Source organism: Mustela nivalis (genome assembly GCF_964662115.1).
Source record: "Mustela nivalis genome assembly, chromosome: 15".
Classification (NCBI taxonomy): Eukaryota; Metazoa; Chordata; class Mammalia; order Carnivora; family Mustelidae; genus Mustela; species Mustela nivalis.
The window spans coordinates 11,947,214-12,091,392 of NC_139034.1; the positions used below are offsets into that span (position 1 = coordinate 11,947,214).

The following is a 144,179-nucleotide window of genomic DNA, read 5'->3' on the forward strand; positions in this document are numbered from 1 at the left end:
GAAGTTTAGCAAAATGTCTTAAACTTGAAAACAAAACATTAAAGTCTGTTGACAGGGGAGTGTTTATGTAAGTTTTAGCACAACACGCCTACTATACAGCTATATCATGGTGCATCTATTTTCAGGGTAAGAAGTCCACAGCATGCAGCTGACATAAAGAAAGGGTGGCCAACTCAGAATTTGCAAGCTGAGTGCATGTCTAAGTACCTACGTAAATAGGTACCTATTTATTTGTAGGCATATACAGAAAAATGTTTGTAACGATGTTCTTCAAAACTTTAATGTCACTATCTTATGGACTTGAGGATGACAGTGATTTTGACTTCCTTCTTCATTTTCTGTATTTTGCCTTCCTTAGTCTCCTTTTCAGACATGGAATACATGTTGTTCTCAGAATCCAAAACATTAAGATGTTTTTCACAAAGAAACAACTTGAGCAATATATTATATTTGGTATCATATATAAGTATCTGTATTCAATTTTTTTTAAACCTCAAGTCTGGGACAAGAGACCAACGCCTGAATCTCCCTCCTAATGCAAGATGGCTACTGGGTGTGTGTGTTCCCATAGTTATAATGAACCAAACATTTGTGAAAAGGAGTAATGAAATGGGATTTAAATTTGGGTTTTCTTACACAGTACTTAAATCTTCATTGTTAATTCTGTTTACTATACATATTTCCCAGTGACAATCAACCTACTTTAATTCCTGATGCTAGATTATGTTACTGCTTGGTTTCCTTTATGTCAGAGTGTTTTCTTGTGCTTACTTAAAACAAAACAAAACAAAACAAAACAAAACACCATACACATCTTTGTTTCACCCCTATCACTGTAGGAGATACCCATATCATTAAATGCTCTGGTAGGTTATAGAACCGGAAGGTCTGCCCTGGATTATTTTCTACTTTTTCTATCTTATTTTTTTAAAAAAATTTTTAAAGCTGTTTTCTTTTTTTAAAGATTTTTTTTATTATGTATTTATTTATTTATTTGACAGAGAGCAAGAGAAGGAACACAAGCAGAGGGAGTGGGAGAGGGAGAAGCAGATTCCTGGCTGAGCAGAGAGCCCCGATGTAAAACTGGATGCCAGCACCCTGGGATCATGCCTGACCGAAGGCATGATGCTTAATGACTGAGCCACCCAGGTGCCCCTCTACTTTACCTACTTTAATGTTCTTATTGAAAATTTTTTTTCTCTAATAATAACCATCTTTACTTCACAGGGATACTGTAAGAACACAAGTTATAATGTGATTGAAATGCTCTTAATGCTAGCTATGGTAGGATCAGAAACTGGATTTTACATAAGCTGGATTAGTTATGCTTCCTGTATTCTCCTATTGCCTCTTCAGATTTAGTCAAGAAAAAAACACTGGAAGTTCAGTCTGTGTCAGCCAGGCCAAGTGCAATGAAGGAGGGGTTTTGGGCCCAAGTGTCGAAGTGGAAATCACAAACTACAAGAGGCAGAATACGGATGGGCGTGGAAACCAAAGCCAGGAACCCCCAGTGGAAAGGTCAATCCTTGCTGCTCTTGGAGCCTAGTTTGTCTGTCTTCCCCTCTGGACATTTCTCTTGAAGAACTAAAAATCCTAGAGGTTCTAAGTTTGGTTTTAATGAAGAAGACAGCTATTCCCAACAGGATATCATAACCAAATCCACTCTTTTATTGACTCAGCAAGTATGTCCTGGGTATCGACTCCAGGCACAGCACTGTGAGAAGCCTGTCCCAGAGTACGTAATAATGGTGGCTCCCATCCCCAAAGGAAGACACTGCATTTGAATAACTCTCTGTGACCAATTATGCATTAAGTGGTGAAGAGAAGGAATGTCTTCAGTACTTAGTGTGAGAAGAGGTCTGAATGGGTGAAAATGGCAGGGCAGGGCTTTCTGGATGAAGGTGGGGAAGCTGTAGCACAATGGGGACAGGCTGGAACGTGGAGGGAAGCAAGGAGACTGTTATGTCTGGCTTTTCTGCTACATTATACATTCTATGAGGGCAGGGGTTGCTTTTAGCTCTTAATTATACCCTCAGCACTGACCACCATGCCTATGATGTTTCAGTAATACACCGATGGCTACAGCTGAAAGAAAAAGCAAGGGTGAAGGCTGAAGGGACAGGTTGCGTAAGAGTCCACAGAGGACCCGGACTGTTAGATTAATCAGTATGGACTTGATTCTCTGGTCCAATCTTCCCAGGGAAAGCAGAGTCACAGATGAATTAACCTGACAATGGTCGTACCAGATTTCAAAGCAGAGTAGGAAGGCGGCGTATTGATTCTACTGGGTTAGACGTGAAGCAGTGAAGGCACAGACCAGAGAGATGGCAGGGAAAAGAGAAGGGGTGAATACCAACAGACCGTGGGGAAGGACCCAGCAGTGAAATTGAGGAGGCAAGAATCCTTGAGCTTGGGTTCCTAGAAGACATCTTTTCTCATTCATGCCTATTTCTTCTCTCCTAAATATCCATTCTTTTAGCTTCAAGTACCACATACACTTGTATGGGTCATATATCCAGGTCAATTTTCACATACACTCTAGAATTCACATGAACAGTGGAATTCTGGCCATCTCATGCTCATCAGTATGCCCTCTAACACAATATCATCTTGCCCAAAGCTAGTTCGTTTGTTGGAGTAGCTATTTCTCTTTAAAGACAAGAGGGAGAGGGTAGCACCAAGGATTAGTGCAGAGTCAGGCTGTTTGTGGACAAGAGTGCATTTGAGAACCAACAAGAGGTGGTCATGATTTCTGAATTCTATCTTAAATTCAATGCTATAAGTTTTAAGTAACTTGTGCTGTGTGACCTGTCTTTTCTAGAGTATAGTAATCCATGTAGAGAAGGATGAATCAGACAACGAAGGGAACTGATGGATGGTACCCTGGGACTAGGGATATAGACAATGGGACAAGAGAATTTAACAGTGAAGGTGGCCCCGAAATAGCCAACCATGGAGTACAAGCCAGGAGGAATCCAGCTGGCCTGGAGAGCCACGCACTGAGGCACATGTGGGATCAAATTTAAGATGGGGGTAAAAATACATTCCATGAGTTTGGGGGAAATCGGAGAAATTACAGATAAATTCTGATCTGTTTTTGCATAAAAAAAAAAAAACAGTAAAACTTACCTTTTTATAAGTCAGATTCCACAGTACCCTAATTTCCTAAGTTTTAAATTGATGAATAAGAGCAACAAAAGAGGCAAGTTAACAAAATAATTTAAAAAATTGATACCTGAAGAATTGGGTCTCCAGCAAGAAGTCTTCCATCTTTGGTGATCACCCCATGCCGACAGACTTCCTGGATAACAATGTTGATCAGTGGCCTTTCATTGCCTCCCACAATGCTAATTCCTAGCTGAATATAAAGATCAGCCCGGTGAATTTCAATTGTAGTAATAATGCATTCCGGAAAACTAACCGGCTGCTGCGTAGCTGCCAAGTTAAAAATGAGAGGGAGAAAAATAGAAAGAAAAACGTTTTATATTTTGATTATCTTCACGTAAGTAAGTTATCGTCTATCATTAGTGATGACCTTATGTTAATAGATGATTCATAACAAAGCAATACCACGGGATAAGAAAAACAGAATGACCAAAACACCAATAGATAAGATTAGCAAAACACTTCCTCTTCGAAAGGTGAATAATCAACAAATAACTACTATGCATCAGATCACTAGGGACCACATAGTGATCTGATAAAGAAATATACAGACAATATCATCTTGTCCTAATTGATCAGAGAAACTCTGACCCATGAAACAGCTGTAAACAGTGCAAGGCAGTACATATGAAATAAAAAAGACAAACTCTGTGACATACAATGACCGTAGTGGTTGACAAAAGAACCACATTAAGCAAGAAGAGGAGGGTCTTGATCTGAGCAGTAGGAGATAGAAGAATTGTTATAGCCATGGCTGGGAAAAATGGGATTTGTAGAAAAATTGGAATTTTCATAAGAGATAAACCTATTTAAAAGTAAGACAAAGGGCCAACTACTAAGATATGCCCAAGATCTAGGACTAGAGGTTTTCTGCCTGTTTCCTGGTGGGTCATGTAGACAGATCAGTGGCTGCTACCAGAGGACAGCAATAGTCAGACACATGGCCTTGGAAGTCAGATACATATATAGCGATTTCGTGGCTCTCAGACTTTGACCAATGACTCCCTGACTAAATTTCCTCATCATTAAAAAAAAGCCAGTATTGGTACAAGCATTTAATAAGTTAATATATGTAAAGTGCTTGGCACAGTGCTGACACAGAATAAGCACGTAGGCTGAGGTATTATTTTTGTTCTTCTTGATGCTGTGGATTTCTTAGTCAAGAAGCAATAGGCTTCAACACAAAGAAACAAAAGAAGCCTGCTGATGACCAGTGAATTTGTGGACTACAACAGAAGAGGGGGAGGGGGAAGCATAAGCCTCAAAGTAAGACTCGCTTTCTGTTTCTAAACGGCAAACTGTTAAGACTTGTACACTTAAAGGGTGAATATGTGATACGTGAAGCATATCTCAGTAAAATTATTTGTTGAAGAGGAAAAACAACAACAACAACAAGAACAACAACACCCCATGGAGGGAAAGTAATAGGGAGTACTGAGAAGAAAGGAAATATCTGATTTGAAAACAGATGAAAAGCAAAAGCAAGGTGAAGAGCACATACTGTCAGTGGCCGTGTTCTCCTCCAAGGCGGGGTTGTCCAGGCCAGGCTCCTCAGGCCACGGGGGCAGAGACGCTGATATCAAGCTGCGCTCAGCAGGTTCTGTGCCTGTCCCTGAACAGTCCGTTTCGAGGGATAAAGTACCTGGAAGATCTATTACAGTGGTTCCATTTTCATTCTCAATCTCTGTCTGAGCTTTATCAGTTTTCCTCCTTTCTAGGGCAAGTCTCCGATGAGAAGCTCCAGGACATCTAGAGAGAGAGCATTAGGGGGTTCCCAGATGATTTGAAAGGAAAAATGATAGACAGCTTGTGCCCTAACAACAGAATAGCCACTGCTTCATTGCCAAACTCACCTAGAGGTAATCCACAAGTGGTATGTAATTCTGATTTTAACCTCTGCTCAAACTAAGTTCCTACCACACTGTGTAGCAAACTTAAAACAGGCGTTGGCATAAATAGTGGCTTCGTGCATGTGTCAAAAAATACTTCAATAAAAACCTGTATTCGGATACATACTAGTCCCAGAAATACACCAGCACAGTTGACGGTACCCTGCAAATACTATTCTGAGATCCTGATTGCATAACCCCCTTTTCACAGGGATGGCTTAACTCCTTAACAGGAGTGGAAACAGCAGTCTTCTTCCACAATGTGCTCCTGCATCCAGACTTGGACCCTGAGTGACACTGTTCCTTTCCAATCTCAGGGCCAAGGGTACACATTCATTAATTAGTGAGAAGCAATACATGTGAGGCTCTGCCACTTACAGAAAAGCAGAGCAAAGGCTCAAGAGGCTGCGTATGGTGGGTGGTGGTCTTATGTCTAGGACTGCAGACTACATTCAATGATAGTGTTTTTTAAAATCTCAAATTTCATGAAAAATCAAGTATAGGATAAATTTATTGAAAACTGGAAGCTATCCCTTAGCTGTAAAAGTAATGAATTTCCCCTCACAAACTAAAGATAAGTTGTGGGTTTCAAGTTCTTGCAAAAGATTGCTATGGAATTTCTTTATTTAGATTTTTCTCATTCCTGGTTTCCTCATCACCTTATTAAGAGGACAAAGGATTTCCCTTCTGCACTGTTGTGCCGCACTCCAGGAAATGTTCCTGCAAGGACCTGACAAGTAACTTGGAATATTGTATCACTGAGAGAAACGATTTTTGTCAAGTAAGTAGATTGCATGAGAAATGCATTTTAAAACTATTTCATTCAATAAAAAAATGGTGACAAAAAGTGGATCATAAAACAATACTTGAGACTAAAACTATAGGGAAAGATTCAATTCCCGAAATGCATATCACACACTGGTATCCATGTGTGTAACAGCCAGTCTTCGATGGAGAAACAGACTAAAAACAGGGTTTGGGAAGGAAACATAAGCAGAATGTACACAGCTGGGAAAGAGCCTAGCTAACAACTAAAAAATCCTACAAACTAAGTAACTGTAAAGCCCCTCTTATCTTATCCAAGAATAAATTTTTTTTTCTGTTCTTTCTTTCTTTTTTTTTTTTTTTTTTTTTGTCAGAGAGAGTGAGCACAGGCAGAGGCAGAAAAAGAAGCAGGCCTCCTGCTGAGCAAGGAGCCAGATGTGGGACTCAATCCCAGGACTCTGGGATCATGACCCGAGTGGAAGGCAGCCTCTTAACCAACTGAGCCAACCAGGTGTCCCCATGAATAAATTTAAAACTGGAACCCTGAAGTTGTTAGATAAAGAACCAGGTATACTTACATCCCAATGGGATAGCAAATTGCTAAGAGGGACTAAAGACAGGTATTTTGTGTGATATCACAGAGAACTATGGAAGAACGCATTCAACTAGCCCTCAGGAAGGTTACAGAAGACTACGCAACACCACCTTTAAACAGATGGGGAGCTGGGTACACAGAGACGGAACAAGTAGCCAGGAGGAGACGATGAAAGACTTCAAACTACACAAGGGAGGCAAGAGTGTCAACAAAGAAAAAATGACATAGATTATAGCATAGAAAGAAAAAACAAGTACATATGAATGGCAAAAAACATGAGCCTCATTAATATTTATAACTAAGACATAAGACTGGCAAGTCATCAGAATTTTTAATAGTTAAAAAGCTTAATATAATTTTTATTTAATGGATGACAGATTTTTAAAAACATATTTTTCTACCTTGCTTGCATGATATAGCAATTTAGCCAGCAAGTACTCTTAGGAAACAAACTAGTTAAGAGTATCAACTCTCCCACTTATTGACAACCTCTTCCATTTATTAACAACCTCTCTGCCCATATTCTTCTTTATATAACAAAGATAAGATGGCCTAACTCATAGAGCTTTCAGGAAAACTAAATTGCTTAAAATACTGCCTCATAAATAATCAGAACTCAATACAAACTAGTGACTACTAGTATCATAGCAACTTAAAAGTACTCAAGCTAGGGCTCCTGGGTGTCAGTTGGTCAAGCGACTGCCTTCGGCTCAGGTCATGATCCTGAAACCCAAGACTGAGTCCTGCAATTCACTCCCTGCTCAGCAAGGGGTCAGCTTCTCCCTTTGACCCTCCCCCCTCTCATGCTCTCTTTCTCTCTCTCTCAAATAAATAAAATCTTTTTTTAAAAAGCACACATGCCATACAGTTTTCTTACAGTACATCTGTATCAAGTCTTATAACCTATAAGACTTAAATAAAACAAAACAAAACCCTACAATAAAATTACTTTAAGTAAGTTTACCTGAGCAGTTTCTGTTTTCAACTTGTCAATACTGAGGGTGTTCCTCTGTAATCCACTGGCAGCCACTGACAGAGTTTTAATATCCTCTTGTAATTTAAGCATGGCTTTTGAAGACATTCTACTAATTTCTTCTTGTACCTTTTTCTGTTCCTTCACAAATTTCCTAAAAAGATACATAAAACTGAATTCCAAAAAATACACCTTTGGTTTCCTATAGGAAAAAAGTATATTTACTATAGGCTGGTCAGAGTCCTAGTGTTTTTTAAAAAGGAAATATTAAAAATTCATCCACAGTTCACATGCTTTTTTCAGATTGACAATAAAAGAATTTTAATTCCCATTATTCTGCTTTGTTTATAAAAATATTAAAATTTTTACCAACACCCAAGTTAAAATGTTTAAGAGGAAGAAGAGATGTTCCCCTTAAAATAGATTCTAACATTCTTCAACATGATATATCTAATTACATATGACACACTTACTGGAGGTTTTCAACATCCTGGCAGATGACAGGAGGGAGATTTTCATCCTTCAGTGCTTTACTATCCCTGAGAAAAATGCAACAGATAGATTAAAGCCATTGAGGTTCTAAAAAGCTGACAGCTGAGTTCCACTACATAAGTGTTAAAGGGGAGGAGGTAAAACAAATATTCCCCATTTAGAGCTCTTATGGTTGATTTCAAATCTCTTTATAAAAAAAATGTTGTTTCCTGACCTTTAAAATAGCTTTAACAATTCATCTGACAGGGAGTTCTCTTCTAAAAGGACTGGCACCTATCAGAAGTACACATAAATGCATCTGACCAAATGTTTAAGAAAAAAAATTAGAAAATACAAGAGATTAAATATTGAACTAAGTTCCCCTGGCTCAAAAACTCTATGACTGACCTTTTATTTCGTTCAAAAATATTAAAGCATTCATTAAAGAAAGTCTACAAACTTCTCATAATAGAGATTCTGATTATATTTTAGTTGATTTTTAGATTTCAATTTATTCTTCAACAAAATAAAACCTAGGGATAGACTAAGGGAATCATAAATATTTAATGAGAAAAGGAAGAGGTGAAATGTGGCAGGCTGTAATGGAATTATGAGTTAAAATTCAGTCACAGATCTGCTACTACTTCCTTGATAGAACCTGAAGCAAACCTCAGTCTCCTACAGCTTTCTCATTTATGCAATAGGGCTAAAGTATACAGAAGATATTTTGGAGGCATGAACTTGATCATTTATTTACAAATGTTTTATCTAATGTAATACAAATTAGGTGAGAAAATGTAAGTGCTAGTAAAAATAGTGATCTTCAAACCTATCTGATGTATATTATAGATAGAGGCTTTTCTCCCTCTTCATCATCAGAAAATAAATGGGACTGGTATAGTAGTTTATATAGAAAATGTATATATACCTAAAACTGATCATAAAGTATTCCAGAAAGCATTGGTTATAAACTTTCCTAATGACTAAAAATTAAAGATCTGACCTTCCAAAATCTTTCCAGAGCATATGTTTATTATTTTACTTTAGACAAAAACTGATTCAAAGAATTTTTCTTCTAAATGTCTATATAGTTTCTTTTACTTCCGATGAGACCACCTGCCTATAAATTAACAAATAAAATTTTTCAAATAAAATACTTTAAAAGTTAAATTGTAAACCTACTCTGGTCTTGTTCCTGTTTTATCACCTAGAAAATTCAAGAAGCTTTATGTAAAAACAGGTCATTTAACAATGTATTCCAAATTCAAGTTTTAATTTAACACAAACTTAGGTATAAATAGAAACTTCTAAGCATTTTTCGGACAGCCTTATAGACATCATATGAGGTCACTTGTCACAAACTCCAAACAACATACTATGGGGACATGTTTGTATACACATAAACAGATAATTACGTAGCTGATTTGTATCTATTTCTTTCAAGGGAGAGATTCTTCCTCTTTCAACTATCTTCTATGAAAAATATTCTTCCTAGCACAGTTGACCTCCTGCAAGTTCTACTGGATGCTTTCTTAGATTCTATCAGTTTAGAATACTAAAATATGTCAGACTACCCGGATGTCTCTAAATATTTTACAAAAGCAGCAATTTTTTAAGATGATGTTTTTAATGTGTGCAGATAGATCAACAGCTTTCTCATGAACACTTATTTAGTGGTTATCATTATTAGTGTATGTCTAAAAGTAGAAAGGTAAAAATGCTCCGTCAGCAAAATGCAGTGACTCACTTTCTGCTTTTTTAGAATTTACTTCACACTGCAAAATAAGACCTGCTTAATGAAGGAAATACAGGAACACACAAAACTTCATCCCATCAGAGAACCTTAATGGTTCCTCTTTCAACCTCTTTTGGCACTTACACACACATTTTTAAACGTGATCGGGATGACCATAAGTTATGTGCACATATTTTTTCAGGATGTTGAAATTAAGTATTTTTCATGTCACTTAACATCGTTTTAAATGACCACAGAATACTGATGACATAGCTGTATCAGAAACTTTATGCCCAACCCTCTTCTTAACATATACACCTTTACTATATAAACAATGCTGCTACAGTGAATGCCTTTATCTCCAAATACTTGTGCATGACTTTATTTGTATTCCACAAAAAGAGGAATTTATAGGTCAAAGATTACATCAAGGAAAACCTACGTATTATCAACTGACCCTTTAAAACAACTGTTCCAATTTAACTTCCCACCTACTACGAATAAGTAATTTTTCCGTCACACCCTCAACAACAATGGACATTTTTCTGAAACAATCACTGCCAGTACATAGGTGAGAAATGCCACTTCACTATCATCTAAATTCATATTTCTGACAGTACTAAGTAAAACATTTCAAATATTAATTAGACAAGTCTATTTCTCCTTGAGTGAATGGTCTATTCAGGCTATTTGAGGTATATCCGAGGTATGTTTCTCACTGACTTCTCAGAGCTATTTCAACATTAAGCATATTAATTATCTCATACATATACTTTATGTGTCTATTTCTAAAATGAGACCTTGATTTCAAGATACATCTCAATTTCGGATGTTAAAATGTGAAGAAAAAAAGCATCGAAACAGCAAGTATTTTACTTCCAACCTGTCCTTTACCTTTTGCCTTTGTCCATAGGGTTTCTTTTGTTTACCTTTTTAATCTAACTACAATTTATTTTTCCTTACTTTGTATGTTGATTTTTCTCTTTCATAGTTTAACATTTCTGAAATTGATATCCATGTTCTACCGATGCAAGCCTTTGACTGGGTGAGACACAGTAAGATAAAGGAAGAATTTAATTTTTATCCCACAGACTTCAACTTTTTTATTCATTAGCGTCCTATTTTGCTCTCTCTTTGATATTCCATTTTTATTATATTTACAGAAGTCTCTATACACACAAACCTGCGTATAGAAAACTTAGGCCTGTTTTTGGCCGACCGTGGGCCCTGACTAGTCCATCTAGCTTGGCATCTGTAATACCTGTGGACTGCTGTCAAAGCTCACTGTCAGCACTCCACCTCTGTTCCTGCCCTCCTTCACATTATCTTCCACATGGCTGCCAGAATGCTCTTCTTCAATCACGTATCTCATGTCATATTATTCACATCAAAACCCTAGTGGGTCTCAACTGTCCTCCGTGTAATTACAAAACTCTTTAAGATGACATACACGGCCCTTCCCTTTATGACATCTGGAATCTGATCTTCCCATGCTGCAGCTCGCCGGTTTTCCAGCAGTTCTTCAAAAGAGTAAAGATCATCCTTGTCTCTAGATCTTACTCCATGCTGCCCCCACTTATAGACCACTGCTTCCTACCCCTCTTCATCTATCAAACCCAATACAGCAGGTCCAGGCTAACTGATGCAGCTGCTAGGGAAACAGAGAAATCCTTTAGATTAATAAAGAACCCCTGGACACGTATAGCAGGTTAAAAGGAACTGGATGTGCTATATCAGGTCATGTGCACTTATTCTACATACTCCTTTGGTTCAACTCTGAGGCACAACACAAGAGGAAGACAATGGGGGAAGGTGGAGTGGCATGGGGGGGAGGGCACGAAGGGAGATTAACTCCTTATATTTCTCTTACTCCTTTGCCTCAATCAAGTCCTTCACGTGGAGCCTAAAAGCAATTACAATAAAGAGAGAACCAGTTTCATAATTAAAATCAAAGTAGTTCAAGGGTACCAGATTGCTTCAGCTGATTAAAAAATAAGCTGCTAAAATATCTAAGATAATTCCTTCTAATTTTGATGCGGCTACAAAGAAAACTAAGTAAAAACAAGAGACAGACCCCTATGTTTAAAAATCAATTTTCGGGGCGCCTGAGTGGCTCAGTTGTTAAGCATCTGCCTTCAGCTCAGGTCATGATCCAGGGTCCTGGGATCAAGCCCTGCATCAGGCTCCTGGCTCAGTAGGAAGCCTGCTTCTCCCTCTCCCACTCCCCACTTGTATTCCCTCTCTAGCTGTCTCTTCTTCTCTGTCAAATAAAATTTAAAAAAAAAAGTAAAATAAAATAAAAATCAAATTTCATTCAAAGTTATCCTAAATTTTCTAAGTTTAAAAGGATTTTAGGATAGCCAGCTTTTAAAACAGTATGTCACCCTAGAATCGTCTACATAATAAAAACCACATCCAAATAAAAAATTCCTACACAGATATATGGACTCCTTCATCTGTTACTCACTCTAAGTTCTTCAGAGGATTCAATGCAATACGTGAAACATGCTTTCATCAGAGGCAGAAGAGGCAATGCAAGACAAAACAAAAATCATGCACAGGGAATCGACAAAACAAAAAATCATGCACAGGGAATCAACAAAACTAAAACATCTTTCAAAATGAATCTGGATTGGTAATTTTTTAACAAGAATATTCAGCATTGCAAGAGCACAGGAAGAACGGCATTTTCATACTGGCTGGTGGGTAATCAATTGGTAAACTCTTTCTAGAAAGTAATTTTACAATATTTACCAAGAGTCTCCAAAACTCTCCCCTCTCTTTAAGCCAGTGATTCAGTTTCTAGGTTGTCTTTAAAAAATAATAAAAAAATATGAATGAAAATTTATAAGAAAAACAAACACATAGAGAGCATTTATTATGTGCCTGGCTCTACTGAAGTCTTATAAACTGTAATCCTTGGACCAACAATGTCAAGTAGTTACTGTTCTTTTCCCCAACTTTACAGATAAAGAAACTAAACACAGAGGGATAAATAACTTGAACAAGGTCGCAGAGCTTATCAACAGTGGAGGGGATCTGAAGCCAGATTTCAGCTCAAGTCTATCCCCTTAAGCTACAATGCCACATTGCCTCTCCCCATAAAGATGCTCAATATGTTGATACTTCCTAGAATATACGAACTGAATACAAACACTAATAATGGAAGGACGGCTGATTAATGATGTATCGATTCATAAAGCTGACTTAAGCAGCAATAAAACACTCCTAAAGAATTAATGAACTGACAAATACTGGTGATATAACATATGAGAAAGAACAGGTTACAAAGCAATCCAGTTGACCTTTGAACAATGCAGGGATTAAGGGTCCTAAACACCCAGGCAGTTGAAAATCTACACATAATTTGACTCCCCAAAATCTTTACTAATAGCTTCCTGCTGACCAGAATGTTTACTGACAATATAAAGTCTATTCACGCACACTTTGTATGTGATATGAACTACATACTGCAGTCTTACAATAAAGTAAGATAGAGAAAAGAAAATATTAAGAAAATTGTAAGGAAAACACATTTACAGGACTCCACTTTTACTGGAAAAAATTCACATATAAGTGGACCTAACCAGTTCAAAGCATGTGTTCAAGTATCAACTTATATACCATACATGTGTTCATGATCCCAACTTAAGAACATATATTCATACACACACTGATAGCTACATAACCGTATGCATAAACAAAACTCAGTTTTCTATGAAAATAAAATCTTAAACACATAATACACAAAAAATTTGTGAGATATAAAGTAAATGTAAAAGTAAAAACTTTACTACTGAACATGTAACTAAAAATCTTACTGACATAGAAATTTAACTTACTGTTAGAACAGAACATTACTTACTCTTTTTATCTGATGAGGTACGAAAATCTATACCACCAAGACCTTCATTGCCTGCAGTTGAAGTAGCTGCTGTGGTTCCCAAAGTCAAGCCTAAAGCATTCTGTCCAAGTCCTACAAACAAACCAAATATAATTTACAAAGTCTTTACAATGATTTTCCCTCAATGGACAAAATTCTCAAATGCTTTCAAGCTGGATCCCATTTTTCTTCAAAATTGCTTTAAGCAAATAACATGGAATAAGTCTAAAGCTGGGATTTAATGGTGTATGTAGTCTGGATAATATAATTTTAACTTCTTTACGTTTTAGGTAACTTTTTAAAGTGTAGACACACAATGTCACATTAGTGTACAACAGTGACTTGAAAACTCTATACATGCTATGTTCGCCACAAGTGTCACTACCCTATCTGTCACCATACAACCTAATTACAATACCACGGATTATATCCATCCCTGTGACTGATTCCATAACTGGAAGGTTGTACCAACTCCCCGTCAGCCATTTTGCCTGTCCTCCCTACCCTTTCGGGCAACCATCAGTTCTCTGTACTTATGGGTCTATTAATTTTCTTTACTAAAAAGGTCAGAGTTTTATCTGTTAATTCAAAAAATGTGAACATACTACTTGTTTTTCTTAAATCCTTCTGAAAAAGCAGTTTTAGTTTGTATATTTCCAGGTAAATACTTCTTGTCCTTTAGTCATGCTTTGTAATTGGATACTTTTTAAATTATCAAGTATTAGATGTGTTAATTAACTTGATGGGCATTTACAATGTGCATGTATATATGAAATCACTATGCTCTACACTTTAAATATCTTACACTTTTACTTCTCAATTATACCTCAGGAAAGCTGGTAACAGATAAATAAATTACATAATAAAATAATCCGGTAATGATTTATAAGATTTCAGCAAATCTTATAAATCTTATAAAGCCAATAGTTTCATTATTTATGAAATCTAAAATCTAACTGAGAGTTAGAAGCCTTACAGTTCAAATATCAAATTTCATACTCCCAAGCTTTTTAAAAAATAATTTAATGAAAGAAATAGACTTCATTTATTTAAATCCTACCTCACTGACAAAAGGAATTGAAGGGGCTAAACTACAGTTAATCTTAAGTCATGAAGGTATGCTTGTAAATCAAGTAGCAAAATTTTAAAGACCACGCATTGGTAAATCATCTAAGTCCATGCATTACCAAGCTCACATAACTGTGTTTCTTTTTGGACAGATGCTATTTACTTTAAACAGAGGAAACAGCAGAGGTACTGAATAAAAGCAGGGGATATATGAAGAGTGGATTTAAATACTGACAATGTGTGAAAAAAAAAATACAGCTAAATGAATGTCCATTAAAAAAAAAAATACAGGGGGTATGTTTAGTTAGCACAACCATAAATCAAGCACTGACGTGTGTCTAGAGCCTAAGAAAAATTCTAGCAGGCCTACAAACTCATTAGAAAGACACAAAAACAATCCTCCACCTCCCCTTTCTGTTATTTTTGTGTTTTGCTCTCATAGGACTCTTTAGGAGAGATGTTTAAACACTTATCCTACAAAGAAATGTATGTTACAGTCATCCAGTGATTCAGTTATTAGGAGATATTTTGAATACCTACAAGGTGAGACTACAGTGACAAAGACAAGTATCTGAAAGATAATGCAAATCTGAATGCTACAAATTTTTACAGATTATCTTCACCAACTCCTTTTTTCCCTTTCCACTGACCCAGAGTTTCTTCACTAAATTTAGCACCTGAACAGAGGACATGAAAGAGCTGTTTAATAGAAAACACTAGGTCATACTCCTTCATCTCTCCCACACGACCAAGTATTAGACACCTACGAGGTGTTGAGTAAAACTTCTGATATAAAATAGCCATTATACATGAACCTATGTATTACTGGGAATGCTATGATTTTAACATGTTTCAAAGCCAAAAAATATGTTTTTCCTAACACATAAATTGTTAAAGAGAAATTCTTGATATTATATTGCTATGTGAGATAATTATACAATGTTTTCAAATCAGAGGAAAGCTCTTCTCACTCCTACATGGTATTATATTACATTATTTATAGTATCATGTCTCCTCTATTATTCATTCATTTATATTTATATATAAATATATTTATGGTATATCTTAATACTCAAAACATCGACAGAATCCTTAACATGAAGCTAATTTCAAAATAAGAAAGAAATGAAAAATCAATCCAAGATGGAAAATATGAAGTATTCTTTGCCAATTGAATTGATACTTTAGTATTTTGCTTGACTAGAATAAATTTAATACTTGTGTTCTAAAACCTTTTCTTCGAAGCACGCTAATAGCCTTTCCTGATGCCTGTAATGGAGAGCCATTCTTAAAACCAGGGCTTGAAAGGTCAAGTTGTTTTGCAACGAACTTAGATACCAAATGATCCAAGACTCTACAACTACCATTTCTTGATAAATTTCTCTAGAATAGTTTATAAGATCCTTAAACAGGCCCTTCTTTGTTTCTTTATATAGTCAGTCAATACTGAGAAGCAGAAAACTTTTTTTCTACAATATGGCTAAGATGTCCAATTATGCATGAAAACCATTATTTTATAATTCAGTTTTCATACGAAACAACAACATTCAGGTTAAAGAGACAAAGTGGTCTGTTCCAAAGGTCAAAATACAGATAAAGTAAATTTAAATATAAATATTTACTATTTTGGAAAATGAATACCATGAATTACCTGATGTGGCTGTATTTGAACTCTGGAAAAGTGAACCTCCCAAACCAGCTAAGGCTCCCCCTAAGGAAAGGCATGTTGATGGGGTAGTAATTGTAGCTGTTGTTCCACCCAAATTATTTAGGGTAAATCCTGTAGATCCTATAAAAAGTAAAACGGTAAAGGCTTCAAAAGGAAACATCATTTCTAAGAACACTGGAGAAAACACAAAACATTCCCTACCACCACCAAAACAGACAGCCCTCACGTCCATGACAAAATTCACTCTAGTTTTTCCTAAAAAACTACTTGCTAAAGATAAAATTACATAAACTTAAGAATAAAGAGAAATAAGACCGTAAGGCAAACGCTACTGACACAAATAAGAGTTCTAGGTAACACTAGAATGGTGTAAGGTAACAGATTCCAGAGAATAATAAAGAGTTTGCAATGCAGGATGCCAAATTCGCCTTCAAAATGGTATGAATACTAAGGCAGGCAAGGCTGATGCAAATTCTTTATCCTTTCTTGTCACCAATATGCTCCTTGAAAACAAAGTGAATATTAATAGTTTTACATTTTACCTCTCACCCTGTCCCTGCTTTGCTCTGTAAACAGAGATCAACTTCCAGGATGGCTCCTGCTGCTTTAAAGCCAATGATGATCTTTGTAGGATCCTAATAGCTGAGTGATTAAAATAAAAACTTTCCAAAACTGAAGTTATCTTGAATAAGGTGGATCCCTATATTCACTAGCCAAAAACAAAACAAAATTCAACCACAAAACGTGACTTTTTCCATTCTGCCTCACCTGCTGGAGTTGACGTCAGAGCAGACGAAAGAGTAAGACCACGAGCTGAGGTAGAAGTAATAGGGAGAGCAAATGGTGTGGCAGATGCGGCAGGTTTACTAAATCCTAAACTGAAACCTGCTGTAGACGCAGATGTAGTGGCTGGCGTTCCTGTGTCAAACAAACAAACAAATCCTATTTTACCATGACTGTATATGTATTACACCGGTTTCAATCAGGATCCCTAAAAGTTCATGACCCTACTTTTGTAGCCAGAAGGATACGTGGGTAGGTATGAAAAAGGAAAATATAGAAGTTGGAGCCAAATCATGGTGAATAATTAAAAGAGGATGCTATGATCTTAGGAAAAGCAAGAAAAAGTCCCATCAATGTGGTCCTATTGAAATCCAATTTCAGTTCTACCCCTGGATTTACCTAAAACAGCACTTACCCTTCCTTTGCTCTATACTCTACAGAAAAATATTCCTCTCCTCCAACGCTATTTAAACCACCATTCTCTACTGTTTCCTCTTCCTTTACTTCTGTCAACCCTGGCTACTCCTTCCAGTCTGCTTTTGTCCATCTCCTTCCTCTGTTCAGTTCTTAAATGATACTGCCTACGGCTCCAGGCCTGCTCCCATACTTCCCAACTACAGGATCTCAGCTAGGGCAACATGGGTCTAAATCTACACCTACCAGAGTCTCCACTGGTTAGCTCTACCGGGATGTCCCTTAACTTTCCACCTCTACGCCTCCCTACACAAAACGTTTCCTAAACCCCCTGCCGTGGTCCACTCAGTTGCTCAAGCCAGAAACCATAATCACCCCTGACATCCCTTCTCTCTCCTGAATTCTACTAGCCATGAATCCTGCTGATTCTACTGCAGAAATAGCTCTGGATTACAAGCATCCTCAAAACCCTTAGCTCAGGTCATCTTCTTCTCAAGAACAAATATAACCTCTTAATTTGTTTCTGTGCTATCAGTCCCTCTAAACTTTAATCTATTCTTGGAATTATTTCAGTTACTTTAAAAAAGAAGAAGCAAGAACACCAACAAAAAATAATACCCTGGTGATTCTCTCTGACTGAAGGCTCTTATTAGCTCTATACTATCTCTACACTAGAGTCAAAAGGCGTGGCACACAAACACCTTTCCTATCTACTTCCAATCTGCTCTTCACACCCCCTCTCTCCCTACCATTCCCACGTCTGAATCCTAAATTCTAACCAAGTACTTTTCCTACTTCCCTGAGTCCCCTTATGACTGGGCTGTTGCACGTCTCCATCAGGAATGATGTTTCCTGCCTCCAAAATAAACTTCTACTCTTATCTTCCTCTACTTCCCTCGTGCCTTTCATACATGTTAGAGCACTTATCAGGTCATACAAGAACATGTTACTATACCTGCCAGTCAGCTTCACCTCATCACCCACTGAATGCCTTACTCATGCTCATGCTGATGCTCTTGACATCATTAGTACCGCCTGCACCACCAGTACCATCACCACACCACAGCTAATACTAAATGTTCAAAGCATTATGTATACTCAAGGCCACAGAGTTAGGAAGTAATAGCTATTCCAAACTATTAAATGAGGAAATACATAATGACCTGCATTTTGGCTTTCCCTAAAGGCACTGAGAGAAGCAGCTGCCAGAAATTAAACTTCTGGATTGCCCTTACCACAACCAGAAATTCCTGCCCGGGTACAGTGCTTTGAAATCCTGTATGGGTTCTAAAATCTCAGAAAAGAAGAGAATCCAACTGCTTGCCCCAAAGCCAATCCTGTCCAAAACTCTGGTAACGAACAGATGGGTTACCCTTTCTGTGGGTCACAGGTGAGTAGCATCCAAAAGAACAAAGTCCACCAATCTTTAGTTTACTTCAAATGTTAATTAAATTAATAAACTTAACTTTAACTGAGTTCCCATACTATCTTTTCATTCATTCATTTCCTTTGACATTATTAACTGTCATACTACTTACTCACATTCCCTTTGGCGTATCGCTACAGAGAACCATGGCGTTTTTGAGCTGAAAAGAAATACAAAAACTTTTCAGTCCTACCCTTGTTTTACAGATAACCAAAAGCTGCCAGATACTACATGACTACCTAAGACCTCACAATGATTTGGAATTACAACAGGGCTTAATTCTAAGACTTCTGGTCTAGAGTTTGTTGCTTTTCTTTTTTCCACTAAAAGGGTTCAAATGACTATAAAAATACAATGTAAAATAAACCTCCAGAGGAAAAAAACCATTGCTGTATTTAAAGTTTTTTTTCCTGAATTGAACAGTCATTGACTTTTTTAAAAACTCCAGTACTGAAAGGCTGTATAATGAGTCAGTGTCTGTGATCTATTAGGTTCCTTACATGCTTCCTTCTATACCCCAGCTCTGTGAGATAATAAAGAGAAGAGAAGAAAACCACAGATCTGGGATCTTTCCTCAAAAAATTCTTACCCAGAGTTAATCCTGTAGTTATACTTGTTGCTATTCCTGGGGACAAAAAGAGAAATAAAATTTAATCATCAATGGCAGATGACATTTTGGGGGGGTTATTACAAGGGCAAGACTTAGAGTCATCCTCAGGATATGATACTACAACAACCAGTATCTTCTACCATGACCGCTAATAGAAACGTTCTTCCTAGAGCACTGGTTTTCATATTACCGGCTATATATAATTATATAGGGAATAAGATTTATAAATGCAAACAACTACTGCTTATAACAACATTAGGCAAGGAGAAAAAAAGCTACTCTAAGCAAACACTGGCACACAAAGTCGTTTCGAGGAGCTCACTGGAAGCTCCCGCATTCCTGCAGTTCTTACATTTTCTATGTGTGGCTGTGAAAAGTTTCAATCAAAGCTGCAATGTCAATGCATAAAGTGGTAACAGAGACCGAGAGGCCCTGCGGGTACAGAATAAAGAGTAAATAAAGAAATAAGCTTTTGAAATGGCAGCATTACTGACACATATTTTTAATAACCAAATATCTTTAAGTATTAAAAAACAGATTTTTATTATCAAAATGTCTACCAGAAACCTTGACCTTTTGCCCTTTTCCCATCTAAACGACTCTTTTAATGATATAAAAACTTAAAACATCTCTTAGGAAGGTAAATTATAATGTTATAGCAAGAAAGGATGCTGACTGCACCATATATACTAAATTAAATTAACGTCCAAATTGGTAAACTTGATTTATCTTCACTAAGGTGAAACACTGCATTATATACTCTCTTGTAAAAATTAAATTAATTCTTGGGGCGCCTGGGTGGCTCAGTGGGGTAATCTGCTGCCTTCGGCTCAGGTCATGATCTCAGGGTCCTGGGATCGAGCCCCACATTGTGCTCTCTGCTCAGCAGGGAGCCTGCTTCCCTCTCTCTCTCTCTCTCTGCCTGCCTCTCTGCCTACTTGTGATCTGTCTGTCAAATAAATAAATAAAATCTTAAAAAACATTAAATTAATTCTTTATATTTAAAGAGGTATATCTTCATTGTGTCAAGTATACCAAAAAAGAAGTTATTTTGAAAAGAGGTCTTGGGATGCCTGCGTGGCTCAATTGGTTAAGCGGCTGCCTTCAGCTCAGATCATGATCCCAGGTTCCTGGGATCAAGTTCTGCAATGGGCTCCTTGCTCGGTGAGGAGCCTGCCTCTCCCTCTGCCTCCTGCTCCCCCTGCTTATTCTCGCTCTCTCTGATGAATAAATAAAATCTTTCTTTAAAAAATCGCATTTCTTTAAATTTGTTTCTCTTCTTTTTTGAAGATTTATTTATTTTTGAGGAAGAGCTTGGGGGAGGGGGGTGCAGTATGCAACAGGAGGATAGGGAAATAGAGAGAGAATCTCAAGCTGACTCCCCAAGGAGCTTAAAGCCCAAAGAAGGTCTCATTCTGCAAGCATGAGATCATGACCCGAGTGGAAATCAAGAGTTAGACCCTTAACCAGCTGAGCCATCCAAGAACCCCTAAATGGGTGTTTTCATTTACACTAGAATAGATCATAACCAATGTTACGCCTACCACTGGCCCTTAAGTCCACATCCCTATATATTTTTTCATCTTAATATTTACGTCTGACAATCCATATAAAGGGCAGAGATATAAGCCAGAACCTTAAAAAGAATATCCCATAGCTACTCCCTGAAATGTGACAATCCTCCTTACCTGTATTTGTTCCTCCCAGAGTGAACCCAGCGGTAGGTTTCGATCCAAGGAGCCCGGTTCCAAAACCACCTGAAGGAGCAGATGTCGTGGCAGGAGTTGCAGTGCTTCCAAGAGTTCCAAAATTGAGCCCCACTGAAGGGTTGCTTATCTATAAAGAACACAAAATAAAGTCTACTGGAGCCAGTATTTCCTAAAGAAAAATAAAAATTAACTCTTCAAGGTTAAACACTTTCTTTCTTTTCACATATTCAATATATTGCCATAGAATACAAAAAGAACTATCAATTTATTTTTAACCAACCCAATTCAAATATTCTCCTGTTCTCTTTAAAAATAAGTCACATACAAAAGATTTCAGATCCCAAGGAAATCATAAACAGTATCACATATTCTCCTTCTCTAAGTTTTATTGACAGTTAGCATATTTTAAAATGGCCACAGAGCAATCCTATGAATGTGGATCATTTTCCTCTTGAATGACTCACGGATAGTCCATATTTCTAAATACATTTGTTCTTTCCCAACTACTAAATAAAGAAAAATAAAACATACTCAGAAAAGTTCTTTTAAGTGATCTTTGCCACCTCTCTGTTGCTTTATCACCATATTCATGGATTTAGGCAGGGACGGGGGATACAGTTACGTTTCACCAAAACAGCATCAAGAACTGGGGTAGGGGTGAGAAGAGGAAAAGGACTAAACATAACCTGGCAAGAGGAAAATACAAAGTAAAAATTACCCTCTATCCAGATTATGTGTTCATAAGGAGAAATTCTCTTCAGAGTTTCTGAAAGCTTAAAAAGAATAGCTGGTAATAGCAAGTGATGTGAACAAAGTTCACGACTTTCAACTGTTCTTATCAAAGCTCAGGGGCTCATATTTGCTATCTATTGTGGGAGAACAAATTATTAAAATAATCAAAATGTCTCAACAACCTGACACTCCAAAAATTGTAGAGGAGAGTTAAAAGAGACTATAACACATAACATAATGGGAGCTCCCATTCATCCTATATAGGTATCTTTATTCTATCCTGCCTGCCCTTCCAAACAGACATAATCCCAAGAGAAGTCAAGGTCAGTTTTAAAAAGCTTATGTCTGGGACACTGCAATTTAAGGAGGTAGCGGTGTTATGGCTGGGTTCCAGTGCCAGCTCTCCAATGTCCTGGGACTTGTGTGACATAACTTAGCCTTCTTGATCCTCTGTTTCCTCATATGCAAAATGTTAATAACTTTGCCCACTTAACAGATTTTTTGCAAAAGATTGAGAGATTATGCATGGTGAATTAACTTCACTTAATAAATGTTATTACTGTCATCATTAGGAACTTAATAAATTCAATTAAACACATTTTATACAATGTATTACACCAGCCAATCACTGTGAGGGGAACAGAACTTGAAACCAGTCATCAACACTGAGTAGGGGGTCAAAAAAGGGGTCCTGGGATCGAGTCCCGCATCGGGCTCTCTGCTCGGCGGGGAGTCTGTTTCCTCCTCTCTCTCTCTCTCCCCGCCTCTCTGCCTACTTGTGATCTCTCTCTGTCAAATCAATAAATAAAATCTTAAAAAAAAAAAAAAAAAAGGGAGCTGGCCCTGTGTCTTAATTTATCATGGATTTTATTTTATTTTTTTTAAAGATTTTATTTTTTACTTGACAGACATAGATCACAAGTAGGTAGAGAGGCAGGCAGAGAGAGAGGAAGGGAAGCAGGCTCCCCACTGAGCAGAGAGCCCGATGCGGGGCTGGATCCCAGGACCCTGGGATCATGATCTTAGCCAAAGGCAGAGGCTTAACCCCCTGAGCCACCCAGGCACCCCTATCATTCATTTTAAAATGATGTCTAGGAACATGGGTATGTGAAGTACAGAAGGTTGGCAAAACAGGGTTGCAAGGTCTCACCAACAAAGCACAAAACTGTGAACACTTAATCAACTGAGCTAAAAAGGTATTTTAATAAATGTTATTGGCAAATTTTGAAGACCTCAAATTAAGGAAATGGTAATTATGCTCTCCTCCCTCCCAAATAATTCAGTGATCCCATTTGGTTTTACTGCTATTCCACAAATTAGAAAGATGCACAATGAAATTATGTATTTTTTTCTGAAATTTTGTATTTTTAGACAAAATATTTAAAATTTCTTGACAACTTAAGATAACTGAAGACACAAGGCACTGTTTCATAATTAAATGTGAAAACATTACCGAAGAAATACATCAAAGTGGTATCTTCTTACTCAAGAAAGCAAAAGAGAAATTTCTCTACAGGAGAGAAATTTATTTAAAAGCTACCCCAAACAGGACCAAGTTTTGCCTCAACCCACTATTATCTGCCAATGGCTCATCAGAATGTGTTACTGTGGACTCCAACAGGTCAGGAATATTGTTTTAACTTCTCCAGCATGCCCTAATGTGGACTTAGAAAGTAACATTTAGGGAGCACTTACCAAGTGCCAGATATGATGTTAAGTACTTTATTCATCAGCATCTCTGTTCCAGATGTGGGAACTGAGGCTTGGAGAGTAACTTCCCTAAAATGATTTACCTAAAGAGACCAAATCCGGATGCCTGGGTGGCTCAGTGGGTTAAAGCCTCTGCCTTCGGCTCAGGTCATGATCCCAGGGTCCTGAGATAGAGTCCTTCATCGGGCTCTCTGCTCAGGAGTGACACTGCTTCCTCCTCTCTCTCTGCTTGCCTCTCTGCCTACCGGTAATCTCTGTCTGTCAAATAAATAAATAAAATCTTTTTTTAAAAAAAGTCTATTTTTGACACAGCAATTGCGATTCCAATGAACTAATCTATGTAGGAGATGACAGGAATAGTTTTCGCCAAATAGGAGAAGGGTTACTGGTTGAAAACCTGGAAGAAAGAGCTGTACCCTTATTTATTTCACCATCTAAAACAGAGTCCATTATATGGAACTGTGTTCAATAAATATTTGTTCCATGAATGACAAGAGCTTGCCACAGGGCGGTGACATGAAGTGAAGCAAATGGAAACTAGGTAATTAAAATTAGCAGGCATTGCTGATTAAGGGTGCAGAGAGAAAAGGAGGTATTAAGGGAAATTCCCAGACTTTTTCCTTGACTATGTAGTCTGTACCTCCCCACTTTTCTTGGTAAATTTTATATATATATATATATATATATATATATATATATATATATATATATTTAAAGATTTTATTTATTATTTGACAGAGAGAGAGCGAGCTCTCCAGTAGGCAGAGAAGCAGGGGGTATGCCCCTTGCTAAGCAGAGAGCTCCATGCGGAGCTCAACCCCAGGATCCTGGGATCATGACCTGAGCAGAAGGCAGAGGCTTAACCCACTGAGCCACCCAGGCGCCCCTGTACCTCCCCTTTTTAATATAAGGAAGATACTTTTGGCTTTTTACTCTACAATGACATCCCTCAAGCTTCAGGAGATAGATACCTTGTAACATTTTCTATGCACACTTCTTGATGTAATGAACTCCTCCCCTTTTACCTTAAAAAGACGAAGTTCTAAAAATTAAATCTCTCACCATGAAAATGACCTTTGACTATTATTAATGTCTTTTTCTAAACCTCTGCTGGCTGTATTTCGTCATCGCCTGAAGCGGTGCTTTAGCAGGTTGCACAAAAACGATAAATATGCTACCTACAGTTTTCAGTGTAACTAGAAGACAATGTGAGTCATTCCACCATAACACTCACGAATACTACTACGCACACTGTTCAAAATGACCACCAAGAAATGCTGCAACACGTATTTAAAACAAAAAACTACAGTAACAAAGGACCATGAGGTACCAAGAGGTGAGCTCGTTTAGAATACCACGAAATCATTAAAGCAGTGGAATGTCCAAAGTCATATATCCTGCAATGAATTCTGAATTATCAGGGATAAAACTCTAATTGTCCCCCTTAAAATTTTTCTATTGTCTTTTTCTGAAACCCCAGAATGACCCACAATGTCGTTCTCCGTTCTGTGCCTCAGACTGCCGCACTGCTAGGGCTCAGCGTGAAACCCCAGGCCCTTTCACCCAGCCAGACCCCACTCGACAGGGACACTGGGTGAACCATTTGGGTTCTGGGGACCTCACAACCCCTATGACCACCCTCCCGACCAGGCCCCCAAACGGCAGGACTATGAGGCTGGCGCTGCGCAAGTCTGTCTTTCTTTCTCCCAGACCCACTAGAAAGGAACCCAGCGGGAAGGGAGAGGGACGGGCCCACCCACGGGGCTGTCACGGAGAGGACCAGGGCGGGAAGGCGCAGAAGCGCAGTTACCTAGATGCCCCGTCCCGAAGGAAACCGCCGCCTGCGCCGGTCCCGCCGGGGGCTACGGGGGTGGAGCCCGGCGTGCCGGTCCCGAAGGAGAACCCCGTGGACATGGCCGCCGGGGTTCACCGCCGAAAGGAAGCAGCAGGGGTTCTGGACGTTACTCTCTCCTCAAAGCCAAGGCGGTCCAGGCAGCATCGCTCTTGCCCAGCCACAACCGGGCGAGAACTTCAAGCCCTAGAAGCTGAACAGACCAGGCCGAGGTGGGTGGGGCAAGCACCGGACAGCACGTTCCGACTCCTGCCGCGCGCACGTAACCCACCGGGAGCGAGCCCGCAGCGCGCCCGTAATCCACCGGGAGCGAGCCCGCCCAGCAAGGCACCCTAGGATGGGAGGAGCTCGCCGCCGCAGGGCATTCTAGGAAGGGGCGGAGGCGGGGGGCGGCTGCGCTGGGTTGGGCGGGGGAGTGCGGGTTGCGAGGGGGGCGTGGCCTGGGGGCGTGCATGGTGGGGGTGGGACTCCGGTCCTCTTAAAGGGTAGGCGCTTGGCATTAAACAGCAAAACCGTTCCCTTAGGTCTGTGTTTGCATAGGTGTTGATGTAATCTGAACTTCATGGATGTTAAATATTATTGCTTATGTCTTTCCTTACTGGTAAAAGGATGCGTGGAATCCCAAGGTGGGGAGGGCCCTATTGAGCAGTCCAAGCCCTGTTAGAGGAAAGGAGGCGCGCTCAGTCCAAGGTCGGCTGCCGTCCCTTCCCGGAGAAGGAGGGGTAGCTTGTCTTTCCCTGACAGTTCGGAAATGAACTGAGAGCAATTCATTCATCCGCTCCACAGCTTTTGAAGCCCGATAAGCGCAGTCATTGCGAGTTGCCAGCCAGGAAGCTCAGAGAGCGTCCTTTGGTGGGGGGTGGCCGATCCCGTTGGTGGTGCTGAGCAAACCCCCTGGACGTCAAGCGATGTGGTCAAGTCCACGAAGTTTTTTTTTTTTTTTTTTAAGATTTTATTTATTTATTTGACAGACAGAGATCACAAGTAGGCAGAGAGGCAGGCAGAGAGAGAGGGGAGAGGAAGCAGGCTCCCTGCCAAGCAGGGAGCCCTATATGGGGCTCGATCCCAGGACCCTGGAATCATGACCTGAGCCAAAGGCAGAGGCTTTAACCCACTGAGCCACCCAGGCGCCCCAAGTCCACGAAGTTTTTGCAGTGTATCCTGCTGGGTAGGAGTCTGGTTCTCCAGGCCCATCGTGGCGATGGCTGCCTTCTGGCTTTGGGTTTTGCATTGCTCTGACGCCTCTTTGTTACCTACCCTGTGCCTTGCATCTTTTGTTCAAGCTTATGTTTTTTTGTTTTGTTTTGTTTTGAAAGATTTTATTTATTTATTTGTCAGAGAGAGAGCGAGCGAAAGTGAGCACAGGCAGACAGAGTGGCAGGCAGAGTCAGAGGGAGAAGCAGGCTCCCTGCAGAGAAAAAAGCCCATGTGGGACTCGAGCCCAGGATGCTGGGAGCATGAACTGAGCTGAGGGCAGCTGCTTAACCAACTGAGCCACCCAGGCATCCCTGTTCAAACTTATGTTTAAGTTTAATCCTTGTTGTATGTAACTGAAGATTGTTCCTTTCCACTGCTGCATAGCATTCCATTTTATGACTATATCACCATATACCTATTTTACTGTTGCTATTGTTTACAGTTTGGGGCTATTAGAATGGGGTTGCTATAAACATTATACATGTATCTTATTGCATATGTTTAAAATTTTCTAGAATCCACATGTAGGAGTGAGTTGATGGTTCCTATCCACTGGATAAGAGGAAGATAAATTGTTCTTGAAAGGTTTTGTAACAAATTACACCCCAACATCAACCATGGTCTGAGAATCCATGCTGTTATCCATCCTTGCCAAAACATGTTAGTGTCAACGTTTTTGAATTTTCCTGATTAAAAATAAAGTTAAATACTTTCATATATGCTTACTGAACTTTTGTCTGTCTTATTTTGTGAAGTCCTGTTTAAATGTTTTTCCCATTTTTCTGTGGAGCCTCTGCCTTTTTTCTAATTTATTTATAGAAGTTCTTTATATTTTCTTAATATGAATCCTTTGTATATTATATGTATTAAAACTGCCTTACTCTCTGGGTGCCTGGGTGGCACAGTTGATTAAGCCTCAAACTCTGGATTTCAGCTCAGGTTGTGATCTCAGGGTCCTGGGATCGAGCCCCATGTGGGGCTCTGTGCTCGGCACAGAGCCTGCTTGTCCCTCTCCCTCTGCTCCTTCCCCCTATGCTCTCTCTCTTTCTCAAATAAATAAAATAGTTTTTAAAAACCTGCCTTACACTCTATGGTTTGTCCTTGTACTGCTTTATTGTTGTCTTTTTTTTTAAGGAATAGAATTGTACAATTTAAGTACTGTTCAATTTATTGTCTACAATGTTTGTATAGTCTGTTTTAAATAATTTCCTCTATAATAAAGTCATGAGACTCTTCTCACTTATCCTCCAAAAGTTTATAATGCTGCCTTTCACACTTGGGTCTTCAATCAACATAGGAATGCATAGTGTGGGGTCAGAATCAAATTTCATCTTTTGACCCATATAGATAGCAAATTTTCTCAGCCCCATGAATTGAAAAGAGAGTTTCCCCACACTGATCTGTAATATCACATTTTTTCATAAACCAGATAGCTACATATATGTGGTTTTATTTCTGGACTCTCATTCTGTTTGCCTATTCTTGCAACATGCCACCTTAAGTACTATAATTTGGGAAAGTCTTGCCTTCTTGTTCTTCCTCAGAATTATTCTTAGCCCTTTACATTACGATATAGGTTGTAGAATCAGCTCATTACACATACATACTGACAAATCCCTGCACCCCCAAAATATATACACACATCAACCTGTTAGGATAGTGATTGACAATACACTGAATTTATAGATAGATTAGTTTGGAAAGAATTGATATATTTTTAAATTGACTTTTCTATTCCATGAATATAGTGCAGCCCTTCAATTTAGTTAGGTTTTCATGTGTGTGTGTGCATGTGTGTGTGTGTGTGTGTGTGTGTTGGCAGGGGGAGAGAGAGAAATTGAGATAGATCTACCCCAACATATCTTTTCATCCATCCATTTATGAAGTTTTATAACATTCTCTATAAATATCTTACACGTATTTGGTTAAATTTGTTCATTGACATCTGACATTATTTTTATGCTGAGGCAAATACAATTCCATTTTCATCTTCTATTCAATTGGAATTTATATGCTATTTCTAAAAGCACTTTCCTACCAATTAAAAAATATGAACAGCCTTTTTCTTTTCTTTTCTTTTTTGAGAAAGAGAGAGAGAAGGAGAGAGCAGGGTGGGGATATATGGGAAGGGGCAGAAGAAATGGAAAGAGAAAGAATCTTAAGCAGGATTGATCTCACAACCCAGGATCATAACCTGAGCTAAAATAAAAAATCAGATGCTCTAACTGACTGAGCCCCCCAGGCGTCCCTACACACAACTTTTTAAGACAAAAATTAACTAGCATTCCTAATCTCTACCAAGATGATGCAAGGATCCTAAGATACATTATTTCAGTCCTCACTCATATATTTAAATTGCTTTTCAATTTTATAAAACTTGAGTATTATTGTTTTATGCAGTCAGTGTTTATTTACATGTATTCATTTCTTTACATTAAAAAAATCTTCATTTCTTTTGTAGCTTAGATCTTTCATCTCTGATCGTTTTACTTATTCTGAAGTATAAATTTAGAATTTGCTTTAGTATGGATCATGGCAAACTCCATCTTTTTGTTAGTTTTTTGGTTGAAAAATGAATTTTCCTCCCTACTCTTATTTTCTGGAAGATATTTTTTCCTGGGAGAAGTATTATATTTATTTATTATTTATATTCATTTTTTGAAACATTTTGTTTTCCCAAGTAATCTCTGCACCCAGCAAGGGCTCAAAATTACAACCCTGAGATCAGGTGTCCTATGCCGCACTGACTGGGCCAGACAGGTGCCCCTGGGAAAAGTACTTGAGATTGTCAGTTGTTTCTTTCTGTATATGGAAGATACCATTGCAATGTTCCATGACTTCTATTGCTGATAAGAAGTCTACTGGAAGTTTAATTGTTGATCTGCTGGAGGTAATTTGTACTTCTATTCTGGATGGTTTTAAAATCCCCATCTTTGTCTTTGGTGTTGCCGTAATGAATTCACCATAGTGAACCTGTAGTTCACTAGTCTGTGTCTAGAGTTGGATTTCTTTTTAATATACTTGGAATTCGTTGGTTGCTTTATTCCATGGATTGGTGTCTATCATGCATTCTGAAAAAAAAAAAAAATGAGGCATTGTCTCTTCAAATATTATCTTTGCCCCAGTCGCTCTCCTTCTCTCCTATTCTTGTGAAACTATGATCAAGTTTGCTTTAGATCTTTTAATTCTATCCTTCATTTTTCTTAACCTCTTTTCATATAATCTTTTTGTCTCTCTGTATTCCTTTTCTTTGTGGATAATCTTCTTTAGTAACTTCCAGTTTTCTAATTCTTTTTCTAATTGGCTCATCTGTTAAACTCACCCAATGAGCTTTCCACTCCAATTTTTGTATTTTAGTTGTAGAACTTATATTTGGTTCTTCTTCATATTTTCTATATCATTCAAAATTCATTTTCCCATACACTGCAGATGTTTTAAGGGGCTTTAATTTCTTGAAATAAAACAGTTGCTTTATAAACAAAGCCTGATAATTATAAAATCTTTTATTGCCATCAGGTTGTAACTGCCAATGATCTCTTGAGAATTGTTTCCTTGTGTACTAGTTTTGTTGTTGTTGTTGTGATGAATTATTTTCCTTTGAAAACTAATTGTGAGAATTATTTGAAACCTATCGTAGAGAGACAGTCCAATCAAAAAGAATTTGTATTTGCTGTAATAAAATTCTTAGGCACTACTAATTGCAAACACTTTCTATTATATGCACAGCTTGACATTTGGGAGAAGTTTTTTGGGTAGTAAGAATATAGGTTGCAAATCCATCTATTAACTTTTTTGTGGTTGTGATATATCCAAGACAGGAATTTCTCAATGTCAGCGCAAATTTTCTGATGTATTCTATGGTTTGGGTTGGTTGTATTTTTATATGTCCCTGGCTTTATGGAGGAAGAGTACCTCATTAGACTCCCCATTCATTAGGCCCTAGATTTTAACTTCTGGATTTTATGTCCTGTAAGAAATATAAATGGCCCTTTTGCCACAATTTCACTATTCTGCTTACCTCTCTGGGTGTACACTTTCTTATAGTGTATAGTGTATAACTTCTCTACTCAAAATGCTAACAAAACAGGAGGCTGGGTACTGAGACACTAGGAAACAAGCTCAAGGAATAATATCAGCCCATGATTTAACTCTTTGAAGAAATAATCTTTGTTTCCTCCTTGGCTCTTGAAGATTGGTTAACTATCATGAATGACACAATAACTATCTGGACCAGGAAGTTCACACCATCAGACTACCTCAGTGTAAACAAATGGTCATTGATGTTCTTCACTCCAGAAAGGCAGCAGAACAGGAGACAAAAGTTTGGGAAAAACTAGCCAAAATGCATAGGACCACAAGAGATGTCATCTTTGTATTTGGATTCAAAACCCATTTCAGTGGTGCCAAGACAACTGACTTTGGTATGACTTAGGATTACTTGGATAATGCAAAGAAAAATGAACCAAAAAATTGAGTTGCAAGACAGAGGATGCATGAGAAGAAAAAGACCTCACGAAAACAGTGAAAGTAATGCAAGAGCAGAATGAGGAAAGTCAGGGGGACTAAAAAGCCAATATGGTGCTGGCAAAAAGTGAACTGGAGATTCAACAACAGAAGGAGAAACACTTGGCAGTGACTTCATCTGTGGTGATTGTGCAGATTTTTGATGAGAGAATTAATAAACCAGAAATTAAAGGAAAAAATGAAAGTATCCTCATGATCCCTATAATGTACCAAACCACAGCAAGGACAAACACCCACCAGAACAAGAGATGTGAAACATCATCTCAAATAACCAAACTATTTACTAGTAAATGGGTACATTCCTATTGCAACTTGAAGGTACATGCTATAAAATAAATGAACTATGGATTAAAGTCATTTGGAGAATCCACAAGCACTTTCTCCAAGAAATGCTTCTCCAACCTAAGTAGAATTTTTCTGATTTAATTCTTTCTCATCTTTAAAGCTTTTCTAGTTCCTCTCAGTATTTATCTGACTTGACTCTCAAAGTCTTTCCTTTGGAGTGTGCCATAGCAATTATGTTTCTCAAGGTCAGGTGATAGGTGACAACTAGGAGAGCTCAGGTCCAGGTCCTGGCTTCACCATAATTCCAAAACTCTTTTGGTTAGTGAAATGCAAGTCTAATGGATTATTATTTCTGGATCTTGACCCTGTAAACTGGATTAGCCCTTGCAGTCTCTGGACTGCTACAACAGACTAGAAGGCTAAGACTTGAGCCCTATGGGCTAAGTGCCTAAGGGCACTTTTGGTCACTTACTGCCCACTAAAGTGGGATTATTCAAGAGTGATAATCTTCTGAAAGCTAAACATGGTGAAAAAGCTAAGTGTATGTAAACTATGTATCTGTACCCAAAACTAATATTTGTAGATGTGAAACTAATTTGTTCATTATTTTTTAAAGAGAGCAGAGAAAAAAGGTTTAAAATGTGTGTGTGTGTAAGTGAAGAAATGCCATTTCTCCCCTAAACTGTGCAAAGCTATAAATCATACTATTTGAGACAATTGTGCATGTATTTACTTCCTCTGAATTATATTTTCACAACACAGTTGCCAAGTTGGTCTATTTCTACTGCAGAGAGTAGTGCCTGGAATTTGTCAGGGTACCTCTGCTATTACTCTGTGGGTTGTGTGGTTGTCAGGATTACTTTCAGTGTGTATGCGTGGGAAAGGCGCTTGCGGTGGATGGGAGGTAGGCAGAGGGAGAGGCAACAGGAAATATGAAGAGTAAGAGATTTACCTAAGAAGAATATTTTCCAAAAGAAAAAAAAAAGGAGAAGAATATTTTCTTTTCTTTCTCAGAAAGAGTAAGTCTGGTAAAGAAATATAGTGTATAAAACAACAAATATTTAGGGAAAAAAACCTCAAATTTTTATTTTTTAAAAGACCAATTTATAATATTAAATTTCATGCTGTTAATAATTCTTGAGTAAAACAATTTTATGTATAGCATGACTAATTTCTTATATCAAGATTTAGTAACAATAACAGAAATTTACAGCTGGAAGGAAACTTAGTACTCTCCTAGACCTTGCCTTCATTTTTAAGAAGAGAAAACAGAGCTAAAAGGTTGACTTGCCAGAGGTCATAGTCAGTGATAAAAAGGCTAGTATCCAGGTCTCATCATTTCCTCTCAGATGTCCTTAACACAAATAGTTTTGAAATATTAACTTTTCCAATTTGCAGAGCTTTTCATTTGAGCTCCACAACACATTTTCACATAAATAATATTTGTAGGAGATATTATAAGCATTGCACCACATCCCAACATGAACATATTTCAAATCTTAATTCATTTTTTTACTAAGAACAGTTAAGAAAAGATGTTTCTATATAGGTATATATTAAGAATGCTGCCTTAGACTATTCTTACCAATTTCATTAACATGAAATACATCTGAATTACTACAATTTTAAAAATTTACAGCAACCATCAATCTCAAAGATAGACCTATTTTCTAAAAGCCATACCTTCTAAAATCAAGCAAATTATGAAAAAGGGGAAGCGAACATGAATCTTTTTGAAAATTACCCAGCACTCTAATTGAAAGTCCTTTACCCTCCTACCATTTTTATTGTTTTTCATCTTTCCCCCAAACTACATATAAATAATATGAGAAAAGTTCTTCCTCAATCCATACAAAGTTTTTAAGCAACAATGTAATACTACTTCATTACAAGTCCTCTGGGTACAGAATCGTTTGCTGTGGACATGGAACAGACCGACGGAAGTTTCAGTCTTCGAAATGCTAGCTCAGAATAAAGACCAACATGTGGAGGATGATAAACTAGTCTGGATCCCCTTGATAAAAAGACCAATTTTCAATAAAAATATGGTGAATACATTTGTATGTTTAAAAATGCACAACTGTTTATGTTAAAAATAAAATAGCTTTGGGGGGGAAACCTTAATAACGAATTAATAGAATTCATAGCACAGTTTTTATAAGAAAATATTTTCTAGGTTCCTTGTTTGGAGGCTGGGAAACTGTCTTCCATTTGTCATGGATAATGGCCACTGGCATAAAGGCAACATGGAGGCTCAAGGAATAAGCCCTCCTCTGCAGAGGAACACAGCATGAGCACAGTACAAAGACAGCTTTAGTTATGTCTTCATAAGTCAGATGCTCAGAATCCATAATACCTAGACTCCTATTACTGTTGAATGGGACAATCTATAATAATGTGATCACAGTGATTATAGGTCTGAAAGGGATAAAATAACATTTTGTCCAACTCATAAAAATCTTACCGGTCATGAACATCTAAGTTTCTAGTTTATGTCATGTATGTTCCAAATCTCATCACCACTGAAATTTTAGGGTATAGGTATTATCATCCTCATTTAGCAGATGAGAGAACTGAGAGACTAAGAGAAGACAAAACACTGGATGATTGACACATCTCCAAAGGCAAGAGAAACAAAAGCAAAACTGAACTACTGGGACTTCATCAAGATAAAAAGCTTTTGCATGGCAAGGGATATAGTCAACAAAACTAAAAGGCAATCTATGGAATGGAAGAAGGTATTTGCAAATGACATATCAAGTAAAGGGCTAGTATCCAAAATCTATAAAGAGCCTACCAAACTCAAACCCAACAAACAAAAATTCCAGTCAAGAAATGGGCAGAAGACATGAATGTTTCTCCAAAGAAGACATACAAATGGCCAGCAGACACATGAAAAAAATGCTCATTTCTCACCAACGGGGAAATACAAATCAAGACCACCACCAGATACCACCTCACACCAGTCAGAATAGCTAAAATAAATAACTTAGGAAACAACAAATGTTGGTGAGGATGCAGAGAAAAGGGAACCTTCTTACAGTGTTGGTGGGAATGCAAACTGGTAGAGCTACTCCAGAAAACAGTATAGAGGTTCCTCAAAAATTTAAAAAGAGAGTTACCCTATGACCCAGAAATTGCACTACTAGGTATTTAACCAAAGGATACAAACATGGTGGTTTGAAGGAGCACCTGCACCCCAGTGTTTGTAGCAGCCATACCTACAATAGCCAGAATATGGAAAGAGCCCAGATGTCCATCAACAGATGAATGGATAAAGATTTGTTATGTGTGTGTGTGCATGTGTTATATGCAATATCACTCAGCCATCAAAAAAGAATGAAATCTTGCCTTTTGCAATGGATGGAACTACAGTGTATTATCCTAAGTGAAGTAAGTCAGAGAAAGACAAATACTGTATGATTTCACTCATATGTGCAATCTAAGAAACAAAACAGATTAACATAAGGGAAGGGAAGGAAAAATAAAACAAAATGAAAATGGAGAAGGAGGCAAACCATAAGAAAGGCTGAACTCTAGAAAAGAAACTGAAGGTTGCTGGATGGGAGGTTGGTGGGGGGAAGGGGTAATTGGGTGATTGGCATTAAGGACATAACCTGATATAATGAGCACTGGGTGCTATATGCAACTGATGAATCACTAAATTCTATTTCTAAAAATAGTAATACAGTATATGCTAACTAAACTGAATTTAAGAATTAAAAAAAGTCTGTGATTCCTTTGCTAAGATGTGCTGAGCTCTATCACAATTGTGTGACTTAAATGAGCTATAAATTAGTGTTCATTCTTTCCTATAGATAATTCTCATTGTTCTTTAGTGTAAATTAACCGAGCCTTATTAAGTGTGGCTAACTGTCAGGCTAAGGATACACAGACAAAACCAAACCCAGAGACCCTCAAAGAGCTCAAACCAGTGGAGAAGTTTAATATGTAAAAAACCTGTTACAGATGAAGGTGATTGCAATGAAAAGATCACACAGAAGTGGGGTGGTAGCATGGAAGAGTAAAGGATTAACTTCATTTGAATTTTCTGGGGAAGATTCGAATAGAAGATGACTTCTGAGGGGCACCTGGATGGCACAGTCAGTTGAATACCCACCTCCTGTTTGCACGTCAGCTCATGGTCTTGGGGTTGACGGATGGAGTCCTGTGTCAGACTCTGCACTAAGTGAAGAGTCTGCTTGAGTTTTTCTTTCCCTCTCCTTCTGCCCCTTCTGCTCAGGCTCGCTCACTCTAACTCAAATAAATAAATATTAAAAAAAAAAAAAGGGATGACCTCTGAGATTATTTTTGAAAGATAAATATGAATTCACGAGATTGGGAAGGGCCAAAGAGCATTCCAAGCATTTGGTAGGTCCTGGAGACTTCTCCCTCCTGGCATGTAATTATAAGCTGTCCCGCACTGCTGGTGTATAAAGTAAGAGTGGGGCCTGTGGGACCTGAGGCTGAAGAGGCAAAGGCAGATTAAAGAACCTCACGTGTGCCTGTTACAGTTTGAATTCAGCATAAAGCCAGTAAGGAGTCATTGGTGGGTTTCAGTTCTTGGAGATAAACTATGTATTATATTCAAGTTTGAAACTGATGATGTTGGTAACAGATGGATTAACCAAACACCCTAAAAGGGCCTCTAGAGATCATACATGATCTGGCTCCTTTGTATTTCTCCAGCTTGATTTTGAGTCATCCTCTTCTGTCCTCTATCTGGTAACACTAAACCACATTCGGTTCTCTTTTCTGGGCATTTGTACAAGTGGTCCCTTTGCTTGGAAATTCGTTCTTTTCATTGTGAAGGTCTAACTCTTCAACTTATCTTTTAGAGCTTAACAGGAAGATAATTTCTGTTGGAAAGCTTGCACTAACCCTCATAAATTGGAGCTACCCATCTACCATGTGGTACTTAGTCTGCTTGTACTTCCCTTCTCAAAGAACTTACTTCACTGTCACGTGACCAACTGCCTGTTGATTTTCTCTCCAGATACTGTGAATTTTCTAAGGGCAAGCTTGAAGGCCTGTGTATCTACAATACCTAGTGCAGCCCTGCAATACAGACAGTGTTTGAAAAATAGCTCTTGAATGGGTGCTGAATATCAAGTGTGCAGCTAGCAGTAGATCAATTGGGTGACCAATGATAAAGGTCTGAACTGAAGAGGGTTAGGATCACTAAAACTTGGTGACTTGCCAGAGTTAAAGAGGAAAGAAAAAAAGGAAAAAGATTAAGTAGTGAAGGATAGTTACCGATTTTTAAGAAAATAGGTAGGACAACACAACCATGGTTGCCTATAAACTCTCTCTCTCTGACCTCTCTCCTATTGCTCCTACCTCAGTTTTCCCAAAATGCGAGACATACTCTTGCTTCAAAATGGACAACTGCTGTTCCTTCATCCTGGAAAAATATTCCCCAAATGTCCCCATGGCTTGCTCCCTCACCTCCTCAGATCTTTGCTCAAATGGCTTCCCTGAGCATCCCACTTAGAACTATAACCCTATCCGCATCTTGGCTCTCCTTGGTCCTCTTCCCTCCTCTATTTTTCCCCACAGAATTTATATCAGACACACAACATATTTATTTGCTTTGTCTTTTCCACTACAGATGTGTTCCCTGAGGGGTAAATATTTGTTAATTTGTTTACTTCACTACTGTACCCTCAGGGCCTAGGACATAGTAGGCATTCAATATATGTTTAATTAATGATTGAACAAGTGAATTAACAGTAGCATCAACATCGGTACAGAGTGGGGAAAAAGTATGCAGAAAATGATTATGTGCACTTTTAAATATGCTCAATTAGAAGAGGTCACTGAGAAGAAAGATAAAATTGGAAGAGTAGCAGGGGGACCCTGGGTTTGCTTTATCCCTCAAACAGAGGAGCTCAACATCAAATCATTTTGAACAACTAGGAAATAGATTGGAGTATTAAGAAAATAATCTGCATAACTGGAGGGAGAGAAAGTGGCAGATGTGAGGTTTGGAGCTATGAACTAGGGGAGAGAAAAGCTGTGGTGCTGGGAAAGGGAGGGAGCCATTTTTTTAGAGTGAAGCCAGGGAGAGAGGGAGAGGGCAGGAGAAAGAACAGCATATAGGGTTTCTGCAATATGCTGGGGTGAGGGGATCCCCTGAATGGCACTGAGAGAAATCAGTCCCCCTCCTGGAGTACATGTGGAAGAGGGATTTTGCTTTTCTGAGGACAAAAGGCCCCCTAGGAGCCACTGAGTGGCTGTTTAGCAGCAGGGGACAGAAGCATGTGTAGAGGGCAGATATGCTGGTCACAGCTTTCCACTGTGAGGCCCAACAGACTCCACTTCGTGTGACTGCCTTTATGGGACAGAATGGTGCTGGGCAAGCTGCAAGCCTCTCCTCCTAGGGAGAGAAGCAGGTCCACACCTTGCTGGGTCCTTTAAGATTTGGAGTTTTCAATACCAGCCATGGGACAAAGATAAAACACATAACTGTGGCATAGGGTGTGCAGATGGCCAGGCACAGGGAATTTGAGGTGCAGTGATATGATGAAAGCCTGGAACACAGGAGAAGAAGCTGTTCACTTTTTTATCAGGGCCTCCTAAACAGGAGCAGCTGTGAGTTTTCCCCCAGGTTGAGAGGGTGGGGTGATAGGATCTTCCACACATTCCCTTCCCCCCACCACCATGGTTGGACTTAAGAGAGAAACAGAACCTCCAGGGGAGGCTGGAGTCCCTTACACCAAACCCTGCCCTTGTGCACCCAGCAGGGGCATGTTTCCTAAGGCAGGTCTGACTGTGAACCAGCACAGGGGGCCTCTCCCTCAGAACAACATATGCTGCCCCACATGTACCAGGTCTACTAATCACAGAGTGCTCTAAAGCATCAGCTTCAGTTCTGGTGGAAATAGGACCAGGTTTTCTTTTCTTATCAAGATAAGCAAAAACTAAAGGAGTTCATGAACACTAAACCAGCTCTGCAAGTAATACTAAAAGGGATTCTTAGAGCAGGAAATAGATACCAAAAGTGACAGGAACTTTTTAAACCATTTTTAAAAGGAACACAGACAATCTACAGGAACAGCGATTTTACAAGTAATACAATGGCACTAAATTCATATCTATCAATAATTACTCTGAATGTAAATAGGCTCAATGCTCTAATCAAAATACACACGGCTTCAGAATGGATTAAAAAAGAAAAAAAAAAAAAACCAGCAAGATGCTGCTTACAAGAGACTCATTTTAGACCAAATGACACCTCCAGACTGAAAGTGAGGGGGTGGAGGACCAGGCTAATGGACACCGTGCTAATGAATCATGCTAGTGGACATCAAAAGAAAGCTGGAATAGCCATACTTACATCAGAAAAACTATATTTTAAACCAAAGACTATAGTAAGAGATGAAGAAGAGTACTGTATTATAATAAAGGGGTCTATCCAACAAGCTCTAACAGTTACAAATATTTATACCTCCAACTTGGGAGCAGCCAAATATATAAATCAATTAGTAACAATCTTAAAGGAACTCAGTGATAATAATATGATAGTAGGAGGGGCCTTTGACACCTCACTCACACGAATGGACAGATCATCTTAAGAAGATCAACAAGGAAATAATGACTGAATGACACACAGGACCAGATGGACGTAAGGGACATATTCAGAGCATTTCATCCTAAAGCAGCAGAGTACATATTCTTTTTGAGTGCACATGGAACATTCTCCAGAAGAGATCACATACTGGATCACAATTCAGGCCTCACCAAGCACAAGAAGACTGAGATCATACCATACATATTTTCAGACCACAGTCCTAGGAAACTTGAAGTCAACCACAAGAAAAAATTTAGAAGGACCACAAATACATGGAGGTAAAAGAACATCCTACTAAAGAATGAATGGGTTAAGCAGGAAATTAAAGAAATTTAAAAAAAAATTGGAAGCAAAAGAAAATGAAAACACAACAGTCCAAAACTTTTTGGATGCAGCAAATGCAGTTATAAAGAATTTTATAGCAATATAAGCCTTTCTCAAGAAGAAAAGTCTCAAATACACAACCTTAACTTACACCTAAAAAAAGCAGGAAGAATAACAGCAAATAAAGCCCAGAATCAGCAGAAGAAGGGAAATAACTATGATTAGAGCAGAAATAAATGATACACAAGTAAAAAAAAAAAAAAAAGTAGGACACATCAATGAAAGTAGGAGCTGGTTTTTTGAAAGAATTAACACAATTGTTAAATCACTAGGCCAGACTTACCAAAAAGAAAAGATAAAGGACACTAATAAATAAAATCACAAATGAAACAGGAGAGCCCACAACCAGCAATGAAGAAATTCAAATAATTACAGGAGAATCTTATAAGCAATTATATGCCAAAAATCTGGGAGAAAAGGGTAAGTTCCTGGAAATATATAAACTACCAAAACGGAAATAGGAAGGAATAGAAAAACTGAACAGACCCATAACCAGCAAAGAAATTAAATCAATCATCAAAAATAACCCAAAACACAAGGTCCAGGGCTGGATGACTTCCCAGTGGAATTCTACCAAACATTTAAAGAAGAATTAATACCTATTCCTCTGAAGCTGTTTAAAAAAGTAGAAAAGGAAGGAAAACTTCCAAACTCATTCTATGAGGCCAGCATCACCTTGATTGCAAAACCAGACAAACACCTCATTAAAAAGAATTACAGACCAACATGGCCAATGATCATGTGCAAAAATTCTCAACAAGATTCTACCCAATCAATTTCAACAGTAAACTAAAAGGATTATTCACCAAGATCAAGTGCAATTTATTCCTGGGCTACAGGGTTGGTTCAGTTTCCGCAGGTCAATCAACACGATACACCACATTAATAAAAGGATAAGAATCATATGATCCTCTCAACAGACGCAGAAAAGCATTTGAAAAAAATACAGCATCCTCCTCGAAAAAAACCCTCAAGAATGTAGGGATAGAAAAACATACCTCAACATCATAAAGGCTGTATACAAAAGACTAAGAGCTAATATGATCTTCAATGGGGAAAACTGAGAGCTTTACCCCTAAGGTCAGGAACATGATAGGGATGTCCACTCTTACTGTTATTGTTCAACACAGTTCTGAAAATCCTAGCCTCAGCAATCAGACAACAACAACAACAAAAAATAAATAAAAAACATCCAAATTAGCACAGAAGAAGTCAAACTTTCACTATTCTCAGACAACATGATACTTTATGTAGAAAACCTGAAAGATTCCACCAACAAATTGCTAGAACTGATATATGAGTTCAGCAAAGTCACAGGATACAAAATGGACATTCAGAAATCTGCTGCATTTCTATACACCAATTATAATAAAACAGCAGAAAGAGAGATCAAGGAATCAATCGTATTTACAATTACATCAAAGACCATAAGATACCTAGAAATAAACCTAACCAGAGAAATAAAAGTTCTGTACTGTAAAACTAGAGAACACATATAAAAGAAACTGAAGAAGGCACAAAGGAATGGAACAACATTCCATGTCATGGATTGGAAGAAAAAATACTATTGTTAAATGGTCTATTCCACCCAAAGCAATCTACATATTCAATGCAATCCCTATCAAAAATAACACCAGCATTTTTCACAGAGCTAGAACGAACAACTATAAAATTTGTATGGAACCAGACAAAACTCTAAATAACTTAAGTGATGTAGAAAAAAAAAAAAAAAGAAAAGAGAAACCAGAAATGGACCCACAAGTGTAAGGTCAACTAATCTTCAACAAAGCAGGAAATAATATCCAATGGAGAAAAGACACTATCTTCAAAAAATGGTGTTGGAAAAAACTGGACAGTGACATGCAGAAGAATGGCACCAGACTACTTTCTTACACCACACACAAAAATAAGTTAAAAATGGATGAAAGACCTAACTGTGACACAGGAAACCATCAATATTCTAGAGAAGAACACAGGTGGCAACCTCTTTGACCTCAGCCATAGAAATTTCTTAGTAGACATATCACCGGAGGCAAGGGAAACAAAAACAAAGATGAACTATCAGGACCTCATCAAGACAAAAGCTTTTGCACACTGAAGGAAACAATCAACAAAACCAAAAGGCAACCAATGGAATGGGAGAAGGTTTTTGCAAATGACATATCAGATAATGGGCTAGTATCCAAAATCTATAAAGAACTTACCAAACTCAACACCCCAAAAAACAAATAATCCAGTTAAGAAATGGGCAGAAGACTTGAATAGAACCTTGTCCAAAAAAGTCCTTCAGATGGCTAACAGACACATGAAAAGAGATTCAACATCTCGCATCATCAGGGAAATACAAATCAAAACCAAAATGAGATACTACTTCACACCTGTCAGAATGGTTAAAATTACCAACTCAGAAACAACAGGTGTTTGTGAGGGTGCAGAGAAAGGGGAACCTTCTTGTACTGTTAGTTAAAAGGCAAATTGGTGCATCCACTCTGGAAAACAGTATGGGTTTTCCTCAGAAAGTTAAAATGAGAGCTACCCTATGACCCAGCAATTGTATTATTAGTTATTTATCCAAAGGATACAAAAATTCTGATTAGAAGGGGCACATGCACCCCAAGTTTATAGCAGTACTATCAATAATAGCCAAATTATGGAAAGAGCCCAGATGTCCATTAACAGATGAATGGATAAAGAAGATGTGGTATATGTACAATCGAATACTACTTGGTATCATCGGAATGAATGAAATCTTGCCACGTGCAATGATATGGATGGGACTAGAAGGCATTATGTGAAATAAGTCAGTCAGAGAAGGACCAATACTATGTGATTTCACTCATATGTGCAATTTAAGAAAAACTGATAAACAAAGAGGAAGGGAAGGAAAAATAAAATAAAATAAAAAACAGAAGGAGACAAACCACAAGAGACTCTTTAATGTAGACAAGAAGCTGACAGTTGCTGAAGGGGAGGTGGGTGGGAAAATGGGCTAGATGGGTGATGGACATTATGGAGGACACTGGTTTGAATGTGAACTCGGTGTTGTATGCAGCTGATGAATAACTGGATTCTGTTCTTGAAAGCAGAGCCACATTCTATGTTACCTAACTTGAAATTTAAAAAAAGAAAGAAAGGGAGGAAGGGAGGGGCGGACAGAAGAAGGGAGGAGGAAGGAAGGATGGAGGAAAGAAAGAAGCAAAGGAACAAAGGATATAAAGTAGTGCCCAGAAAAGTAAGTAAATGGTTCAGAAACTTGCAAATGTGTTTAACTAATTCTAAAGACATGTCCATCACAGTTACATGTACCATTTTTCAACCATTAGTAGATTAGTAGAGATTAAAGATTTGGAAAAGACCCACCTAATTAATGTTTTTGGGTTAAAGTCACAATACAAATGCATACCCACATACCATATAAATACTTAAGGCTATAAATGAAGCAAACTCGTAAAGAAAATGCATTCCTTTCTCTCACTTTAAAAAAGAAAGAGGTCTCTGAGCAATACAAGTGGTGCTCAGGGAAAAGGTTTCAGCTAGTATAAGAATCATTATCATACTCATAAACAATGTGCATGGGAAAAAGAAAAATTTAAAAAGGTATAGAAATTGGGAAACACCAATATTTAAGGTTTGGGCAAAGGAAGAAGAATAAGCAAAAGGGGCGCCTGGGTGGCTCAGTGGGTTAAAGCCTCTGCCTTCAGATCAGGTCATGATCCCAGGGTCCTGGGATCGAGCCCCGCATTGGGCTCTCTGCTCAGCGGAGAGCCTGATTTCCTTCCTCTCTCCCTGCCTGCCTCTCTGCCTAGTTGTGATCTCTGTCTGTCAAATAAATAAATAAATAAATAAATAAATAAATAAATAAATAACCAAACTAGGGGTTAAAAAAAGGCTAAGAACACCACCAGAAAAGGAGAAAGGAGAGAATTTTAAGAGGTTCAGTAGTATCCAGTGTAAGACAAACTATAATAAAGGAAGAGAAATACCCAGAGTATTTCATAATTAGGTTACTACTGACTTTAGTCAATGCAGTTTTAGAGGATCACAAAGTAACAATGACGAATAACCACCACTTATTGAACAATCACTTTTAGGTATATTCAAGGGGGTGATTCAAATGTACTATCGCTAATCTTCCCAACCACATTACCAAGTACCTCTCCTATTATCCAAATTTTATAGAAGAAAACTTAGGCTAAGTAAGATGAAGTGTTTCATATGTTACAGATGAACAAAAAGTGGAGGAGCTAAAATTTGAGTCCTAGTAAAAATATACCTTATAAAATGTTTTGTTCATATGACACTCTTGATGTAAATTCCACATGCATAAATTTTTGAGGTACAAAAATCTTGCCACTTTAAAGACCAAAAGTCACATATTTTAAAGATCTTTAAAAGAATTGTTAAAAAACCTTATACTTGATCATTTAGGAATGCCATTATGAATGTCAATTGCTGTATTTATGCCTTTGGGAACAGTTGAGTCATTTAGATTTTTTTGCTTTTATGATGAAAGGCACTATGAATTTTTTTTTTTTTTTTTGAGAATCTGTGTCTTCATTTTATGGTGTTTTTTTTGCCTATGGGCTAGAACCATGCTAAATGCTATACATATATCCTCTCAGGTAATCCTCACCATAACCTTATGATTTAAGTTCTAGTATAAGGAAAAAGAGGAGAGATTAAATAACTTATCCAATGTCACATATTCAGTCCTAGCAGAGGTTTTAGGTCTCTGAGCCTCCAACTCCAATGCTCTTAATCTTAATTCTGACTCAGCTGTTTTCCAGGGTGATATGCCAATGAGGTCCTTAGTCACTTTGCAGATAGACCAGATTTCTGGATAAGTATTGCCCTGAGATATCCAACTTCCAAAAATTTGCTGTTAATTGGGGGAAAAAAAGTTAACCTTTTAGATATTTGGACAAATGCTAACAATTTAAGAAAAAAAGAGGTAGCATCAGTATTTGTGAGTACTCTGTCATAATAGTTTAATAATTGCATTAATTTCCAATTTGTTACCAAATTACCATAAATTCATACTTTAAAACAATGCTTTTTATTACCTTGTTGTTGTAGAGGGTCAAGTAACCTTGTATAGGTCTCACTGAGTTAAGGCTGGGGACAGCTGCATTCCTTTCTATGGGCTCTTTGGGGGAACCTTCCTTTTCCAGATTCTTGAGATGGCACATCTTCCTTGGCTTATGGTTCCTTTCCTCCATTTTTAAAGCCACAAGAGCAGAATGAGTCTTTATCACATGAAATATATTTCACCTTCTTTCCTGCACTCCTCTTGCTCTTTTAAGAACCCCTGTAATTGGGCGCCTGGGTGGCTCAGTGGTTTAAAGCCTCTGCCTTCAGCTCAGGTCATGATCTCAGGGTCCTGGGATCGAGGCCCGCATTGGGCTTTCTGCTCAGTAGGGAGCCTGCTTCCCTCTCTCTCGATCTGCCTCTCTGCCTACTTGTGATTTCTGTCTGGTAAATAAATAAAACCTTAAAGAACCCCTGTAATTACACTGGCCCCACCTGTATAATCTAGAATACTCTCCCTCTTAAGGTTAGCTGATTAGCAACTTTGACCCTATCTGTAACCTTAATTCCCCTTTGCTGTGTAATGTAACATACTCACAGGTTCTGGAGATCAGAATATAGGCATCTTTGGGGAACTTGTATTCTGCATACCACAGTAAATAAGAAAATTCTCACCTATAGCATAGTATGTTCCTACGATTGGAGAACAGGATGGAGAACATGTTGTTCTCCATTTTTTTTCTTTTTATTTTTTACCAATAGAAGGAGAGGGAAAAAGATACTAGGCTGATTGGGAAATATTAATTTGGATTATACTATTTGCAGAAATATTTAGGCTGAATTTTTAAAATTTATCTTGCAGATCTTAAAAGTAGTCTTCAGATATCCTCAGTCTAGGCAATAAAACATAGGGGTATATGCTATGGTCCGGAAAGTTGCTTACTTTCTATAAAAGTTAAAGTATCTGTTCGTTAGTCTTCATTCATCCCTTCACCCTTTGCCCTTGCAATTTACACTTTCACCCTTCCTAGGAATGTCCTTTGGCCTCTAATTTACATATATAACCAAAATTCAAGCTATCTGAATGTAACCCATCTTTGATATTAGTGATTCCTCATACATGTTAGTGAAGCCTGCGGATTTTCAGAGCTTTTTCTATACTTTAGAAAAACTAATTATTCCAACTAATTTTTCCAGCCCTAGAATCACATGAAGGAAACATTTTTTAAGCCACGAGTGGAAAAAGTTTTAGTAACATTTTCTTATCAAAGCTCACCTTCCTTGGGGTGCCTGGGTGGCTCAGTGGGTTAAAGCCTCTGCCTTCAGCTCCGGTCATGATCCCAGGGTCCTGGGATCGAGCCCCACATTGGGCTCTCTGCTCAGCGGGGAGCCTACTTCCCCTCTCTTTGCTTGCCTCTCTGCCTATTGGTGATTTCTGTCTGTCAAATAAATAAATAAAATATTTTTTTTTTTAAGCTCACCTTCCTCTCTTTCCCTAATAAGTCCACCAAATTCTCAGAAAGTAACCTAATATTATTCCCACTTTCATTGTAATAAGTTGAACAAGGAAGACTTGCTAACCATAAATATTTAAAATAATAATTCACAAATTGCCAAATAATTATTAAATAATAATTATATACTAACCTTTATTTTTTTAAACTTTATGTTTCTAGTACTCTTTTTTTTTTAAAAGATTTTATTTATTTATTTGACAGACATCACAAGTAGGCAGAGAAGCAGGCAGAGAAGAGAAGAAGCCAAGCAGGCTCCCCGCTGAGCAGAGAGCCAGATGCCCAGCTTGATCCCAGGACCCTGGGATCATGACCTGAGCCGAAGGCAGAGGCTTTAAACCACTGAGCCACCCAGGCACCCGTTTTAATGTAATTTTAACAAAAGTAACAACGTAAATTTTTCCTCAACAGGGAAATAGAAATAGACAAGCTGATTCTATGGAAAAATACCCATTAAAATGTTGGCACTACAGGGGCGCCTAGGTGGCTCAGTGGGTTGAGGCCTCTGCCTTTGGCTCAGGTCATGATCCCAGGGTCCTGGGATCGGGCCCTACATCGGGCTCTCTGCTGAGCGGGGAGCCTGCTTCCTTCTCTCTCTCTCTGCCTACTTGTGATCTCTGTGTGTCAAATGAATAAAATTTTAATTAAAAAAAATGTTGGCACTACAGAAAGGACAAATTGGCAAAGAAATCAATGGAAAAGAATAGAGAGTCCAGAAATATTCTCTCTACATAAAGGAATTTAGTACCTAAGAAGAGTGGCGTTTTAAATCAGAGAGGAATGATGCAGAGACAACTGGTTAGCACTCACAAACAATAAGCCACCCAAATAAATAACTAAATGGAACAATAGGTTCCTGGAAGAAATAAGAGATGAAATTTTTATAAACGGAGAAGAAAGACTGGAAAATCTGACTACTTAAAAAAAATTAACAAAGAAAAAAGTACTGTAAACCACACCATGTGACCAATAATCAGCTAGAGAAAAGAATATTTGTAATATGTAAAACAGACCAAAAGTCCAACGACTCTAACTCACAAAGAGCATTACAAATTAAAACTCAATAAAAAAATGAGAGAAGGATATGAAAAGAGATGCTGTGTGTGAAGCGAAGAAGACTCACAAACATATGAATATATGAAATATATGAGAAGGTATTATAAGAGAAGAAAAGTAAAACGATAAGGAGAAATTTTCATCTTTGAAATTGGCAAAACATACTTGATAATCCAATGTGGCAATGAGGAGAAACAGCATTCTCCTTTACCACAAACAGAAGTATAAACTGATGAAACATCATTAAAGGCAATTTTCCAACATCCATCAATATCTGAAAACAAACACACCTTACATTTCATAGTTAGGAACCTATCCTTCAGTAATAGCACACGTGGTCAAAGAGATGTAAATGCCATGGTGTTCATCCCATCATTGTTTGAAATAACAAAATAGTAGACCAATCCAAGTGTCTGTTACTAGACAATGTGTAAATAATGCCCTATTCATCTTACAATACCAACAACCACAATAACAAACTGAAATAGCTCTATGTAGCAACATCTAAGGTAAATTACCAAGTTTAAAAAAATGGTGAATAATAGAGAATACAGTATATTTCTATATGTATAAAAGGAAATACAGATCTTTTGTCTCTCTATATACATGCTTCTCTAGGCATGTATTTATGAAAGACACACAGTAACTGTTAACACTAGTTAATATTCTGGGAGTACCTGGGTGGCTTAGTCGTTAAGCATCTGCCTTCGGCTTAGGTCATGTACCGGGGCCTGGGATCAAACTCTGCATTGGGCTCCCTGCTCAGCAGGAAGCTTGCTTCTCTGCTTCTCTCTCTCTCTCTCGTTCCCCCTGCTTGTGTTAACTCTCTTGCTGTCTCTCTCTAATAAATAAATACACAATCTTTTTTTTTTTTTTTTAACTTTTTATTTTTTATAAACATATATTTTTATCCCCAGGGGTACAGGTCTGTGAATCACCAGGTTTATACACTTCACAGCACTCACCAAAGCACATACCCTCCCCAATGTCCATAATCCCACCCCCTTCTCCCAAACCCCCACCCCCCCAGCAACCCTCAGTTTGTTTTGTGAGATTAAGAGTCACTTATGGTTTGTCTCCCTCCCAATCCCATCTTGTTTCATTTATTCTTCTCCTACCCACTTAAGCCTCCATGTTGCATCACCACTTCCTCATATCAGGGAGATCATATGATAGTTGTCTTTCTCTGCTTGACTTATTTCGCTAAGCATGATTCGCTCTAGTTCCATCCATGTTGTTGCAAATGGCAAGATTTCATTTCTTTTGATGGCTGCATAGTATTCCATTGTGTATATATACCACATCTTCTTGATCCATTCATCTGTGGATGGACATCTAGGTTCTTTCCATAGTTTGGCTATTGTGGACATTGCTGCTATAAACATTCGGGTGCATGTGCCCCTTTGGATCACTACATTTGTATCTTTAGGGTAAATACCCAATAGTGCAATTGCTGGGTCATAGGGCAGTTCTATTTTCAACATTCTGAGGAACCTCCATGCTGTTTTCCAGAGTGGCTGCACCAGCTTGCATTCCCACCAACAGTGTAGGAGGGTTCCCCTTTCTCCACATCCTCGCCAGCATCTGTCATTTCCTGACTTGTTGATTTTAGCCATTCTGACTGGTGTGAGGTGATATCTCATTGTGGTTTTGATTTGTATTTCCCTGATGCCGAGTGATATGGAGCACTTTTTCATGTGTCTGTTGGCCATCTGGATGTCTTCTTTGTAGAAATGTCTGTTCATGTCCTCTGCCCATTTCTTGATTGGATTATTTGTTCTTTGGGTGTTGAGTTTGCTAAGTTCTTTATAGATTCTGGACACTAGTCCTTTATCTGATATGTCGTTTGCAAATATCTTCTCCCATTCTGTCAGTTGTCTTTTGATTTTGTTAACTGTTTCCTTTGCTGTGCAAAAGCTTTTGATCTTGATGAAATCCCAATAGTTCATTTTTGCCCTTGCTTCCCTTGCCTTTGGCGTTGTTCCTAGGAAGATGTTGCTGCGGCAGAGGTCGAAGAGGTTGCTGCCTGTGTTCTCCTCAAGGATTTTGATGGATTCCTTTCGCACATTGAGGTCCTTCATCCATTTTGAGTCTATTTTTGTGTGTGGTGTAAGGAAATGGTCCAATTTCATTTTTCGGCATGTGGCTGTCCAATTTTCCCAGCACCATTTATTGAAGAGGCTGTCTTTTTTCCATTGGACATTCTTTCCTGCTTTGTCGAAGATGAGTTGACCATAGATTTGAGGGTCTATTTCTGGGCTCTCTATTCTGTTCCATTGATCTATGGGTCTGTTTTTGTGCCAGTACCATGCTGTCTTGATGATGACAGCTTTGTAATAGAGCTTGAAGTCCGGAATTGTGATGCCACCAACGTTGGCTTTCTTTTTCAATATCCCTTTGGCTATTCGAGGTCTTTTCTGGTTCCATATAAATTTTAGCATTATTTGTTCCATTTCTTTGAAAAAGATGGATGGTACTTTGATAGGAATTGCATTAAATGTGTAGATTGCTTTAGGTAGCATAGACATTTTCACAATATTTATTCTTCCAATCCAGGAGCATGGAACATTTTTCCATTTCTTTGTGTCTTCCTCAATTTCTTTCATGAGTACTTTATAGTTTTCTGAGTATAGATTCTGTGTCTCTTTGGTTAGGTTTATTCCTAGGTATCTTATGGTTTTGGATGCAATTGTAAATGGGATTGACTCCTTAATATCTCTTTCTTCTGTCTTGCTGTTGGTGTAGAGAAATGCAACTGATTTCTGTGCATTGATTTTATATCCTGACACTTTACTGAATTCCTGTATAAGTTCTAGCAGTTTTGGAGTGGAGTCTTTTGGGTTTTCCACATACAGTATCATATCATCGGCGAAGAGTGATAATTTGACTTCTTCTTTGCCGATTTGGATGCCTTTAATTTCCTTTTGTTGTCTGATTGCTGAGGCTAGGACCTCTAGTACTATGTTGAATAGCAGTGGTGATAATGGACATCCCTGCCGTGTTCCTGACCTTAGTGGAAAAGCTTTCAGTTTTTCTCCATTGAGAATGATATTTGCGGTGGGTTTTTCATAGATGGCTTTGATGATATTGAGGTATGTGCCCTCTATCCCTACACTTTGAAGAGTTTTGATCAGGAAGGGATGCTGTACTTTGTCAAATGCTTTTTCAGCATCTATTGAGAGTATCATATGGTTCTTGTTCTTTCTTTTATTGATGTGTTGTATCACATTGACTGATTTGCGGATGTTGAACCAACCTTGCAGCCCTGGAATAAATCCCACTTGGTCGTGGTGAATAATCTTTTTAATGTACTGTTGAATCCTATTGGCTAGTATTTTGTTGAGTATTTTCGCATCTGTGTTCATCAAGGATATCGGTCTATAGCTCTCTTTTTTGGTGGGATCCTTGTCTGGTTTTGGGATCAAGGTGATGCTGGCCTCATAAAATGAGTTTGGAAGTTTTCCTTCCATTTCTATTTTTTGGAACAGTTTCAGGAGAATAGGAATTAGTTCTTCTTTAAATGTTTGGTAGAATTCCCCCGGGAAGCCATCTGGCCCTGGGCTTTTGTTTGTTTGGAGATTTTTAATGACTGTTTCAATCTCCTTACTGGTTATTGGTCTGTTCAGGCTTTCTATTTCTTCCTGGTTCAGTTGTGGTAGTTTATATGTTTCTAGGAATGCATCCATTTCTTCCAGATTGTCAAATTTATTGCCATAGAGTTGCTCATAGTATGTTCTTATAATAGTTTGTATTTCTTTGGTGTTAGTTGTGATCTCTCCTCTTTCATTCATGATTTTATTTATTTGGGTCCTTTCTCTTTTCTTTTTGATAAGTCGGGCCAGGGGTGTATCAATTTTATTAATTCTTTCAAAGAACCAGCTCCTAGTTTCGTTGATTTGTTCTATTGTTTTCTTGGTTTCTATTTCATTGATTTCTGCTCTGATCTTTATGATTTCTCTTCTCCTGCTGGGCTTAGGGTTTCTTTCTTGTTCTTTCTCCAGCTCCTTTAGGTGTAGGGTTAGGTTGTGTACCTGAGACCTTTCTTGTTTCTTGAGAAAGGCTTGTACCGCTATATATTTTCCTCTCAGGACTGCCTTTATTGTGTCCCACAGATTTTGAACCGTTGTATTTTCATTATCATTTGTTTCCATGATTTTTTTCAATTCTTCTTTAATTTCCCGGTTGACCCATTCATTCTTTAGAAGGATACTGTTTAGTCTCCATGTATTTGGGTTCTTTCCAAACTTCCTTTTGTGGTTGAGTTCTAGCTTTAGAGCATTGTGGTCTGAAAATATGCAGGGAATGATCCCAATCTTTTGATACCGGTTGAGTCCTGATTTAGGACCGAGGATGTGATCTATTCTGGAGAATGTTCCATGTGCACTAGAGAAGAATGTGTATTCTGTTGCTTTGGGATGAAATGTTCTGAATATATCTGTGATGTCCATCTGGTCCAGTGTGTCGTTTAAGGCCTTTATTTCCTTGCTGATCTTTTGCTTGGATGACCTGTCCATTTCAGTGAGGGGAGTGTTAAAGTCCCCTACTATTATTGTATTGTTGTTGATGTGTTTCTTTGATTTTGTTATTAATTGGTTTATATAGTTGGCTGCTCCCACGTTGGGGGCATAGATATTTAAAATTGTTAAATCTTCTTGTTGGACAGACCCTTTGAGTATGATATAGTGTCCTTCCTCATCTCTTATTATAGTCTTTGGCTTAAAATCTAATTGATCTGATATAAGGATTGCCACTCCTGCTTTCTTCTGATGTCCATTAGCATGATAAATTCTTTTCCACCCCCTCACTTTAAATCTGGAGGTGTCTTCGGGCTTAAAATGAGTTTCTTGGAGGCAACATATAGATGGGTTTTGTTTTTTTATCCATTCTGATACCCTGTGTCTTTTGACAGGGGCATTTAGCCCATTCACATTCAGGGTAACTATTGAGAGATATGAATTTAGTGCCATTGTATTGCCTGTAAGGTGACTGTTATTGTATATGGTCTCTGTTCCTTTCTGATCTACCACTTGTAGGCTCTCTCTTTGCTTAGAGGACCCCTTTCAATATTTCCTGTAGAGCTGGTTTGGTATTTGCAAATTCTTTCAGTTGTTGTTTGTCCTGGAAGCTTTTAATCTCTCCTTCTATTTTCAATGATAGCCTAGCTGGATATAGTATTCTGGGCTGCATGTTTTTCTTGTTTAGTGCTCTAAAAATATCATGCCAGCTCTTTTTGGCCTGCCAGGTCTCTGTGGATAAGTCAGCTGCCAATCTAATATTTTTACCATTGTATGTTACAGACTTCTTTTCCCGGGCTGCTTTCAGGATTTTCTCTTTGTCACTGAGACTTGTAAATTTTACTATTAGGTGACGGGGTGTGGGCCTATTCTTATTGATTTTGAGGGGCGTTCTCTGAACCTCCTGAATTTTGATGCTCGTTCCCTTTGCCATATTGGGGAAATTCTCCCCAATAATTCTCTCCAGTATACCTTCTGCTCCCCTCTCTCTTTCTTCTTCTTCTGGAATCCCAATTATTCTAATGTTGTTTCGTCTTATGGTGTCACTTAATTCTCGAATTCTCCCCTCGTGGTCCAGTAGCTGTTTGTCCCTCTTTTGCTCAGCTTCTTTATTCTCTGTCATTTGGTCTTCTATATCACTAATTCTTTCTTCTGCCTCATTTATCCTAGCAGTTAGAGCCTCCATTTTTGATTGCACCTCATTAATAGCTTTTTTTATTTCAATTTGGTTAGATTTTAGTTCTTTTATTTCTCCAGAAAGGGCTTTTATATCTCTCGAGAGGGTTTCTCTAATATCTTCCATGCCTTTTTCGAGCCCGGCTAGAACCTTGAGAATTGTCATTCTGAACTCTAGATCTGACATATTACCAATGTCTGTATTGATTAGGTCCCTAGCCTTCGGTACTGCCTCTTGTTCTTTTTTTTGCGTTGAATTTTTACGTCTTGTCATTTTGGCCAGATAAAAGTAAATGAGTAAATGAAGGGGCAAGTAAAATACTAAAAGGGTGGCAACAACCCCAGGAAAATATGCTTTAACTAAATTAGAAGAGATCCAAAATCGTGAGTGGGGAGAAAGGGGATAAAAAGAGGTTCAAAAAGAAAGAAAGAAAATAAAAAAAAATTTTTTTTTAAAAAAAGAAAACACCTGAGAAAAATGTAAAAAAGAAAATATATATATATTAGATAAACTAGTAAAAAATCGTTAAAAAAGAAAAAGGTAACAGTTAAAAAAAAAAATTTTTACCCGAAGGTGAGAAGAAAAAGAAAAAAAAAAATGAAAAAGAAAAAATTAAATTAACTGCAAGACTAAAAAAAAAAATCACAGGAAAAAAGCCATGAGTTCCGTGCTTGGCTTTCTCCTCCTCTGGAATTCTGCTGCTCTCCTTGGTATTGAAACTGCACTCCTTGGTAGGTGAACTTGGTCTTGGCTGGATTTCTTGTTGATCTTCTGGGGGAGGGGCCTGTTGTAGTGATTCTCAAGTGTCTTTGCCCCAGGCGGAATTACACCTCCCTTACCCGGGGCCGGGGTGAGTAATCCGCTCGGGTTTGCTTTCAGGAGCTTTTGTTCCCTGAGCGCTTTCCGTAGAGTTCCGGAGGACGGGAATACAAATGGTGGCCTCCTGGTCTCCAGCCCGGAGGAGCCAAGAGCCCAGGGCCCCACTCCTCAGTGCGCCCTCAGAGAACAGCGCCCAGTTACTCCCGTCTGCCTGACCTCCGGCCGCGCTCCGAGCTCACCGAGCCTGCGACCGGTTCAAGGTCACCCCGAGCTGTGAGCTTACTGTCGGCTCTGTCTCTGCAGCCGGCTTTCCCGTTCCAATACCCGCAAGCTCTGTGACACTCAGACACCCCTGATCCTTCTGTGACCCTGCGGGACCTGAGGCCACACTGACCCCGCGTGGGCTTCGCCCCGTTTAGCCTCCGGAGCGATGTCCCTCAGCGGAACAGACTTTTAAAAGTCCTGATTTTGTGCGCGGTTGCTCCGCCGCTTGCCGGGAGCCGGCCCCTCCCCCCGGGGTCTATCTCCCCGTCGCTTTGGATTCACTTCTCCGCCGGTCCTACCTTTCAGAAAGTGGTTGTTTTTCTGTTTCCAGAATTGCTGTTGTTCTTCTCTTCGATCTGCCGATGGATTTTCAGGTGTTTGCAATCTTTAGATAAGCTATCTAGCTGATCTCTGGCTAGCTGAAGCAGTCTCAGCTTGCTACTTCTCTGCCATCTTGACTCCTCCTCAATAAATACACAATCTTTAAAAAAATATTCTGTTTGGGATCCAGGGTCGAGGTGTTTAGGGTAGAAACCTTATTTACAACACTTTTTTGTTCTATTTCTACTATTTGAATTGCTTTTTATTTATTTTTTTTAATTTCACTATAGTGGATACACATTACATTAGTTTCAGGTGAAAATAGTATAGTAATTCAACAACTGTATACATTATGCTTTCCATACCACAAGTATAGCTACTATCTGTCCCCATACATTGCTATTACAATATCATTGATTATATTCCCTACACTGTACCTTTTATTCCCATGACTTATTCATTCCATAACCGGAAGCCTGTATTTTGCACGCTCCTTCATGGTTTGTTCATCCCCGCCCCACCCCCAGCCCTTCCCTTCTGGCCACCATCAGTTTGTTTTTTGTATTTATAGGTCTGATTCTGCTTTTTGTTTGTTTATTCATTTTGTTGTTTAAATTCTACACATAAGTGGAATCATATGGTATCTGTCTTTTAAAAAGTAGAGCTTAATGTTTGGAATGGTGGAGTAAAAGCAATAGCAACAATGGCAAAACTGTCAAAATCATCTTTTTCCAAACTCTGCAAATTGACTTCAGTTAGTTATCTCATTTTTCTCTTAATCCCATTCCCCTATCAGGTTCTGGAGTAGCAATGAAAACAAAGAGCCTCACCACTCTGGTAGCTGGATAAACTAGCAGCCTATCAATACATATAGGATTAGGGTAGGTTTAGAATTCCCTGAAATGTCCATACCTAAAGAACTGTCAATATTTGCCTATCTAGCATCTCACCAAACGATTCCATTTTGAAGGCATTTTATTTCATGACTCAAGAGCTGCCTCTGTGCAAACAGTGTTACTTTGGAGCACTTACGAAAGAAAATCAGTGGCAATTAGTTAGCACTGAAGCTGTTGGAGGGAACTTTAACGCTTGGGGCTAATGAGAGGCTGATCAAACAAACACAAATTAAAGGGAAAATTGAAGAATTAAGATGTCCACATGGAACCCTGAAAAACTTCCACATATTCCTGGGATTCTAGAGGCTCATGTACATGCAAAGAGCTTAGTGCATGACCATGAAAGGCTTGAGAAGGCTCTGAGCTCTCATTTCTGGCTGACTTTGAGACTCTGTGCAAGCAGAAAGTGAAGGCTAAGGCCAAGGGAAGGTTGTGAACTGCCCGGTGGAGCACTAAGGGAACGCCCCGACAAATATACCAAGCCCCTCAGCAAAGGTTGAGAGACTTCTTAGTTCAACCTCCCATCAATCATTGGCTGACTGCTAAGGCACCAGAACAGAGACTTCAGAGTCCACACAACAAAGAACGAACTTTACAGAAAAATCACTTAAAACACAGAGAGCAGCTTTCCGCGTCTCCCGCGGCGAGCGTCCGTTCGCAGCGGCGTGGTCGGCGGCTTCCCGGCCCACAGCTTCTTCGCTGGCCCCGCCGCCGCCGCGCTCGCTCCTGCGTCTGGGCCATGGGAAGGTGGTGGCCGGAACAGCGCCGTCGCCGCCGGCGTCTGCGGGGCTCTCGTCGGCGGGTACTGCATCTACTTCGACCGCAAGAGGCCGAGTGACCCCAACTTCGAGAACAGGCTTCGAGAACGAAGAAAGAAACAAAAGCTTGCCAAGGAGAGAGCCGGACTTTGCAAGTTACCTGACCTTAAATCCCGAAGCTGTTCAGAAATTCTTCCTTGAAGAAATACAACTTGGGGAAGAGTGCTAGCCCAAGGCGAGTATGAGAAAGGTGTAGACCATCTGACAAATGCCGTTGCTGTGTGTGGACAGCCACAGCAGTTGCTGCAAGGGTTACAGCAGACTCTCCCACCATCAGTGTTCCAGATGCTTCTGACCAAGCTTCCAACAATTAGTCAGAGAATTGTAAGTGCTCAGAGCTTGGCTGAAGATGAGGTGGAATGAGAACATGTCAACATAATCTCAATTAAAAATATTTTTAAAATCTTAAGTTGGAAGATGAGCAGCTCTGGGGGAAAAAGGGCAAATAGGCTTGTTACGGACTGTCCTACACTGAAATCTACCAAAGTTAATTTTTACTTTGTGTAGATCCATTTGTCTGTTTTATTTATTTTTCCCAGTGAAAAGTGTATTTTGGTAGAAAGCTTTTTATTTTATAAATACACTGAGTTACCAAAATATCATGGATTTTATTCCTAAAACGTGCAATTAAAGTGTACATATAACATCACATTACTTAGGTTAAAAATACTCAGTGCTTAGTTTTGAAAGATAGGCCGAAAAAGTATAGGAGAAAGCTGAAGAATGCACGTTCTTTTTAAGCTCGTACATTTGCTCTACATTAAAGAATTGGATGGAGTCTATCAAAACTGAGCATTGAAATCTTTGAGAGATTATTTTTTTCCTTTTAATCTCTTAAATATGACGTGAGAAGTGCTGCTGTGCTGTATTAATTCACCTCCTCCCCGTGTATTTGTCATTTTAATCGGTGGGCTTAATGTGTTCTGGATATTTATCGTATTTTAGATGTATGTAGTAAATAGCACTGGGAATTAAATCTATGTCCATCCTTTATCTAGCCATGTGAGCCTCAGTAATTACTGTCTACCCTCTTCCCTCACTTAAAAAATGAGGGAATTGGTCTGCTAATTCAGAGATGTGTCCCTTTCAGCTTTTAATTCATTTGTTTCTGTTAAGCACCACCATCTCCTGAGGGATATATTTGTTTGGACAACCAGGCCTTGCATTTTTTATACTCTGAAGTTTGCATGTTTGCCTGACTTAGTATTTCTGAACTGATTCCCCCACCCCCAACCCCCTTTTTTTTTTTAAAAATCTAACTTGTGTTGGTTTTCACTGAAATCATGCAGTTCTGTCATTACTCTTGTAAATCTGAAACTTAACCTTTAGGGTAACTGGGATGATAAACTTGTAAAATGTTTGTTCCCCTTTGCTTTTATCTTCAGTGTATCTCCTTAATCCTCCTTCAATCTCAATCATTTATCTTGTTATGATGAGAATAAGGTATAACCTTATGGCTGAAGACTTGGAAAGAATGAAGGTGTTCTCAAAATAGTGACAGGTTATCTGCAGTCACAGATTGAACATTAGGTCTGAGAATAAAGATCCTTGGTACTTAAAAAAAAAAAATATATCATAAATATCCAGTTTCAACAACAACAAAAAAAAGAGATTATAATCAAACAAAAAAGCATAGCCTATAAACAGGAAAAATAGCAGTTAACAGAAACTGTCCCTGAGGAAAACCAAAAGTTGGATTTATTAGCCAAAGATTTTAAAACACCTATAATAAATAAGTTGAAAGAACTGAAAGAAATCATGTCTAAGAACTATGGGAAAGTATGCAAATGATTTCTCATCAAATAGAGAATAACAATAAAGAGATACAAATTATTATTCCTTTTATTTGTAAAAGATTTTATTTTTAAGTAATGGTCTACACCCAGTGCGGGGCTCAAACTCACAACCCAGAGATCTAGAGTCACATGCTGTACTGACTGAGCCAGCCAGGCACCCTTATTATTTGAAATCAAAGAGAAATTCTGATGTTGAAAAGTATAACTAAAATGAAAAACTTCTCTAGTCTGAATAATATATTTATTATTTATATAATATAAATGTAAATATAATAATATATTTATTATTCACAGAAGAAAGAATCAGTTAAGTTGAAGACAATGAACTGAATACAGGTTAATTGAAACTATCCAGCATGAGAAGGAAACAGCAAAAGGAATGAGGAGAAATTAACAGAGCCTCAGTCACCTGAGGGACACCATCCAACATCCCCAACATGTAAAATGGGAGTCCCGGAAAAAGAGAGAAGGACGGAGTGGCTGGGAAAGGTGGGAGAAAGAGAGAGAGAGAGGAGAGAGAGGAAGGCGCAGAAGGAATATCTTAAGAAATAATGACTAGAAACTCTCCAGATACAACAACAACAAAAAGAATTAGTCTTAGAATTCAAGAAGCTCAATAAACTCGAGTACAATAAATCAACAAGATCTACTCTCAAACATTTCATAGTCAAAATGTCAAAAGAAAAGGACAAGAGACAATCTTGAAAACTGTAATGGAAAATATGATCCTCAATAAAAGTAAAGACTGACTTCTCACTAGAAACCACAGAGGCTAAATGGCACTGAGATGACATTATCCCAGGTGCTGAAAGAAAACAAAGAAAGAAGCAAAAAACAACTATTAACAAAGAATCTTACATCTGCAAAACCATTTTTAAAAATGAAAGAGAAATCAAGATATTTCTAAAAAACAAAATCTAAGAGAAGATGTTGCTAGTAGTTGTGTCCAAGAAGTGAGGAGAGTATTTCAGTCTAACACTAGACATACCTTTGTTTTACATAGGGAAACAAAAAGCACCAGTATTTACTATAAAAGTATATAGGTAAATATAAAAGTATAAATAGATATTTTCATTGCAATTATCTTCTTCTCCTATATGATTTAAAACACAGCTATACAATTTTAAAACTGTGTTGATGGGTTTACAATGTATAAAAATGTAATGTATATGATAGTAATAGCACAAAGTAAAGGAAGTGAATGGAACTATACTGGAGCAAAGTTTCTGCAATGAAATTAAATTGGTATTAATCTAAACTAGATTGTTTTATGTAAACATGCTAATAATAATCACCAGGACAACCATTAAGAAAACAATTCTAAAGCATACAGTAAAAGAAACGAAGAAATTAAATGGTAAACTAAAAAAAAAATCTATCAAATACAGAGGAAGGCAATAATGAAGGAATGGGAACAATGGGTGAAGACATAAGAAACACAGCAACCAGGAAAATGGCAGATGTAATTCTTAATTTTACAGTAATTACATTATAGGTAAATGTAATAAACAATCTAAAATGGATTAAAAAACATGATACTATACTCTCACTCTCTGTAAAATATATACTTGAGATTGGTTAAAAAGGAAAACTATAAAAAGATTATGCCATACAAACAATGATCAAAAGAAAGTTGGAGTGTTTGTACTAGTATCAGAAGAAACTTTAAGACAAAAATTTTCCCTAGAGACGAAGAACACTTTACAATAATAAAAGGATCAACCTATCAGAAAGTAATAACTATTATAAATATATGCATCTAACAAAAAAAGCCCTGATAAACCTGAAGGAATAATTTACAGAACAGAAGGGAAAAATATACAATTAAACAATAATAACTGGAGACTTCAGTATCCCATTTTCAATAACTAGCCAGAAAGTCAACAGGGAAATAGAAGACTGAAATAGTACTAAAATCAACTAGAGGTAAGAGATTTATAGAATACTCTACCCAACAACAGTAGAATATCTTTCTTCTCAAATGTGCATGGAAATTCACAAATGTGAGGAAATTAAATGGCACACTTCTAAATAATCAACAAACAAAATATCCCAAGATAAATCAGAAAATATTTTAATTAATAAAAACATAAACAAAATATACCCAAACTGATGGGACTTAATTAAAGTAGTGCTTAGAGGGAAACTTACAGCTATAAATGCCCATATTAAAAAAAGAAGAAAATCTCAAGTCAAATCAGGAACAAAGGAGGAATAACACTACAATCACATAGAAATAAAAAGGATTATAAGGGCATACTAACAATAATTACACTTCAAGAAATTAGAAAATCTAGATAAGACACATATTTATTAAAGTGTTTTTGCTGTTGTGTTAAATGTTTGTGTATCTTAAGTTCTGCAAAATGTCAAATCAACACACAATTAACTCTTGCCTTCATAGAAGTTGAGATATTGTATTTTTTAAATTGATTTTATTTTATTTTTTTAAATGTAACAAAAAAAGTTTTTATTCTTTGATATATAAAACCAAGAAAACTTTAATGTGTAATACATCATAGTTTTTTTTTTTTTAATTTAAGAAGAAAAAGGCAGAAGTGAAGATATGGGTACAAAAATACACTCAAGCAGCTGTTCCAAGAAATTCAGAACTCCTAAAATTATGAACAACAGAATACAAGTCTCAGAGGAGGCTTCTTTTTTTTTCTTTCTTTAAAAAATTATTCGCATTTGCTTAGCTCAAACATGGTAAGAAACGTAATTTCCTTCTTGGTAACAGATCCCAGTACTCAACAAGATATTCAATAACCAGCAATAACTTAGTAAAAGAACATTTCATTGTGACAGTAAGTAGCATTAGGTTTTTGGTTCTATAATACTTACTGTAGTAAAAAAACAAAAAAACAAAAAACAAAAACCAAAAACCAAAAGAACAAAACAACCAAAACCACAAAAACACTTCTGACTGCTTGGGTGCCAGAAAAGATGCTCCTATGTTCACTGGCGCCCATCAATCTGGGTGTATCTGAGCTCTTGCCCCAGACCACAAAGAGAGAGCACCTTTGGTTTTTCCTGTGTTTAGGAACAAAAGCGCACAAATAGCAAAATCAAATATAGGCGTGGCAGACCAAAATTACTCAATAAAAAGTATTTCTGCCCAATAAATAGTTTCCAAAAGAAAAATAATTGGCTTTTACACTTAATGGATTCAGCAAAAATGAAGATGGTGAGATTGTGTTTTCCAGTTGGTGGCCTGAGCCTCCCGAGGCAGGACAGTTGCCACTGAGCAGCAGGTGGTGCCGGACCACAGTAGGAGCCGCTGCTCCTAGAAAAACACGTTATTTGTAGGAAAGCTTTCTTGGGCCCGAGGCCGGTTCTCCAAGTGAAGGTGTCCTGTTTCTTCCTGGACATCGGACTCAAACCAACCAGAGTTCGTATAAAACTGGATCAAATGAGGAAACCTTTACAATGACTAAATTTATAAATATTGCTGAAGATCAAAGCGAAGTGACAATGAATTTAATCTGCGTAAAGATCAGGTTCTAAGCGGCTTGTTATTTAAAAACAGAGACAACAGAGACTGTACATCCAGATGACCGGGAGCTTCCCGGGCCCCTGGAGGCGCGTGGGGGCGCGTCCGTCCTGCCCGCGGCCAACACCTCACAACGGCCTCGGGCTCCGTCGGGGCGCAGGGAAAGGCCACACGAGCGTTTTCGTCCTGCGGCGCTGGCGCGGCCCGAGGCTGGACACCGGCCGCCTGCGACCACCCACACGCACCGGCCTGCTCCGGGCCCCCAGGGCTGACCTCCGGGCTGTGTCTGCACAGTCACACGGAAACCGAGGATTGACTCTTCTTTTAAAAAGGTCATTTTAAAGCTTCATTTATGAAAGTCGCTCGACAGCTTCCGCTGAAATCCCTCCTGCGCGCGGCCAGGGGGGCCGGTTCCCGCCTCTGGCCTCCCGTGGTCTGCGGAGAAACCGCAGGAATGATTTTATTTTTATCAAGGTAATACATGTATATAGTTACTATAGTTATAGTTTATTAAGTAAAATTATATATATATATATATATATATATATATATATATATATAAATGTAAGTATTAGATTGGTTTCAGGTGTAAAATATAATGATTTAACAATTCTATACATTACTCAGTGTTCATCATGATTAAGTAAACTCTTAAACCCCCTTATGTGTTTTAGCTGCCCCCCCACCTACCACTCCTCTAGCAAACACCCATTTGTTCTCTGTACTTAAAGAGTCTGGGTTTCTTTTTCGTTGTTTTAATTCTTAAATTCCACGTAGGAGGAAAATCATATGGTATGTCTTTTTCTCACTTATTCCATTTAGCAATATAATCTCTATATCCATCCATGTTGTCACAAATGGCAAGAACTCATTCTTTTTATGGTTGAGCAATATTCCATTTATATATGTGTGTATATATATAATATATAATATATGTATATTGTATATATTATATATATTATACATAATATAAATATATATATACACTTAAATGTAAGTATATATATAATATCACATCTTCTTTAGATATATCGATTTATCTAATTTACCTAATCTATTTATATATATCTATATATAAAGAATATATATTCTATCTATATATCAATCATATCTTCTTTATCCAGTCATTAATGGACACTTGGGTTGCTTCCATATTTTTGGCTATTGTAAATAATACTGCAGTAAACATAGGAGTGCATCTGTCTTTTCGAATTAGTGTTTTATTTTCTTTGGGTAAATACCCAGTAGTTGAATCACTGGGTCATATGGTATTTCTATTTTTAATTTTTTGTAAAACCTTCATGCTGTTTTCTACAGTTGTTGCATCAATTTGCATTCCCACCAACAATGTGCCAGAGCTTCTTTTTTAAATTTCTATTTTTAATTTTTTGAGAACGGTTTATACTATTTTCCACAGTGGTTGTACCAATTTGCATTCCTACCAACAGTGCACACGGGTTCCTTTTTCTCCACAGCCTCTCCAACTGTTGTTATTTCTTGTCTTTTTGATTTTGCCATTCTGACAGGTGTGAAATGATATCTCACTGCGGTTTTCATTTGCGTTTCATTGTATAATGATGTTGAGCATCTTTTCATGTATCTGGTGGCCATGAGAATGTCTTCTTTGGAAAAATGTCTATTCAGGTCCTCTGTCCTTTTTAAAATCAGATTATCTGTTTGTTCTTTTTTGGGGGGGGTACTGACTTGATTAATGTTTTATATATTTTGGATATTAATCCCTATTGGATATATCATTTGCAAATACCTTCTCCTACTTAGTAGGTTGCCTTTTTGTTTTGGTGATGGTTTCCTCTGCTGCACAAAAGCTTTTTATTTTGGTGTAGTCCCAATAGTTTATTTTTGCTTTTGTTGCCCTTGCCTCAGGAGACATATCTAGGAAAACGCTGTGATGGCAGATGTCAAAGAAATGACTGCTTATGTCTTCTTCTATGAGTTTTGTTTTTTCAGGTCTCCCACTTAGGTCTTTAGTCCATTTTGATTTATTATTGTGTATGTACAGTATAAGAAAGTGGTCCAATTTCATTCTTTTGCATGTAGCTGTCCAGTTTTCCAAGCAAAATTTGTTGAAGACTGTCTTTTCTCCCATTGTATACTCTTACCTCCTTTGCCACAGATTAATATTAGTGTGGGTCTAGATGATATCCTTATACTTTATTTCTTCATTTATCAATTTAAAACAAAATTGGTTAACTCCCAATTATATGAAGACTTCACTCTTCTATATTCTTATCCCATATTTCTACCCATCTCTGATATCAAAATAATGTTATAATGTGGGACTATATAAATCACCAATATAAATATAAATAGCTAATGTCTACATTATTATGAGTTGCAAATATTTTAAGCAAAGAGGTGAACTAGGACCATGCCTATTATTTCTCCTGGAGTTTATAACTACTAATTTTTTTACCCTCTAGTTTTCTATGTACTTAATACAATTATTATATACTCTTCCAAATCTCTGCTACATGCAATTAATATTTTTTCTGTATGCTCAACATGTTATGTTCCTTTGTTTCCTGGAGAGCTCCTTCCCAAGGTTCTCGTTTAGAGAGTACAATATGGAACTGACTGACCTCATGGCTTGTTGAATAGCAGCCATGCTGACACTTTTTTATCCCTCTCCTGAGTCATCTATATCTTTCTCTTTCTTATTTAATCATCTGGACAAATCACATCCTTTAAAAATTTCATAGGCCACAGTCCATGGAAAGTATTTTTTAGGGAAAAAAGGGACCACTCTTTCTTTTGTACCATCACACTTGATTTGGCTGAGTACAGAATTAACTAGTGAAACTGTTCCCCTTACAATTTTGAAGAAATTGTTTCACAATGTAGTTGTGGAGAAGTCCAGTGCCATTCTACTTTTTGGATGTGAACTATCCCCATTCCTTGCGTTTGGGAAGCTCTTACAACCTCTTGTTTATCCTTGATATGCTGCAATTTGGGACTTTTTCTTTGGTAAGAGTATTTTTCATTTATTGTGCTGGATATTCAGTGGGCTTTTTCAATGTGGAGACTCATTTCGATCAGTTCTGAGAAAAAATAAACTTATTAGTTCTTTAATAATTTCTTGCTCACTATACTTTTTCTATTCTTCCTTTATTGGAGTCTTACTTGCAATATGATGGGCCTCCTGGTTAAGCCTTGAATCTCAAGTTTTTTCTGCCTTCATTTTTTGTGGTTTTTTTTTTTTTCCCCAGGTTTTTATTTAAATTAGTTGGTTAACAGATAGGGTAATACTCGTTTCAGGAGTAGAATTTAGTGATTCATCACTTACATATTATACATGATGCCAATTACAAGTACCTTCCTTAATATCCATCATCAATTTTGCCCATCCCCCACCCACTTCCCCTCTGGCAACCCTCAGTTTGTTTTCTATAGTTAAGAGTCTTTTATGGTTTGCCTCTCCCCCACCTTTTTCTCTTCCTTCCCCTTCTGTTTCTCTTAACCTCTTTGCTTCCTGTTCTGTTTTCTAGGGGCTCTTCATAATTTTCTCTTCCAGTCTATTTCTGTTTATAATTAAATTTTATTTATGTTTTTAATTTCAAAGTTCTGCTTTTTCTATTTTGAAAATTTTAAGTAGCCCCTTATTCTTATTTAAGGAACTCAATAGTTCCACTGATTCTTTGAAAATATAGTTTGTCTCTAACTTATATATGTTTCTTTTTCTTTTTGCTTTTGCTTTTAATCTTCTAGCTACCTTCATTGTCAGTTTCTTCTGGATTACAGAATACTGTTTGATTCCAATTATCATGTTTTTCATGTTGGAAACTTTCCTTAAATTAATGGACAATTGTTGGAGTGAACTGTTGGACAATCACTCATATAAAGAATGAAGCACTGAAAGAAGTGTGTGGGTAGCACCTGTCAATTGGTGACTTTCACTGCAAGTTAATCAGGTTAATAAGGTGAAGTGTCCTATTTGTAGAAGAATCTCCAAATGTTAGGATCTGAAAATCTTTTGCTCTGGGAATATTAAAGTGCTATCCAACAGTAAAGTATTATTTTCTTACTTTGTTTTATTACACAGGTTGAAATTCTACTTGGAGCACACTTTCTAAAATCTATAGCAATCTCAAAGATATTTCATAAACATATTAATGTAATCTGGCATTATAAAAATTAGTTTAGAATTAATTCTGAATACAATCCTAAGTAATTTGTCAGTTTAAAATGTTTTAGCTAAAATGAAGTTCAAATTATTTAAGACATCTTCACTGATTTTCACAATATGTTAGATATGTTCTATACATCCTTCTTACCTCTAAATGCATTAGGAAAAAAAAAAAGGATGACACAGCATTGTAAAATTCAAGTTTTGGATAATGTGACTTAGAGACGTACAGTACTAGAAAAGATTTTGAGCTATCATTTCAAATAAACTTTTATTTTATAGAATAGGAAACAGCATTTGGATCCTTCCTTCAGGCAATTAACTAAAATAGAGAATCATGACTAGTTAACTATCTTTATATGAGATGCCAAAATGTAAATAAACTTTAAAAAAAAGTAGTTATATACTTAAAGTTATGCACAGTGCAACATTCTCTTACCAGCTTTGGTTACAACAATATAGGTACTTACAGAATTTGGTCAATACCAAAATTTTCTAGTGGTGTTGAGTGCTTTTGATTTAGTTTTGTAAAAAATAGAATCTTTTTTCTAAAATTTTTAAAAAAGATTTTATTTATTTACTTGAGACACACACAGAGAGAGAGAGAGAACTCACACAAGAGGGTGGGGGAAGCAGAGGCAGAGGGAGAAACAGACTGCCCACCAAAGCAGGAAGTTTGACATGGGGCTCGATCTCAGGACCCCAAGATCATGACCTGAACCAAAGGCAGATGCTCAACTGACTGAGCCATCCAGGCGCCCCTCTTTTCCTAAAATTTGAAGCAAAAATTTATTCTTGTTATATACATGGAGAAATGAAATGTGCTTGGGATGATACTTAAAAACACAAGTCCAGTAGGATATGGTAAAAGAGCACTGAAATGGGAATAAAGGAATCTGCGTTCTAGTTCACTACTAGCATTTTCAATATGGGCAAATCACTTAACCTCTCTGGGCCTCAACTTCAAGTATAAAAGTGTTTGACTAGATAATCTCTCTTAGGGCCTATCACTGAAAAGTTTCTTTACTTCAAACAATCATTTTCACAGCAATAATATTATTTACTAATGGATAACCTGAGTGATGGACTTAGTTTTATAATTCTGATGTTTAAGTTCTGTCTAATTATTCATTCTGCCATCACCATTGAATAGGAACTTGAGCTTATAGGCTGGTTAGAAAAAACAGGGTGTGTTGGGGCCCAGCCAGCCAGTAAAGAGCAGGAACCAAAGTTCAGAGGTGAATATATCCACACATGTCCAATGAACATATCAAGAGACAATGAGAGGAGAAGGGTGATAAGAGTATACTGGAGAAAAAAGCCATCTTGTACCTTCTCACTAACTTGTCAGTTACCTGGTGCTTTACGGAACTTGATTTCTACTTTGTTATTTTAATTATTATTGTTTTTTTAAGGCAGGGTCATTTCCTAGCCTATTATGTTATCATAAGTGGAACTTATATATAGATTTTGGAAAAGAAGTCAGTATAGAATAGCTGTTAAAAATACAGACTCTATAATCAGAGAAAGACAATTCTCATATGATCTCTCTGATATGAGGAATTTGAGAGGCAGGGCAGGGGTCGTGGGATTAGGGAAGGAAAAAATGAAAAAAAAGTGATGGGAACGGGAGGAAAACAAACCATAAGAGACTCTTAATCTCACAAAACATACTAAGGGTTGCTGGGGGGTGGGGAGGTAGGGAGAGGGTGGTTGGGTTATGGACATTGGAGAGGGTATGTGCTATGGTGAGTGCTGTGAAGTGTGTAAGCCTGATGATTCACAAACCTGTACCCCTGAGGCAAAGAATACATTGTATGTTAATAAAAATAATTCTTAAAAAAAGAATACAGACTCTCGAGTCAGACTGTCTAGCTTTACATCGTGGATCTAGGCTTTAAATCTCTGTGGTATTGGGCAAGATACTTAACTTCATTGTATTCCACTTTCTTCATCTTTAAACTGAGGGAAGGAACAGTATTTTCCTCATAACACAGGTGATGCATTTGGTACACTTTCCGTCTCCTGATAATCCCTTAGTAAGTGTTAGTTACTGTTATTACCTCTCCATGAAAATTGGTAAAAGAAAAAAAAAGGAGACATGATAAGAGAAAAGAGTGGGGGAGGATAGCCTGGTATGTGAGGGCAAACTGCAGATGAGCAGGAAATAGGGAAAGTGACAAAAAATGCGGGAGAAACAGTATACAAAGAAGCTTTATTAAGGGAGTCTTGATGGATGTTATTTAGTATAATTCACCTTATTCTACCTTCTCAAGAGATCTTCAGTAAGGAGCTATATTAGTTTTCAGTGTTTTGTTTTGTTTTAAAGCAGGATTTGGGTTTCTTTTGGATGAGATACTCTATCAACACTGGTGTCTAGGTGGCTTGATCTTATTCTTATTTCACATATACCTACAGGAGTAAGTAATTTCACCACGAAGACTGCTGAGATTAATAAGCATTTGCTTTGACAATCTGTCTGGAGCAGAGTAGGCATTCAAAACACAAAACAAAACAAAACCAAAAAACAGACAAACCAAAACAAACCAACACCAAGACAAGTTGAATAAATATTAAAATAAATAAAAATAAATAAATAAATAAATAGTAAAAATGAGATGCTGGCAAATTTTTAATTAGAGAAGAAAACATAGGTGGTACGCCTTTGTAGCATCAAACACAGCAAGAAAGATGATGTAAAAATGATGGTGTTTTACAAAGAGCATTTTCTAGTTACAGTAAGTGAAATTTCTTGCTACAAAACCCCTGGGAGACATAAAGCAGGACTTCTCCACCTCTTCACAGTTGACCTGTTGGTCTGGATAATTCTTCTTGGGGAGGTGCGGTGGGAGGTGAGTGGGGAGGGTGTCTGGTGCTCTGTAGGATGTTCAACAGCAGAGCTAACCTGCACCCACTAGATGTCAGTAGCACTCTCCACACGTGCACCCACTTGAGTTCACCCAAAATGTCTCCACAGTTGGCCAGATATCCCGAGTGGCAAAATCACTTGAGACTGAGAAAAAGTGCAACACAGGAATTACAATAAGTCACCCACAATCCTCCCATCTAGAAATGTAAACTTTTGAAAAAAAGATTTTTATTTATTCATTTGACAGAGAGAGAGAGAGAGAGAGCACAAACAAGGGGAAAGACAGAGGCAGAGGGAGAAGCCCGCTCCCCGCTGAGCAAGTAGCCCAATGTGGGACTTGATCCCAGGACCCTGGGATCGTCACCAGAGCCAAAGACAGAAACTTAACCAACAGAGCCACCCAGGTGCCCCCAAATGTAAACTTTTTGTTTATACAAATAAAAATTACAAAACAGAGTCACATTGATCTTACCATTCTATAGCCAGCATATTTTTCATTCATTAATATAACATCAACATTTTTGTTCCGTAATATTCTTCTGCAGCATAGTTTTGGGGTTTTTTGGTCGTGCGAGTACTTTATAATTCCTTCTTCCTCCCTCCCATCCCTTGAATCACTGCTGTCCTCCCCTTCATTTCAATTATACATAAATGCACACATACACATGTGCGTACACACAGATTTGAACAAAATATTTTTATTACATCAATAAAGAATAAGAAAATGTTTTTATTTTACTTTCACTAATTCCTTCTCCAGTGCTCTTTCTTTCCTTAAGTAGATTCAAGTTTTTGACCTGTATCATCTTACTTCTCTCGAAAGGGCATCTTTTAACATTTTTTTTTTCCCAAGGCAGCTCTACTGGCAACAAATTTGCTCAATTTTTGTTTGTCTGAAAAAGTCTTTATTTCACTTTACTCTTCTCTTGCTTGTTCAGCCTCATCACATGTGAAGAGAAGTCAAATATGGTTGTTCTTTGCTCTTCTTTGGGTAGACTGTTTTTTCCCTCTGGCTTTTTCAGAATTTTTCTTTATCTTTGACTTTCTATAGTTTGAGAATGATATGCAGTCTTTCTGACATCTATGCTGCTTGGTGTTCTCTGAACTTACTGGGTCTGACTTTGGGTGTATGACATTAATTCAAGGGAATATCTCAGACGTTATTGTTCCAAATATTTGCTTATGTTCCTTTTTTTTCATCTTTGGATATTTATTACGTGTGTCTGCATTTCACCTTTTGTACATGTCCGGTGGTTCTTGGATATTCTGCTCCAATTTTGTTTTTTGTTTTCAACCTTTGTTTTCTTTGTTTTTCAGTTTTGGAGGTTTCTGTTGAGATACCTTCAAGCTCTCTGTGGCTAGAGATCTCTTTCCGCAGCCATGTCAAAATTATTAATAACTCCATCAAAGGCTTTCTTCATTTCTTTTGCAGTGTTTTTTTGTTTGTTTGTTTGGTTGTTGTTGTTTTTATCTCTAGCATTTCTTTCTTAGGATTCCCATATCTCTGTTTACATTGTCCATTTGTTCTTGCACGTTGTCTCTTTTATGCAGATAAAAAGATTCTTTAGCATATTAGTCCTAATAATTTTGTATTTTCAATATGATAATCCCAACATCCCTGTCATATCCAAGTCTGGCTTTGATGCTTGCTCTGTGTCTTCACACTGTTTTCTGCTCTTCAGTATGCCTTGTAAGGTTTTCTGGATTGTTGAACATGATGTAGTGGGTAAAAGATGCTGCCAAACACTGGTGCCCGGTAAGCTTGCTTCTTGGCACTATCTCCCAGGAAGGTTGTTGCTTGTGAGTTTCTATTCCCTTAACTGTGTATTTGCCTGCCCCTCTATCTAATTTTAGGGATAACGATTTGCCCTGTGACCTCAGTTCTCTTGCAGATCTAGGAAAAGTTGACGGTTTTTCAGTTTGTTCCGTTTTTACTTGTTAGGATCTACTATATATATAAAATATATGCATATTATATATACATAATATATAATATATATTTCGCCCTTTGAATATTTATTTAAGATCTGCTCCATGATTTTTAATGGATAACTGGTGTGTAGGACGTTAACTACACTTTTACATAAGTAATTGTGTAGTACTGGGAATTTTTAAAATAATTTTATTTATTTATTTAACAAAGAGGCACAGCCAGAGAGCGAACGCAAACGGGGAGTGAGAGAGGGAGAAGCCGGCTTCCTGCTGAGCAGGGAGCCCCATGCGGGGCTCCATACCAGGACCTTGGGATCATGACCTGAGGGGAAGGCAGGCGCTTAAGGACTGAGCCACCCCGGAGACCCTAGTATTGGGAATTTTGATTGTTCACATTAAGGCTACAGTAAGTCTATCTGATGATCCTTTAACAGGTTCTTCTGGGGGAGTGGAGGGTGGGAGTTGCTGCTGGTTCCGAGCCTCCACTAGCAGGTGGCGGTGTAGGACCCCCGGCAGCCCCGGAAGAACCAGACGCCACTCTATCTCGGAGGACACTCTACCCCTCCAGTCTTTGCCCCCACCCAGGCCTCGGGTTTGGGTAAGCGTTTCTAGGAGACGGCGCCCGCCGGTTGCGCCTGCGCGGTGGACGCTGCCAGGGGGCTGGGCGGCTGGTAGTTCCTGCTGGGCCTGGGTCCTTGGGTCCGCCCGGCTCTCTCGCTCCATGGTACGCTTGTGAGTGGCGCTGCCGGCGGCCGTCTGCTCGGGATGGAGCACATCCGTACGACCAAGGTATTCCGACGCGGAGAACTGTTAGCCACTAGCCATGGTCTGACCTGGCAGAGGTGGGGGGCGACGGTGGCTGGGCTGGCCGGACGGGGGCTGAGGACCGGCCCCGCGGGACCGTCCCCGGGCCTAGTGTGCGAGGGCAGGGCAGTTTGGGCCAGGGTAGGTGCGGAGGCCACCTGTACCTATGCGAGTGGAAGCCCCGTTTTCAGTCTTTGGTGTTGGGGTGTGGACGATTTGGGCAGCTGGGGGTTGAGTCCCATGAAATTGGTCGCGCTACACTTCTTGGGCAAAATTGGGGCTGCTTTAGCTTCAGCTGCTCTCAGGCATTCGCTGCCCCAAAGACCGGGAAACGGGTGGGTCCCCAGATCAGCATTGTGATATCGTGTAAGGTTTTCCTTGCTCACGTTGAATTGTCCCGTGTCCCAGGTTCTTGATGCAAGTTTTGGAGGCGCTGAGATCAGCACTCTGCTCCCCCTCACTTTGTTGTCTCGTTGGGCTGTCTCCGTCTGCTGTCTCTGTGTGCTTCGAAACTTCATTGTCCTTAGCGTCAATGGTCAGTTAAACAGAGGAGTTACGGAGAAGGAAAACATGTTGGCCCATATTTTTAAGTGTCTGATGGAACTTTTTCAGTTGATCTTAATTAATCCCATGCTTAATTTTTCCGTGTGAAAGGCATTTATTTTTAGAAACGAACAAGTAGTATAATTCCATTACAAATTCTGAAACGGAAGGAAATGGCATCAACTTATTAACAAGTTATGTTACCAAGAATTAGGTTCAGCTTCAGCCTTGGGAGGAAGAAAGCATAAATCAGGACAAGAAGAAGAACTGAATAATGTAATTTTAAGATCGCCTGGAGCCTAACAAAATCAGGGAGAGGACCCATTGTGAATCCTGACTGCTGGTGATTTGCTAAAGCCATCACTCAATTGCCGCGCATCCTAAAGTTACAGTTCATTTAGAAAAAATAGCGACATACGTTATCTTCATTTGTCCGATGAGAATTTGAGGTCTGTGTCATTAAAATGCTTCACGAACCTTTTTAAGGTGTCATGGATTTTTGTTAGAGCTTGTTTATAACATTGCACATACTATAATAATTGAAGATGCTAAAAACTAACCCCTTTTTAAAAATCTTTTTTTTCCCCCCTGTCTATGGCCATACCACCCTGAATGCGTCCGATCTGGTCTGATATAGGAATCTAAGCAGGGGAGGGCCTGGTTGGTACTTGGATGGGAGAGAAGAATCTTCCCCCCCCCCCCCTTAGGAGAAGAATGGTAAAATAAGTATAATTCAAGTTGCTGGCTCTTAAAGTTTGAAAATAGAACGGTGGTTTAGTAAATAACCAAACTAGTAGAAAACACAGAGATGGAAAAGAGGACTAGATCATGCATCAGATCAGGTTCTTGTCCTGGTTCCAGGGTTCCAACTGTGTATTATATAGTAGTTTTTCACAGTGGGCCTATCCTGACAGTTTAGTGAGGTCCTTTTATGACTTTAAGGAGCAGAAGATTCATGAATAATTTTCTATTAAAATTACTTTTCAGGTTGTGCTCTTTCATTACTTTGAGTTCCTCTTCTAGCATAAGACCACCAGTAATCTTGAATAATCATAAGTGGCTGTAGGTATGCTGCATTTAAACTAATACTAACTAGGTCCCAGTTATGTGCCAGGCACAGGACAGACACTGGCTATAGAGCAGTGAGCATGATAGACATGAATCTCACTGTACATTATGATAATTACTGTGTGAATTATAATATTTTCACAAATTATGACTTATTATTAGAAGATTGTTATAAACGTACCCTATTGCATTATTATGCTATTTTCCATAACCTTCACTTGGACATGGTTAATTTACTGCAAAAATGATTGTATTTCAAAACTAAAAATGAATTGCTTTTAAGTTTACTTAGCAATTTGGAACTATGCAGTTTAGTCACTATGATCAAGAATTGACCGTAGAGTTAAGTCCCATGTAACTATTTATTTGTTTTATGTTAAGACAGCTGTATTTGAAAAGTAATAATTAGGGGTGTCTGGGTGGCTCAGTGGGTTAAGCCGCTGCCTTCAGCTCAGGTCATGATCTCAGGGTCCTGGGATCAAGTCCCACATCGGGCTCTCTGCTCAGCAGGGGTCCTGCTTCCCTTCCTCTCTCTCTGCCCGCCTCTCTGCCTAATTGTGATTTCTCTCTGTCAAATACATAAATAAAATCTTTTAAAAAAAGTAATAATTACCATTTCTTGAGCAACTCTATGTCAGTGTAGCTAACTACGCAATATTACTTTCTAGAATTTATAATTTCACAAGTAATGCTAATTTATACACAATTGTCCTAATTTCTTAAATAACCCTGCCAGTTGGGTACATTATCAGCATTTGCAGATGAGAAGGAAATAGGCTTGGAGAGTTGAAGTAATCTTCCCTCATGAGGGGGTAGAGTGAAGATTTAAACTAGGGTTTGTCATCATTTTCTTTTCGTTACTTCTCTAGTTTTAAACTAATTGTTAAAATGTATTAATACTCAGAAGTGAATCCTAATGATAATTCTAAGTGCTTTTTTTCTTCTAAATGCTTTTCTTGACATTTTTGTATTGTTTATGTTTTTTTTTAATTGTTATCGCTTATGAACCAGAGGTTTATCAGATAAATATTTTAGCTGAGTACTGACTAAATGGCTTTATAGTGATAAAGTTCAGGAACAGATATAATACCATCCTGTTTTGGTCACATTTAGTTTACTTACTGTATAGCATCACTAAAGATGTCCAGTCTGAATTTGTATTTCTGAAAGACTGTTTCCAAACTCTACCTATCATTTTGAGTTCTAATTTCACCATAATGAGGTAGTCTTGCCAAGAAACAATGGTAAATACGCAGAGACAGTTCTTTATGCAGTCTTTCTCCTTTCCCTGCCAGGCTCCAGGGCTTTGGCTGACATCATCTGTTGCTGTCCAGTGAAGTGCTGTTTGTGAATGGAACTTTACAGAACAGTAAAAAAGAATCTTTTCCTAAACTATATATGGAAGACTGCTCTCTAGAGTTTGTTAAGGAATGGAATATCCCATGAAAATCTGACCCCATTAGGGCTCAAGTTGAATTATTCCAAAAGTAACACCTAGTTTGTTCTTAGCTTGCTACCCGTTTTTGTCATTAGAATGTGCAATCATAGGTGTTATGTACACAAATATGTGGAATCAGTTACAAAGAGGAAAAGAGATGCAAACTAAGAATGACTAAGAGTAAGAGCCAGTAGATTGTGGGGAGCAGCACCTGACTGCTTTTCCTCACATGAAGTGCTATTTTGACTCACTAATATTATCCCATTATATAGGTGAGAAAATGAAAATTTGCAGAAATTAAATAACTTGTCCTGACTCAAACAGCTCGTTTTAATAAGGACGAGGTGGAGCTGGGAACTTGAATCCAGGTCTTTGTTTTTTGTGTGTTTTAAAGATTTCATTCATTTATTTGACAGACAGAGGTCACAGAGAAGCAGGCAGAGAGAGAGGAGGAAGTAGCCTCCCTGCTGAGCACAGACCCCTATGCGGGGCTCGATCCCAGGACCCAGGGATCATGACCTGAGCTGAAGGCAGAGGCTTTAACCCACTGAGCCACCCAGGCGCCCAGAATCCAGGTCTTTGTGATACCAGTCCTGTTCTCTTAACGGTGACACTCCTCTGCCTCACAGAGTAATGGTCTAATCAATGGATTTGAGGGGTGCCTGGGTGGCTCAGTTAAGTGTCTGCCTTCAGGTCAGGTCATGATCCCAGGATACTGGGGTCGAGCCCCAGATGGAGCTACCTGCTTAGTGGGGAGTCTGCTTCTCCTTCTCCCTGCCCCCACTTGTGCACCTGCATATGCTCCCTCTCCCTTTCTCAAGTAAATAAATAAAATCTTTTTAAAGTAATTAAATAAATAGATTTGAATAGTAAGATAGATCAGTATGAGTAGGACTGGGAGGATCGTAGGGGATGGGGGAGAGGAACTTAAGTGATAGGATTTGGTCTAGTAAATAGCCTGTTCTGAGGGTACAGGGTTAGGGAAAAGGTGTGGTCCAAAAGAATAAATTTGGGAGTTGTCATTGTTTAGGCAATCATTGATGTTTTCTTTTATGCATGAGTTTATGCAAGGAGTACTTATAAAGGCTTGAAAGTTAAAACCCTAGGAATACTTCCAAAGGGTGGAGCAGAAGAAGAGGATTCAGAGGAAGAGTATTAGGGATCTAATGGGAAGAGGTGAATCACAAGAAGGGAAGTCTTCCCTGTTCTGATTTCCTTCTTTGCTGCCCCTTCTTCTGCTTTCTCCTTTCCTTAGGGCCTGGTACTGTTCTGTGGATGGGGAAATGGTGGTTTGCAGACAAAAGTCCCTGCCATTCCAAAACTTATTTTCTTGCTGGGGGAGACATAACAGTAAGCAAAGTTAATAAGGCAAATATATAATGTGGTAGATGGTATTGAATGCTATAGAGAGTGCCAGGGTGAGGTGGGGGAGGACAATTGTAAACAGGGTAGTTAGGGAAGTCCTTACAGAGATAGTGACATGAGTACAGACTGACGTGATGAGGGAACAATCCATCTTCCCAGGGGCAAGGAGTGGGGAGGAGAGGCTGGGAGAAGCCCGTGTTGGACATGCCTAGTTAGTAAAAACTAGCACGAAGACTGGTGTGGCTAGATCAGAGTGAGGGAAGGGGAGAGCACAGTAGGAAATTAAAGTTGGGGACAGGGGTAAGCCTTGAAAGCTAATGTGAAATCTTTGCTTTTACTGAGTGAGACAGGAAGCCATTCATGGAAAGTCACCTGTGTCCAGTGTTGCAGAAAAACAAAATAAGATAGGACAGTCTCTGCGCGGGCACCTTGCTCTCCTTCTGAAGGCCCCAGGGCATGGTTGGGGGATGGGGGGAAGTGAGGCCCGTGCAGGGAGGGAGGGATGCCAGAGGAAGGGCGAGTCTGGATCCCCAGAAGCAAGGTGACAGGACAGGGTGAGCTTTGTGGGAAACTGGGGCTTCCCCAGTAGAACACCGAGTCTTACAGGGGGATGCTGTTTCCCCTTCTGGGGGCTGTCTTGATGGGTTAGTCACATGGGTTGCATCAGTCCCACAGCTGAGCAGGCCCAGATACTCTGTGGGAACACAGGACTCACAGTGTCCCTAGGGGATGCCCTTCCCCCAGTTTCTTCCCCATTAGTTGTGCCTGGAACTGTGACGTTTCTGGGTGACAGCGGGGCCTTCCCCGGACTCACACCGCTGTAAAGCATGAGGCCCGCCCGTCTCCAGACACAGAGCATCCCTGTAAACAGCCGAGGGGATGCTGATGTGTGGACGAGCCATGGCCCTGGGACCCGACACCCTCCTTCCTCAGGGGAGCAGAGAGGTGTTATCGGACTCATCAAAGGGGGCCTCTCAGCAAGAGCTCACCCCGTTATTATTTTATGAGATTGTTATCTCTGGTAACCACAGTATTAATAAAAATTGAGGGTAATAAAAGAAATCACAGAGGTAACTAATGCTATCAACTATGCAATAAAAGGGAGGAAGCAGGCTTCATTTATAATGACAAATTCTCTTTGTGTCCCAAAGCGCAGAAAGAAGGCTGGGAGGAAGGGGCCACTAGGCAGCTCTAGAAGAAAAGCCCACACCTTGCTTCCAGGTAACCACCTCTCAGTGGTACGCTCTGGCCTGGGAGAACTAGAGGGCTCCCCTCCAGGAGAACATGGGGTGGAAGCAGGGGTTTTCTGGTCTCGTCTGTGCTTACTTAAGCCCTTCACCCTCTCCACCTGGAGGAAGACACTTCTGAGCCTCCCACTCCCACCCTCGCTGGGTTCGCGGCACCCGGCCAGGCATTGGGATTGCCTGGTCCACGTGGTGCTCCAGCCCTGCGGGGGGCTAGGACCCGGAGTCCTGCAGTTGGCCTCCCCACGCTCGGCCCTAGTCACCCTTTCTACTCTCTGCCCATAGCAACCGGCACGGCACCCACCCCTCCAAAGGGACAAGGCCACCTGGGAGGCAGTGTCCCAGCATCCTCCAATGCCCTGAAGCCTACCGCGGAGGTGCTCCTTAACTTCTCCAGATAGCTCCTTTTCACCCCACTTTTCACCAGATCTACACAGTGGGTCCCCAGAAGAACGGCAGCAGTAGGTGACATGGGGCATGAGCAGCAGTGATAGGAGGGTAGGCCCGGGACAACCTTGTCCAACCCAGCCCCTACCCCTGTCCTTCCCTCATGCAGCAAGCATGGGTACTGACCCTCACCCTGACCTGGTCTCCCAGTGACATATATGTGGTACTGAGGTGTGCTTTGAGCTCACGTGACCCACTGGGATGTCCCTATATTGGAGAAAGGGCCTGTGCCTCCCACAGCCATAGAAAAGGAGGTGAAACCCAGCCCCAGTCTGGGGGAATGAACCTCAAGGATAACCCGGTCACCTCAGATGAGAGAAAACGTGGGCTCATGCAGACCCAGCTCTGAGCACTGTGGAGGGGGTGGGGGGAAGGCGTTGGGGGGTGCACCACTCAATGCAGCTGATGGGGAGTACTTGGAATTGGCAGCATCAAGCTGTTGCCCCTCCCTGTGTGTACTTCCCAGGTGATTCTGTGGGGCCAAGTTTGAGAAACATCATCGGAAAAGGTGGAAAGGATTTGACAGTTGCATTTGACTCAGCAGAGCCTCCACCAAGGAATAATCGTGTGCATTGTGAACCCTCACTCCTGTGCGCAACAATGGAGTGGATGCCGACGCTGGGGCCAGAGGTATCAATAGGGCCAAGAAATCAGGGTGCACAGGCATTTGAGAGAAACTTGACCTTCATGGAATTTAACAATTTGCTAACAGCTGTGACCAAAGATCCCCTGGTTCATTTGACAATGGCGCCCGCTTTTATTTATCATGAAGAGAGTGAAGGGGGGGAAATAAAAACCCTAAAGAAAAAAAAAAATCCCAAAGAAAACCAGTTGCACCTGTTTCTATAAATGATAACTGTCCTAGTTTTCTTACAGCTGAGATTCACTTGGTGTCCCTCTTTAAAAGTCATTCCTGCTGTAAATTCAGAATGTTTACACACAAAAGCAAACTGGATGATCCTGTTTTGAAGATTTTCTTCGTGGAGGGGATTGCTCCCATTTGTTGTTGTTGTTGTTCTTCTTGATTTTTAACTTTAGGTGTATGTGAACCCCTGGTTCTGTCATTTGGGTCTCCCATTAGTACCTGAAGCAGAAAGCATTTCTGCCACCCAGGAGCTATCTTCGTTTGCATTAGCCATTCTTTGCTTACTGTGGTAGAAATACAGAATCCAACATGGGCCATTTTATCAGTTTGTAAGTGTGTGGTTCAGGAGCAGCGTGAGTACTCACTTCGTTGGGAGGCTGTCCCTCCCCGCCCACTTCCAGAACCCCTTCGTCTTCTCGAATAGAAACCTTGCACCCATGAAACCACAGCTCCCTATTATTTCCTTGTCCCCTCCCTGGCCCCTGGCGGCCAATTTTACTCTTTGTCTCTCGGAATGTGTCTGCTCAGGGTTCCTCTTGTGAGTGGAACCATGCAGTATTAGTCCTTTGGGGTCTGGCTTATTTATATGTCCCCAAGGCTCATCATGTTGTAACGTGTCAGATTTCCCACCCCCCGCCTTTTTTTGTTTTAGGAGCTCGTTTTCGTTTTTATTTTTAACTATGGTAAGATACACATAAGTTTTACCATCTGAACCTTCTTTGAGTGTGCAGTTCACTAGTGTGAAGTATATTCCTCTTGTGCAGGGCATCTCTGAACTCTCCCATCTTGCAAAGCTGAAACTCTCCATCCTGATTCAACCACAGCTCCTGCTCCCTGCTCCCGCCTGCCCCTGGCGGCCACCATTAGAATTGCTGTCTTCGGGAATCGACAGCTTTGGTTACCCCATGTAAGAGGAACCATATGCTCTTTGTCTTTCTAGGACTTGCATATTTCACTTAGCATCATGTCCTCCAGGTTCATTCATTGTCATAGCAGGGTCGGAACTTCCTTCCTCTTTCGGGCTGAGTAATGTTCTATTGCATGCATATGCCATGTTTGGTTGATCTGCTCACGTGTCATTGGACACCTGGGTTGCTTCCCCACTTTGACTCTTGTGAATAATGCTGTTTATTTGGTTGCACAAAGAGATTACTAATTTCTGAGTGAATTGCCTGAGGCCTGGAGCCACGGCCCACCGCTGAGGACACCAGAGTGGTATAAGATGGACACCTGTTGTTGGAAATATCTGATGACATCCTGAGGGACGGTGTTCTGAAGATTTTCTCTCCTGGTGTAAACAGAGGACGGTATGAAACTCCAAGCTCCTTCAGAAAGTCGCCTGCAACCGGAACGGAGCTCTCATGCAGCCTTATGAGATCAGTTGCTTAGGAACCGTTGGCTAATCCCTCATTGATTTAACCAATAAATGAGGGATGAGGCGGCAGCAGCACCTGGAATTTTAGTGTTAGCTCATCAAACCCTGAGGCCCTATATTTTTTAGTAAGTCGCTCAGGTTGTGGCTGCGAAGCTGTGTTAAGACAGAAATCTATTTTCTAAGAAGCCTTCAAACCAAGTCCAGGCCACTTGTCTCTGTGCCAGAATATTCTCTGTGCACAAAGGAGATTGCAACTACTGGATTCTCAAGTGAAAACTAGTTTGGTGGTTAGACCTGAGGTACTTAAGAATGATAAGACTGGGGGAGGACAAGGGGAAAATTCCGACATCAGGCCAATAACATGAACAAAGGAAGGCATAAGCAGAAGGGAAAAAGAAGATGTAGCAACTGATTTTTATGGGACAAGACAAAACAATTGGGAATACAAGTTCATGATGCATTCTCTACAATCCCAAAGTCCAAAAACTGAGGGTGTTTGTTTTCTTTCTTTCTTCCTCTCATTTGGTGGAAAACCTGACCTAAAACGGTCTGAGGCAAATTAAGATCTTTCTTCATTCTTCATAGGGTGACTGTTCAGAGTCTTTGCCATAGAACTGTTAATGAGTTTAATTATGAGGTACTATCCTAGCCCCTGGGGCTGTGACATAAAATATGATATTTGCACTATATTACCTTCTCCCAAACTGAACATTTCTGAAACCTGAAACACATTCGGCCTTGAAGGTTTTGAGTGAGAGGCCGTGGATCTGTTCAGCATACCCAAGAGGCAGAGAAAAACATAGCTACCGAAAATGACCGGAAAGGAGGACCTCAGATTGCTTTCAGCATGTTATTGTATCTGCATGGTTCTCTCCTTGGGAAATGAAACAACCTAGTGATAATTAGATGCACTCCTTTGCTTGTTTTCTGGATGAAAAGGGTTCAGAGGCGTGTTATTTTCCTGTGGCACGGAGAACCGAGCCGAAGTGTGGAACAAAGGGAATGACAAAGGAAACGGAGCTGAGACCCGGGGGCCGTCAGTGTGTGGCCCCGCAGGGACAAATTGGGGCCCCCTCTGCCCCGCTGCACAGGTGCAGTTTGCAGCATAGGGCGCAGGCCTGGGTGTGAGCGTGCACACACGTACATGGAGCTGACGGCTGGAGGCCAGGTGAGTCCTTCCTGTCCAGATGAAAACAAAGTAGAGGGTAAGGAGGTGGAGGGTGGGAGAGAGAAGGGAAGACCAATGGCTTTCTGACTTCCGGTGAGACAAAAAAAATGATGAAGCCCAACATAGCAAAAGATAAGTGCCGAGTACACACACACCTGCTGATTGCTGTTTATGACCCCCGGCAAACACCTGAAGCCAACTTAGAGCATCGCCCATCAGAGGCTCCACACACACAGTCATTGGGCTTCAGCACAGTTCTCTACTGTCTACATCAATTTCAGATGACAAACCAGTGCATCGCTTGTTGCAGGACCCATGCTCAAGTTTCTAGCTGAGGGAAAGGAATGCCGAGAGCTCTTGGTTCTAAAGAAAAGTTCTAGACTCGTCGATGCAGTTAAAATAGGACCAGGTCGATCCAACAACTGCCAACCGCAGGCTTGATGAGGAGGCTGGAGTTTCCCTGAGAAGAAGTCTTCGGAAGGAACTCCTGGACACAGAGTACGGTGGGGGCTCTGCTCCACGACAGAGCAGAGTGGAGAGAGCGCTTCCTCTGCCTGCCTTCCCTGCTACCTCAGGCCACAGGGAGGTTGAGGGAGCCTCCACAGAAGGCTTCACAGAGACTGAGGTTAGCTCTCAGCAGCTCACTTTGTTGCCAAATGCTCATTGGGCTGGGGAGACAACACTCAGGCCTGGCCCATGCTGCTACCAGAGCAGACAGTTCTGGAGAGAGTGTGTCAGGTGTCCCTGGACATGTGGGGTACACCTGAGCAGGGAGACTGTAACCAGCCAAGAGAGGGGAGAGAAGGCACCCAGGGGAGCTGGCCACCCAGGACAGATGGCAGGGCAAGGAACGTCCCCACAGAGGGAAATGGGGCCCATGTCATCCTAAAGAATCCTGCCCAGGAGAGGTTTTTAGCCAAGGGGCTGTAGGTGTTATCAGAAATGCAAGACTAGGGGCAGCTGGGTGGCTCAGTGGGTTAAAGCCTCTGCCTTCAGCTCAGGTCATGATCCCAGTGTTCTGGGATCGAGCCCCGCATCGGGCTTTCTGCTCAGCAGGGAGCCTGCTTCCCCCTCTCTCTTTGCCTGCCTTTCTGCCTACTTGTGATCTCTGTCAAATAAATACACAAAATCTTTAAGAAAAACAAAGAAGAAGAAGAAGTTCAGAACTAGAAGATTGGTCAAAACAGACCAGCCCTGGAGTATAGCTCACGAAAAGGAAAGCAAGGATTTAAAAGTCTTTTAAAACAGAAGGCCCAGGGCACCTGGGTAGCTCAGTCAGTGAAGCGTCTGCCTTTGACTCAGGGTCATGATCTCAGGGTCCTGGGATCGAGCCCCGCATCAGGCTCTCTGCTCAGTGGGGAGCCTGCTTCTCCCTCTCCCTGTGGCATTGCCTACTTGTGTTCTTTCTCTCTGTGTGTCAAATAAATAAATAAAATCTTTTAGAAAATTAAATTAAATAAAACAGAAGGCCTACAGGGAGGGCTCTTTGCCTCTGTCCCTGTGCCCCTGCTCCTTCCCGTACCAAACATGGAGGCAGAGGGTGGGGGGAGGGGCCGAAGTGAAAAACCAGACCCGGATTCCTCTTCTTTTCTCACCTTCTGGTTCCCTGGGCTGCAGGCTGGGCCCAAACAGTAAGGGAGCAGAGGTTGCTGGTCGTGCCGGCTGAAATCTGTCTGTTTAATGGTCTTTCCTGGCTGGGACACAGTGTGCTAGATCAATGATTCACTTTTTTTCCTCAATCCTGGAAAATTCTCTCTCTCCTCTCCGGCTGTAATTCTGATGCGGTGTCTCATCCCTCTCTCTTATCACCTCTTTAATATCTTCGACATCCTTTCGTTCCAGGTAATCAGGTACAAACCTTCATTTATGGTTCTTCCTCCAACTGTCTAATCCCCTATTTGACCCTTCCGTTACGTTTTTATTGGAACTCTTATGGTATTTTTTTCATTTCTAGAATTTTGATTTTTAAAATTTCACCTTACTCTTCCTAATCATGTCTTGCTGATAATCTTCATGGCTGAATTTTTTTATTTCTTGTATCACCGATCCGTAGCAAGTCTGTCTTCTCTGACAACTCCAATGGCCACTGCCCCTGGCCGTCTGTATCTGCTGTCCCTTGTTTCTGCTCACTCTGACTCACAGTGCCTTGCTCTCTTGGATTTGGTTACCTCGGACCATGAGGCCACTGCTTGATCTTAATCTGTGTGGATATTGTGGGCTTACAACCCGGACGGGGAGTGCGGACTCTCTCCTGCAGAGAGCACTTCCTTTGTCTTCTGCCAGAAGACAGGGAGCATCTCTCATTGTTTTCAGCTCTTATGGGGAGGACAGGCTCATTGCGGGAGGGGGGTGCGGGGGGGTGGTCTCTTTCCTGACCTCTGTCTGGCTCCATTTCTCCATAACATTGCTGTTACCAGCAATTCCCTACAGACGAGCCGTACCCCCAACCTCCCCACCCCCCTGCCCCTGCCGCAGAATCTGCTACCCAGCTAGTTGTTGCTCTGTGAGCCCAGCAGTGTGTCCACTGCTGTGTCTTTTCCAGGCTTTGTCGTCTGGTAGGGGGATGGTTCCTTGTAGCTCCTAGGCTCTAGTCCCCACGTTTATAATGATAAAGAAGTATTTTAAACATATGGATACATCTTAGCACAAATTCCTCCAGACAAAACCATGGTACTCTTGTCTTTGCTATTGATGGTCACTGCTATTTCGTGTGACTGGGGGCAAGTGGCTTGTCTTTGAAGCCAGAGGTTTCTCATCTGTAAGTGGGGATGTTGATACCCACTCGCTAGAGTAATAAAATGGCTAGAGTAAAGCGGTTGGCTCGATGTCTGGTGCCCATTTCCCTACAGATAGAACCCCGTTTCTGGTCATACGTTTGCCACTGTTGGCGAAGATATAAGGTTTAAAAATCTATGAGGACTTAAAAAAAAATCCAAATTACAATTAATCTCATCTAGCAGATTTGTGCAGCAAAGAATTGTATTTCTCAAGAAAAGTATTCACACTGGCCGGTGGAAAATGAACCACGGGCGTGGAAGCACGACTTGCTTAAAAACTATGCAAAGTCTAAAAAAACAAACAAAAAACAAGATACAAAAAAACCCCATAAAACCAAAACTATGAAAAGTCTAGCGTGATGGAGCAGGAAGCAGGGCTGAGGGAAGTAGGGCGTGAGTCTCAAGACAGGGCTGGGCGTGAATGTCACCAGAGAAGTTTCAGGATTGTTACCCCCGGCTGCACATTCCTTAGTCTCTGTCACGTGTGCTGTGCTGTCCACCCCCATACCAGCCAGGCCCCCCACCTCAGTGTTGCCAGAGCATGGGTGCCAGCAGGTTGGGTCAGGAACCAGGACCCAAAGCAGACCCCAGGGGGGCTCTTAGGATAAGCATGGCCCTGGGTAGCTTTGGGGTCACGTGGACATGAAGAACGAGGAATGTCGAGATAGCCCAGGTCCCCAGTCCCGCCTTCCCAGGGTCAGCAGTATGGGGAAGAGATCCCAGAGCATCTGGTTTCCAGGCCGGTGTTCTCTGCCCTGCTTATGTGTCCCGTGGTGGTGGGGTCAACTCTGACCACCAAGGTGCGGAGCTCTGCAGGTGCAGCTCCCACTAGGGGCAAAGCCGCAGGATGGGTGCACAGGCTCACTGGTTCTCTGTGCCCAGCCCACACCCCCTGCCTTGCTCTGCCAGCCCTGTGACCTTGGCCTCACTATGTGTGGAGTCCTGGGAAATAGTGCCATGACCTGGAAAGGACTTGCTGTGCCTTATAACACTCAGTAAAACTGCTGCTGCGAAAATCTCCCATTGCCCCAGAGGATTTCAAAGCCTTCAGTGCAACATCAAGGTGTTTTATTCTGACCCGAAGCCCATTTAATTAATTCCTTGGGGAAGCTAAGTATCCTGTTGAGTGCAGGGAACACATAGAAAACCTGGGCTGAAGTGGCCAGCTGGCAAGGAGGTTGGAGCTGTGAGTCAGCCTGGGGGCTCTTGGGTTGACAGTGATTAGGGTCCCATGGTGCAATTTACATATTCCCACAACTGGCCCAAGTCCCTGTCAGAGAGTTACCCACATGACTTGGGGGAAGATGACAGGACTCAGAAACCCCAAAACTGATGAATTCTCTCTGTTGTCCAAGCACATCCACATCAAGTATGAATAACTCAGTTCCAGAATGAAGGTCTGAGTATTGACAATAAATGTGAGACCAAAACCATCATATGGATTTTAAGTATCACCAGTGGGGTTTTTTTCCATCAGAAAGAAAATGTGTGAGCATATCTGGAAATACAACTTTCTTGCATTAGGACAGATGCGCGGGAAACTTCAGCTCTTAACAGAGGGTCAGCACTCTGGCTTTCCCAAATTTGCATATGTAGAGGCCAGAAAAGTAGAAAGCTTGGGAATTAAAAATGCAAGAGTCAGCCACTTAAAAACATTTCTCTAAACAGCTGGATTTTCGCTGATTTGGGGTATATTAGGATGGTACGGCTTTTCATTTACTGTTGGTTGCCTAAAACATGAAGTCTTCTTTTTCTTATGAAGCCTCTTTAATTTTCTGAGGATGATTCTAAAAGCCTTGTTCCCAAATGTTGAGGGAAAAGCACCCACCAAGCTGGTTATTCTGTAGAAAACAGGTTCCTTAGGTACATACCATGGCACGTTCAATTCGATTCATTAAGTAGATACGAGAGGATGTTGGACATGAAGGACACCACGTAGAGGGTCCCTGTCCTCCAGAAGCTCATTACGTGGTGGAGGGGCCAAGCATAAAGCAAACGAGCAAACAAGGATTGCAAGTGAGAAGTGCAATGAAGGAAGTGCAGAGTGCTGGGTGGCTCAGTCGGTTAGGCAACTGCCTTCAGCTCAGGTCATGATCCCAGGATCCTGAGATAGAGCCCTGCATTGGGCTCCCTGCTCAGTGGGGAGTCTGCTTCACTCTCTGCCTTCCTCTGCCTTTGCTTGTGCTTGCTTTCTCTCAAATAAATGGAATCCAAAAAAAAAAAGAATAGAAGCTTGATAAATCCACAGCCCTACTTTTTGTTATCTGCTCTCCCGGTGCAGAGCAATGACATGGGTAGTAGGACAGGCTGTGAGTGGAGGTGAGACAGAAAGTCCTAGTTGAGAAGCTCTGCACGGGAGTTCAGGACCTAAACTGGCTAGCAGAGGCAAGTTCAGTGGCCTAGGTCTTCAATGTGTTATGGAGGGGGTGTTTCCTACCCTCCTTGGGCTTCTGTGTTGTCTGTTCACTCCCACACTTTGTGCTGGTGACTGTGCTCCTTTAGGTCGCCGGGACTAAGAAAACCCTTAGGCTGCCCCCAAGTGATATGTTCCCTTATTAGGGTAAAAGACAGGTTAAAGGAAATATCAGGGCCATGCAGTGGCCAGGAGTTGGCAGGTGCTGCTCAGCACCTGACAGGAGCCTGGTGGTCACTCTTCTCAGGTCTGGGGTATATGGGCACCCTAGTAGTTGGCTTCAGGGAACAGGCACTCATGGCTCCCTACCCAGGCCTCATCTCCACCGTGACCCGGCCATGCTGTCATGCCACTAACCAGCTCCACTCCTCCTCACAGCTCTCACGTACTCCCATATCTCTGTGCTTTGTCCCTGCATTGCCCTCTCAGCCCCTCTATATCTTTTAAGATCCTACCTTATAGATCCTACCCCAGCTGGGGTACCCCTCATCTGGTATACAGAATTGGCTTGGGACAGAGTTTTGGGGGATCAGTCTCACCTCTGAGCAGGAGTCCAGGTCAAGTGCCCAGAGCCCCTGCTCCCGCCAGCAGTGCCTTTCTGTGAACTAGAAGCAGACGCCCTGTCAGGGAAAATGATTATAGAAAAGACTGTCTCTGAGTGGGTGGATTCAAAAAAGGGGTTCTTGCACCCCGGCTGGTGGAATGGCTTTTTGCAGCTGAGTGTGGCCTGGATCACAGTGCCTATTTCCCCCCTGGGCCAGGGGTCCTGACCAAAGCATACCCACATGGTCACACGCAGGAACCCTCAGGTATGCATCCTCTGTCCAACCGGTTCAACTCCCCTGAAGAGTGGTCAGGTGGTGCAAAGGCCTCTAGGCAAAGAACCATGCCGAGAGCTGTGGCAACAGCAGGAACCCGAGTCTTCCCAACCTAGGCTGTGGACTTGGTGACCATGGAAGCGTATCCTCCTCAAGAGAAGGGAGACGGCAGTGGATGGAGCCAAGCAGTACCAGACACAGCGTGACTCACTGATAAATTAATTAGCACCTTGGTTTCTGGTTTTTTGTTTTCTTTTTTTTTTTTTTTTTTCTGCAGTGGGAATGCAGTTTCCATTCCCTAGTAATGGAAAAAGGTACCTTTCCTCTTCCCTTGGACCTTTGGGTTTCAGAGTTGTGGGCTCCTCTGCCCAGGGGCTCTGGGCACTTGACCTGGACAGCTTTTTTCTGATCTAAGCTGTCACCTCCCCCTAGGAAGTGGGGGTAGGTGGCCCCCCAAATCATCCCTAACCCCAAATGGCACAACTCTTTATATGAACTACCAAGGCTAATAAGAATTACGTAGCCGAGAAGAGCAGGAGGTGGGAGGGGAAAGGGCGAACGTGTTTAGCAGGGGAGACAGGTTTGTACAGTTTGGGCGAGGAGTAGAGCCCTGCCCTGTGCTTCCAGCAGTGCCTCGGGTGCAGGACCTCTGTTGGCAGAGGCCGCGGAGATGCCCGGCACCTTCATCCTGGGAACCATAGCGAGAGTTTGTCTGCATGGCCAAGCTGGGGTTGGGGGTGGGGGCGCTGATCCCACTAGCAGAGCGGTCCACTTCCAAATGGCCTACGCTGGGTAAGACACAAAGCACAGGCCACCGTGAACTGACTGGCAGCTTTGCTATAGAAAAGAGACCGCATGTGGATTTGCAGGTAGGTTGTTCGGGTTTATTTTAAACCGTAGAGAATGCCTTCCTCTGGCAACGATTGGAAACTTTTATAGCAACTGAAAAGCCAGAAGAGCTGTAATTTACAAGCAATCTATTTTGCTATTTTGCGTGTGTGCATGTGTGTGTGTGTGTGTGTGTGTGTTCAAATAGGTTGGAACAAATATTTTCAAGTGTCCGTGCCTCTCTCTTATTATGTTTTTGACTTTTAGACAAGGACAGATGGCTGGCATTTTGGGTCATGCAGATCCAAATTCCTTTTAGAATCAAGTGATAGACACAGCTTAGCCTTCTCTAGATGGAAACAGACTGCAAGGCATGCAAGAATTCTGACATCCCTGCTTAATTTTTTTATGTGTGAATACTAGAGTGACCCCAGAGATGGGTGGTCCTCCATGGCATCACATGGGGACCCATGACAATGAAATAAAATCTGGCTCCACGTTGTCACTCACTCTCAATCGGTGAGTGGTCACTTGGAGCCAACTATGGTTTGATTTCTAAAAACAGAAATGGAGCATTTCCTGCCCCTTGGGAGTCACAAGACAATTCATACCTGCTATACCTACTTCTCTACCACCAGCTCCTGGGTCCACACAGCGTCGTGTCTTGCCTGAACCACTCCAATAGCTCCCTTGCCAAGCCCGGCTCCATATGCAGTGCCCTCAATACGTTCTCCACACTGTGGCGAGAGGGAACTTTTCAGGTTCAAATGTGATCCTCTCATCAACCCTGTGCTCCAATCTACTGTCCTTTTCCATGGCTTCCCATGCTTCTGGGCATGAAACCCCTAATGCTTAAAGGGGCTTACTGGCCCCTACCAACCTGCTTCATTTTGCTTCATAACCCACCTCATTCTTGGGACTCCATCCATAGCTTTCTTCCTTCCTCTTGAAAACACCACAATTCCTCCCACCTTGAGACATTTGCACACATCATTCCTCCTATCTAATGCACACCCCTCTTTCAGGCCTTTGGTCCCACCCCGCTTCCCTGGGCAACCTTTTCTGAACCTCCTGGACTGGGTCGGATCCCGGATTTATCCAACACTCATGTGAGATGTACCCTTGCTTCATACATGTGTCACAGCCCTAAGTCTACATTGGTGATATGGTTTCATTAATGTCCTTCCGCATGGACTCTAAATGCCACATACTACGGGGACCTCTGTGAACATTCAGACCTCTGTTATTTTGCTCACTGCTACATCTTCAATGCCTTGTGCTGATGCTAGAAGAAGCAGGTCTTCCAAACTTTGTCAAATGAATGAATGAATACACATAGAACTATGAGTCATTTATCAACAGGCGACCCATGAGGCACTGCCAAGGAAACTTTGGATCCTCTGGTCTGGAAACAAAAAAAAAGCTATATGATCTCTAAGGACCTGTCAAGCCATAAAATTCTATGACAATGAGGGAGGATTTCTAGACAAACGACCAAAAAAAGGGAACACAAAAGAAACAAGCATTCAGTAAGAAAGACCACAGAAAACATGGCTAAATGGTACTATTTTCTCCCCGAGCTTTTTGTAGGGATTTCCTTCTTATCCACCGAGGTCGAGGAGTATATCTTTTTATCTTTATATTCCCAGTGTTCCGCATCTCCCATGCAGCACGTAGTAGGCACTCAGATATTTGTTGAATGGAAAGAGCAGTTCATCACTTAGAGAGGTAGGAACATGGTGACACTATTCTCCAGTACTAAATCAGATTTTACATTAATAATTGATTGTGGTCAGTGAATTCCTGTATTGTGATTTTGTTAACTATTCAGCAACGTTCAGGGTTTGTATTAACCTTCCAGCCTCTTTCATGTAATTGAATGTAATGGCTAGAAAGGGTTTGTGATAATAAGGTTAGGAAGATTCCATGCCCTCAATTTGATTGTCCGCTGTTCTGATGTGTAGCATGGGTGGGTTTGCCCATCTCGGGGCAGCAGACCCTTGATTCCCTGCACTGCCTGTCTGCTCAGCTCCTTCCTGCTCCCTTTGCTTCCTTCCCCTCAGCTCACCTCCTGTCCTGGTGGAAGTCACAGATTGCGGCAACCACTTCCGGTTAGAAACACAGAGAAGCTCCGGAAGCTACCAGATCTGCTTCCGTGAAAATATATTGATTTTCAACCCAAGGACTTTCATCAACTGTTCAGAAATGCCTATCACTATTTTCTGGATGGCTCTTTCAAAGAGTTTTAGTAGGGTTTATTTAACTGATTTGTTACCCAGAGACCCAGAGCAAGGGGTCTGAATTTACAAAGGGTCCATGTGCTAACTTCTGGTTCCTTAAGTGAGCCCTCTCTCCAGGCCTTTGCTCATGCTGTTCTTTCCTCCTGGGATTCCTCTCTCTTGCTCTCTCCCTGCCTGAATAAGCTCAGCTCATCCTTGGGTTCTCAGCTTAGACTGTCCTTCCTTCTAGGAGGCTTCTTGGACCCTGTAAGCCCGAGTGAGGTGCTGCTCCTTTGAGCTTCCAGCACCTGTGGTTTCCCTCAGAATAGTTTTCCCACACACCATGTTTCCTTATTTCTATCCTCCATTCCACCTAAAGCTGAATGAAGGCAGGGACTGTGTCTTAGCTATTGCCAAGTTCCCAGGACCTGAAATAATGCCTGGTTGATGAACAGATTCACTGACCCTGGGAATAAGGTCCCTGAAATACAGAGAATGGGTCAAGCTTGGCTTTTTCCTTTTGGTCCAGGGGTCTGGCACTAGCCTGGAGTCGAGGGTTAGCCCAGAGTTCTCCCTACAGGTATACACAAGTGGCATTTTTGCTTATTGTTTCATTATGATAATTATATTCTTTCATCAATAACAAGTTTAAAAAATCTTGCCATATACCTTTGTTTAAAAAAATATTTATTTATTTATTTGAGAGAGAGAAAGAGAGAGCAGGGTGGGAGGGGCAGGGGGACAGGGAGAGAGAATCTCTAGCAGACATCGTGCTGAGCCAGATTCTGGGCTCGATCTTACAACCTGGAGATCAGGACCTGAACTGAAACCAAGAGGTGACCACCCAACGGACAGCAGCACTCAGGTGCCCCCCAATTTAGCCATGTACCTCGATGACCAGGTAACTGCTTATTCTTGCTCATCATAACAAAAACAACACATACAGTCAATGATGAAAACACAGAAACCCTTCAGCTATAAAATGACGTATCAGTTTTGATTAAGGTAACCTTCTACGAGGATCACATTTCTTACTAGTCATAACTAGATTTTTCCAAAAAGAGTAATTTGTGCAGTTGCTGTTTAAGTCTATTTTAAGAGTTAAATTATGTAAAAAATTCGTGTGTTTTCAAAAAACATTAGCCATCCACATTCAGTGTTTCAGGAAAACTCAGCTGCAGCAGTAGATCTCGTTGTGGAAGGACTCAGAGTACTTCAGTATGGCTAGATCTGCTATGGGTCCACAATGCCTTTTTGGCTCACCACAGGCTGCTAATACTTTCAATTCAACTAAATTGCTTGGAGGGTCGAAATCATTTTCATAGTTTGAAAAGGAAAGACATTTCTGTTCTTCTTCACATAGACTGATCGGGTCCTCACCTTCCAGGAGAATTACTCTTCTCATGATTCTGCCAATGGCACTGGCATGTGGACAGGGTAGCTGGAGGAAAAAGTAGCTCCCAGAGAAAGCGTTGATCGGGACACTGTCCTGTGTTAGCATCATTCTGCTTGTCACAACACAGGATGTAGACTGTTTCTAACAGTGTCCTCGCCCTTTCAACGTCAAGAGATGGGGACAGTATGCATTTCGTTTTTTCACATAAATGATTTTGGGTTGTTTGTAAAAAGTTTTGCAAATCAGGATGTGCTTTGTTCACAAGCACACAAACACAAGGTGGGCACCCTGGTGGGCAAACACACTGCCTTCTGGGGTCCAGAGGTCTATCTTATTCCTAGGATTTCTTCCAGGAATTCTATCCATTTTATCACTGAGGAGGTTTGGGAGGTTTTCACTGTAACCAGTAGAGCATCCAGGGAAATAAATTCACAACTTGCTCTTCTGGTCTAGAGAATGTTGTCATGGCCCCATTGCCCTTAAGGAAAACTGACCTGTGAAAATCCAAATAAAAGAATGGGGTTTGGACTACTGGAAATGAGCCTTTGCTTCTTCTGAAATTCTCCTGAATTTCAGGTGCATTTTTATGTCGTGATTGCACATAATGAGCCTCATCATTCCCGGGGGAACAGGTTGTGAGTACAGGCCTCTGTGTGCAAGGACAGGACCAGACACCAGGTTGTCAAGGTCTGGAAACTCCATCTCTGCTCTCTAGGGTTGGCCATGTTCATATGTACTGCAGAGAGCCATGGAGGGATTGGAAAATGTGAAGATCAAATGGGAGAAGGAAGCTCCCATTACAGGAAAACAGAGTGAGGGGATGGGGGGCTGGCCCTCAGTACCTCAGCTCCATCCCTGCACCAGGTCCTCCCCTGGGTGCCCTTCTTGATGTCAGACTCCTACCTACCCTCAGATGTTAACAAAAATGCCATTCCTCAGACATCCATCCCGATGACAGCCCCAGACCTAAACTAGGTCCCCTTACTGGTCCCCATAGTGTCCACCTATCCCGGAGTTGTGCTGGGTTGAGGGAACCCCGGGGAGGCGTGACTGCTCCTGGGATCGACCTTTCTGGAATGTGTCTTGCATCCTTTCATTCATTCCACCATTGTTTGCAATGCTCTAATTTTCTCCCAGGGAATTTACTGTCCAGAGGTGCCTTTCACCACCCTCCCCAAGCCTGGCTAACACTGCCTTGTCCTTTGGGACAGACCTTTAGGCAGCCACATCTGTCTTTATCCCTTCTCTTTGTCACCCCACTTAGCAAAATGAAGCATAATTATAGTCTTCTGTGTATGTCTGTCTACCATCCCCCTCCCGTGAACTCCAGTATGGTAACCCAAGACCAACCACAAAGTAGGTGTCCTGCTATTATTCTTGGATGAATGAGATCACTTAGTCAAAGTTCTTTTGGATCCAATGAGAGCATGAAATGTAAGAATGGATAGTTTCTTAATCCTGGTCATGGCTAGTTTGTTGCAGAATTCAGACTACAGGGTTATTCCCATGTCTTCTCCACTGTGTCTGTTGGTAGTTAATTTCAGCATGTTTTAGTGTAACACTGTTTAAAGAGAGGCTTTAAACATTATAGAAATATAATATAAATATAAAGCAGACTGTGAGGAGGGTCCAAGCAAAGATTCATAATATGGATCTTTTCTGAGCCCTGAAACTAGCCCTACAGATCTGAGAACAGAATGTTATTCAGGGTTAGTAACTTGAGTGTGAATAAAAGAATGCAGAACAACCTTTTTGTCAAATTGTGAAGCGAGGCTGTGAGAAGGGGAGCATTCATTCAGTTCATTTCTTCACTAGCTCCTAGTTTTAGATTCAGTGAATGTCTATGTCAAGCCCGAGTAAGGCACTCACAGTCCAGGGACAGATAATTTAAGTATGTGTGTAAGATCTGTGAGCAATAGGAGATGCCCTGAGCACACAGAAGGGGCCGTCACTATTTTTGAATAAATAAAATCAATTGGAGAATCAGCTGGAGACCAGGATGCTTTTAGGGGCAAGTGGGTGGTTACGAAGCTGGGCAGATAAGTGGAGACTAGTGCAGGAAAGTCCTTAACACCACTGATGGATGACCTTTTGCAGCTCAGGCTGAACTCTGGTGACTTGGGGAAACTCCGTCACTCCACTCTGCTCCTAAAAGGCTCTAATGCTAGAGGATAATGGCTCATTCTGTGTGTGGGCACCTGCGCACCCATCCGTGTATACGCGTGTGTGCACAGGGAGGGAGAGGGGAGGAAGGCAGGGCAAGAAAGCCAATTCTCTCCTAGCACTCTTTTACCCTTCCCATTAATTAAATGCTCCTATGCAGAGACTCACAAAATCATGTCATGCTGCAGAAGAACAATTAAATGGCCGAATGGTCCTCGATGCATATCCTTCATTAGCCAGCACCTGTCATGCTTGAGTGTAATTCAGAGGGACTGAAATGGGCCTCGTGCAAGATAGTCGTTCCATAATGTTCATACTTTTAAAACACGTCTGTGGACTTCCCGAACATTTGCTCCTTGCTTTACGTAACTTCTTTCCTTAAAAATATGTGTACATGCTGGAAAAAAAAAATGTGTACATGCTTAGAAACTATTGTTAAGTGGAAGCTTGTGACAGAAGTCACCATAAACCCTGGACTTACTGAGGCAGACAAGGCCATGACATTCCCAAAATTTGCTCTTTCCAACTGTTCTGCTTCAAGGAGAAAGTGTGTGCTCTGCGCTGGTCTTTCATACCTGTTGTGTTTTCCTTTGCTTTTATTTTCCCAGACCCAGAATGTACAATGTAATTTCTTTTAAAATCCTGAAAAGTTTGATTTTTAAATTGGAACAAAGTTTTCAGACATTGATTTCATAGCTTTCTGGCAAAGATTACTTTGATTTTTATGTCCCTGTGATTCTATCATCAAATAGTTTTTATTGTAGTTGTTGCTGTTGTTTTTTCTGAAGCTCTGAATGTGAATGCTCTGGGTTTGTCTTTCCCTTTCAAAGCCAAACAAAATATTTGCTGCCCTCCCCACTCAACTGCAGCAAGCTCCATGCTTGCCCCCATGTTCTCAGGCTTTCCTGGGCAAGAGGCACCTTGCCTGGGCAAGAGGCAACTTGGGTATCATTTGACTTTGATCCCCCTGCTGAGCTGGTTTGCCCCATTTTCTCCTTAATTTTGCCCTGAACTGTGAAAGTTGCTTGGTCTCCTGCACTTAACAAAGTCCCATTAACATATGGTCTGTTGGTGCAGCAAATTTTTATTACAGGTTTGGAGATAATGGAGAATTATAATAAATAAAACAAGTTAAACAACCAAACCAATGAAACAAGAAGAACACAACCCGAACCAGGAAACATTTTAAAGCTCAGCCCCCTCATTTGTTGGGAGCTGCCTGTTCCATCCACAAGGGCTGTCTCTCACACCCCCTAACTAGACACATTTGCTCTTTCCCTTTAGATAACTTTCCCCCTCGTCTTCTGAAAGGATCAGAGCCCCCACTCACTTCCATGTCAGGGGACAATTGAATACCCCTGTTAAGGATTCTACACCCAATTCCAATGCATGTGGGGCCCTCCCCCAGCATCCCCTCAAGCAATTCTCTGGCACTAGCCAGGTGTTCTAGAAATCAACTTAATCCAGACACTATCTATCTGGAGACAGCATCAGAGCCCACAGGTTAAGGGCTCAGTCCCACAAGTCTCTCATCCACTCAGATGTCAATTGCACAAGGTTGTTACCTAAATCAGAGATTCCCGCCACCCCCTCTTGGGCTCACAGGACTCAGGAACCAAGTTTACTCTCTAGATCATTGGTTTATTACAAAGTATATATATATATATTTTTAAAGATTTTATTTATTTATTTATTTGACAGAGAGAAATGACAAGTAGGCAGAGAGGCAGGCAGAGAGAGAGAGAGAGAGGAGGAAGCAGGCTCCCTGCTGAGCAGAGAGCCCGACGCGGGACTCGATCCCAGGACCCTGAGATCATGACCTGAGCCGAAGGCAGCGGCTTAACCACTGAGCCACCCAGGCGCCCCTATTACAAAGTATATTAAAGGATATGAAAAAGCCTGCAGAAGAGAGCCACAGGGCAAGGTATGTGGGAAGGGAGTTGGCATTTCCATGACCTTCTTGTATAAACAATACCCCAAATCTCCATGTGTTCACCAACCCTGAAACTCCCCAAACCCTGTCCTTTGGGGGATTTATGGAGGCTTTGTTACATAGGCGCGATTGGTGAAATCATGGGCCATTGGCCATGAACTCAATGGCACCTTTCCCTCCCCCAGAACTGGGGTGGTACTGAAATTTCCAACCCTCTAAACAGAGGGTTGATTTTCCTGACAACACTCCCCATCCTTAGGCAGAGTCCCAAAGTGTCTTCATTAGCATAACAAAGGCATCCTTGCTGCTCTCCTTGCTTGAGAAATTCCAAGGATTTTAGGAGCTCTATGCCAGAAACGGGCTGGGAGAAAGACTAAACGTGTATTTCTTACTAGAAATCACAGGATCATACTTGCTGGTAGCAGTCGGGGGCTAGCAAGAAGCAGATGGAGCATGGAAGGATTCAACCCAAAACAGTTTAGTGAAGGGGTTATCAACACGGGCCAAGGGAAGTAACAAGAAATGGTGAAATCCCCAGAGATTAGCAATGGTGGGAGGATGTTATCACTGGGTCTGACCAGTCTGGTGAGAATCTGGTGACGGTTGGAGCCTCAGAAGAGCGAGCTCCATGACGAGCTGAGGCCACAGAGAAAGACGGCCAACACTGGACCCTTGGGGAAGTAGGGATTGGGATACGGAGTGGGGTGGGATGCGATAAACACATCTCTCTCTCCTCTCCTCCTCTTTTCTTCTGCAGGTGCCTCTCATTGACTGAACCCACCTGAAAGCCAAGGGGCAGGGGAACCTGGGTCATGCGGTCCTGGAGGTCAGCCTCCCTGGGCACAGAGGAATGCAGCAAGAGGAGTACTACTAATAACCAGCCCGTTCATTATACTGAGAAGTTTCATCTCTCTCTTTGTTTGAACTTCTCCCACTCAGATTAGTCCTATATTGGCAGTCTTTAAGCAACCAAAATCTTACCAAGTATTTTTTTTCCCCTCAAACTGAAGAGCTTTCTCTCCCTAAAGAGAATTCTGCCTTTTGTCTAGAACAAGTGTCTCAAAACCACCAGCATTAACAATAGTTGCTCCTTCATGGTTCTTAAGGTTTAGAGCATCAGGTCTTTACAGTCTTTTCTCTGTGTATTTTTTTAATGGTATTATTGAATGCCCCCCCCCTCCAAACACACCCTCAAGCAGCACAGGGCCGGGCTGTCTTAGCTATTAACACACAACCGGTGGTGTCCCCTAGCTCACCAGTGAAGGTCTCTTATTGATTGTGTTTTATTAATATAGAAAATGAAAAAAAAATATGTATATATATATATGGGGAGAATGGGGAAGGTGTGATACTGATAATCGTGTTCACAAATTAGTAAACGGTAGGTTGTGGGGATACCTGGGTGGCTCACTCAGTTAAGCATCTGCCTTCGTCTCGCGTCACAGTCCCAGGGTCCTGGGATCGAATCCCGCATCAGGATCCCTGCTTTGCTCCCTGCTTTGTTTCCTAAGGAGGCTTCTCTTTCCCTATCTCCCTCTCTCTGGGACTGGAAAACAAGAAACCCCATAAATGACTGCTTTTTTGCTCCTTTCCCTGCTTCTGTTCTTGCTAGGACCTGCACCCCGCCTTACAGACGCCTTATAGAACAGATCATGCATGTTCTCCTTGTAAAGGGCAAGGAGTTAATGATTTCTTTGGATTCTTCCAGCACTCTAGGTGAGATCTAAGGAGTGACCTGGCAGGATCAACAAGAGTGTTTTCCAAGACTACTGACTCACCAGGAAGCCTGATTCTGGGGCATAAGTGACTTATAGTGGACCCCCTAAACACGCCTCCTGTTTTGGGATGCCTCGGAAGATGTGTGTCTCCGACCACAATTCTCAGTAAAAACCCCAGACCCCAAGCAAAGACCAAATTCTGTCTCATTTCCTTTCTTAGTCGCTCAGATGCTCTGTCTCTATGTCTTCAATAAACTCTACTCTCACTTCTTCTTGTCTTGTGTTTGATTTTCATTTTGCTTAAAGTCAATGGCCATCTTGACTGGTCCTGCAGGACCCAGTCTGGGTCCTTCGACCTGCCCACCCGGCATCACCTCTGGGGCCTGAATAGCTAGCTCCAGCTGAAAGCCGCCCCCATGACCCCAGTATCCTCCCCCTTACTCTAAGAAAGACTGGTGGATATTCAAAGAGATGCTAAGGGTGCCTGACACCTAATTATCCCAGGACAATTTAAGTAAGATTTCAAACAAAACACTGGTGACAAAGGCAATTTGCTTTCTTTTTTTCTGTTAGGAGTAATTATTTGCTGGTTTATCTCTTGTAGTGATATTTTTATTTTGGGTCTAAAGGATAAACTGGTTGTTGGCTGCTTTGGTAATGATATGATCTGAAAGTTTTTAAGTGTCATTGTTCAGTTCCTGTGAAGAAAATAGTTAAGGTCAATTATTCAAAATAAAATAAATAGGGAAAAGAAATTATCAGAGTAGAGGTGTGGCTAATGAAAATGGCTCCTAGGACAGAAGGATTTCCTCTTTCCTCCCTTCCCCTCTTAGAGTCATAGAGTTTAGCCAAGGAAGATGGATGAGGGGGAGGATGGGCCTTGCTGGAGAGAAGGGAAGGGGAGCACCCTCTCCTGGAGAGAGGCCAGGATGGACCTTCTTCAATGGGCTGATAGCAGGATGCCTGCCCCAAGCTGCTTAATCAGCCTTTGCCCCTTTTATTGGCATGGGAGTGGGTGTGCATTGAGGCTGAGGTGGGGGGCTGGTTCTCAAGGGAAATAATGTTGCACATGAGGGACAGTTGTCCCAGGATCAATGAATTCCAAAAAGAAAATGCATGTCAGGGACTTACCCTGGTCACCATTCTGCTGATGGCTTCTAGTTCCTGCTATTGTGACAAGGCAATATTCTAGGTTAGATTCCTTACTGTATCAAGACAGGTGTGTCATGTGCTCTAGGCAGAAGAAGCAGGTACGACACCTAAGGGCATGGTGCCCGCCTTCTAAGACAGACAATGACATAGAAAAGTTGGTAAGAATATGCCATATATACCACCTTTCCCCTCAGCATCAGCGGCTTCATCTCTGGGTAAAGATACTGCCTGATCTTCCCACAGGGACGGTGAGATAATTGCTATTAAGTGCTTTCTAAAGGGGACAGGTCCTCTCATAATGATGCTCTGGGTTTTTTCCTTTAAGACTTGTATGACCTGCTATATTCATTTGACACTTTGAAAGTTCTTTATCCTGCCTGGATCTAGTTTCCTCCTCTGCTAAAATAGGGATATTAACAGTCCCCACTTCACAGGGTTATTGTGAAGTCTGAATGGCTTAATGTACGTAAAACACTTACAACAGTACTGTCACTGTGTTGGTCAGAATGTTTGTGCTACTAAGCACTTCTACTTAACATTTAAGAATTTCTCATTCACCCAGACTCTGCTGGGGGTCCAAAGACTGCCCAAGGCCATCCCCTTCCATGGGGTGACTCAGGGCTCCAGGCAGTTTCCACCTTGAGTCTTCTTCACCTCATGATAGAGAAAGGTGAACAAATGTCTTCAAAGAAGGGAGACACCCAGGCAGCATTTATCCCTGGGATCCCACTCCCTTTTCCATGCATCTGTGAGACACAGAAGTGTAACCTACATGACCTTGGGCTTGACATGATTACACACTAAGACCTAGTAGACAGATGTCCAGGGCTCTTGCACAGAAAAAATCGTGATGTATGGATTCTGGACTTGTTTTCAGTTCTAGGTCCAAGCAGGGGAAAAATGAGTTTCACCCCTTCCCCCCCTTCCCCCAGCCTTCTGTCACCATAACAGAAAACACCAGTCTGGAAGGGCAGCCGCAATGTTTAGAGGAGAAACTGCTGGTCATGACCAAAGGAGCATAGGAGTAGACACAGGGTACTTGCAAGAGAGAGACTGAGGGGTCATGATCTCAGGGTCCTGGGATTGATTTCCGCATCGGGCTCTCTGCTTGGCGGGGAGCCTACTTCCTCCTCTCTGTCTCTCTGCCTGCCTCTCTGCCTACTTGTGATCTCTGTCTGTCAAATAAATAAATAAAATCTTAAAAAAGAGAGAGAGAGAGAGACTGAGGCACAAAACTCTAGCCTTTGGAAGCATTCATCCAGGCAAAGAAAAACCTTCCTTAAAAATCAGTTAGGAAAGGGCACCCTGGGTGGCACTGTCAAGCGTCCAATTCCTGGTCTCAGCTCAGGTGATCTCAGGGTCCTGATCTCAGAGTCGTGAGATCGAGCAAGCCCTGCACCAGGCTGCACACTCTGCATGGAGTCTGCTTGGGATTCTCTATCCCTCTACCTCTGCCCCTTCCCCACCAATGCACACTCATTCACTCTTTAAAATAAATAAATAAATCTTTTTAAAAAATCAGTTAGGAAAACATCAGTACTTCTGAATTTTACAGTAAGTGAGCATATAAGCAACTACTAAGTTTTAGTAAGTAGAATGCAGACTCCAGAAGCAGGTCTCTTGGTGTTAGAGCACCTAAAGACACAAAATCAGGAGTCCAGACTAGACCACAACTATTTCTCTAGCCTTAGAGATGACTGAGTATCAGAGAAGTAGAACTGGAAACAGCATTTGCAATTCTCTGTGTGTTACCTGTGAAATCTCCCTTAATGTCCACACCATATGAGGTAGGGACCCTTTTATTCTTTTTTCTTTTTTAAAGGATTTTATTTATTTATTTGGCAGAGAGATAGAGAGCACAAGGAAGCAGAGCGGCAGGCAGAGGGAGAGGGGGAAGTAGACTCTCCACTGAAAAGGAAGCCCGATGTGGGTCTCCATCTCAGGAGCCTGGTTTCATGACCTGAATGGAAGGCACACTCTTAACCGACGGAACCACCCAGGTGCCCCAAAAGACAATTTTATTCGTAACTGAGATTGACATTGGTCACCCAACTGCCCTTTAGTCTGGAGGAAGTTTGGACGCGATGCCAACTTTCTACAGACTGCGGCTCAGCCAGTGTCAAGGAGTCCTCTCCCTCTCTGGGTCAGCGAAGTGAGAGATGAGGCCTCCTAGCCCAGCTGCAGCACGGGTGTACACCATGGAGGGAGAGACCCTGCAGGAGTGTTTGAGTCAAGTGTCAGAGTATTTGAGTTCTGGCCTGGTGGGTTTCAGTAGCAGATTTTCCTATCTCATCTACCAAAGGCACAAGTTCTTAAATATCATTTCACATCATTTCACAGGACAGAATTTAGTACAAATTATAGTTGCTTCCTCTGTCCCAGAAGAGAAGCTTCTGACTAACACAGCCTGAAGCAGCTTCCATTCAGCTGGACCCTAAGTCCCTCACTTACTGTCCTGCATGCGATCTTTCCCATGGGTGCCTGAAAGCTCTGGTCAGTCATGTCGACAGGGGATAGATGAGTGCATTCCCACCAAAATGCACATGGGAAACTCCACCAGGACCTAGAAGGTATTGCCTCTCCCTAAAAGTCTCATTCTGACTGAGCACAATTTAGAGACCAATTTAGGTCTGGGGAAAAGGCCATTCAATGCCTTCCCTCCCAAGCTGGAGTGGAGGGGTTTGGCCCCACAGCAGCGGTGTTTATTGGGAGTTTCAGGCAAGTCTGGGCTTGTGTGGCCATTTATAGCACAGGCTGCCAGGTGCCTATTTATGTGACAGAATAAGGGGTCCACTGGGACAGAGCAAACCCAAAGGAAGGAGTTCCATGCACAGGGACAATGATAGCTACTGAGCTGTTAGGGGGGTCTGGGGGGCTCCTATCCCCTGCCCGGTCCCATGAACTTGTTCTACTCTGAGCCTGGGCATGGGGGTGTGCACAAAACCAGGAAGAACAGCCATCCCCCAGATCATGGTGAATAGTGTACCAACACAGCAAGAACAAGTCTCCATGAACCAGTAAAGAGCCCAGTCTGATTTAGCGTAAGGAGGACTCCAGAACATTCTATACAGCAGCACTGGCAATAGCAGAAGGTTTGTCTCCAAGTGGAGGCTCAGCGGCCAGCACCATGTTGACTCAGCAGGAACAGGATGCAGCAGCTATGGCTGCAATGGGAGGTGGCTCTCCAGGTAACTTTGCAGGGGCTCCGGTGGCTTTTTGGCACAGGCCTGGCATCAGAGGCCTCAGCAGCAGCCACTCTAGGCCATCCCTGATGAGAGGGAAAAAATGGCCTAGAGTATGGGGAGAAACCAAGGCATGCTATTTGTATCATGATCTTGATTTTCACCCCTGCCTTGGGAAAACCCACAGGCTGTCGTAGTCCACATCCACAGGCTGAAGAAAACTTCTAGTCTCTCCTGGCTCCAAGGAAGAGTAGACACCCCACTACACCAAGCTACGAGGGACAATTATACCTCCCTAGGTCACCTTTTCTGGGATAATTAGGGCAAGACCAAGATATGAGCAGGCCCTAGGCAAGGCTCCCATTGAGCCTGCTAAGGCTGGGTTATTGACCACCTCTTGTGGCCAATATTCTTTATACACATGTTCAACGTTCACTTGGGAGAGAGACTGAGCTGTGTGTGGGGGATGAGCAGAGGTCACCGCTGGCAGGAGTCTGCATCCCCTCCTTTGGGTGGCACAGATCTCCAGGTTCCAAAGACCCCTAGGGAGGCAGTTTCAGGTGGCCTAGAACCCCAGCAGAGATGGCTGAGTGGAACAGAAACTCTGCAGGTAACAGGTCTGCCCCTCTTCCAGAGAAGCCTTTTATATTTTTTGAGGATGTCAAGGACATACCTTTTGGAGCTCTGGTCCCCTTCAAGAGTGGCTTTTGAGAACACTCCTTTTGCTCGTACCTAGTTTAAGTTAAGAGTGGGTATGGAAAGTCATATTTTCTCTATCTTGTTACATTTTAGTGCAAACCTCATTGAGGTTGGTTGCCTAGCAAATCCCCCTTTAATCTAGCTCTGGGAGTATTGCTACCCTATCAGCCAGAAAGTGCTTTGTGGCTAATTTTCCGCTCACTTTAATTCTGCTTACTGGTTTGTGAATACGGAACCTCACACAGAGGTTTTGGTTGAGGATACACATTTTTTTTTACTCTCCTTACCCTTTGTTCTCCTTTTCTCCCTCCAGCTGGTCAAACTTCAACCCCATCTATCAAATACATATAAAATCGTTTCCTCAAAAGTTCAGATTAATAGTACCAGAATCTTTGATTTTGTAGAACTACATATTACTTTGATACCTATTTTTGCTTTACCTACTGTACAAACAGAATCTGAAAACAAGTTTTTTGTTTGTTTGTTTGTTTTTAAGAAACAGAGAGAGAGAGTGTGTGAGCACATGAGCATGAGCAGGGAGGGGCAGAGGGAGAGGGAGAGAGAGAGAGAGAGAATCACTAGCAGGCTCCATGCCCACCAGGGAGCCCAGCAAGGGGCCTGATCCCACAACTCTGAGATCATGACCAGAGCGGAAATCAAGAGTCGCGTGCTCAGCTGACTGAGCTACCAAGGCGCCCCTGAAAACAAGTTTCTAAAATGAATACCAGCTCACATAGCTCTCTGTGTGTCCTCCTTTTATAGCTCCCCAATGTCTGTGTGATAAAAGTCTGTATTCTCTGGCTTGATATTTAGACCTTTTGTGATCAAACCTCACCTCCTTTTCCACCGTGCTCTCCAAGATTCCCTCTCATGCCCTTTGACTTGTACCCATACTGAAAATTATAAGCATTCCAGGATTACAACAAAAAGCTCTTAGAGACAGACACCCAATTATCCAGCAGGCTCCCAGGACACTGTCTGAACTTTCTGAAACATCAGGGAAAACAACGAAGTGACATCTCCAGCATGATTCATAGTACTAAATACTTACAAATTCGGCATGCACCAGACCCATGGCACAGTTCAAATCAGCCGAAGTCTTCTCATTGCTCAGCTCCCTTCCATCACCACAGCAGCCCACACCCAGTAGTAAACAGTGAGGACCCCCAACAAAAGAAGGAAGACATTAAATTTCAGTGTTCATAGTTTAGAGTCTCACGTAGCTGTCCAGTTTTTCTCTCCTTGTTATCCTATGATATACAATCCTTGAAAGAGTCCCATCTGACTCGGACAGAGAAACCTCTGTGTCTTCCAAGCTGCCCACGAGTGCTCGCTTCGGCAGCACATATACCAAGCTGCCCATGATGGGGTCATAGGATATCCCCAGCCTTAAAAACTAGCCAAGGAAATGACATGAGAGTTTATTTTCATTGGACAAAAGGCAACATAGGGCAGTAATCACTGAGAGACGGGAAATAAATGAGATGAGACCTACAGTGGCCTCCATTTATTGCCTGTAGAGTTTCCAGGCTGATGTTCAGAGAGGCGAAGTCCAAACAGAGCTTGACAATTCGGTTGAATTGAGTTTGACAGAGTTCAAAGCTTAGAGATGCCAAATTGGCTACAATTTCTAGGGCAAAATACGAGAGAGGGGGGAGCTTCACAGAGAGCTCCAAAAATCTGTGAAAAGATCTTGTGGAGTATGTGGATGAGGACTGATCAGAGTATGTATGCACTACCTGAGGTCAGGAAAAGAATCAGTAGAAAGGAGCAGGCATGGGCGCCCGGGTGGCTCAGTCAGTTAAGCAATTGCCTTTGAATCCGGTCATGATCCCTGGGTCCTGGGATCGAGTCCCACATCTGGCTCCCTGATGAGTGGGGAGCCTGCTTCTCCCTCTCCCTCTGCCTTCCCCTCCCCTGTTTATACTCTCTCTGTGTGTCAAATAAAAAAAAAATAAAATCTTTTAAAAAAAAGAGTGGGCCAAAAAAAAAAAAAATTAATGGAGATCACACAAGGCTAGAAATAATTTGTGTTCCTATGAGCCAGGGTAGAAAGACCTTATAATACAGTGGGCATTGAGCACAGATTTCAAAAGATATTGCCTTAATGGTGAGACCAAATTAGCCCTAGATCTGCCCTCACAAAATACGAAAGTCAGCCTTGAAATAATTGCTCCCCAGAACAAAGTCCAACAATATACAAAGGTAAACAACCTAACCCATAAATCGTGTACTGTTTAGCATACAGTAAAAAATTATCAGGAGTGCAAAGAAGCAGGAAAAGGTGACCTATAACTACAAGAAAAAGTGATACCATAAATAGATTTTCAAAAGACACTGATATTAGAATCAGCACACAAGGATGTTGATACAGTGATTATAAACATACTCCTTATCTTCAAGGAGATAAAGGAAAACATAAACACAGTGAGAGACATGGGAGATACAAAAAAGCCCCAAATCAAATTTTTAGAGATCAAGAACACTCCATATTAAGTAAAAAATACACTAGATGAGAGTAACAGCCAATTAAACATTGAAAAAGAAAGATAAATGAATGTGAAGACATAGTAGTAGAAATATTTAAACTGAAAGCAAGTAAAAAGATTATATCAAATTGAAAAAACATCAGTGAGCTATGAGATTATATCAAGCAATTGAACACACGTATAATGGGAGTTCCCTTTTTTTTAGTTAACATATAGCACAGTATTTTTGGAGTAGAATTCAGTGACTTATCACTTACATACAACACCCAGTGCTCATCACAACAAGTGCCTTCCTTACTCCCTCCCCATCACCCGTCTAGGCCATCCCCCACCCTCAATTTGTTCTCTGTTGTTAAGGTCACTTATGGCTTATTTCCCTCTCTCTTTTTTAACTTCCCTTCTTCCCATATGTTCATCTGTTTTCTTTCTTAAATTCCACATGAATGAGATCATACGGTATTTGTCTTTCTCTGATTTATTTCACTTAATATAATACTCTCTAGCTGCAGCCACAATGTTGCAAATGGCAAGATTTCATTCTTTTTGACTGTTGAACATTTAATGCAATTCCTGTCAAAATGCCACCAGCATTTTTCACAGAGCTGGGACAATCCTAAAATTTGTATTGAACCACAAAAGATCCCAAATAACCAAAGCAATTCAGAAAAAGAAAAAATTGAAGGCATCACAATTCTGGATTTCAAATTATATTACAAAGTTGTAGTCATCAAAACAGTTTGGTAATTGGAGTTTCATGAGGAAATTTTAAAAAGAGTGAAAAAGAGCGAAAAAGGAAAAATACATGAAGAAATCATGACCAAAAAGGTCTAAATGTGATGAAAATTATAAATCCACAGAAAGAATAATCTCAACAGACCCCAAGCAAAAGAAACATGAATAAAACAACACGACGGTATATCATAATCAAATTGCTTAAAACAAATGATAGAGAGAAAGTCTTAAAAGCAGCCAAAGAAGAAGACATATTACATGAAGGGGCTAAAGAATGCCCATTTCCCATGAGAAATTAAGCAAATCAGAAGACCACAGAGCGATATCATTAAAATACTGAAAGAAAAACTGCCCTCATAAAATTCTACACTCAACCAAAAATCTTCAAGAAAATGAAAGCAAACTAACAGGAAGTTGAGAGAATTTAGCATCAGCATACTAACTTTACAAGAAATGTTAAAAGGAATTTCTTAGACAAAAGGAAGATGATACCCTTGACAATATACAGAAGAATGAAGAGCGGTGGAAATGGTAAACATATAGGTAAACAAAAGTATATCTTGCCCCCTCGTCTTCCAAATCTCTTTAAAAGATAATTGACTGCTCCAAGCAAAAGTAGTAACAATGTACTGTGGAGTTTAGGACATAGATAGAATGTTATACATTAGAATGTATGAATAATAATAGCACAAAAGTCTGGAGGGGAAGTGTTGAAAAGTTCTTAAACCATATGTAAGTAGCATTACATTATTTGAAGACAGACTGTGATGAGTTAAAGATGTACACTGTGGGGGCACCTGGGTGACTCAGTTGGTTAAGCCTCATACTCTTGGTTTTGGCTCAGGTCATGATCCAGAAGTTGTGACACCAAGCCCAGTGATGGGCTCCATGTTCAGTATGGAGTCTGCTTGAGATTCTCTCTCCTTCCCCCTTCCCCTCTCCCCTGCTCACTCTCTCAAATAAATAAATATATAAAATCTTTAAAAAAAAAAAAGATGTACATTGTAACTCCTAGAACAACCACTAAGACAAGACAAAACAAAGAGTTATAGCTAATAAACTAATAATAGAGATAAAACAGATTAGGATAGAGACATGCTCAAGGTCATCAGTACTTAACATCCATATATCAAAGGGAAATGAACAAAACTACAAAGCAAACGGGGGGAGGATAAAGGACCTAGGTCTCCCTATGTAACTGTAGCGTAGTCATGAAATGCAACCACAAGGTATCCTAACATAAAAGATAACGTGGTTGTCATTGGCACCACTAATCTTAGAGAAACACACATATGTTTGTAGATAGTGACATTAACTGACACAAAAGGCACCACCCAGGGACGCAAAGAAAGAGACACTCAGGCCAAATTGGTGAGACAGGTGTAAGGTATTGACTCCAGCTGTCCCCTTTCCGCTGAGAACTCAATCTAGATCAACCCAATTCCATTTTGAGAATTCTATTTTTAAAGCCTCTCTACCACCAAGGACTTGTAGCTACTCAAGTCAACATATGTTCTCATGTTCTTCTCTCTCCTCTGACTGCAACACCTTTCCCTGTCATGTTACCTTGGCCAAATCCCAGTTGACTGGTAGGTTTCAGTTAATGAATCACCTCTCCTGCAAAGCATGGCCTACTCTCTCCAGGTGATTGCCACTGGGTTCCCACAGCACCTGGAGCACAACTGTAGCTTAGCATTAAGATACAGTCTATCCAGGGCACCTGGGTGGTTCAGTCGTTTAAGTGGCCAACTCTTGATTTTAGCTCAGGTCATGATCTCAGGGTCATGGGATCGAGCCCCACATCAGGCTCTGTGCTCAGAGTGGCATCTGCTTGTCCCTCTCCCTCTGCTCCTTCCCCCCAACACTCATGTGCGATCTCTCTCTATATATCCCTATCTCTATCTCTAAAATAAGTAAATAAAACCTTTTAAAAAAAAGATACCACCTTCTGGCACCCCTAGAAATCATTATAGCTTCTTACCAAATAACCCTGCACCCTACAACCCTGATGTAAAAACCATCAAAGAAATATTGAAGTATTTGTCTTTATATCTTGTGGTCTTCCTCTCCTATAAAATCATGTTGAGATAATTTGAAAAGTTAGAACACCAGTAAAACAGGAAACTTCAAAATAAAAGTTGAATAAAAATCAAAGCAAAGTCTCAAGAAACAGATACATAGAATATTGGGGTACATTTCTGAAATCAAAGACAAAAATTAGCTCTGTGCTTCAGAATCTAACACAGAATTAGGAACATTTTGGGCCGCAGAGAGTTGAATAAAGAAGTAAAGGGAGAAAAGAGTTCAGAGCCCTTTTAATTGATTGTCCCAGGGCAGAGAATGAGAGCCCATGGTAACATCCTGCCATGACCCTCAGACCTTCCAAAGATTCTATAAAAATGCATATTAAATTACTAAATATTATTAAATCATTAAATATTTAAATATTATTACATATATTAAATTACATCTATTAAATTCTAATATGCTGAAATTGGCCAGAGTGGTTCCTGTTTTCTTTTTTTCTGCAGCATCATGGTGAGCAGACACCCGTGAACAGAAAAGTACATATAATAGATGGGCCAGGGATTTCTGGGCTTTGTGAAGTCCATTGCTCCAAGAATCTCCCCTATAGGTTTTTCTGGGTTGGGTTAGTGAGCATCGTCCCTGAAAGACCAAGTAAGTCCAGTTTCTGAAACCTTCCTGTAAGTGGCCCGGATGAGGCTCTGGGGAGCTGTCCCCTTAAATGACTTCTTGTTTTTCTAGCCACAAATAGTATGTTGTAGATAATATATTATAATAAGCAGTTACTCCTACTGTTAACCCTATTTACAGGTGAGACTACTGAGGGTTGGAGTGGTTAGTGATGCACCCATCATCTCAAAGGTGGTGAGACTCCATTGAGACAACTGGACCCATTCCCGTGACCTCGGCAGCAGCCCAGCATCTCCAGAAACTGTCAGCTCTGACTGGATTTCAAACAGCATTGTATTTCTTGATGTAGGGCTGCTGCCTGTCTATTTTTATGTCTATATTTGCAAGTCTGACAAACTTCAAAATAAAAAAAAATACACACAAAAAGAAATATATTTTTGAGAAAGGGAAAAACCATCCAATAATGGCACAGACAGAACTGACTTGGTAAATGTTATGGGCTTTAAAAACAGTATTAAACTCCTCAGCAACTTTCATAATAGTCATGTGCCAGGACACAGAGAAAACCACGTTTTACCATCTGTTAGCTCTTACATTTGGCATCTTGTGAGATGTCACTTTTCAACCAAAGAGCCATCATCAATTTCAGATCAGGTGAAGAGTAACAGGTGATTAACTCTTTTTCCAAAGAAGCTGTCAAATTTTTGCTTGTGGTATTCTATTCATAACTGGGTGGCTATGTATCAGAAAGTAGAACTAAGAAGATACTTGAAGGTGTGTGTTTTTGTTCCTTATAAAACATGTGCAGTGTTCTGACATTTCTATCGCAGCTTCTGTTAAGGACGAGGAACAGATCCTTCGCTCTCCTCCAGTGAGAGCAGCTCTCTTGCACAGAAGCAAGCTCTGTCTCCTGGTTGGGCAAATCCAGGCTGTTGGTTGTGTCTCAGCCTGCACCACCTCCCCCTTGATTAATGAAACTCTGCAGGGAGCCTGCTCTGTGTCAGCTGGGTTGAACATTTCAGGACGTAATCAATTTCCTTTGTCAGTTTCTCTGCTTTATCTGATTACAAACTCTTTCCTCTCTAAATATTACTTTCCATAACAATCAGGCAGGAGATTCCATCATTCATCACTCACTCCTTCTGCAACAACTTTTATTTTGTAGCATGTGATACAGGCAATTTGTCCCTCCAAAACCCCTCTCTGGGAGATGGGTGAGCTAATCCTCATAGTGAAGACTCCCCGCCACTCTTCTGGGGGGGGGGGGTGGGAGGGCATTTTGACCTAGACCACCTTCCTAATTTCCTTTGGCAACTAAGCAGAGTTTGTTTCTCCGTGAAGCTATTCTTGATTGTGGGCCTCTTAGGATCTAGGTCCTCTTTGTATATGATGTCCGAAGTATTCCAAGAACCCTCCCACGGAGCTATTATCCTGATTTTTACAGCAGAGAAATTTGAGGCTTAGTAAGGTGAAGGTGAAGTGATCTGCCGAGGGTCATAGAAGTTTCATTGATTCTAAGGTACAAGCCCTTTCCACCTCCATACCTCGGTGTCCTCCTGGCTGTTGGTCCCTGTTCCTGGGGCCCGTGGGTCTAGGAATGGGGCTTCTGTGGAATCTCCGACGCCGTGACCCATATCCTCTCCCACCTATCTTCTCGGCCACATGAAAAGCTTCCCGAAGGCTCAGTCACTATGTGTCTAAGACCTCTGGGTGTGCGCTGGGTGGTTGGTATTCAGGTAGTCAGATGGGCAATCAGAAAAAAGCACATGCTTTTTTACCCAGGGACTGACTTCGGGACAGTTATGTGCTCCCGAGGTGAATTTTACTTTTATTTACATTTTTACCTTTTCTGTTTTAAAAGTGGCTATAGTTCCTTCCTGGGGTTTTGTGTTCTCTTTCTGGAGATCACCTTGAACCAGGTCCCAAGTAGGTCCTCACAAAGAGCCAGATGCACGGTCGTTTCCTCTGTGTGCTGGGCAGAGCGAATGGGTGCCCTCAGCATCGTCCTAGCAAACTCTGGGGATGGGGGCATCAGGAGGCTTCTGAAGAAACCAAGGGAATATGACTCACCTTGAACCTGGCTTTGCCACTTTCTTCTCCAGCAAAGAGTAATTTCCCAAGAAGGCTGGGTCCCTCTTTGCCAGCTACTCTCTGAGTCTCTCAGCCCCGTTAAGCCTGCCTGGAAGAAGACTGTGAGGTCACAGCCTTCCGTCCTCCCACAGGGATTCATGAACACCAGTCAAGACCTTGAGATGAGATCCCACTGCCGGCAAGGTCTCAGGGTTTTGTCAGAGAGGGCACCATGGGGCAGCAGCGCAAACACACACCACCGTGGTTCTCCATCACACAACAAAACAAAATGGAAGCGCAGAAGATGATGTTCACCCCACTTACTAAGTGTAACCTCAGAAGTTGTGGGCACTTCTGATGTTTTCATCACATAGCCTTCAGAACTTATCATCACAGCCCTAGGGCAAAGCATTATTGCTGCTGGGGGAAACTGTTGGGGCAGCAGAGTGGCCAATGGGAAAGGGACCTGTGTGTCTCCCCTGACACCTGCCTGGGGCCAGGGCTGTGCAGTCTGACCTGGACAGAAAAGTCCAATGGTGAAAGCAAGTTAGGGGTCAGGGCAGGAAATGGGTCAGGGAGATGGTTCAGGAGACCGCTTCTCCATGGCAATGGCCTCAGGGCACCACAAAGTGGTAATGAGACAGTGAAGGGTCAAATGTTGTCCTCTCGAAGGACTGGGGTGTGCTGGATGGTTTCAAAGTGTTCTTCAGTTCCCTGTCATTTAACACCCTCTTCATGAGCTCATGCTATGTGCTAGGAGCTCAGTACTCCGAAGAGCTGACAGTTTTATGGTTAAGGGACAACATTTTTATAGAGTTCAAGAACATTTATATTAGTTTTCTAACTACACGTATGTCCTGAGCGAGACAAGAAGCTAAAAAAGCAGGGAGGCCATCAGCTGGATGCTAAAATTGCAGAACAAAATTTGTAAGGAGTCAGCCTTCTGTTGGTTTGGGAACAAACAGCAGTGGGCTAATGGGAAGAAAGGCGTGCGTGTGGGAGCCACCCACAGATGGGACTTGGATCTTGGTGTCACTCCCCACGTATCATGTTACCTTTAAGGAAATGTCTCTGTTTGTATGCTTGGCTGATACCAGCTGGTGGAAAGTTCATGTGTTGCTTGAGATTCAAGGCTGCTCGAATTTACAATCCTTAATTTGTAGGAATTTATATAATACAGCTAAATTGAATCCAGCGCGTCTTGTTGGGGAAAGCATGGATCTGGGAGATAGACACATCCATGACCTGTCTGGGGTCATGTGGCTACCGTGCCACTTGGTTCAGGAGGTTGGGCCTGCAGACTCTTGTTTGCCAAATGGGAATAATCATAAGGACTTTCTTTAATTATATGAGGATTAGAGAAGATCATACACATTAACAACGCTAGCCCAATCCCAGTACTTATAAAAACATTACCTGGGTTTGCACAAGCAAATACGTCTGTCCCCATTGGGTTTTCAAAAGAGTTTTGATGAGCCAGAGCAGGGAAGTGGGGGCCCAGGACAGGAGATTGGCTGAAGCGGGGGACAGGCTCAGAGAAGCAGGGCTGCGTGGAACCTCCCGGTGAGCAGGTCAGCAACATCATGAGAACCACGGTCAGAGTGAGAACCACGGTCAGAGTGAAGCCACAAAAGCAGGGAGACCGTGATGGGTAGGCGCATCTGCTTCCCAAATACCTTTTGAGTCCATTCGCTTCTACTCATCCTATTGCCACTGTCAGAGATCTGGGCACCTGGGATCCTCCAAGGGCCTCCTAACTCATTTCTCCACCTCTCCACCCCTGTTCCGTCCCTCTGCTCCTCCACTCCGAGGTAAGATCCACCTGGGCTTACAGCCCTCATGACTGCTCCTTGCCTTCAGTCTAAAGTCACAGGTCCTGCCACGGTTTCTGACACCTGCTGGATCTGGTCCCTCACATCCTGCCAGCCGGCCTCCTTCAGCCTTGCTGAAGACATTCTGTTTCTCCACCTTACCTTGCTCCCTGTGGTCCCTGGGTCTTTGCACATTCTGTTCTCCATGCATAGAACATTCTGACCCTCTCCCTGTTTTCTGGTGTCTTCTATTTATCTTTTAGACTCCTGGTTCTACATGTTTCTTCCTCTGGAAAGCCCTGCATGCCTTACCTGTCCAGCCCCAGACTGGGTGGATAACTACTCCAATCTCTAAGTTGCATAAAGGCACCTGACACGGTAGATGGCATACAGTGGAATTCAATACATGTTTGCTGAGTGAATGGATCTCCCTGCCAGAAGAGTTGTAGGTTCGCAGGCAGATTGTGTTGAAATCATTTATGAGATGCTCTCATCTACGTTTTTCCCACCTGTGTCAGTCAGGATTCCACCCGGAAACAGATGGCTGAAACCTGGGTGGCTCAGTGGGTTGAGCCTCTGCCTTTGGGTCAGGTCATGATCTCAGGGTCCTGGGATCAAGCACCGCATCGGGCTCTCTTCTCAGTATGGGGTCTGCTTCCCCCACCCCCTCTCTCTCTGCCTGCCTCTCTGCCTACTTGTGATCTCTGTTTGTGAAACAAATAAATAAAATCTTAAACAAAACAAAACAAAGGGGTGCCTGGGTGGCTCAGTGAGTTAAGCCGCTGCCTTCGGCTCAGGTCATGATCTCAGGGTCCTGGGATCGAGCCCCACATCGGGCTCTCTGCTCAGCAGGGAGCCTGCTTCCCCTTCTCTCTCTGCCTGCCTCTCTGCCTACTTGTGATCTCTATCAAATAAATAAATAAAATCTTAAAAAAAAAAAAAACCAGGGTAATCTAGAAGAGTGTGACCAAGGGACTTTTTATAAAGGTGTAGCCAAGTTCGAGGGAATCCAACAAGGGAGGGCAAAAAACACCCGCCCTGGCACTAAGGACAGTGGGAAGCCACCATCTCCTTGGGCCCAACCAGACAAGAGGAGATGGGAGTTAGAGAAACTCGGAGCCATAGTCAAAGGAGAGGCCTATTTGGTATGAGCTGGGGCCTTTGGGAGAGAAAGGCAGCCCCTGCCCATCTGGGCTGTGTCCCCCCCTTCTCTTACTCACGCCTCCATTGGCCAAAACCAACTGGCCAAGACCAGCAGACAGCCAGGGATGAGAAGCCCTGTCAATGCAGTCACAGATCTGTGGGCTCCGAGCAGAGTGGAGCAAGGTGGTGTGTGACTGCAGGGAGAGAGAAGATCCAGTTGTTCTGATCACTTATCTAATAACCTGTCCTTTCCTTGGAAAGGAATGATGTTGACTTGCCAATTGAATACAGATTCAATAGAAGTGATTTAGAAAACACTTTCATTTGGGGCGCTTGGGTGGCTCAGTCCCTTAAGCATCCGACTCTTGATTTCATGATCTTGAGGTTGTGAGATTGAACCCAGTGTGAGGCTGCACGCTGGGCGTGGGACATACTTGGGATTCTCTCTCTTCCTCTCCCTCTGCTCTTCCACCTCTTAACTGAAAAGATTAAGATTTTTTTTAGGGCACTTGGGTGGCTCAGTTGATTAAGCTTCTGCCTTCGGCTCAGGTCATGATCCTGGAGTCCGGAGATCGAGTCCTGCATCAGGTTCCCTGCTCTGCGGGAAGTCTGCTTCTCCCTCCGACCCTCTCCGCTCTTGTGCTCACTCTCTTTCTCTCTCATTCTCTGTCCCTAAAATGAATAAATAAAAAATCTTTTAAAAAATTAAGATTTTTAAAATGTTCTATTATTACATTTCTATTCTAAACGTTCTATTATTATAATTCTATTTGGACAGTCTTATTTGTCACATAATGAAAGTAGATTTAACATTGTAGTTTCAGTTTTAAAAATCTGCCTTGACATTTATCCCATACCGAGACATAACTCAGCCTCCAGTCTGCAGGTGAGCTTGCCCCCTACCAAACAGGCTAAAGTCTGAGCAAGGACCTTTGTCTGGACTGAGAGGCATCTCTTTCTGTGGTATGAAACATCTCAGCAGGGACGGGTGTGAGTTTCCCCACTGTCTGTCCATTGGTCATGCAAATCAGATGTCAGACCCATGCAAATTAGATGTTGGACCCAGAGAAGCTTGCAATTAGAGGGTTAATATGTCGTCCCCTGGACGATGTCAGCACAGAGTCAGGCCTCTCTTTCCGCTGCAACAGATGCGAGCTTCTTCACTTGCGATTCCATAAATAGCTTCCTGTCTGCTGAACCCTGGTATGCTGGGATAATTCAAAAGTCAGACAGCATGCAAAGGCTCCCTGGGTGTATGAAAGGCTTGCAACACCACCTGCTTTGTCTGTATTTAGGTGCCTAGTTTGTTAGCTCAGAGTACTACAAGTTAAGGGTGGGGGCCAGATGCTACCCAGGACTCATTTAATCTAAAGGAACCCTAATATTCCAACAGAATCAGAGGAGCCACACCTGTGAGATTTTTGTGTTTGTCCTTCCTTCACTCTTCACCAAGCTCCAAGTGCTTTCCTGGAGGGGCTCCAGCTGTGAATAACCCCACATTTGTGGGATGTGGAGCCTGCTCTGTTTTGGGATGGCTTCGGTAGACCACGGGCACCCCCCCTCCCACAGTCACATGCTGAAACCCAAATCCCCTATATTGTGGCATTAATAGGTGGTTTTTTGTGAGATGAGTAGGTCAGGAGACTGGAGTCCTTATGATGGGATAAGTGCCTTTAGCAGAAAAGACAGAAGAAAGAAGATCTCTCTTCACCTCCAGGGGTCTCAGGAAAATGGTAGCCATCTGCTGGCAAACCAGGAAGAGGGCTCTCACCAGACAACTAGATCTGCAGACGCCTAGATCTTGGGCTTCCAAGCCTCCAGAACTTTCGAGAAAGAAGTGTTGGTTGTTCAAGCCAACAAGCCAGCCAGTGCAGGATATCTTGTGAATAGCAGCTTGAACTGGCTGAAACAGTTGGTGTGGGATGGGGGGTATAAGATGGACACTGTGTTAAGCACATTTTCTCCAAGATTCTTTGAGTGAAACAGTTCACATCTGGTTTGTTTCTCCCACCATGGTAAAGAAACTGTCTATCCAGGAGAATTGGCTCAAATATGTATACATGTTGGATTTCATAGTCCCCTTTGGGCTTTTTGTTCAAAATGTGGTTTTTGGAAGAACAACTTTGCCTAACAAATGTTGGGAGCAAAGCTGGGGAAGGGAGAGGGAGGAAAAGAAGGGGGTTGTGTCAGGGTGCTCTTGTAGGCCAGCAGTGACGGGTCCCTTTGTGTCACTGGCTCAGAGAGAGGTCAAGGCCATGTGTGTGCAATCTAGAGCAGGGCAGATGCCACAGCCACAGAACAACAGGATGCAGTGAGATCGGTCTCTACAGTTGATGGGGCATCTGCCAAATCAAGCAGAGACAAATACAGGAACTAAGGGGTGGGAGTTTGCTGTCAGGACCCAATAGGTGTGTGGGGAGGGTGGGTACTGGCAGAACCTGAGGAGCCCACTGGCAGTGTCTTTGCTGGGCTGGGGCCCCTTGTGGAGGTCCCAAGTCTGAAACTAACCAGCATAAGACAAAACTGGAAAGGGTGAGGGTGACGTGGCCTTGGATGCTCAGAGCCTGGACTGATCCCGGTTCCACTCTGCACTGTTGTGAAGGCACCTGTTACTGATCTTCCATTTTTTCCTCTGTAAACACAGCTTTCCTCAGAAGCTTTCAGCGAGGACTACCAGTGAGCCCATACTAGGGTCTCAGGAAACGGGAGCAGTTGCCTTTATTAATGCAGGAATCAGTGAACTGGGTAGGGTAGATTTTCCAGAATCCACACACACAAAACAGATGTAAATGCTGCCAGTCATGTGTTCTGGTGACATTTATTTTAAGCATCGTTGTGTTGGAGGGGCTGCCAGTACAAACATGACTAAGCCCTGGGCTTCCCTGGTGAAACTGGGGCACAGGGAGGGTCCTGGGATACAGGGAATGACATCCCCGCGCCTCCCTCTCCCCGCTCCCTCCCCAGAGTCTGGGGAGATGCAACAAGGAAGGCTATAAATACCTAAGCAAATCAATAAGCAATGCACCCAATTAAAGATGGTTTTAATTATATGAGCCTGCCTGGCCACCAGACACTCAAGTCAAACAGAGTAAATGTAATTTCCTTGAAGCATCCCCTTCCCTAAGGTCGAAAGTTTATGGACCATCTCTAAGTCCCTCCAGAAAACACATCTCCGGTCTCACTGGTCTGCCAGTGTCCATGCAGCACGCCCCTTGGTCTTCCCTGAGGTTTCAGGAAGGCTCTGATTCTAGGCCAGTGGGGGGTCGGAGATGCCTTCTGCAGTGTCTTTCATCTACCAGCTTGAAATCAGCTAAGCAGAGCCTGGGAACAACTTGCCTGCCAGCCAACACACAAGCAGGGAGCCTCTGGTTATGGTCCTATAGGTATGGCGGGTGAAGGTTTCCCAGACTTCGAAAGTTCCCCCAGTCTAACTCTTGAGAGCAAGAACGTGTCTCTCTCCACGTTCATGGGGCAGGTCAGTATAGTGGCACTCTCAGACCAGGCGCCTGCCATGGGACCCTGTGTCAGGGGTCACATTCAGAGAGACAATCAATTCCTTAAAGAATATGACACCTCTGTTACTCAGGACCCAGTGGTCTGGGCTGGTTCAGTGCTCCCCACACCTCTAACCCCTCTTCAGGCCCCAGGGAGACACTTCACTCTCTTGCCCCACGACTCACATACTGAGCAGATCTGCATGCTGACACCAGGAGGGGCACTTCCTTGGAGTCCAGGCAGAATCTGAACTGTGGAAGCTCAAGAGAAGAGAAGAATGTTGCAAGGAATGTATCAACTTGTCAAATCCTTCCTCTTCCCATAAATGCAATCAGTTCTTGCATAGCAAAAATCTCATTTCCCAGAGGGGCTGATGCCCATTTCTTTGCTTCTCCTCACCTCTGAGTCCTAGCTCCAGGCAGGTGCTGGCTAGTAGGGTGTTCGCAGTAGAGGCTGGGGAGTGCTCTGCTCCTAGGGCTTTCAAATGTGTGTACATAAAGGTGGAAAATCAACATGGGCCAGATAATGACACGGAGTCTCAACCTTGACAATGAGATGGATCTTCAATGCTAGAATTTAACTGGCTTTATTTTTATAAAAATATTTAATAGGGTGTAACCACTTTTTCAAAAATATAAATAAAAGTTGCAATTTCATTTAAGTAATTTTGACTTACACTTTTGATATTCATGAATTATAACCTGCCTGCTTTTAAAATTCCTAGATGACTTTGTAAACTTCAGACTTTAAAGAATGAATGTTTTGAAAACACAAACTAATTTTAATTTACATTTTTTATGAGCTAACATTCAGATTCTATATACTTAAAATACAATTCTTTATATTTTAAAATCTTTGGGGTGAATCATTGAGTATGAGTATAATCGAGATTGTGATGGGTATAGAAAGACAAAAATAGAGCTTAAAAAAGAAAAAGAATATGAAAAGATAGAAAATCTTCAATCTGTTTAAATTTTTTAGAACTGGAACCAGTGAAATTTAGCAGACCTCTGGTGAACCTACCTCACAATAAATTTCTTTATTTAATGACGCTTTAATTACTAATCAAAACAATGGAAATGAAAATGAGAAAACTATTTGGATTCAATTGATAACTTGAAGAGGTCAAGTAAGATCTCTAAAACATACTCTCTACTCTCTGAAGATTTAATTATCAATCAAACCGATGAGGTTATAAGAGGGCTGTCGTTTCTACTCTTGTTAGGGTTTGATCCATGTTCAGGGTGATCCCGGCTGCTCAGATTCTTGTCAGCCAGCGTGGTCCTGCAGGGGTGTGGGGAGGTCCATGGGCATAGCTCCCCATGTTCTGAACCTGCGCTTTGCCACCGAGCCACCACCCATTGGATCAAATCCTCTCTAGGACAGTTTCCATTCAAGGTTACAGAGACGCCGTTAACCAGTAGCACATCCCGTTAAGAATCAGGAGTGAGGTACAATCTCAAAGTTTCTAGCACAGTGGCTTGCAAGAAACAGACCTCAATAATGTTTTCTAAATTTACTTGGAAATCACCAACAAGCATGCCCTTCCGTGGTCGGGAGAGAAGCTGCTCATTCTGTAAATAAGTGTATGTTGAGCATCATTGTGGCAGGGACTGGAGGTGAAGACAAGGACCCGGGCTTCATGAAATCTGGTTGGTGGAGAAGACAGATGTGATTCAAAGAATTAGGCAAGCTGACAGAGGACGAGGATGAGAAAACGTGACTTCTCATCACAGACACTCACAGCCAGAGCCGCCTGGAGGAAGGAGCTTGTGGTGACGACATCCTCCCCTCCCCCACCCCAGGAACCTGACCTTCTTCATGCTCCTTTCCCCATTTCTGATTCTCCCTCCCTCCGCAAGCCGCCCTGTGGGGTTATCTGCAAGAAACATGACATCCTTACTAGGAAGTGCCAGTATTCAAATAAATGGAAATTCAGAGCAGGGAGAATGCATCACAGGGGCTTATATTAAAAATAATAATGATGATCGTGATGAATGCTCTTGTCCTTGGAGAAACAGGTTTGTGTCTCCATGTATGAGAAATGGCTGCCTGTAGCATCAGGGCTGTAAACGTGCTTTCCCGAGATTCTAGTGGGTGCTGTAAAAAAAAAAAAAAAAGAAAAAAAAGAAAAAAAAAGAAAGAAAGAAACAAGGCTGTGGGAAGACTGAGAAAAAAAAAATAAGGGGCTGGAGCCGCAGATGGGTGGAAATCTCACTGATTCCTATAGAAATAGAGCATTTAAAATTAGCTTAGTATAAAAATAATCAGGGATGTGGGGTTGATTTTACTATCTATATTCCCCACTGCTTGATTCAGTTTCTGTTTTGAGAAATCTATCACGTATCCAGTTTCCTCCAAAGACTCAGTCCCTGCTCTGGGCCCCCGGAACAGCAGCCACTGCAGCTTCTTGAGGGTCTGTGGAGCTCCAGCCTGGGCCGTCAACCTGGTCCCTCACAGCCTGGGCTCTTGACCTCTGAGTCTCCTGTTGCCTGTGCCTGGCTGAATTCTGAGTTTCCTCTTTCACGGCATCTTGTTATATCCCCAAGTCCAGAAATCCTTGTGCCTTTTTATTTCATTGTATTTTATTTATCTTCCCCCTCCCCAAGACTAACACCTAGAGCCACACAAGGGAGCCCAGGCCCAGGCCCCAATCATTAAGAACCAGGTAGGTAAATCTTTTAATAAAGTTGAAAGCACAGGGCAAGGGCTCAAGCCAGAAGGCTAAGGGCCTTCTGGTCTTTGTGATACCTTGTGTGTTTATAAAGGAGTAGCATGGGTATAAATTTGTTCCAAGAAGTATGAACTGCAAGAAATGTATTCCTTCATTCTCCTCAGTCGTTCTATGCTGGTCCAGCCTCCCACCACTGCAACAGTGGCAGAGAAGACCTCTGCCACTTTGAGGGTGACCCATCACTAGGGAAACAGGAGACGCTGCTGTCCTTTGGAGAAGTCCCTGCCCTTCTTCTGTGCCTCTTGCCCATGAACCTGGGTACCTGCCAGGAAGGAAGTCTTGTTCAGGATCCGTGCTGACGCTCTGGTCTCCCCACAGGCCAACAACCACTGCTGTTAGGGGCTCATCACCTCCACAGCCCCCCTGCAAGTGGGTTGGGACCCCACTTCAGCCTCCCTGGCATGGAAAATTCCACTGTCCTGTCACAGGGCTCCTGCCCCTCATGACCTTCAGAGGCTACTCCTCTGTGTTTATTAACCCAAACTTAAAAAAAAAGGGGGGGTGTGTAATGCCCACATGCAAAATGAAATTGGGACAAAGGAGGAAGGAGAGTGACTGTTTAATGAGCACAGGGTTTCCCTCTTTGGGCACTGCCAAGCACAAGGGGTCAGGGTAGTCTCAGCTCTGAACCTTGTTGAACCCTCCATGACAGCTTCAATGAAACTCCACCATTTCCTGAGCTCAACAGGGTCCTGACCACGCATCCCGTTCCTGCCCCTTGGCCCAACCATAGGCTCAGCTCCTTCCAGAGGGGCTCCTCCAAGTCCCAAGCCAGGTCTCATGGTGGGGAGCGAACAGAAGCTCCAGGCGGTGTCCACGGCATCCTCCATTTCTTGTCCCCTGTTTCCTGTTTCCCTGGAGCTGGACTGAGTGCCTTCCACAGAGTGGGGGTGTCCTCAGACTTTCAGGACCACTCAGGGCCATGGCGAGGAGGGAATGTCTCCAGGGAAACCACACTAGGGCCACCTGGGCCCAGCCTCGGCTCAGGTTTCCAGGGAAGGCGTCTGTGCCATGTGGTCATCCCAGCAGGCTGCTGGCAGGTCACGCCAGCCTCTGTGAGACGTGGAAATGGGGTGGGAGATGGGGCCCAGCTGTGGAGTCACACGCAAGCCCAGCCTCAAGGAGAGCAGAGCACCAGGCACTTAAGAAAAGTTGGCTGATGGTGAACAAATAATAAGGCTTGCAGCTGATGGGAGGCTGGCCGGGCCAGGCAGTCTTTCCAAGCCCGAGGGCGTAGGTCCCATCATCCGCTTCTACTGACGATTCATTCCTGGGCCCAGGAGCCCCTGTCGGGGGCTCAGACTGCCCACAAACAATGGTAAGGGAAGGCAATCCTTTTCTTCCATCTTTCATTCGATCTTACTTCCTCCTATGTTTATTACAGCGATGGAATTCCTGCAGAAAGTCCTGAAGTTACGGAAGAGCAAGAGTTAGAGGTTTAAAGCCAAAGCTCGTCTAGTGACTCATTCGGTGGCTCATTCCGTTAAGCCCCAGACTCTCGATTCTGGCTCGGGTGACGATCTCCGGATGCTGAGACTGAGGCCCACGTGGGCTCCGCATGCAGCGGGAGATCTGCTTGGGTTCCCTTCCCTTTGCCCTTCCCGCCTGTTCACGCTGTCTCTCTCTCTCTCAATAAGTAAATAAATCTTTAAAAAAAAATTAAAAACCCAACAACAACAAAGCTTTGTAGGTAAGAAACAGGGTGGCAAAGACAAAAGGCCAGCAGCAGGATACAGAACTTGGCCTTGGCCTGTAGCCTGGGAAATGAGCAAGGCTGTCATTAACCTAAGTCGTGGTAGTGTGGTAGTTGGGCCAATACCAATATTATGACCATTGCTAATCAGAAGATGCTACTATGGCAGGGCTGGAGGGCCTCTCGGGGTCTGGGACTGCCTCGTAGGTACGTGAAACCTGGACGTTCAGCAGGACAACAGGGTTCTTGAGAGACAGAGCAGAGCCACCGCAGGAGAACTCCCAGGCCTTGGAAGAAAGATGTATAATAAAAACCAGGAAGCACTCCGCCAACAGCACTGCCCCCCACGGCAGCTGGTGGCCCGGGCTGTTGGTCTCCACAGCTGAGTCAGAGCTTGGGTTAGAGGACAGGAGCCTTTCCAGGTCCTTGCTTTATACCTGAAGGTCTCTCACGGCTAGAACGCTCCAGCCTGACTGTGCCCTGGGGAATGTGGGCAGAAGAAGGCGGGCACCCCCAGCCTGGGCAGTGGTGATGTCACTTCCATCCATCTACAGGCACCCTGATTTGCCCCCAGGGAACCCTCAGGCACGTTTGGAGGGTTTTCAGACTTCAGTAAAGATCAACAAATGCTTTATTGATACGGGGTTGGCACATCACCTCAGTATCCCTCTCACAGGAGGACATAGAGCAAATCTGCCATTACCGTGAGTGATGACAGAGACCAGTGTCGCTGGGCCCGTGTGGGACCTCTGTTTCCTCATGACTCCGTGGGCCATGGACTAGTGAGGCCAAGGATACACACACCAGGCCTGAGCTCAAATTCAAGTTTGATTTAGATCTGTAAAATGTTGGGGAAAGTATTTAATCTCCCCGAGCCTCAGCGGACCCACCAGAATAAGGTAGAGAACATCATAGTCACCAAAATTTCTTTTGGGGGAGAATACGTGGAATTTGTGTGGAAGAGGCGCTTTGTGGTCAGGTGTGAACCCTCAAAAAAAAAAAAAAATCTGTCCAGGGAAACTGCCTTCTGAAGAGTTGGGGTCTGGTTAAGGGGAAGCCGAGTTGTCTGTCAAGCCAGCAGAACAACCGGGCATGTCAGTACATAAGACACATTTGGGGGCAGGGGAAAATCTGCTGGGAGAGAACCCAAGGCCTCCCCGGTCCCCCCCACCACCGCCACTTGCCCTGGCTGGCCAGAAAGGCCTCCAGGGGCTAGACAAGCCTTTGCAGGAGTTTCATGAGGTTGTTCAAGGGTATGTGAGATAAAGACCTCCCTCAGGAGCCCACAAACTTCCCCTATGACTCCCCAAGGCCCTCCCCGGAGCCAGCCCCCTGTTCTGCTGCAAGGAGGGGCTTGCGGTATGGAGTAAGCAGGAACACGGATAGCCCCCAGACAGTTAGGGGCCCTGGTCTAGATCCCTGCAGGGGGCCAGCGCTGCCCTCTGCAGGCAGTGTAAGTCCGGACCACACAAGGGGGGTGCTGCTTGCAGGGCCGCCGCCTCCAGGCAGTCTACCCAGAGCTCCTAGACACCTGTACCTATTTTCTGACTTCACCACTCCTGGATGAGAACTAGCTTGTCTGCTACACCTCCCGCGGGGCACTTTTTTATTGGATTTTGGGTTACGTTCATGCTGTTGAAATTGTTACTTCACCGTGTGCAGCTTGAGCTCCTTGAGGGGCGGGGCTCCCCATTCACCCCTGCACCCCTCACAGGCCTAGATGTGCGCTTCCGCCCAGGCACCCTTCGTGAACACACGCGTAACTCCCCCCCCCCCAGAGATTCTGACGCGGGTGTTAGAAGCTCCGGTGCCCCGCCCACAAAGATACTCTGCGACCTGGAGTTGCTCAGACCAGTTTGAGCACAGATGGGCATGGAGGGCTGACTGGCCATGTCCCATCCTTGTGGTTAGAGCCACGTATAGCTTAGTGCCCACGCCGGGGCACACTGAGTGTGAGATGGGGGTACTCTTCATAGCTGGCCAGGACAGCAGACACAGGATGGGGTCTTCCCCGGTGCTGGGGGTGCGTGGGCACCTGTTCCTGCCACACGTCCAGCCTTGGGTCTCCCAGCACATGCCATCAAGCAGGATTCTCATTGCAGGCCAGCCTCTCAGAATTGTTCCAGAATTACATGGGGAAGGGGAAGAGTGCTAGTAGCCAGGAATTTTAGAAATCAGGGATGATTATTCCAATTAAAAAAAAAAAAAACGGAAAGAACATGTTTCAAAACTAGGCAGCAATTAGACTAATGCTGATCTTTATTTAAAAACCTAGAAAAATGTGGGGGCACCTGGGTGGCTCAGTTGGTTGAGTGTCGGACTCTTGGTTTCCGCTCAGGTCACGATCTCAGGGAGATGAGACCAAGCCCTGCTTGGGGCTCCCCGCTCAGTGGGGAATATGCTTGAAATTCTCTCTCTCCCTCTCTCCTCCCTGCTTGCACACACTCTCTCTGTCTCTCTCTAAAACAAATAAATAAATTGTTGGGAGAAAAAAAAACCTAGAAAAATTTTAAAGAGCTGATCGATATTGAATATGGGCTTGAAAAGTCAGATGGACCCACGTGCTTATAAATCATTTGGTTCTATATCCACGAGCAACTTCTTGAAGCTACATTTTATCATTTGCAGGCCAGAGGTAAAAGTATTTATCCCGAAGAGGTCATTGTGAGAATTAAGTGAATATGCGAAAAGTCTTTTGCATAGTGTCCAGCATAGGGTAAATATTTGATATAATGTACTATAATATAATTGAGAATATAGCATCTATTATATACAGTACATATAATTCATAAAGCAGTATGATGCATAAGTAGGAAAAAACTTTGGTTCACTTAGAATGTTATACTAATTTAATTAAAATTTTTTTGATGCTATTATAAGTCTAGCCATAGTACATCAGGATTTTAGCAGAGATTTTGACAAAAATCCTTAGTAACATCATTACGCTGTGACAGGAATTCTGTTAGTGATTTCCTCTGGGGAGGGAGGTAGAAAACAGTTGGGATGAATGCATTGGGAACTTTGTCTCTACCTGCAGTGTTTTATTTTTATTTTATTTTACTTTTTGAGAGAGAGCAAGAGAGAGAGAGAGCATGCGAGTGGTGGCAGGGGAGAGGGGCAGAAGGAGAGGGAGAAAGAATCCTAAGCAGAATCCCTTCTGAGTGCAGAGCCGGGCCGATCACCACGACCCTGAGACCATGACCCCAGCCAAAATCAATACTCGGGCATTTAACTAACTGAACTACCCAAACACCCCCAGCAGTGTTTCATTAATTAAATAATTCTAAGGAAATAAGTTTGAGTGGGTGGGGAATGCTCACTTCCGACCAAGAGCACATTTTTCTTTCAACCATGACTTTTCCCTTAGAAACTATTGAACAGCCTGGATCCTGACTAAACCACCTGTCTTAGTCTGTTCTGGTTGCTATAACAAAACACTATCGACTGGGTGGCTTATAAACCACAGAAATTTATTTCTCACAGTACTAGAGGCTGGGAGGTCCATGATCAAGGCGCCCGCATGGTCGTGTTCTGATGAGAACCCTCTTCCTGGCTTATAGCTGGCACCTTCTTGCTCTTAATGGTAGAAGGAGCAAGAGATCTCTCTGGAGCCTCTTTTATACTATTGTTTTTAAAAGATTTATTTATTTATTTTAGAGAGAGACAGAGCCTGCAAATGAGCACGAGGGGGAGGGGAGGGGGACGAGCAGAGGCAGAGAAAGAGAAGGAATCTCAATCAGACTCTTCACAGAGCACGGAGCCAGATCGATCCCAGGATCCTGAGATCATGACCTGGGCAGAAATCAAGAGTCAGACACTCAGCCAACAGAGCCACGCAGGTGCTCCTCTGGAACCTTTCTTATTAGGGCATGAATCACGTTTATGAGGACCCCAGCTTCATGATATAATTAACTCTCAAATGCCCCATCTCCAAATACCATCCCATTGGGTATTAGGGTTTCAACATAGGAATTTCTGGAGGAGGGGGTTGGGGTGGGGGCAGGGCTTGCAGGGGCGGGACACAAATATTCAAACCTTAGAACCGCTGATTGAAGCTGCTCCTTAAACAACCCTGCATATTTCGTTAAAAAAAAAAGAAAATCCTTTTTTTTTTTTTTTAAGATGATTACATTTTGACCAATGCAGTTCAGCACATAACATCATGGAGCCATCAGAAGAACTGCGGTTGATAGCTAAAATCAGGAACAAAAACATTACATTTTTACAGCCCAATCTGTGTGGTTCCTCATGGGAGAATGACATTTTCAAGACTCAGAACTCCGGAGCCCCGACTTGCCAAAGTCAGCCGAGATGCGGAACGTTGCCTTCTCCAAATCACTGCAGGCGAAGTCTTTCCTAGACAGCAACTGAAACATTAAAAAAAAAAAAATCACTTTTTAAAATTTGGCCCTGACATTTTAAAATATTCCCGTGACAGTGAAATCAATCGTTATGGAGCATTTGTACTGCCAGCCACATTAGATTGATTCCTTATTTTAGTCTCTTATTTTTAATAAGTAAAATGCAGGTTAAATAGATGTGAACTATATGAAATACAACCCTTATCACAAAATCTAAGCAAAACACGGTGACAAGAGAAGTTACAAGTCCAGTTTATGCCTGGTCTGATTTATGCGACTGAGATAATACTTTTTTTTTTTTTTTTAGTAGGGCTGGTAGTAGAGGAAACAAGCATTGTACAGTGTCTGAGGGGTAAGGTATACTTGCTGTGTTTTTAGCTGTCCCAGTTAGCTACTGCTGCCTAACATATCACCCCAAAATGTGGTGGCTTAAAAAAAATAGAAATATTTATTATTATTCAGCATTTGCAAGTCAGCTACAACATTGTGCTCATCTGGGCTGAGCTTTTCCAAGGGCCGCAGGGTTCCCTCAATCTTCTTCTTCAGGTAGCTGGGGGTCCTATGGGGCAGACAGATGAGTTAACCTAAGATGACTTCATTCATGCAACTCTTAGGCAGCTGGCTGTTTAGTTTAGTTGGGCATTGAGATAAATGAGGGTGTGTGCATGTGTACACGTGTGTGTTGAAGGGAATGAAGAATAGGGATCTCTACTGGGGGGAGAAAGGATGTTACATATAAGAGGACTGTGGGGGTGTCCACCGAGGACAACTGTGACATGCTTTGCATTTCTGTCCATAACCTTGGCCTTTGTTAAGGTTAAGAGAACAGACTTTGAAGTTAGAAAGCCTAGATTTGTGGCAAGGTCCTAAACTTACCGCAACTTAGTTTTCTCATCTCTGGATTTCTCAATCGGGATAGTGTTACCCACCTCTCGGGGGCAGGAGTGAGGGAGATAATGTACACAAATCACTTAGCGTGGTACTGGGCACATAGTAGATGCTCAACAATTGGATTAAAAAAAAAACGGGGGGTCAGATCTTGACCTTCCAGGCATTTATTTGCTTCCGTGATTCTAGACATCCCCAGCTTCTTCCTCTTCTTTTGCATATAGATATAAATAGCTTGGTGTGATCCTGGTGCAATGGGCCATGCATTCTATTTATACTCTCATCAGCAAAAGGCAAGGGGAAAGGTTCTAGCTTAAATCTTGATTGGAAAGACACTGGTCCTACGATTAGCCCTTAGACTGGCCCCTCAGAAAGAAATAGAAGGGAAGTATTAGCTGTCCCTGCTTGGTGAGATTCCAGCCCTAATTCCCTGGTGTCTTTCAGGAAACTGTCAGGAATTAGGGATCCCATTTGTCCCTCCTGTTGTCCAGCAGCTCTGCCTAGAAGAGCAGTGAAGTGTTGCACAGGGTGCATTTTGGCCACAAGCGTGTGAGGCATCTGTCTGAAGTGATGCTCCCAGAGTGCCGGATCCTGAGGCCCTCAGAAATCCAGCCCCCCTTGCCTGTTGGCTCACAGAAAGCCCACATCTGACTTCTATTCCTCTCCTTAAGAATGTGCTCTCTGGTTAAATGCAACAATCCTTGGGAAAGGTCATATTTGAAGTGGCAGACACAATCCATTAGCGTAAATGAAGGACAAAAACTCTGCCCTAGAACCTCTAGGGATCTGTGAGCACAGCTGAAGATTATCGGAAAAATCCATCTGAGAGTCCGTTGCAAAATCTAGGTTCGCCTCTATCAGCCTTGCTGAAGGAGACCCCAGAAGTCATTGCCGCCGTGCTCACAGAAGAATCTACCCAGTGTTTACCTACTACTCAAGGCCACATCTTGACATCATACCTATATTGGCCAAAACTCAGCCCCTTAGAGCTCTCCTTCTTACAGAGCACTCCCAAGTGGGCCTGAAGCTGTCTCCCTATAGCTAGAATCAGATGCTAGAACCAGTATATTAGAGGGTCATCAATTTGCCCTCCGGCAGAGATCAACAAGGTGGGACCATAAGCCTTCTTGTTGAGAATAGTGTCCCTTAACTTTTCAGTCACACACACACACACACACACACACACACACACACACACACAGCCTGGAAACTTCCACACTGCCATCCTGGCTGGCACTAGGCCTGCCATTGAGCTGGCGCAAAGAGAGTTGGGAGCACATGGCAGATTGGGGGTTATTTTTAAACACCCTTGCTGGGAGGCAGCAGTGACCTTAAAGTAGGTTGTCTCTCTTTTTCTGGCATTTCAGTTTTATTGTAAAAGCATTTATGTGTAGAAATAGAGAATGTTTAGCTGCAAAAGCACACGTTACTCAAATGGCAGATGTTGGCTGTTTCCCATGCTGGCAAAGGGAAATGGGGTGGGACCAGCAGGGGCACACTCTTGAGGTGAAGGGGAGCAACTGGCCGCCCGATATTGGGTCTTCTTCAAACCCAGGGAACCTGGGGGGTCCCAGGGTCTTCCTCAACAGAGAAGGGATTACTCCCAGGAACCTCCAGGAAGACAAAGCATGTTTTGTTAGTGGGATGGTACCACGAACCCTCCCCCAAAGTCCCTTTGTTGGCGATGATTGCCTTAGAAAACCAGTGGCATTTCTTGCCATCCCCCTGGCTGAATCTAGGCCATCAAAAGAAAGGAAATAAAAGGGAATCAGCTTCAACTCAGAGAGCCAAGAAACATGGTGAATACCTGAAGATTTGTAAGTATTCTGAGAAGTTGAATCTTTAAATAATAATAGTCATAATAGCAGTGTATGAATATATTATACTAATATTTATTACTACATTAATTAAATAATATATGACATATATAAATAGGCTAGTATAGTACTTTAATAATAATAGGTTAGCATAGCATTTCATACTATTATTCATATGCTATTATCATTTCAATGAGTAGCTCTGCAAAAATTTATTAGATGTTTTATGTATGTTAACACAATACCAGACATTGGGGGTCCAAAACACTCAGGGGTTACAGTGTAGTGTAGGGGGAAAGATAGATGCATAAACGGATAATTTCAGTAAATTAGAACAGCGTAGAATGGAATGGAAATGAGTAGGACAGAGGAGGGCACAGGCCCAGCGAGGGGTGAGGTGACAGAGACATGCTATCACCATTGCTTGTTGGAGGTGTCAGGCTAGTGAGAGGATTAGAGACCACATCCACAAAGGCCTAATACATGGAGAGTCTTCTAAAACAGCAACAACTGTTGATGTCCTGTTCTATGCCTGGAACCTTCTTGCTCAAGGCCCTGCTTGAAGACCTGCTCAACTCTCCTGGGAGATGAGCGGCCCCTTGGCCTTGTGCCCGCAGCACCTTCCACTCCTTTCTCCTAGAGCTTGGTGCATTGCAGCTTCATGATCTCATTTGACCCTTTCTCTCCCACTGGACCTTGGGCCCAACACAGAATGCTGTCACCTCTGTGTTCCCAGAGCTGGGCAGAGCGCCTGTCACACAGCCAGTCATCAATAAAGGTTTCTGGCATGAATGAGCAAATGACTACCTGAGAAACATTACAGAAAGTTAGGCTGCTCTTCAACCCCGTTTACTAAGGAACCTTGAGTTATTTTTGATTGAATAGAGCAAACACCCAGATCACTGCTCCCCTGGGTTTCAGATCAAATGCTAGGCTAGAATTTTATGCTTTCAGGGGCAAAATAAAGAGCAAAGGGAGTTAAGTGATTTGTTAAGATGATGGTTACAGCTCTCCTCTGAAGTGGAAAATCCATGAATCAGAAAAGCTCACTGGTCTCCTTCCATAATAGGAAGTGTTCAGCCAGAGACCAAAGGAAAGGTTCACTTCAAGGCAGACTTAAACCCAGAGCATCCGGCCATCAGCCCTGAGCCTCCTACAAGCGTTTGTGCAGCTCGAGTCCCCTGATCCCCAGTTGCACCGAGAACGGAGTGACTATATCCAGGGGATATTTGAACATTTATGAAACCAGAGCCCTGTCCCAGTTCTTCAGCATCTGGTTTGGAATAAAAATCCACACAGAAGACTCGCCACCGAAAAGCAAAGCTGTTGCACTTGGATGGGGCAAGCCCTGGGAGCGCCACAGGAGTTTGCCAGATCGCAGGGGGACAAACAAGAGAGAGGCAAACCAAGAGACGCACTCTTAACCATAGAGAACAAATTGATGCTTCCCAGAGGGCAGGTGGGGGAGGGACGGAGAAAATAGGTGATGAGGATGAAGGAGGCACTTGCCATCATGAGCACTGGGGGATGCATGGAAGGGCTGAGTCACTGTATTGTCCACATTGTATGTTAACTCACTAGAATTTAAATAAAAACTTTACAAAAGCAGTTTGCAAAATCCTTTTGCTTCTCATTGCTGTTCTCTTCTCAGCAAGAATCCCTCCTACCTCTTTCCTATTATCAGATATTCTTCCAACCCAGATGTCCTGGGCTTGCTTTCTGGAGCCCAGACATAAGGAGTTAATAAAAACCAAAATGAAAACACAACACTTACCAATAAAAAGCATTGCCCCCCTTTTATTCTGCTAGAATCATCATGAGCCAAGACACAGGCTGCCAGTTTCCAAAACATGAACTCAGGCGTCCTAGGAATGCTCCTTTTCTTCCCTTACAGAAATTTGTTAAATTCAACATCATCCGAGCAATTTATTTAATCTTCTCAACTCTTATGGTTTCACGACTCCCTGAGCATTATACCGGGAACAACAAAGCCAGACCCTGAGTGTCGATATCAGGGATGAACTGCTCTGTTCTCCCTTCACCGTAAAGAAAGGGAGAGTAAATTAACATATTTAATTGTGCATATCTCTACATGTGACTGCATGCATCTCTTAAAGACATGGGATTTGAACGATTCTCTGAGGCTATAAACTTGTAAGGATTGAAATGACCTTGTTTTTACTCCTATGAGGACCAGGGAAAACTGAGAAAGCCTTTGTAACATCTGTCACTTCTTGCATTGGGTCCTTCACGACGAAGGACAAAGAAGGATTTCAATAGCAATTCTCACCATTTTTTTATTTAATTGTCTTGGATTTTTCTATCATACAAATAAATTGTCTACAAATGTTTTTCCTGCTTTTCTGACATTGGTACCTATTATTTCTATTTCATGATATGTTGATTTGAGCAAATGAAGTTACCAATAGAGCTGATATGAGAGGAGCTCGTAGGCAGAGTCTGAAACTTCTGAGTTCTGGGACCTGAGTTCAAGTCCCGGCTCTGAGCCTATGTTGGTCAGGTAACCATCCAGGGCTCCTAGTTCCTCCAGGCAAAGGGAAGTGACGGTGCTTTCTTTATTGTCCTGGGACGTAGATGCAGCATCTGGTGTGTGGTAGGGGGTAAGTAAATGGCAACAATCCCTATAATCTTCATGGCGATTGCAGTACACCTTCCTTTTAACAACCTCTAAGATTTCACACTAAGGATGAGGGACATTGGGGGTTCTGTGTGAGCCCAACCATTCCTCCTCCTTGCCTCCAGATTTCAAGCTAGTTGAGAACTAGACACAGATTCCAAAGGATATTAACATCCAATATTCATTTAATTGCTGTTATGGTTATTTGCAGAATGCTGTTTGCACCTGCTGCTAAGGCGCATTCCCTTCCTATCTGTCCTCTCCCTTGCAGTCTAGATCTTGAGATTTGCATGTTGAGGGAGTGGGCTTGGCCTGCCCCCTAACCCATGGAGCCTAAATAAGACTCAGAGCCAAGTCACAGGGCATAGAATGAATAGTTACATTCAACATATTCCAATCATTTGGAAACAGAAATAAAAGAATGTCAGATCCTTACTATTTTCTCATGGAGAAGAAAGAAAGGGGAATGCGAAGGAAACAACCAACCAAACAAGAAGTTATTCCCTAATTCTTCCTCACTGAGACCAGGAGAATCGGGGACATCCCCATATTATGGACCAGGCCAGGATTGTGAAAGGAAAAAAGAATGGTTTTCTTTTTATTGGCTCTTTAAAATATTCATCTTTTTATTCATTAAGATGTGGGTTCCCAAAACAATGAATTCAAAAAATTCAATTCACCTGGTACCCCAACCATAAAATTCAATTCAGTACGTCTGTACTGAATATTTACTATATGTAGGGCATCTTGTCAGAGTTCATTGTATTGCTTATTCACCATGGATAAAACATTGTGACAAAGTCCAATTTAAACTGGAAAAGATGGTATTATGCCAAGGTAACCATCACAAGACTTCTCAGAGCTTTGAATATTCTACAGTGCTGTATGGAGTTCCAGTACCTCTAAAGCAACACAAACCCATTATAGCCCATCCTGCCATCTGCTTATATTTGACCATTCACTGGATGGTCAGGCTGTGCCTCAGGATAGAATATAATGTGAGTGTGGCCAAGGTTAAAAGGCAGATAAGTGCATCCAGGGAAGAAACCAGTGCATGATCTGAAGTCACTAACAGACAACGCCTACACCAGGTTCAAGTGGTGCAGTGTTTACTTACAGCAAGAGGAGAGAGTGCACAGGACCCAGGCCCTGGCATGCATTGCTTTTCCCCACACCTCACACTGCCCCCCACCCCCACAGTGGATCCAAGGCACAGTTGATACAGGTGATGTGTTTGCATGAATCCCACCTTGTACCACAGTGGAAGGCCCCAGACCCCTCTTCTGTGGGGTCTGAAATACAGAAAGCTGGGCATGTGCCTGAGGGCCATTGATATAAGTGCTTAGGCAGAACAAAAGAGCACTCACTGAGTCTGAAATAGGAAAAGATACTCTCTCACAAGGGCAAGCCCCGCATAGGCTGCGAGAGCTTGTTATGTCAGAGAACGGACATGTTCTTATGCAGCCAAGCAAGAGTCAAAAGACTGCACGGGATCCCCCTTTCCAACAGAATACACCTGAAATTTTTGAATGAAAAAATAAAAATAATAACAACTGAGGATTCTGACTCTGAAAAGTAAATAAAAGCAAGTAGATTGTGGAGAGGAGTCAAAACTTCAAGGAGGGACCACCAAAGTGAGCTTCTGTCTCTCTCTCCCTCTAGCTTCGTTTTGAGGGTGATCTCTAGCCATGTTGCAGTGTGGTCCTTTGATGTCAATAGAAATTATTTCTTTCTGGTCAGAGGAACCAGACACATATCCTGAGGTCTGGTGAGTGGAGGAAGCCAGAAGGAGCAACTCTCCTAATTCTGTATTTAACCCTTCCCAAGTCCCAACATTACATCCAAGCCATACACATGCACAAGACAGACCCAAACCAATACAGTGAAGTCTTTGAGAACTAAGCTGGACTTGAACTGATACCCATAGAAAGTAAGAAAGAATTTGGGGTCTGAATCAAACTCAGTTGGTTGTCTGCTAAAACAAATTTCAGCCCTTCGTTAGTGTTATCATAGGACTGAGTATACAGGAGTATTCACAATGTCCAAAATTATAATCCAAAAATATAATCAAAATTACCCAGTATACAAAGACCCAGGAAAATGTGGCCAACTCTCAAGAGAAAAGACAAAGAAGAGATGCCAGCCCAAAGATGACCCAAAGACGTTAGGATTATCAGGCAAAGACTCTAAAGCAGCATTAATACTATGCTCCATGAGCTAAATAAAAATATGCTTGAAATGGGGGCACCTATGTGCCTCAATTGGTTGAGTATGTGACTCTTGATTTTCCTCAGGTCATGATGATCATAGGAATGAGCCCTGTGTTGGGCTCCATGATCATCATGGAGTCTGCTTGTCCCTTTCCCTCGGTTCCTCTCCTGACTTGTGCTCTCTCTCTCAAACAAGTAAATAAATAAAATATTTTAAAAATATACTTGAAATAGGGCGGACGGCGGCGGCGCGCACTGGCGTAGACACTCTCGGGTCATGGTGGTGGTGGCACCCGCGCAGAGCCCGGCCGCTGGGGCCCCCAAAGTGCTGCTTCTGTCCGGCAAGCCCGCTGCCGCCGCCGCCGCCGGAGCCCCGGCTGGCCGGGCTCTGCCACTCATGGTGCCGGGCCCGCGAGGGGCCAGCCCCGAGGCGGCAAGCGGGGGGCCGCCCCAGGCACGCAAGCGACAGCGCCTCACGCACCTGAGCCCCGAGGAGAAGGCGCTGCGGAGGAAACTGAAAAACAGAGTAGCAGCCCAGACTGCCAGAGACCGAAAGAAAGCTCGAATGAGTGAGCTGGAACAGCAAGTGGTAGATTTGGAGGAAGAGAACCAAAAACTTTTGTTAGAAAATCAACTTTTGCGAGAGAAAACTCATGGCCTTGTAGTTGAGAACCAGGAGTTAAGACAGCGCTTGGGGATGGATGCCCTGGTTACTGAAGAGGAGGTGGAGACCCAGACCAAGGGGAATGGAGCGAGGCCAGTGGCCGGGTCTGCTGAGTCCGCAGCACTCAGACTACGTGCACCTCTGCAGCAGGTGCAGGCCCAGTTGTCACCCCTCCCGAACATCTCCCCATGGATTCTGACAGCGTTGACTCTTCAGACTCTGAGTCTGATATCCTGTTGGGCATTCTGTTCAACTTGGATCCAGTCATGCTCTTCAGATGTCCTTCCCCAGAGTCTCCCAGCCTGGAGCAGCATCCAGAAGCCCATCCCGAAGGACCCAGTTCCTTACCAGCCTCCCCTTCTCCGTCACTGGGGACGTCATCAGCCAAGCTGGAAGCCATTAATGAACTGATTCGTTTTGATCACGTATACACCAAGCCCCTAGTCTTAGAGATACCCTCTGAGACAGAGAGCCAAGCTAATGTGGTAGTGAAAATTGAGGAAGCACCTTTCAGCCCCTCAGAGAAAGATCACCCTGAATACACTGTCTCAGTGAAGGAAGAACTTGTAGAAGATGACTTCATTCCAGAGCTGGGCACCTCAGATCTACTTTCATCCAGCCACTGCCTGAAGCCATCTTCCTGTCTACTGGATGCTTACAGTGACTGTGGATATGAGGGCTCCCCTTCTCCCTTGAGCGACATGTCCTCTCTGCTTGGTGTAGACCATTCTTGGGAGGACACTTTTGCTAATGAACTCTTTCCTCAGCTGATTAGTGTCTAAGGAATGATCCAGGGCTGTTACCCTTTTCTTTTGACCATTATAACTGCCTGGAAGATAGCAAAGAAGCCTGTGCTTCATTTTAAAAAGCCAAAGTAGAGGGTGTACAGTGCTAGGGAATTCCCTTAAAGTATTTGTCTGTTAAACTGTAGAGGTCACCCCAAGTATTGTCTTTGTCATCCAGCAGTCCAAGGTACTCAGATATATTACTACAATCCAGAATTACAGTTTTTGAGGTTGTACCCTTAAGGGCAATAGTCTGCCCTAAAATTCTTATGTAAGGGTCATCAGACAAGCATCTTAGACATGAAATTTATGAGTGGCCCTTTAACATTTCTTTTACTCCTTCTTGGCATCCCAGGCTTGCCTCCAACTTTAAGTCCTTTAGTTTGCTTCTGCAAGCAGAGAACCTACCTGAGGGGGCTCCTTTCCCTCATGTACAGTTCACGTAAAGATCAAGAATCTTGTGTAAAACTATGGAAATTTACTATGTAAATGCTTGATGGAATCTTTCCCTGCTAGTGTAATTTTTGGAAGGTGCTTTCTCCATTTATTTAAAACTACCTGTGCAATTAAAAAGTGCAATGCAAAAAAAAAAAAAAATATATATATATATATATATATATATATATATATACTTGAAATAAGTGAAAATATAGGAGTTTGGATTAGACAAATAGAAACTGTAAAAAAGAAGGAAGTGGAAAATTTAAAAATACAATATATAAAATAAAAAATTCAGTGGGGGATCCAATAGCAGAATAGAGATAATGGAGGGAAGCCCATGATATCCAACGTGAAGACAGAAAAGAGTGAAAATAAATGACAGTTTATTTGAAATAAAACCAAACGTGTCAACATGCATTTCACCAAGTCCAAGAAAGAGAAGAGACTGATGAGAACAGAAAATTACTTGAAGAGATTATGGCCTCAATTTCCCTAATTTGGTGAGAGACATAAATTTAGAGCTTTAAGAAGCTCAGTGATCTCTGAACAAGACAAAGTCTTTAAGAAATACCTGCACACATCATAATCAGATGGCTAAGTACCACTGGAAAAAAAAATCTTGAAAGCAGCTAGAGAAAAATAACACATTATGTACAGGGAACAATAATTTGAATACTAGCGGGTTTCTCTTCAAACACCGTGGAGACCAAAGAGACCAAAGAAATAGCATCTTCAAAGTGCTTGAAGGAAAAGGATTGTCAGCTCAGAATTCTGAATGCAGCAGAAATATCCTTCAACAATCAAAGCAAAAAAAAAAAAAAAGACATTTTCAGGTAAAGAAAAACTGCAAAAATCCATCAGCAGCAGACTGGCTGTAACAGAAATGCTACAGGAAGTTATTCCAGCTCTTCTGGAAATGAAACCAGAGAGAAACCTGGGTCTTTGGGAATGAAGGAAGAGCCTCAAAAAGGGCAAATATCTGAACAACTATAAAAGGCCATTTTCTCTTCTTGCGTTCTTTAAAATATGTGTCTTTTGAAAGCAAAATTTGGGATTATCTTTGTAGTTTACAATGTTTGCAAATGTAATACCTATGACATGGTAAGACAAAGATCAGTGTGGGGAGAAGAGAGCTTACCAAGTTTCTAATCTAAGTTTCAATATTGACTCTAAGTAGACTTTGAAAGGTAGATGTATATATTTCAATATGTAGGCAACCACTTAGGAACAAAATATAACCCCCCAAAATCAAACAAATTAATATGGAAGATTAAAACTTTTCTTAAATAATGCTCCAAAGGCAGGAAAAGATGAAGAGAGGAATCAAAACAAGAATAGACAAAGAAAATACAAATTATAAAATTGTAGGCCTAAACCCAATCACATTAATAATCACAGTAAATATTAATGGTCTAAACTCTCCAATTAAAAAATATAGATTAATAGAATAGATTAAAAAACAAGTTTGTACTATATCCTACCTGCATGGCACATATTTTATTTTTTTTTAATTTTAAAAGATTTTATTTATTTATTTGAAAGAGAGAGGATGAGAGAGAGCTCCGGGGGGTGAGGGTCAGAGGGAAAAGCAGACTCTCCGCTGAGTGGGGAGCCCAATGAGGGACTCAATCCTGAGACGCCAAGATCATGAGCTGAGTCAAAGGCAGTCCCTTAACCAACTGAGCCACGGAGGCACCTGACACATATTTTAAATAGAAAGTCATAAATAGGTTGAAAATAAAAGTTGTACCATGCAAAGAGTAGGCATTAGAAGGGAAGAGGGGCTACTTCAGTGTCAAGTAAAACAGACTTCAAAACAAAGAGTGTTACCAGAGATAAGGATGGTCATTCCATAGGCATAAAAGGGAGAGTTCTTTAAAAAGACATAACAATTATAAATGAGTATGCAACTATTAACACAGCCTCATGAGTCATGAAGCAAACATGGACAAACTGACAGAGGGAAGTAGACAATTCCAAAATCATCGTCAGCAATTGATAAAACAACTGGACCAAAAAAAATCAGTAATGACATAAAATACCTGAAGAACGCTACTAACCTTGATCTTACTAACATTTTTAGTCTACTATATATATCCAACAACTGTAAAATAAACATTCTTTCCAAATGCTCAGCATATATTCACCATAAAACAAGTTCCAATAGATTTAAGAGAATTGAAATAATACAAAGTATATTCCCTGAGTGCAGCCTGATTAAATTGAAAATCAGTAACAATGCGATATCTAGGAAAACTAATATCTGGGAATTAAGCAACACACTTCTCGATAATTCAGAGGTTAGAGTGCAGCATAAGTGTCCCAGAGAAGGTGCCAAGTATGCAGTGTTTGCCTAATTTAATTGAACACAGAAGTGATTTGTTTTTGTTTTTTGTTTTTAAGATTTCACTTATGTATTTGGTAGAGAGGGAGAGCATACAAGCAGGGGGACCGCAAACAGAGGGAGAAGCAGGCTCCCCGATGAGCAAGGGGCCCAACTCGGGACTTGATCCTAGATATCTGGGATCATGACCCAAGCTGAAGGCAGATATCCAGCTGAGTCACCCAGGTGCCCCAAAAGTGATTTTTTTAGTGGAGTACTTCATAAGACTAGTGCTTAATGAGGCATGTTCTGAGAAGCTTACCTAGAATTGGCCCCTGAAACCATGATGTATTTTCTTTTAGGAAAGGAGTGATATTTCCATCTGCACCTGCAGAGAATGTTCTATCTGTCATAAATGTTAAGCAAATTCGTACTGATGGGAGACTGCCCCTGTAGCATGTCATCCATGTCCATCGACAACTGTTTACTTTTTGTTGGTGCTTTTCCTAGGCTGAGATTCTTCAACAGGGACACAGTTGGCTTGTATCCCAGAAAAAGCAATTCATCAAGTAATTGCCAAGTGAGGGAGCTATCGCTGGAGTGATGGGCACAGCAGAACCTGCTAATAACAAAGCAGAGTCTGACCCTATGGAGGAGGGTGGAGTTCTTCCCGTGGTCCCCACAAAAGAATGATTGTATTTCAGATCTATTAGAGGAGGTCTTTCCCTTTTTTGTTTTCTTAAAAAAAAAAAAAATCCTTTGAGTTGCTCACCCTAGGGAGAGCAGCTTGTTCTTGTTTAAGGGTAATTGCAGATAAAATCCATTACGACTTGCCAAGGAAATGAAGTTGAGATTGGAAATGGTTTGCTGGAGATGGGCCATGGAGGAAGATGGGGTGTGATGTGGAGTGTTGAGAGGGGTCTGGGCTGGAGGGGAGGTTGGGAGAAGGGCTCCAGCCTTCTTTGGCCAAAGAAGCTATAGGCTCTAAAGATCCTCCCCACACCCCAATCCATCCCCTCTGTCCCCTGGGTTTCCTCGAGAGTATCCCCGGATGAGCTAGCAGTGACCATGCCCTGGGGGGGTGCAGCCCCCCTCCCCATCCTGGCCACTGCCGTGGTGACAGCTGCTTTGTGTGCACAGATGTGCTATGTTCTGAACTCAGCCTGCACAGAGATTTCTGAAAATGAAAAGGTGGGATGTTCAGGTACAGATCAAGAGCTCTGGCATGTTATTTCCATGCAAGGGCTTGTTGATGAAGATCCCCTTGGCCCAGAAAATAGCCCCTACAGCTCATAGGTTGCTGACTACTACAGTATTTCTGCTCAAAGAGACCCCAGCTTACAAAAGAGGACCAAGGCAGTTTTCCTCTCCTAGTATCTTCTCTGTTCAGCGCCTGGGGACTGGAGCCATGACACATCAGAATCACTGGGGCAGTTTTTCAAAAACAGGTTTCTGGGTGTACTCATGGAGAGACTGGTCCGGCATGCCTGCGATTAGCCTGGGAATCTGGAGGTTTGGCAAGTGCCGCTGGTGGGTCCTGTCTGTAGTCAGGTTGAAGGAGCCCTATTCCTTAGTCTCTTCTTTTGGGAGCATCTCATCACCAAGTCCTGATGGGTGAGCACCAGACCCCTTCTAGCTCCTGATCCACCTCTCCCTGTGTTGATGGCTGTTCTGCCAACAAGTGGGTGTCTCTGTGTCTGTGGCCCCTGTAGGCTCTCACCATGCACTTGGCTCCAGCATGCTGGGCTTTGCAGTGCTGGGTACTCAGTGAGTTGCTGGGAGAACTCATTGACCATTATGTGGTTGGAATATATCTCCCAAGGGTCTGAGGTTAAGACTGTATAGTATATACTTTACCATCTTTCATTTTAATGTTTAAAATGGATACAAATGGGACGCCTGAGTGGCTCAGTGGGTTAAGCCTCTGCCTTTGGCTCAGGTCATGATCTCAGGGTCCTAGGATCGAGCCCCACATCGGGCTCTCTGCTCAGCAGGGAGCCTGCTCCCCCCACCCCCGCCTCTGCCTGCCTCTCTGCCTACTTGTGATCTCTGTCTGTCAAATAAATAAATAAATAAAATATTTTAAAAAAATAAAATAAAAATAAAATCGATACGAACTTGGCATTCATCTACATAGTAAACTTCCATTAAAAAACCTGCCATCCTCCCCAGTCCAATCTTAAATCATGTGATGTTCTTTGTGCGGTGTTCATCTCGTCGGATTGGTTGTCTGTCACAAAGTGTCATGTTTCCAGGGCATACACACCCCAGCGTGAGATGTAAGTGTGAGAAAGGTTCACTTGTCTTAGAGAAGCTCTCGGCTGAAGAATGGAAAAAGACCGAGCATAGGCTCCTTCCAGAACTAAGGAGATCCACTCCAGCCCTAAAAACTGGGCCCAGAGTTAAGCAGCAGAGGGACTGTATGGAAGAAAGGATGGGACAGAGATCAGGGACCTCCAGAAGCTCATCTGAGACTTCCACTAACTCTCCTAGCAGGTCCGTTGAAAATAAAAGTAGAGAGAGGTGTTTTGCACGATCCCCTGATGAGGGAACTAGTTTTCCTTCTGGTAGTTGATGGTTAATTGATGGTCCAAGCTGACCATTCTCAATGTGGCTGGGCAAATGCAAGGACTAGCATCAGCGAGCCACTGGCTGCAGGTTATGAGAAGCTTTAGGGCAATGCACATTTTTTTCCCCCTGTTTTGAATCGTTCTGTGCTTTTTCAGCAAGAGGATGTCATCTGGCTTTGAACTGAGTCCAATCTTTCAGCCACTCTGCTTTGTCCTTTAAGCAAGTTGCTCTCCATCCCCTCCGGATGGAAAATTTATTACAGTGTCTTGGATGGCCCTCCTTTTAATTGCCAACTTATTCCCCTTTAAACATCTTGTGCTTTATGACCCAGGCCTCTGCTGGTGCTGGGTCGCGGCTTGCGGAGAAAGGTCGGAGCTGAGGTCTCTCCTCTAATTATGACAACCCACCCACGGAGCAGCCAAAGCCCTTGAAATAAACAGTTCCCGCTGCCCTTTTGTCGTTTATCTTTACTGCTTGAGGAAAATTCACCGAGCAGAGCTGCCGCGCTCGTTTGTCCTCAGGGTCTCGCAGCTGCGTCCGTGAGCATTTGGCCACTGTGCATGCAGATGAGATCCTTCGCGTTCGCCGTTCAAGACAGGAGTAAAGTGAGATGATATACAAAGAACCATATCCGAGGGATCTAAACTCACAGAGATGTATTTTCTGTCTTCCATTTTTAGCAGGCTGCCCTCAACTCTGTGAGCAGCCTCCATAATTCATTTGCTCATTCAATTCCTCCTAATATGTGGTCCCAAAATAGATTCAGTGTCCTTGCCTTGACGATGGCGTGTTTCACCAGCAGGATCCAGGGCAGCATCTTTGTGCACTGGAGAATTATTAATGCGAAGAGAGGCCCGTAGACACACCCTACCAGAAAAAAAAGAAGCAGAGAGGGATTTTTGGACTCTGAAAGATTAAAATCTCGGTTAGTTACAGGACACCAGCAGCTGATGGGTAAAGCTCGAATCTATGGGAGCCACTGATAAAAACAATGATAAAACAGAGCATTTTCATGCTGTTATGGAACAAGCAAATCATGGAACAAATTAATGATTATTTTTTTAAATTTCTGAGAAACACGGAAAATTCATATGTCCCCATTTCTCAGAACTCAAGAATGAAATAAAGAATTTCATTTTCCTTAAGGTCTTCATGTGCGAAGTGGTCTGTTTGGCAAAGTGAGTAGCTGGGATTGTTTTTTTCTGGGTTCCAGAACCAAACACCAGCCACAGGGGATTAAATCTAGGGTTTTTGCTGCCGGAGGCTCCGTCCTTGGTCCTGATCGAGCCCAGATAATTCTGAGCTGCTGTGTAAGAAACACAAAGGATTCTGGTGAGATCCTGGGCAGGGCCACTGTGGCTCCTGGATGTCGGCCCTGACTCAGTCTTTCACTTGTGTTAACTTGGAAAAAATCCCGTAACATCTCTTCAGGCTTGAAGACTCCCATCTGCACTGGGTAGGGAGGGAGAGAGGGTTAAGTGCGGTGACCCATGATAAAGAATGCAGGGAACATCCATCCACACAATATCACCCTGTGACTTTGCAGGGACTTACTATTTCTTCCATGTTGGGACATTTTCCTCTGAAGATTCAGGGTGTCTATATAACATTTGAGTTCCCTTTCCTTTTTACAAGTGACATCTTTCTTTTTTTTTTTAATTTTTTATTTTTTATAAACATATATTTTTATCCCCAGGGGTACAGGTCTGTGAATCACCAGGTTTACACACTTCACAGCACTCACCAAAGCACATACCCTCCCCAATGTCCATAATCCCACCCCCTTCTCCCAACCCCCCTCCCCCCAGCAACCCTCAGTTTGTTTTGTGAGATTAAGAGACAAGTGACATCTTTCTATGATGATTTGACAGCATTTTGTTGGTGGTTTAAAAAACAATTCCTAGAAGAGGGAGACCTGGGTGGCTCAGTCGGTTAAGCATCTGCCTTTGGCTGAGGTCATGATTCCAGGGTCTTGAGATCAAGCTCTGCATCAGGCTTCTTGCTCAGCAGGGAACCTGCTTCTCCCTTACCCTCTGCCTGTTGCTCCCCCTGCTTGTGCTCAATCTGTCTGACGAATAAATAAATAAAATATTTTTTAAAATGCCTAGAGGAAGTAAGATGAGAGGGACAGGGAAAGAGGAGTCAGAAAGAATAAGGATGCATCTGGCTCCAGGTGGTGGGGAGGAAGGATGCAGAGTCCTATTTCCTGGCTTTGTATTCTGGTTCTGCCACTTCTTGGGTATGTGACTTGGACAAGATATTGGGCTAAGTTTCCTCATCTGTAAGATGTGATTCTAATGGTACCTGCCTCACAGAGCTTAGTGAGAAGTAGGTAGACAGTGTATAGGGAGCCCTCAGCACGATGCTTGGCTTACAGCAAGCTCTCCAGAAATGTACACTGTTCACTGCTACATCTACCTGTGCCCTCAACAAAAATTTGTTTGAATTCATAAATGAATTCACAAGTGAATTCATAAAGTAGTAATAAAAAACCAAAATGGAGGGGCACCTGGGTGGCTCAGTCAGTTAGACATCTGCCTTTGGTTCAGGTCACGATCCCAGGGTCTTTGGATCGAGGCCACGTCGGGCTCCCTTTTGTTCTCCCTCTTCCTGTGCTGCTCCCCTTACTTATGCCCTCTTGCTCTCTCTGTCAAATAAATAAATAGAGAAAACAAAACAAAAACAAAATGAAGGCAATTAAAGAATGAAACCCTTCCAAATGTCTTCTCTGAATACCACGAATGTAAATTTGCAGGACAGTCCACAAGCATGGGTCTGGTCCCAAGCATCTTCTTGAGCCTTCTGTGCTTCTCCCTCCACCCACACTGCTTCAACCCCACCAGATGCACAAGTAGTTCTCCAAATGCTCCGTAGTATTCCATGCATCAAGATTTTAGCCTAAAACACTGCCTTCCCTTTAAATACTGAGGGAATCCTAATTCCTTGAGGCTTTATTCAAACACAGCCTCATTAGTAAATATTTCCCAAATCATCCTGAGTCAGACTTAATCGAGTTTTGAAAATAGGCTAGCAGAATGTCATTGTGGTTGTTATTGGTGTTTGTTTTACCAGCTGGGACATGTCCCGTTGACTCTTTGCCTCTCAACAGTTCCATGGGTCCAGTTTTGGGGAACCAGGAGTTCCATACATGCATCAAACTCTCCCTAGAACCAGGAGGGGCACTTCTATCTTTTCCTAAGCTTGGTTCCTTCCTGGTAGTGATGTCAGCCATTGGTGGAATAGATGGGTATTTGTTGTCTTACGAATGAAGGGGTTGGACTAGTTGTTTGAGGCTCCTCCAGCTTTAAACTCCCATTATTCCTGGGGCTAGATGACCCTTACAAATTATTCTTGGACATTTGTCACAATTCCACCCCAAATTTCTAGCTCTCAAAGATGCCATAACAAACAACAAAAATTCCTGCCTTCCTCCCCAACACAAATAAATGTACAACTTGTCCCTTAAGTAGATTTTTAAAAAATATTTTATTTATTCATTTCAGAGAGAGAGATATATATATAGAGAGAGAATGTGTGAGCAGGAGGAAGGGCAGACGGAGAGGGAGAAAGTCTCAAGCAGACTCCATACTGAGCTTGGAGCCTGACATAAGGCTCCATCTCACGACCCTGAGGTCACAACCTGAGCTGAAATCAAGAGTCAAACCCTTAGCCGACTGAGCCACCCAAGTGCCCCTGCCAAGTAGATTCTCAATTGCTCCTTAGAAATGCCTGGCCTGGGGCACCCACAACAATGTCTCAGGTTTATAAAAATTCTTTGGGACACTGGGTATGTGCTCATGTCTCATATTTTCAATATGATCATGAGACTGAAACAAAGCAACTTATCCCAAAGAGAGGCTGTGAAAGACAGCAGGTAAGGGACAGACATGTGGGCTCTGTGACATCTGTAGGGGTATGTATTTAGTTGCAGTGGATGCCAACTGTCACCCTTTGCTTGAGGAAAAATGTATTCCATTCTCTGGTAAAGTTCTCTACCTTCACTCACCATAAACAACATGTGGAGGAATTTTCAGTCTATAATGTTCCTTTGTAGAGATAGAGCAGGTGACTACGGCTAAGTCCTTGTTCACCCTGCAATTCTTTGCAGGATAAAATGGCATTTTATTACACTGTGATAGCGGTTTTGATTACACAGGGCACTGAAAAGGAGAAATGGTGATTGAGCCACAGACTGAAATTCAATCTCATGATTTTAGAGGTTCCATTATGCCAGGCCAAGTGCTATTCTCAGGCTTTCTGCTTGATGTTCTGTAGCCATTGCCTCAGACTAATTATAATCCATCTGACTATCTAATTCTAACAGTCTAATTTTATCATTCTGTAATTAAGTTTCTTCTGGCAGCATGTATTTAGCCATAAAGGGAAATATTTCCTTTCCCATTTTCAAAATTGGTTAAGTGAGATGAGGAAAGGTAATTGTAGCCACTGAGTTCAACATTTTTTTTGAGCAATGGTTTTCCTTTTGACTTAAAGAGCTGATAGATTCATCCAAGAAAAAGCTTTCAGGTATAAAACGTTTGAAGCATTTTTCCTAGAAGGACAGTCGTAAAACATTTTAATCACTGCCTCGAGGCCAAAGGCCTAAAGGGAGAATGAACAAAGTTTCCTCAGCAAATATGTCCCATAGTTGATAATCTTGTGTATCTGAGAGGCAGGGGCTGTTTGTTGTTTATATACTATCCAATGTCCTCTGACTATATCGGCTGTGGAAGATGCCTAGCTGAAGAACTACATTTCCCAGTCTTCCGTGCAGAGAAAGATGTCATGTGACAAAGACTGGCCAATGAGATGTAAGCAGAATGGGTGGGAGGACTTCTGCAAAAGATTATCCTAAGAAAGGTGGTCTCAGCTAGAGGTGTTTCCTGAGCACTGCTTCCTTCTTTCTTCCTAGAAAGAGAATTTGGTTCCTGGAGCTGAAGCAACCTTCAGTGATCAGAGGGAAAGGTGGAGAGAACTGTGGAGGACTTGGC

General features: G+C 41.8%; 3 protein-coding genes and 1 pseudogene across 11 annotated transcripts in view; 3 read left to right on the top strand and 1 right to left on the bottom strand.

The window, feature by feature from the left end:
• LOC309848900 (ligand of Numb protein X 2-like) overlaps positions 1–22,453 on the bottom strand; it is a gene marked incomplete at its 5' end in the record, with an annotated part of 51,559 nt that extends 29,106 nt beyond the window's left edge. Inside the window, 10 exons of the mRNA XM_082700938.1 lie at positions 3,236–3,435; positions 4,667–4,914; positions 7,861–7,926; positions 9,041–9,065; positions 13,459–13,569; positions 16,196–16,333; positions 16,982–17,131; positions 19,426–19,461; positions 21,135–21,282; positions 22,448–22,453. Coding sequence (XP_082557064.1) covers positions 3,236–3,435; positions 4,667–4,914; positions 7,861–7,926; positions 9,041–9,065; positions 13,459–13,569; positions 16,196–16,333; positions 16,982–17,131; positions 19,426–19,461; positions 21,135–21,282; positions 22,448–22,453 — 1,128 coding nt within the window. The remainder of the gene's footprint in view (positions 1–3,235; positions 3,436–4,666; positions 4,915–7,860; positions 7,927–9,040; positions 9,066–13,458; positions 13,570–16,195; positions 16,334–16,981; positions 17,132–19,425; positions 19,462–21,134; positions 21,283–22,447) is intronic.
• Positions 22,454–31,221: 8,768 nt separating this feature from the next.
• Positions 31,222–56,353, top strand: LOC309848901 (mitochondrial import receptor subunit TOM20 homolog pseudogene; annotated as a pseudogene). The gene is made up of 2 exons: positions 31,222–31,354; positions 55,620–56,353. The product of its transcript is annotated as a mitochondrial import receptor subunit TOM20 homolog pseudogene (transcript).
• Positions 56,354–70,686: 14,333 nt separating this feature from the next.
• Positions 70,687–120,463, top strand: LOC309848773 (uncharacterized protein). 8 transcript variants are annotated; one of them, XR_014303255.1, is made up of 6 exons: positions 70,687–70,842; positions 76,423–76,492; positions 77,429–77,592; positions 78,001–78,156; positions 78,592–78,734; positions 120,182–120,463. XR_014303255.1 is itself a non-coding variant. In XM_082700764.1 (6 exons), the coding sequence occupies exons 1-5, from the start codon at positions 70,819–70,821 to the stop codon at positions 118,722–118,724; spliced, it is 453 nt and encodes a 150-aa protein (XP_082556890.1). In that variant the 5' UTR covers positions 70,687–70,818; the 3' UTR covers positions 118,725–118,731; positions 120,182–120,463. The 8 variants fall into 8 exon arrangements, 4 of the variants coding, with proteins under 4 accessions (XP_082556890.1, XP_082556889.1, XP_082556892.1 ...); XM_082700764.1 differs by lacking the exon at positions 78,001–78,156 and adding an exon at positions 118,673–118,731; XR_014303256.1 differs by lacking the exons at positions 77,429–77,592; positions 78,001–78,156 and adding an exon at positions 118,673–118,731.
• Positions 120,464–132,647: 12,184 nt separating this feature from the next.
• LOC309848755 (uncharacterized protein) lies at positions 132,648–134,450 on the top strand. The gene is given in 2 exon segments (XM_082700736.1): positions 132,648–133,182; positions 133,185–134,450. Coding segments are annotated over 2 exon segments (1,167 nt in total). The 5' UTR covers positions 132,648–132,681; the 3' UTR covers positions 133,851–134,450.
• The last annotated feature ends 9,729 nt before the right edge of the window (positions 134,451–144,179 follow it).

What these genes read in the sequence shown, in the direction of transcription:
- LOC309848773 (XM_082700763.1), top strand. Translation starts at nt 70,819, where the DNA reads ATGGAGCACATCCGTACGACCAAG. An exon ending in AGCCCACACCTTGCTTCCAG is followed by an intron (nt 76,493 to 77,428) that starts GTAACCACCTCT and finishes TGTACTTCCCAG; the next exon opens with GTGATTCTGTGGGGCCAAGT. An exon ending in TGCCGACGCTGGGGCCAGAG is followed by an intron (nt 77,593 to 78,591) that starts GTATCAATAGGG and finishes CCTCTTGTGCAG; the next exon opens with GGCATCTCTGAACTCTCCCA.